This window comes from Vigna angularis, chromosome 5 (assembly GCF_016808095.1).
Source record: "Vigna angularis cultivar LongXiaoDou No.4 chromosome 5, ASM1680809v1, whole genome shotgun sequence".
NCBI lineage: Eukaryota > Viridiplantae > Streptophyta > Magnoliopsida > Fabales > Fabaceae > Vigna > Vigna angularis.
Genome location: NC_068974.1, coordinates 33171313 through 33282158, shown reverse-complemented (window position 1 = coordinate 33282158; position 110846 = coordinate 33171313). Strand labels below are relative to the sequence as shown.

At 31.8% G+C, this 110846-nt stretch overlaps 7 protein-coding genes across 8 annotated transcripts; 5 read left to right on the top strand and 2 right to left on the bottom strand.

Annotated features, from left to right (window-relative positions):
• Positions 1 to 10221: 10221 nt before the first annotated feature.
• Positions 10222 to 11777, top strand: LOC108339773 (xyloglucan endotransglucosylase/hydrolase protein 31-like; the record flags this gene model as incomplete). Its single annotated transcript, NM_001329830.1, is given in 4 exon segments — positions 10222 to 10473; positions 10620 to 10720; positions 10821 to 11038; positions 11332 to 11777. Coding segments are annotated over 4 exon segments (906 nt in total). The 5' UTR covers positions 10222 to 10244.
• Positions 11778 to 14856: 3079 nt separating this feature from the next.
• On the bottom strand, positions 14857 to 17466 carry LOC108339516 (probable glucuronoxylan glucuronosyltransferase IRX7). Its single transcript, XM_017576647.2, has 4 exons — positions 16788 to 17466; positions 16280 to 16647; positions 15945 to 16195; positions 14857 to 15741 (listed from the first exon to the last, which is right to left on the bottom strand). Exons 1-4 carry the CDS (start codon positions 17065 to 17067, stop codon positions 15261 to 15263), a joined length of 1380 nt encoding a protein of 459 aa, XP_017432136.2. The 5' UTR covers positions 17068 to 17466; the 3' UTR covers positions 14857 to 15260.
• A 12154-nt stretch (positions 17467 to 29620) lies between these two features.
• Positions 29621 to 33063, top strand: LOC108339785 (uncharacterized). The gene is made up of 12 exons (XM_017576990.2): positions 29621 to 29895; positions 30099 to 30282; positions 30374 to 30436; positions 30549 to 30654; positions 30867 to 30971; positions 31051 to 31127; positions 31247 to 31364; positions 31551 to 31626; positions 31814 to 32005; positions 32295 to 32412; positions 32502 to 32726; positions 32808 to 33063. The coding sequence occupies exons 1-12, from the start codon at positions 29822 to 29824 to the stop codon at positions 32853 to 32855; spliced, it is 1386 nt and encodes a 461-aa protein (XP_017432479.1). The 5' UTR covers positions 29621 to 29821; the 3' UTR covers positions 32856 to 33063.
• A 1923-nt stretch (positions 33064 to 34986) lies between these two features.
• On the top strand, positions 34987 to 38254 carry LOC108339982 (shugoshin-1). 2 transcript variants are annotated; one of them, XM_052877833.1, is made up of 10 exons: positions 34987 to 35110; positions 35217 to 35391; positions 35469 to 35506; positions 35620 to 35728; positions 35813 to 35836; positions 35957 to 36025; positions 37071 to 37121; positions 37231 to 37321; positions 37408 to 37465; positions 37702 to 38254. In XM_052877833.1, exons 2-10 carry the CDS (start codon positions 35239 to 35241, stop codon positions 37970 to 37972), a joined length of 864 nt encoding a protein of 287 aa, XP_052733793.1. In that variant the 5' UTR covers positions 34987 to 35110; positions 35217 to 35238; the 3' UTR covers positions 37973 to 38254. The 2 variants fall into 2 exon arrangements, with proteins under 2 accessions (XP_052733793.1, XP_017432705.1); XM_017577216.2 differs by lacking the exon at positions 34987 to 35110 and having other exon boundaries at positions 35117 to 35391.
• Positions 38255 to 58638: 20384 nt separating this feature from the next.
• Positions 58639 to 59870, top strand: LOC108339683 (uncharacterized). The gene is made up of 2 exons (XM_017576870.2): positions 58639 to 58835; positions 58945 to 59870. The coding sequence occupies exons 1-2, from the start codon at positions 58782 to 58784 to the stop codon at positions 59662 to 59664; spliced, it is 774 nt and encodes a 257-aa protein (XP_017432359.1). The 5' UTR covers positions 58639 to 58781; the 3' UTR covers positions 59665 to 59870.
• A 1751-nt stretch (positions 59871 to 61621) lies between these two features.
• LOC108340660 (DNA ligase 1) lies at positions 61622 to 70081 on the bottom strand. The gene is made up of 17 exons (XM_017578176.2): positions 69173 to 70081; positions 68871 to 68987; positions 67886 to 67987; positions 67687 to 67803; positions 67085 to 67315; positions 66904 to 66998; positions 66679 to 66766; positions 66150 to 66281; positions 64287 to 64399; positions 63837 to 63938; positions 63695 to 63756; positions 63466 to 63537; positions 63309 to 63382; positions 63168 to 63224; positions 62365 to 62442; positions 62199 to 62276; positions 61622 to 62093 (listed from the first exon to the last, which is right to left on the bottom strand). Exons 1-17 carry the CDS (start codon positions 69938 to 69940, stop codon positions 62019 to 62021), a joined length of 2361 nt encoding a protein of 786 aa, XP_017433665.1. The 5' UTR covers positions 69941 to 70081; the 3' UTR covers positions 61622 to 62018.
• A 12734-nt stretch (positions 70082 to 82815) lies between these two features.
• Positions 82816 to 110026, top strand: LOC128196731 (stress response protein NST1-like). Its single transcript, XM_052878244.1, has 2 exons — positions 82816 to 83283; positions 105776 to 110026. Exon 2 carries the CDS (start codon positions 108815 to 108817, stop codon positions 110024 to 110026), a length of 1212 nt encoding a protein of 403 aa, XP_052734204.1. The 5' UTR covers positions 82816 to 83283; positions 105776 to 108814.
• The last annotated feature ends 820 nt before the right edge of the window (positions 110027 to 110846 follow it).

Here is a 110846-nt window from a genome sequence, read left to right as displayed (position 1 = left end):
AAACTATTTATACATTATAGTTTTATGATATCATCCTACAATTATTATGATTGTCCTTATTGTTGTTATTATTATTATTATTACTTATTATAAACATAATAATTATTATTTTACAATCATAACCCGACAAACTCGTTGTTAAATTAACTTTAATATGATAAGAAATTTGAAAGTGAGTTATTCCAAATCTAATATATATATATATATATATATATATATATATATATATTAAAAGCTCAAAGCAAATAGTATAGTAGTTATTTTAAGAATTTTAAACCTTTTCTGCTTTTACATTCTGAAATTCACCATCATATGAAACCAGTTTCATCCATGGTTTTTGTTTTTTTCCTTTTAAATAAATAGTATACCATATTTTACATGGATCACATAAACATGTTTTGTTTTTGAAGTTGCCAAAACTTAAAACTTAAAATCATCTTTACATAGTAACTTTTATGATCTAATTCATTGGGTCATTTAAAAATTGATTATGCGATCCGTAGTACTATATTCAATGAGATGTGTACCAAAACACTAGGGTTAGTAATAATTGAAAAATGCCCATGAGCATTTGATTAAGCATTGATTCCACTAATAATCCATTTTGTACATTCTTGTCCTTTGATAGATTATTCGTGCATGCCACTACTTTCTTTCATTTTTGTGGACAAAGTTGGAGTAGCACTATAATAATATTAAAATAACTCCACTAATTTATTATATGAATACCTAATGAAAACTCTTGAAACTTAAAGCTAAGATTTGGATAAGAGAGAGATAAAAATAAGCAAAACTCATATAAGCCAAAGGGTAGTCTTGAATCGGGTGCAATGGCACAATCAAGGTGTCGGCAATGTGTATGAGACAAAGGGGTGTTTTCAATTGTCTATACCAAACGACATGAATTTCTACATGACACACAACGTTTGGAATTTGATCACTCTGAGTTGAAATTTTGGCTAAGGTTGTAATGAATGCTATCTATATATATGTATAGATTCCCATATAGCATATTTGCAATGCAACGTTTATTAGTATATATGAAGTAATCAATGCATTATTCTCCTTCATATTAGACTTAATGGATCGATTCATATAATTGCAGTCACAAACAAAAGATTAGGTGTGTTAATTTAAGAATCTAAATATTCTGAAAAGTCCAAAACTCCACAATGATCATAAACTCAAGTTGTGGGATGTTACTTTAGTTAGGAAGCAAGGTGTATTTTATTTGCAATAAGTTTGTAGCCTATATCCATGGTTTAAAATATGAATAATAGCATGGGACCATGATATATTATGATAATCAATGGCCCTACAACTATTTAATCCATTTATGCAATAATTGTTATTCGTTTTTGGCTCAACACCATCGCCAAAAGCATCTTAACTTCAGCAGATTTATAATTATACTGTATTTGAAAGCGTAACACTGATGTTATTATCATGAATAAGTTCATAATATATGATAATTATACGATTAATGGTTCACAATGCTTTAATGTAAATTATAATGTTGCTAGTACTTGATGGGTTAGTTGTCTAATAACATCATCGTTTTGGTTTTTATTTTATTTTTAAATCTTAAGTTATTGTTAATAATTTTAATGGTGATGACATTATCATGATATCATTAAAAAGATATCATTAACAATGTTACATCGACTTATCATAAAAGGTTATATCATAAAACGCTTGATATTAGTTAATCTTCTTACAATGAAGAATTTATTTCTTTTTCACAAAGCATTATAAGAAGAAAAAAAAAGGTAATATATTTGAGGTTAATATCTGTCTTTAATGAATGGTAATAAATTCTAGAGGTTTGATAATAAAGAAATGTCATTTGCACATTTGATCTTATACATTTTTTATAAAGAAAAATCCTTCTATTTTTAATATTTACTATTTTGATAAAAAAGAAATTGCAATACTTTTATTTTCAGCAACTAAAAGTTAGTATTAACAAAGACTAATAATCACAGACAATTTTTTTAGTAGAGAAAAAGTATATTTAGTTGACAATTGCGATTTTTTTATAATAATAAGCATTCCCACGATTAAATTAGGTAAAAGTAGTGGCAAATTATGTTGATTTTAAAACCGATTGATTTAAGAAATTTTCAGATGAATTATTAGAGCTGGCAAAGATATCTCTAACAATCATCAGTCCCTTTTATTTTATTTATTATCTTTATAAATATGTTTTTTTTATTCCTTGAATAATTTATTTGTAAGATTACTCCCAAAATTTTATTACTTTTCTATTTTAGTCCCTACAGATAATTTTTTTTTTATATTTTAATATTTATAAATATATATAACCTTTTATTTTAGTTCCTAATAATATCATGCAGTAACAATTTTGACTATGTCAATATTGAATTGACAGTTTTAAGTTTTTAGTTGGTAATCACAGAGGAAAAAAAATCAACTGAGATATGACTCTACTGCAGTGTGAAATTCCAACTTATACTATATGCAGGCAAGACAATACAAGTAATGAAGGTAAAATGTATTTTTTTTCTTATAAAATAATAAATATTCGGTTTTTATTTCATGTTATTTAATTATTATATTTTATAACTTCTAAGTACATCATATTTAATCCAAGTCTTGTCTCGATTATAAACCTAATAGTTATTGAATTGTATGTAAAACAGTTTCAAGGACTTAATATTGTATGTTCTATATAATATAAAACAATAATACAAATCCGCACAATTGGTTTATATTGAAATGATATTTTATATAGTATGAGATATTGGACTTATTAAAAATCATCTTACGAATGTAATTTGTTACTAATAAACATTGAATGGACTTATTCAACATTTTACATCGTATATATAATATATTCAACAGTACGCTCACCACAAACTACAAACTTTCCTACCCTATATAATATATTCATCTATTACAAAAATAAATAAATACCTTTACTCCAATAAGAATTCAAGTGATTCTTTACAGTACGAAATTACAGGTAAATAAAAAAAAATACTCAAAAGAACATGCTAAGCTCAACTGAAAAGACATGTCATTATTTCATCTATCTATACAAAGATTTTCACTTAGAGAAAAATCAATAATCCATATTCTATTGTTGGTCTACGATAATTATTCAAAGCATATTTAAAAAATATATATGCAAAATTAACATAAACTAACCAAATATGAAACATATATAACAAAACTAAACCAAAAAAAAAACACTTCTTTATTAATTAACATATTAAACCAAAAGTAAATATATGAAAATTCAGTTATTCAACAAAGATGGTACATTACTATAATATGGTCTGCTCGTTAAACGGAACTATAATACTATTTACATAATTAAATATTATTAAAAAAATAATATTAAATAAACTCAAATAATTATTAAATTTCTTCTTTAACAAAAACTAAGAGAAAAACAAATCAAAAGAACCCGTGCGTATGCACAACGGGTCTCAGACTATAATATCATAAAAAGTACTTGAAAGTGTTTTAACTAATGTACTTACATATATAAAGAATGATTATATTGTGTTTATGTTTATGTTTAAAAAGATGGAAATAAGGCTCATTATTAATGCTGAAACGACATGTGAACTTAAAGCCATATAGTTTTTATGTAGTTTTTTCTTTTCCCATTACATAGATTTGTTTAAAAATATACATTAATCTTAATGGTTAAGAGTATGATACTTATTTTATTTCCTGCTGATCAACGAGTATTTTCGGAGATGACAATGATATAATAGTTTTCATCAAATTTTGTTGGAATAAACTTTTTTTTATATGACTTAATATAATGTTAACAAGTGATTTTATATTTAGTTTTATTTTTTAAAATTAATTTGTAAAGTGAGATTTATATTATGTTTATACTATATAGTTTTTTCGTATAAATAATTGATAAGAAATCTCTTATCATTTTTACAGTGGCATCTATTTTCATGGTATAATTATACACTATGAGTCAAAAAATTATAAGTTAAACCTTAAATAGTTTAAGCTTTTTATCCAATATGGTTGTGACTAGCAACATCCAATCATTTTACATGTTAGAAAGTCATGGCTCCTTAATAAACTTAATTGCACATGTTTTACTATATATTAGTTAATTTTTAGATTTAACTAATGATTTGATTTTCGTATTTAGATTTTTATTTGTTTTGATCCTTATTTATTTTTGTTTTTTTTATTACATTGAGTCTTAATTTTTATAAAAATTTAATGTGTCTCATTTGGTTAAATGACATGAACACGTTAAAATTTGGATATTTTTTTACTTTGGAATCCCTTTGATTTTAACATGTGACATTTTTTAAATAAAAGATAACCTAGATTTTACCATGCCACAAATTCAAATATTTACATGTGACACTTTCAAATGACATTAATGTTAATTTAATGGAAGAATCACATTGTATATATTTTTTTTATAAAAAATACTCCATTTATTTTTATTTTTTAAATAAAAACTCAAATAAGTAAAAAATATATAAAAATAAAAATAAATAAATGTCTATATAAAAACCAAATTATTAATTAAACCTTAATTTTATTTATATTATATCACATATCATAAAATTTAATCTCATATATTCATGTTTTACTTTGAACTGCTTTTGATTGAAAAGTTTTTAAGTAATATAAGATGGTAAGTCGGTTTAATCTATTTTCATCGGGTCTAATTATTAGCTAATAAATATCTAATTAAAAAGAATAACTATTTTGATTGTTCCAAATGATATTTTTTTACATGATATGTGATTTTGATTTAAATATATTATTTAGAATAATATAAACATTTTTAATTACACGAAGACTGCTTTTTAAAAGATATGATATATATCGTTATCCAAAATTATTTAGAATAATAAAAACATCTTTATTAACTCAAAATTTCAAAGAAAATTTTCAAAAAAAAAAAACTACAATGCAATTTTATCCAACATCCTAGTTGAACATGTTTAGAATTATTGGAAGCTCTAAAAGATAATCTTATTCTATATATTACAAAGAACTTGCACCATAAAAAAGAAAAAAATAAAGTATATAAGTTGACAAAAGAAAGTCTAATTTACTAGAGTTGGGGTATATTTAGGTCAACTAATAATAGTCCAAAGTAAACCTCAAAATAATTTCCACATTAGGTGTGAGTTATTAAGCTTAATTTCCACATTAGGTGATTGAAATGCAAGGAAAATTCAATAAATCTTAAAATAAACCCTAGTTTCCATTGTACTTGAAAGGAAAATATATAAAAGCTTAGCCAAAATCGTCACCCAACACCTCAAACCGATTAAAAGAAATGTGTGATAACATAATTTAATGCAGAAAAACAATAAAGAGTGATGATAACATTGAATACCTAATTCGTAACTCAATTGTTAACAAATATTTTAACTTTCTATAATTTATATATATATATATATATATATATATATATATATATATATATATATTCCACGTCACAACAAACTCACGTTTTAGGTCAAATTTAGGAAAACAAATTAGATATTGAATGATCACGATAATTTGTTTGAAAGTTATTATCTTTGCTATTTATTTTTATATTTTTCGATTATCTTGAAACAAATTATTCTCCAGATGTTGTTGACTATTATTGTCTTGAAAAAAAGTTAATAAAAATATGGCTAATAAAAATGTCAATTTTAGCACATTAATGAAGACTCTTTTTAATACATTAAATTGGTGACTATTATTTTTAATTTTAAATATTTAAAACAATTTTTAATATCTTTTTTAAAAGAACAGTTTCTATTATTGTTTAAGAAATTGTATAAATTTTAATACTTATATAGCCCCAACCGATATATCAGGGTTGCGTGTGTGATACAACTAATATTATAATTAAGAGTATGATTTCAAAATCCTTGTATTTTTAAAATTATATTTAAAAACCTACTCATACCTGCCGAATAAATTACTTGCAATGACCGTTAATTGCGACCTTCAAATTTCTTTTTTGATGTATGCATGGATATTTAATATTTAGTTTCATATCTATCAACTCTCCTAAACTATATGGAACTTTAGTATATACAAATATTTATTTTAGACTTTAATAAGAAAATATTAAGTCAAAAAGAATACCTTTAATCTTTTTTACCAAATTAAAGACAACATAATGTAATTAAGAAGGTCAAAATAAGAATGGCTCAACAAAAGTTAACTCCAAGTCAAAAAAGAAACTCTTTTCTTCTTCAATCTTAAGCAAATTGTGAAGTAACTCAAAATCACAATCGCATCAGCGTAATTTTAGCATGTTTCCCATTCTTTACTTCTGTCTTCTACACAATATGACAACAGACAAAAGAAAGATCTTTGCAGATACAACACTCCTTATCCTGTCGCCTCTTCATATCATTTTTTGATCAAAGAAGAAAAAACCAAACCCTAGGAAAAACAAACACCAAATTCTTAATACAGTATTACAATTTCAACACACTATAAATTTTTCTTCAATTAGTACTTGTACTTTATCATCGTATGATTATTCGTAGGTCGGACAGTGCAAAAGATCATACACTTTACTTTACGAATATGACAAACAAAAGCTATTTTTAGACTGAATGACGATAACATACATATGGAACGCTCTTTGTTTAAAATGATTAAACATAATATTAATTAATTTTCGACAAAAGACGATTAATATCAATTGAATCATAATTAAGTAATAAATAATCTAAAATTCATTCTAAAATTTTTAATAACTTTGACATTTAAGTATTTTTTATAAATAATTTTTCAATTTGATCAAACACTGTGAACGCGAGACAGCCGTTACGCGTATTCATTGTTCATCATCTTCGTCGCGTTTTCTCTCTACGGGTTACGCTTGTCACCCATATAGACGTTGGATAGAGATCAGACGTTAAAAGCTCAAAATAAAAAACGTTTAAAGTCCTTTTTGCACTAGTGCGGAAATCTAAAACAAATGACGACAAAAGCAAACACAGACTTTCAAAACTTACGTGACAATCGACCATTAACTTTGAATTCATAGTCGAAATAGTTAACACTTAATTCCATTCTTCAATATATAATATTATAAGTTCCCATTGCAGCACATCTTGATTATTGTTACTGAATATCAATCACTGAATTGAAAATAAATTATTTATAAGACAAGACTTCACCAAAGAGTTGTGGTTCAGAAAGCTTTGAGAATGAGCACTTATTCAGAATGGGAGGAAGGTGATGGATGGAGACCTGTTTAATTATTTGGGTCCATGTGTCCTTGAATTTTAGCTGATAGTAGTAGACAAACATTTGTTGCTATTTTATTTCTGTTACGGAAGATTAAGACATAAATAACAGAAAGTACTTCTCTTTTATGATATTAGCTAAGCTATATCTAGAAAGTGCAAGAACATGCTAAATTCTACTTAAAATTAATGTAGTTAATTTGTACCTAAATTTTAGGTTTTAGCATCATTTTAACATGACATCTACACAAAACTCAAAGTGTTAATCAATAAATTTTGTGACGAATTTAGTATTTGACTGGATTTGTTATAATTTTAAGATATATTAACTCTATATTGGTAAAAGACTTCATTTCACTGGAAATAAATAGATTTATATTATATAAGTACATAGGTCCATCGTATCACACTTTATCGAACTACTGGATAATGTTTAGTTTCATATTAATATATATATATATATATATATATATATATATATATATATATATATATATATATATATATATATATATATATATATATATGATTTTACGTGTATTAAAGATCATATAAACTTGAGACATAAATAATTAGATTTAAAATTTACTTTTTAAAATCTTGCATGCATTTGATTCCTACTTTATTTATCCTTGATGCATTGACAAGAACATCTGAGTACTTCTTTTACATGTGCTACCATCGCCTACTAAGGAAGAATTCTCAGCCAACTATGCTATATGTCCTACTTTTGATAAGAAAAATTACTTTGTCAAACTCTTCTAATTGAGATTTGAAAAACATGTCACATATTCTATAAATATAAATGCTTCCACATGCCTTGTAGCAGTAGTGTATTTGGTTTTCTCATGACAGACATAAGAACGTGGTAGGAAACAATTTGCAGAGTTTTGCATGTTTATGACCATAAGGATTGGTCTCTAAATTCAAAACTAGCACGCCAAAGGCTCCCAAAAATGATCCAACACATTGGTTTATCTAATAGTAGAGTGTGCAAACAAATTTCATTGATTTTTCAGACTGGACTTTTCTTACCCCTTTTAAACTTGAGCTCATATTAGAGAGACAAGTCTTTTCATAACTGGAATACGTTTCCATGCAGGGGAAGGATTGAAAATAATTTTGCATCTTAACCATAAATCATGGAAACATTGCAGCGAAAAACATGGCAGACAACATTTACTAGTAGATGATAATGAAGACAGCAACTTTCGTAGCTGAATTGTTTTCCTTTATGCTCTTCAAAATAAAAAGAAATGTCATATATGTGAGTCAATAAACTCATTGCTATAGGCTAATTTGACTTAAATAGGTTAATACCAAATCTAACAACTTGGATGTTATACATCAAAGTGTCCTAAAAGCTAAAAGACTTGAGACCCAATTGTGCAGTCATCTCATTCTGTGCTATTCTTGAAAATTGTGAACAATCTATTTGTTCTTTCAAATTATGTACTTGAAACTGTACCTTAAATTAAGGTTGTGCTTCCAATGAAAGAACAATTTTCCTCAATTTATGAGCTAACTAAGAATTGGTGGATAATTTTCAGCCTTGAGACTTTGCCGACAGACTAAGATTAAAAAATGGCATTATGTGCTATTTTGTCAACGCACTTTAGTTATACACTACACTACACTGGTCATTATCAATAATGTATTCACACAACCCTTATATTTTGATAACCACTTTGAGGTAGGTTTCCTCTGAAGTAACGACCGCAACCACAACTTTTTCTAAATCTAGTTGTTGAGATTTCCTTGTTTCTTTTTAAGATAAAAAAATTGTGTAAAATTTAATAAAATCATGATTGGTCACATACAAATTTCTGGGGTCTCTGATATTGCAGACACTGCAATGAATCAGCAGATTTAAAATGTGACCACCAAAGTGAGTATGCTTCAGCTTGATATTCTCAAGCTCAAAATAGTCAAAACATGCAAAGTGGAAAATTGGTTTTGGTGGTTGCAAGTTCCATTCAAGTTGCTAAATGTTGACCAGTTAATTATAATCCCTCTGTATTGCATGTGAAGAATTCAGGTCATGCAAGAGGAATCAGTTTCTAAAGCCCAAATGCTTCACTTTGCAGATTGAGCATCTTTAATGGGTTATAATATTAAATCACTCCCACTGATTGATAATTAATTGTGGCACTCTTTGGAATTTGACAAATTCAATGTTGACCCATTTAGATTATATATCCTCTATAGCAGAACATGACAAATTCAAGTAGGAGAATCACTTTCTGAAGTCTAGATGTTTTACTTTGTTATGAGGCAATCTTGTGATTAAATAACTATCTCTGACCGCTAATTGTGCCACTAAGTTGCACTACACATTGAGCATGTCAAACTATTTCTACAACCGACAGTCAAAATTGAATCTCAATTTCTGCATCAGCCTAAATTGCTTATAACATCAGTGTAATAACTAGTTAACAACTTTGATTGAATACTTTCAAGAAGAAATTGTATGTAACAGTGAGAAAGTACACCATAAGAAAGTTATCATTCATTGAGAAGTTGTCCTTTCCCATCACAATTCCCAAAAAGAACATGTAATGAGACATTAGTTGCCCATGTTTTTGAATACAATATATACCTTGTCCGAATGTTCAACGGTGATGTTTTGTGATTCGGTGTGGTGAACCATACATTTGTAAAGTATAACAGTGTCATTCTTCCTCCATGTTATTCCATTCAAGTGGTACATTATAATTTGCAAGTTTATACCAAACAGGTATTCACTTGAAAAGGAAGTTCCCCCCCCTTGAAGAAATTACACAGAAAAAGCCCACACCTTAACTTCAAAATATTCCCCTATGGTTACCACAAATGTGATAAGTTTTTGTCATCATGTGTAACTCCCCAATCAACTAACATATCACCTTTTTGGAATAGTAGGGCCTTGAACCCCTATATATATCATACTCTGTAGCCATAACTCTTTCATAACTATCACTTACCTAAAACCTTCAGCCCCACCCTGCATTTTAGCAGAGTCATTTTGTTCCTACAATGTCATCATCACTATCCTCTTTCCTCCCAATGCTTCCTGTTCTCTTCCTTCTTGTACTCTCATGTATGATTTATTCTGGTTCTGCTCAGGGACCACCTTCACCTGGCTACTACCCCAGTTCCAAAATTAGTCCTATTAGCTTCAATCAAGGCTTTAAAAACCTTTGGGGACCTCAGCATCAGAGAATAGACCAAGGCTCATTGACAATATGGCTAGACACTAGCACAGGTATGTAAATCTGTCTCACTCTCACATCTGACTCATAATTTCCCTTAATTCACAACCACAAGGTTTTTGGTAACGCACAATTACTCCATTCTTCACTGCTACTAGCTTAGACCATACTCTTACTAAGACATTGTTCTGTGACACAGGGAGTGGATTCAAGTCACTTCACTCTTACAAGTCTGGATACTTTGGTGCTGCAATTAAGCTTCAACCTGGTTACACGGCAGGAGTCATTACATCTCTCTACGTGAGAATTTCTCTACAGATTCAGCTAATGTTGAAAAAGTAAATCTCTTCTTTACAGTGCAAATTTTAATCTCTTTCTCTGAACTCTTTCGGAATTGCAGCTTTCAAACAACCAAGACCACCCCGGAAACCACGATGAAATTGACATAGAGTTCCTTGGTACCACGCCAGACAAGCCATATGTCTTGCAGACAAATGTATACATCAGAGGAAGTGGAGATGGGAATATTATAGGAAGAGAAATGAGGTTTCATCTCTGGTTTGACCCAACACAGGATTTTCACAACTATGCAGTTCTATGGAAACCTTCTGAGTTAATGTAATATTCCATGCATTCTCCTGCCACCAATTTTCATAACTACGCTTATTCTAAATTGTTAAGTTGAAAAGGCAATTTTGTTTCAGAATCATACTATGATCCCCTCACTATAGTAATATCCTTTTATCTGTTCATGAAATTATAAAACAGAAACAAATCGTAGCTACAGCACTTCCATTCACAGCTCATTGTTAGATTGTGACACACAATCTTGCTTGTGGAATGAATGTAGTTGTTGCAATATTTAGCATTGTTGATAACTAAGTTGTGTTGTGATGGAATAATATATGCAGATTTTTTGTGGATGATGTTCCAATAAGAAGGTATCCAAGGAAAAGTGAGGCCACATACCCTACAAGGCCAATGTATGTGTATGGGTCAATATGGGATGCATCTTCTTGGGCAACAGAGGGTGGAAAATACAAAGCTGATTACAGATACCAACCCTTCGTTGGTAGGTACAAAAACTTCAGACTTCAAGGTTGCACCAGTGAAAGCTCTGCCTCATGCCACCCACCTTCTACATCTTCTGGCTTCGGAAGTCTGAGCCCTCAGCAGTTCAGGGCCATGCAATGGGTCCAAACCAACTACATGGTGTACAACTATTGCCATGATCCTAGGAGAGACCACAATCTGATCCCAGAATGCTGAGCCAAAGTTGTTTTTCATGTTGGTGTGTCTCAATTCTATGTTACCCTTTATATACTTAAAAATTGAAACTTTGAAACGGTGTTGGGGTGGTTTTTGTGATGGTCCCATTGCTAAGTGTAATTGCAAGGGTAGTTGAACGTCCATGCCACTCCAATGATTGGAATGTTTTGTTTTGTTGCGTTGTGTCATTGTGTTATTGTAGTAATGTTTTGGGTCCAATAGTGTCGAAATAAATTGATAAGAATGCTTTTCTGATACGTGTATGGGTGTGAAAAGTGACATTGAGAGAAAGGACATGCTCCCTTGTAAGCAAATTCTTATATTTTTTCATTTTGGATATTATTAAATAAATTTTTACAAACGTTTTATTCTACAATTTTACCTTTTATTTCTCTCTTCTTTTTTTACAAATATAAAAGTTAATTGTTTTAATGATCAAAATACTTAAAAAAATGATTGTGGACTACATCTAGAAAAATTCACTTTTTTTCGACTCAATTTTAAAAAGTATGTTTCACGATTTTCAAGAATCCTATCATAGTGTGAAATAAGTTTTCTTTTTCAATAACATTGAATTGATGTTTTGTTCTTGATGGCCGACTCAGACAAATACGATATCAAAATTTATTGTAGAGAAGAATTTCAGTGTGTTCCGTTAAGATCAACGACAATATAAAAAAATAATCATTTTTATAAGATCTATAAAAAAAATCTTATTCCATTATTTGTCATATTTATTAAAAGTGTTATCGAAAAAAACAAACCCAAATCGTAGTGTGGTACTGTTGCTGGCCCATGTAAAGGCCCTGATCAGGAATCTGTATGTGGATAACGAAATGGGCCACACCATAATTCAGTGTCCCAAACAGTACTAAAGTTTGATAAATACGACAACCAAATCAAGTCGTGCCTTTTGTCAATTAATAATTAAAAGGAAAAAAATTGCCATTTCAACAACTAAAATGAAAACTTCGCACTTATAAAATAAAGTTTTTCTTTTTTTCAAAATATTACCTCTTCTTCTATAAATAGGTACCCTAATTTTTCAAATATAGATTTTAAGAAAACGTTTAAATTATATAAATCCGTTTTGTTTTGTATATTTATATTTATATTTATACACCTTTTATAAAAATTTAGTACGCATCATTTTAATTCACTTTTATGTGAGATTTTCGGTTGTAATTTGTCTCTTCCTAATTTTTGGATTTCAGTACTCCTTGGAAGTCCCAAATACTATTAATAAAATAAATATAGTCATGACGAAAATTGCCAATTAAAAAAATGCCGTTGTAAATATCATGTGAATAATTAATTTATTTTTAAAATGTTTGTTTCGTATTTATCACGTATTTTTATGAGTTGAATAATATTGAAAGGTGAAATTTTATCTTTATATTTTTAACATTATTGTATTTCTAGGATTCAGACTCAAAATTCACTAATCCGATGTGAGATTAAAGTAAGACGTTTGTTTGAACTAAAACGAATTATAAGTGTTAGGAATATAATCATTTAAAAGAGAAAATTTTTAAAACTATTAATAACGAGAACGCTTTCTTCATCATGAAGATAAATAAAAACATCATTATCGATAATATATATCAAATTTTTTTTTTAATAATTAAATATATTTCGTCTTGATTGTAAATTTCCTGTGCATGAGATTCAATTATTGGGAGAAAAAAATAGAAGATGACAAAATAGTTCGGATAAGGCAAAGGATACTTAATATCATAAATATCTCGATAATTATAGGATTAGACATTATGAAATTACTGACTAACCAATGAAAACAAAACAAAAATTATTTTTAATCATCATAAGGATAATAATCTTTGTAGTGTATGTTAATTACTTTATTTTCAGATTTAGAAGCCATTAAATGGCTATGGAAAAGGGATAAATATAAAAAATGTGAAGTTTTATTTTAAAAAAATAACACTTTAAGCAAGGATACAATTTTTAATAGGCACATGAATTCCTATGTTGACTATGGATGTTTAATCAAGATACAAATATATTACATAGAAATTACACAAACATAATGATCATATATAAAAACTGTTTGAAGAATCAGAACTAATCATATATTATAACTTAGTTTAAAGTATTAATCACTGGTTAAAATATTTTTAAATTTATTTTAGGGAAAAATAGAAAGCATGAGTTTGCAGGCGTGCTTGCTGGTTTTATTCAAATTTAAACATGGGAGTTACAAAACAATAAAAAGCGAATAAAAAAAGACTAGTTTTTTCATTATTTCAAATATTCCCTTAGTTATTAAAAGAATATTCTTTTGGTTATTCAAATTCAAACATGAGAGTTACAAAACAATTTGATTTTTTTTTCATTCAATTTCGTGTGTAAAAATTCGTCTCTGAAATCTCGACGGATTCTAGAAGTATTTGATTTCATTTTCATTAAATTTGGTATAAATTCTTGTTTGAATTCTTGCAATGGAGAATGAAGTTACAATTTAATTATTAGAGAGACAAATCTCGATATTTAAAATTTATATTAGACTATTTAATTTATGGAGTTTATTAGCTTTGAGTTGGGTTAATTACATTCAGGTTGTTTAAATCGTGGATTAATTTGGTTGTATTTCCAGGTTATAGTTTTATATTAAATTAAAATTCTTTAATAAAAAAATTTATTTTTTTAATAAATGACAAAATATAGTAAATATTTAACTAAAAAATAATGTATATAATTTTAAAAATAATGATTATAATAAACTATCATCTTATATTTTTATTTCGTAACTTTTAATATAATAGTATTGTATTAAAAGTAAAATTTTAAATAAATCTATAAATTTAAAAATATTAATATTAAAATTAAAATTGAATTTCCAATTCCCCTTTTTTGATTTTGACAACCCTTGAACACATCCGTGACCACTCTGACAGCCCCCATTAACTTGCAAATAATAAAAATTAAAACTTTAAATAACCACTATAAAAGTTCTGACATTTCTGACACACCCTCATCTCCCTCCATTCATCTCCATTCTCATTAATCATTTCACTCACAAACACAAAAATAAATTTTCAAAATTTTTCCATCTCTTTCGTTACAAAACAACTGACACAACAATCCTCACTTTCCGGTTTCCAATTCAATCAAATCAAATACAACAATAAATAAAACCAGCTAAGACATTTCAAAAATTCGTATTATATATCCTTTTAAATCTATTTACAGCAAAAATGATTATACAAAATCTACCCCAGAGATATTTTACAGTTCTTCTCCAAACCGCAAATCCCTCCAATCAATTCTTGCCATGTCATCGCCATAAGCCACGTCACCATTAATAACCTCGAAGAAAGTCGTAAAGCTGATCTTCCCCTATGGGCCCCAGCATGAGTCATTAAATTCCATCTCTGAATAAATTCCAGCTGTCATCCACTAAATCTTGTTTTTATTATTTACTATATTTATTTATTTATTTATTCCCTTCTTATTTTTATCTCCCATGCAGCACCGTGTTTTGTCTGCGTAATGTCATGAGCACGGGTGAAGAAACAAACAAGGAACCAACTTGGCGCCGATTTTAAACCTCTTACGTGTCAAAATCCAATTGGCGTGAAACCCTCGAACCCCTGTAGGACCTGTCAAGCTTTTCGCTCAAAGCACGTAGGACCTGCCACGTGGCGTCCCCTTCCCGAACCTGGCTGTTAAAAAGTAGCGCCCTTCTGGTCGCCGGGTCCCACAGGTTCCTTTGAATCGTGCTCAGGTTCGTCGCTGCCACGCGCTCCAGTATCTCCGCCAGCCTCCCGACGTCCCTCTCCGCCACCGTGATCGATATCTCCGACCATTTCACGGCTGAGAGAAACGGCAGACGGATACCGTCCGCTATAACTACCGGCACGCAACCCAGAGCAACGGACTCTACCAGCCTCGGGCTCCACGGGGCCCACCCCAAAGGGCACAGACAAAACACCGAGCGTGCAATCTCTGACTGGTAACCGGCGAACCTGTGTCTCTGTAGGTAAAACCTCCGGTCACCGTTGAACTTTCGCCATATCATTGTCCTCACTTTCCTTCAAGGTGAAAACAGTGAAATCATCAACAAAAATGACAAATAGTTTTTAAATGTTAAAAAGATCATTTTTGTCAACCAAAAATGTAAAAAAGAAAATTGTATTTTAAATCTCTAAAGAGCAAGATTAAAGTTTCCATTAAAAATGTTTTGACTATTTTGTACAAATTTAAATTGAGTTGAAGAAATGGAGATAGTTTTTACTTGCTGTAAAATCTTCCACTAACGTTCTTGGGATGAAGTTCCATTTTGCCTCGGAAGAAAACCCAAATATCTCGCCGTCCGTTCACCGGAGAGTTCTCCATCGTGTCCTGGACACTTTCCGGCGAAACATACGGCGGAATCACCACGTGCTCAACCTTCTGACATGGGTGCTCGTACACAACGCCAAACGTCTGCAACACGATCGAGTTTCTCATAATCTCTGGGACGCCATCAGCCACCGCCACGTCCTCCTTCGCAAAACCAAACAAAACAGATCAGTCTACGAAATCAACCAGCGAAACCGTTTGGAGAGAAAAACAAAAAGATGAACGTACCAGCGTGTGGAAACACGAGCCGAAGTCATGCGAGGCGACGAAGACGTGGTCGGAGCCCCTGCTCCGGTTCCAGAAAGGGTACTCCGAGGACAGGAGGTTGACCGCGGACGCGATGAGGGAGCGCGCGTGACCAATCGCGGGAAAGCCATTGACGGTGCTGAAGTTGCAAGAGACATAAACGGGTACGAAGAAAAAGTCAGCTTCGTAAGGGTCAAACGTGCGGACCTCGCTGGTCAACAAAGCCCTGTGAATGGCAACCTCCGACGCAAACAACTGCTTACTACACCTCTCGTTCGATAACCAATCCGTGTTGTACTTGGGCGGAAGATCGTACACAAACACCTTCAAGTTCTTCAGCGACGAAGACCCTTATAACCAGAAAACCAAAATATCAATACAAAATATCAAACAACACTAAATTTCTAATCTTTAACTTAAAAACAGTATTTTTCTTCCGTGAAAGATATTTTCTTTGACTGTAGGACAAAATGAGATAGATTCCAGATACCTCGAGAGTGCAGAGACTGCGAAGGAGCTGTGTTGTTTGATTCAATGAGAGTTCTGGAGACATGAGGTGTTTGGTGGTGAGAGGGTTGTTTGGCGTGGTTGTTGTTGCTGATGAGGTAGGAAGTGAAGAAATAAAGGGAAAGAGAGAGCCATAGAAGCCATTTGTAGTATTTGTAAAAGCAGTTTTTTTCTTGGTGGTGATGAGGTCTTCCATGTTTGTGAAGGAGCTTCATCTTAACATAGTACCCCCTGCTATTTGGAGGTGTTTTGTGCAGAGCCATTTCATTTAAATTCAGAGGGAAAGGGAAAACAAGCAAGGTCTGGAGAGGATCAAGGTGGTTGAGGAACTGCTATCTTGTTCGGGTGCGAAAAGAAGTAGAAATGAAGAAACAGTGACGGGAGGAGAAACCAAACAGGGTGTTTTGTTTTGTGTTGTGTTGTTAGCACTTCGTTTTTGCCTAGAAAATAAACAAAGGGGGTTTGTCAATTTTTTATCAGGGAAAAGTGAGGGTGGGATTAAAGTATTGTGTTGAAAGAAAAAAATGGTTATGGGCTATGTTATTTTGTTACAGGGATTTGGTGTCTTCCTAATTTCGATTATTCCCTAATTATTGAGGGAACAAAGAGCGTGTGCAAAAGAGAGAGATTGTTTGTTAGGTCACATGGTGAAAGGCTGAAAGGTAGCAAAGGATCAGAAATGAAGTTGGCCACGGACTTGCTTATTATGCAGCTTTTTAGACCTCTTTCTCAGTACTTTTTAACTTTATGTATTGTCTCGTATCAACCATGAAACATATTCAAATTAAAACTCATTTCTATACAATAAGTTAAGATTTACTACGTTGTATTGAATTTTTTAAATTAATTACTTGTAGTTAAGACTGGTTTAATGCTTTTGATAACATTAACTCGTGCCTTATTGGATTGAGTTGGTGCGAGTGGTTCTAGGTACAACTAATTTTTGTGGCTTTGCAAAGAAGATAAGGTTGTCTTAAACATGTTTTATGATGAATATGAGATTAAGTAACAACACCTAGAACAACGTGACAATCTCTGTCTGATCATCATTCATGAAAGTGCAAGCAGCCAATAGGGTAGTGTCCAAGCATTCAACCGTGGATCGTCTTTGATGCATTTGATAAAATCAGCAAGGCTTTATAAAATTTTAATACATAACCAAACGACATAAATAAGGTAACAAGAGAATGATAAAACATATACAAGAATTACAAAAAAGAAATCGCTATATATAATAGGAATAGAAAAATAAACCTTATGGAGAAAATATCGTTTGCAGTTAATCAATTAATTAATTAATACTTTTGAATTATGAGTCACTGTTCTTCAGTAACCCCAATTCTGATAAAAAACAACTGCTTTATTTTCTTGAAGCCACTTGCCACTGTTATCACTGTTGCATCAAATCAAATCATGTAATTAATTTTACGCGCTGATATTTATTATTTTTTTTACTGATTAAAAGGGACTAAAACCATTTGTTGACTTATTCAGCAAACGATTATTTCGTTGATTATGATCTGAGTTTCTATAACTTGATAACTCCTTCAACGAGAATAAAAAAACAATTAGGTGGGGCCTTCGTGTATATTGTTATGCACAGAAATAAAATTTTAGGTTTTTAAAAACCTTTTTCAAGAGTAAAAATAATATACAGATTTATTTATTGTTGAGTGAATTTATTTATTTAAATTAAAATCTTTTTTGAATAATTGTTATCACGTGACTTAAAATGAGTTATTTCTACTTCTTTTTTTGTTACTATGAAAAATATATTGCTTCCCCTAACCAGAGGCACAGGGTAGCCACGTAGGTGATGATATGATAGCTCGGACAATATACATGGTTGGGACATCATATTTCTATAATTGTTAAGTTTCGTACACGGCAAGCTAATATTTTTCTCTCGTAGCAAAACAAGTACAAAAATTGTTATGATATTAAAAGTTATAATTTATGATTAAAATATAATTTTCTTTTATTTTAGGATTCGATTATACCTTGCAATCTGTCTTTGGCGAAAATCAGTGAATGTGATTTAAAGTTATTAAAGAATAAGAAGTTTGCATGTTTGATGGTATCTTAGGGTCAAAGGTAATAGGATTAAAACGAGTTAATTACCTAATTCTATGTGGTGGAATATGCAAAGGAATTTTGTGGTTGGAGTTTTTGTCAGATAAGCATTCTATTACATTTGGATTACTTGTTTCTGCAGCCACTCACAAACATACCCTAAGTTCCCATCATTGTTTCCTTAATCAATTCAAATCAAAGATTAATTCCGCCTGCAACTTTCACTTCACAAATCTATGGATGCAATGTATGCAAAATACAAATGTTCTGTGGAAGTTTTATACTCAAAAATGGAAAGTTCTTGTCAAAATGTTTTTGAGTTGTTTAATCGTGATAGATCATCCGATGTTGATATATAGTTTTTATTATATTTCATACAAAATTTCAGTAAACGATATTTATCTAGACATGAACTATTTAGTGAAACCGTAAAAAAATGTTTCACGGATGTTATTTATAATAGTATTGTTTTATAAATATGACTTGACATCATTAGTTGAGATTAACACTTAGGCCCTCTTTGTTTCGTAAATAAAATTATTAAAGTTTGTTAATATTTCAAATAAACCATGTTAATTTTATTATGTAATTCTTTCTTATTCTTCTTTTTAAATTTGGATGATTCAGGTGATGAATTTTGTTGGATACGAAGGTGAAGGAAAAAAATAGTGTAGTTTGAGAGAAAAGTTTGTGAAAAATTTATTTATGATATTATGAATAAAATAAATAAAAATATGTTTCAATTATAAATTAAAATGAAAATTTACTTAAAGAAAAAAAAATTATAATGTTTTATTAAAAATAATATTTATAATCACAAATTAAAATATATATATATATATATATATATATATATATATATATATATATATATATATATATTAAAATATAAAATTAATATATGATTTTATATATAAAATGATAAGTTACTTAACTTTTTTCGAATCTTCGTATGTGTGAAGAGAAAGTTTAAAGTAAGAAAGTTTCTCGTTTTTCATGTTTTAATGATATTTATTTTATTATTTTTCTAGCTTTCCTCGCACTGTTTCTGTCTGTGTGAATTCGTCTGCTGAAACAAACGCAACTTTAATGGCTGTCTTTTTAGCATATAATTTTTAGGTTTTTTTGTTTTTGTGTGGCAAAATTTGAATTTGACTGAACTAATATTTTAGAAGGTATGAGATAATATAATAAAACTTTAAAAAAATGAGGTTAGTGTTATTTTCTTTTTAACTTTTGTGTTGTTTAGGTCATATAAGGTTTTTTTTGTCTCTTTGGTTTCTTTATATCTTGTCCACTTTTGAAGGCATGTCATTTTCCCTCCCTGATTAAGGAAACTGGCAACCAACGATATTGCGCATAAAAGCTAAGCCAACTAAAGTATTTTTATAAGGCAAAGATATGTGTAGAAGCACTCAAGGTTTTATTGACTCATTCAACTAATCTTAATTTTGTATGCGATTATTATAACATATAAATAAACTAGTCTTACGAATTATTAGGTCGTATTTTTTCTCTTATTATTTATCATACAGGAAGAAAATAAGAAATTAAAAAACTCATTGGAAGATGAAGTGAAGATTTGGGTAGAACAGAAGAAAAACTCATTCGAAGCAATGATTGAAAGGATGTATATAGAAGCACTTGTGCTTGGCTACTTTCATAATACACTACTCATTGTTGTATTGTCCTTGCTAGTGGGGTGGATGCCAATCACAAATTAACGCCTTTAAATAGGCTTTTATGTGTTAGTGTTACTTCAAAAATACAAGTTTTTTGTTTATTAGATTAACTTCTTCCAAACTAGATAATTCTACTTCTCTATCATATTAAAATTTGGAATCTCATGTTTTTAGGTGAAGAAAAGGTGTGATGTTAGAAGAGTCATGCTTGTGACACAAATTAAAAATCTATTAAACTTATATTTAAATATCTTTTTCCTGAATTCACTCCTCCGTTTATTCATCAATAACAATTAGTTTTTATTTTGGATACGAGATGATGGTGTGTTATGTCATTTAAAGTCTACTTATTATTTAGGAATCTAAGTGTTAGGTCAAACCGTTCAAACTGTTTGAAGAGTAATGTCAAAATCAACTTAATATTAACCGTTAGTAATTAATAAATGCAAGTAACTTATCTCTTTATTTAAAATTTTTATAAGTTTTGGAGTAACATTTTAATTAATGCTAACCTAATTACAATTTAAATATAAATAATTATATTTTACTTTTAACTTGATCAGCTTTAAAATTAATCTCTTGGAACTATCTTAATTGATCAGTTTGATCCATGACCACCTGATCTCTTAATGATTATTCAATCAAGACAAATTTACTAGTTGATAAATTAGAATATAGTGAACCGTCCCATTAAGACGATCATATGATGGAGTTTTATTAATGACTAACATCTAGTGGAAAAAATGAAGAAATAATTTAGTAGGTTTTGTTTTTCAATTATTTGCTTGGAAAAGTTTAAAATAGGATGTAACAGGCAAAAACAAATTCACTTATATAACATGATGTGCTTGTTAATCAGACGTGGGTTTACTTTAATAACCCGAAGCATTTAGTTGTGCAGTTGGGTTAGGTAATATATAAATGAAGAAGACACAGCCATTACTCTGTCTTTCAAATTTAACAGTATGGAAGACGTGGTCCGAGTTGACCACATTTGCTATTTAGCTGTACAGAAAGGACGAATAGTTATTATTATATGCCAGAATTTTTACATGGCTTGTCTCTCAAAGTAAAAGGATGCAAATAATTGAAATGTGAGTCTGAATTATTATTTTATACGTAAAAAAATTAATATAATTGAACTAGAAGAATTATATTTATTTATTTTTAAAATTTAAAAATTAAACTGTATTAAAATTTAAAAAGTAAAAACATATTTAACCTTAAAAAATATTGGTAACCAAGGTTGTAAGACAGGACTAGTATCCCCACCATTGGAAGAAGACCAGACAAATTACACAGTTGGCAATGCAATATTCCCGAACATGAAGAGATGTCTGTTTATGCCATCTGCTTAGAAACGAAGGAGTTGTGATTTGAATGATAGAAAAGGGCATGACCCTACAACATTGTGGTGTGAGCTGTTTGAGCACATGTAACAGAGAGGAAATGGCAGGGCTTTGGTGATAAAATGAAGAATCTTGGAAATTATTGGAGAGAAAAGTTTGATGAAAAATTGGCTTTGCCTTGGGGAACATGTTCCCATGTGTGCATGTGACAGACTACAAGGTTAACCACTCTCAATTCCAATAATCAATTCACACATTGCTAACTTGCTATTATTTTGAATGGCGGATGAATCAGTATATTCCCTTGCTTTCCTATTCTCTCTCAGATTTACCCTGCTTTCGGTATTAAGCTTTCGAGATTATGTTTTTACCTTATAGTTAAAAAATATTCACGTCCACCGGTCAAATTTTTTATCTTTTACAATACATAATGTACTAGGTGACTCCCGGTACCTTGACAAACGAATAGGACGGATGGTATTTCTCATACACCTAAAACGGACGGTTGTGGTAGGTAGATCTCCGGACATAATTAAGGTAAAATACTGGTTAAAGAATTGGGTTCTGGATTAGTCCGTGATTAAGATTTTACTAATCTAAATTTATGATCAAAATTATAAATACAGATCAAAGGTAAGACTTATACAAATTTATTAATTACGCATTTATTGTCTCGCTTAAACTATCGATCATATAATTACTAACTTAAACATTAAAATACATTTGAAGGTACTCTTCCGAATAAACAGGACGGACGGACTTTGGATAAGGAAAAAAAAAATCTCACGGAAACCGAACGAAGACAACAGAAAGCATGCATACTTAGGTGATTCGACCCATAGAGAAATACACAGCATCACAAACGACGAGATGGCAGGGTAGCTCATCCGTTCTTTCGCGCACGCTGACTGGCACCAGCAGGTGCTGTTGTGGAAATGAAGGGAATGGAAGCAGCGTCCGTTGATTGCAAAGAGATTAGTTATAGCTTTGGAGATAGCAAGGGCAGTGCACACCCCTTTTCCGCCACCAGCATTTTGGGTGGTTGAAGTTTCGCAAACATGAGAAGCAGCTTAAAGAACTGTTTCTTATACTTCGGACTTGAATCTACCAGTTATTTCAGAAGACGGTACACTATCAAGGTATTGGATCGCTCGTTGGGTGGCTAAAGTTATTTAATACTAAGGTGACGTTTAGCTTTATTTTTTTATATTTATATAAAATTAAACTTTTAAATAAATTCAAGTGACCCAGTGATCACATCCTTGTACGTTGTAGTAGATAAGATTAATACTTTCTAGCTAGAATATATATTTATATCTGGTGATGATAGAACACTCAATTTGTTCTCTGTTTTATGGTTTGGTCCTCAACACATCGATTGGGATAAAAAAAAAATTATAAGATTAAAAAGTTCTTTATTTAAAAAGCATATATAGCCAAAATAATATGCATATTCGCAAAAGTTTTGTAGATCAAGATCACTTCATGACTTTCTTTTTTAAAACAAAATATTCATTTTAAATACAATAAAAAATATAATTAACTTTTAATTTTTCATAAATATATGTATTTTTAATTTGTCAAATAATTATATACAAACATTTTTAATTTATGAACTTTTATATTATATATTGTTTATATATATATATATATATATATAATATAGTAAATATTATAAAAGTTAATGTGAATTTTATTAAAATTAATGTAATATTCTCAGAAGCTAGACTTTATGTTTCTTATGTCATGTTCAGATTTTGTGTACTACATTCTGCTTTATATTAAATGTTATGAGTTTTATTCTTTAAGAAATTAATAAAATTAATACATAGATTATAGTCAATAATTCTATTAAATTATATATTATATATTTTATTTAATAACATAATAATAAGTATGATATAAAATATTCATTTAAATATAATAAAATTATAGCATATTTGACTATCTAATAAAATATATAATTTTATATATGTATATAAAGGATATTGTCTTTAAGAGTTAATTAAAGTCTTTTAGTAGGTCAAACTCACCTTAATTCTGATTCTAACTCACTTCTGAGGAGACTTTTTTTCGTTCCCACTTGAGAGGGCCTCCTAAAATGAGGCTTTTTCATTGATGGGTTAGAGTTGGATCACTGGCCATGAGTCAAGTTGACACCTCTACTAAAGTGATAGGTGTAAGATCTGAAAAAAATTCAATGTAATAAGAGGATGATGTGAACATGTTAGATGTTTATTAATAAGAAAGAATATGTTTTACACAAGGGTTGAGTAGCTCAGTTGGTGAGAGCTCCTTGTAAAGTTAGTGGTCTTGTGTTCTATTCTCACATGTGCGATTTTGAATGAGATTGTATTTAGAGATCGATTAAAGTGAGTCATTGTGATGTTTGTAAGTTCTAAATTTTATGTGGAGTGAAATGATTGTGTTAATTGGTATAATTAAGGAATTAAAGTGCTTATTTTTTTATAGTATAAAAGATATATTTTCATGTTTTTTTTATGCATAGATTTAATGGTTGAGTAGTGTCACATTTGTGGTTTAATGTATCAACATTGGGGTTATATGGTCTATGCCATTGGAAATTGGTTCTAAAAGTTAACTCAAAATATTTTTGAGTTGTTAGATATGTCTAAGGTGAGTTGTTAGACGCATCTTGGGTGAAATTGAGTTGTTAGACGTGTCTGGGGTGAAACTGAGTTGTTAGACGCGTCTGAGGATGAAATTGAGTTGTTAGACGTGTTTGAAGGTAAAACTAAGTTGTTATACGTTTTTAGGAGTGAAAGTGAGTTGTTAGATGAGTCGGAGGATGAAATTGAGTTGTTAGACGTGTTTGGGAGTGAAACTGAGATGTTAGACGTTGAGTCATCTAGGGACGCTAAGTTGTCTGGAGGGGTAATTGAGTTGTTTGGGACCTCAGATTCGGGATTGTGGATACGATTTTAGACGTGTTTTAGATCATTATAGGGGGTTTTAGACCTTGGTGGAGTTGATGGAGAGGGTTCCTAAGTTGGTTTCCTTGCATCGGTGTGTGCACCGAGTTGCTGTGATGATTATGTAGTAAAGACAGAACATTAAAGGCTGAAAGAAAAAAAGTAAAGAGAGCTTGTAGAAGAAAAACTCCGAAGTTGAAGATAAAATACGTTTTGGAAGCAAAGAGAGAGAGATCAAATATTTATATATATTAGTTGATCGAATTATGTATATATATTTATTATCACGTATAATTTTATTATTTTGAAAATAAATGTAAAGTGTGTGAGATATGTGTCATATCCATTCATCATAGGGAATTAAGAGAACTGTTTTTTGTTGGCCCGTTTACATGTTACGAACCTATGGAGGCTCGTACAATTAATTATTGGAGAGTTACTTCCTCCACCACCCCAACTGTTCCCTACACCTCCCCATATTTTTTCTTATTCCAAAAATATCCTAGGTTAAATTTTTTTAACTTTTACCATTTAACTTTATTTACCTTTTTTAAAACCCTAATTCTGCAGCTCCTACCCCTCACTTTTCTTTCTCTAATTACACACAAACCTCACCCCCTCACTTTCTCTCTTCCTCTCTTCTTCACATAGAGATCCCCCGCCTCCTCACTTTCTCTCTTCCTCTCTTCTTCGCACACACAGAGCCCCCATCCACTCTCTCTTTGTCTTCGTTTATTCTTCCATTGCACATTTTTGTGGTTAAAACTTCCTTCTTTTTGTATATGTGTTCTGTAAATGAATGTATGTGATGTGTTGTGTAAGAGGAAGAAGAGAAACGCGAAGGCTTGAACGAACATGGAAAATCTGTTCAGCCTTCAACGGATCTTGAGATCCGTCCACGGATGTCGAGATCCGTTGAAGGCTGAACAGATTTCCTACATCCGTTCAAGCCTTCGTGTTTCAACTCATTTATTTATTTTTTTTGTTTTTAGTTTATTTTTTTTTGTAGATTTTAATTTCTGAACATTGTAAATATTTATTTGTGTAGATTCTACATAATTTAATAATTTTTGAAATATTTTTTATGTATAAAAAAATGTTAAAAAATAAAACAAATCTTTGAAAGAGAAAAATGAGAGAGTAGGGACTGCACAATTAGGATTTTAAAAAAGTGAGGGGTGGGAGATGCGTTGTTGAACGGATCTTGGTTTACATCAACTCTCATGAGAAAAACTTTTAATTGTAGGACAAAATGAGAATAAAGAGGTGCAGGAAGTAACCGGTGGTGATAGAGGGAGTAATTCTAATTATTGTAATGTTTTGGTTTTGGACTTTTAACCGTTTCAATCTAAATTGTAAAATATTAAAGATGGATCACGATATGACAGGAACTTTGAGAAAACAAGGCCCGACAACTCTAAAGATACTTCAACTATATTTTTATCAACTGTTATCTGGCCGCCGTGGATGGTTTTCAATAACTTTAAATATTTTTAATTTTATTATATAGAATTATTTTTATTTATTGAATATTTAATTATTTATAATTTTTGATTAAATTTTTATCATTTATTTTATTTTTTAATTGGGTATTATCTTATTTTATTACTTTTTTTAGTTGATGTTCACATTTTATTTTGTGTTAATATTAATAAAGTGTTATAGTTAATATAATATGTTACTTCTAAGGATAAAAAAAAGTAAAATAAAAATTTAAATGCACTATTGAGAGACTGCAGAACAAGCAGTAATAATATGTTAAAACTGTTATTGATATTCACTTTTATAACTGTTATTGACATTCAATTTAAATGCATTAATTAATTTTTATATAATAAAGAAAAAATCTTGAAAAAGAAATATAATATTATTAAATATTAAATATCGAAATAATGTATTTTCACTTTTTTTCAATATTAGATATTTGAAAAGAAATTATAATTATATAGCTCAAATTATAATACAAAATAAAATTTTATAAAAACTTAAACATTCATCAGATTTGTAAACGTGAATAAAATAAAGTTAATAAAATTTAAAAATATTATAAAAATAAAACAAATATTCAAATTTAAAAATATTTTAAAAATATCTTTACTCTCCATCTTTAAATTATAATGAAATATATTTTTTATACACTAACAAAGATTATAATACACAATTTTGAATAAAATCACGCAAAGAACAAAAGTTTAACTAATAATAATTAAAATTTAACATATATATTTAATTTTTTGAATTTCAATATATAGTGATAAACAAAATTTATGTCAATAACATTAAATTATTGTATTATAGTAAACAATTTTTTTTATACATTGCAGTGATAATTACGATAGAATTATAAAATAAAAATATTAATATAAAAATACCAAAACAATATGGATAAAAATAAGTGTTTAAGGTGTATGGGATGAGTGTACACTTCCGTTTTCACTCCTCAACTTCCTTTCTTTATGTTCGAAAATGGAGTGTACATCATAAAGATACTTCCATGAAGTCAGCTTGGTAATTGATCAATTAAACAATTAATGATGCAATTAAAGCATGGTAAAAAAAAGTCTCAACAACAATAATTTTGACATGTATTTATAAGTTTTCTATGAATTTCTCATCTAGATCGACTTAATCACGACTAATTATGTTAAACTTAGTTAACTGGATGATTAGTTGATTCTAATTGGTGTTTTTTAGTTTCTTCCTAGCTTGGACGATTAGTTTGGGATAGTTGGGTGGGTATGTACTGATTGGTGTATATATAGAACAATAAGCAACAAATAAAAATATTAAGAAAAATAAAAATAATCAAATATATGTCCTAGAAATATTTTGATACACGATTAAATGAAATCACACAGTATAATTAAAGGTATGGTTAAATGAAATGACACGGCATAATTAAGGGTACGATAAAATGAAAATTACTTCAGAGATCTAAGAAATTTTTTCAAATGAAAATAATTGAACTATTGAGAGATAATAAAAGTTGTTTTAGAATAAAAAAAGAGTTTTTTAAACGAAACAATATATGAAGAGAATAAAAAAGATAAATTTTTTATATTATCAAGTAAATTAAAAGTTTATGCTATTCAACAGTTAAATTGCGAGTTAAATATTTTCGTGTGAAAAAATAAATAATAAATAAAAATATAAATTTTTTTAATGTGAGACATAAAAAATATTTATTATATATATATATATATAAATAAATTGTGAGTATTTTATTAATTTAAACGAAAACAAAATGAATACGAGATGAATGTTAGGACGAGTATGATGATGGAGACGGGATAAATATGTATATTTCATCCTTATACCAAATTAAAAATTATATCTATATATAGTAAATATGAAAATTTATCATCAATTCAGAGACAAATTTAGAGAATACTGAAGGACATGAAATTAATTTATTTGTTATCTCTACGACCTACAATTAGTGTTGTTGTATTTGTCCTATAATGAGTTAACTCAATATGACTCACTTTTTAATAATAGTTGATTTAATGACTCACTTAATTACAAGTGTTTTTTTCTTTAACTAAAAAATAATATTTTTTTAATTGAAATCTAAATAAAATTCAATTTAAGTGAGGTTAATAATATAACTTAAATATAATAAATTAAAATAATAAATTGGGTGTGTTAACGAATGACTCATTTTTTGAATTGGTAATATATAAAGATAATAAATTTTGTAATATAATAATATAACTTAAAAAATTATTATCTTTATCTATATTAAGTGACATTTTCTTAAAATTCAATTTTAAAAAAATAATAATCATTTTTAAACTAAAATAACTATATATAATACTTATAAATAATATTACCTATAAATTAAATAAAAATTATATGCAATAAAATTATAAAAATTATTTATATTTACTTTTATTGTTACAACTTTAGTGTGTTTTGTTATCATTAGAAAAAGAAAGTAAACACAGATACATGTATTTTTCACTAGTCATTAATAAAGAGATTTCTTTTTTTACACATTTTTCTTCCAATTTTACCATTTCAATAACTATTTTTTAAAATTTAAATAATTACTCAAAAAAAAATCACTTTCACCTTTTAGTATTTACTTTTTTAAATTTAAATGATTATTCATAACAATAAAATTACTTACGATGAAATAATAAAAATTATTTATTTTTATAATTATAAGATTTTTTGTGTGTACACACTTCTTGCAATTTTACCGTTTTAATAACTACTTTTTTAAATTTAAGTTATTACTCAAATTAAAAAATATTTTTCACTTTTACCCTTTTAGTAATTACCTATTTAAATTTAAATAATTGCTCATAATAATAAAAGTACTTATGATAAAACTATAAAAAGTATTTTTTTATAATTATCTTTTCATAAAAACTATTGTATAGTTTATTAATAATTTTTCAATAGTTAAATATTTTTTTAAAATTTTGTTAAATTAAAAGAAAAGTAGACACACATAAACAAACTTGTGTGCTTTCACTGATCAATAATTAAGATAAAACACAATAAGTATGTTATATTATATATTTTCGCTCATATTCAATTAAACCATATCATAAACTATTTTTGTGAGTTAAATTATATTTATTTTTTCTTACTTTGCAAAACTCAAATATCTTTTTATTATTTATAATAACTCATTTAGTAAAGATTGAAAATTTCAGCCCACTTAAAAAAATATATATTTTACACTTTCTACATAAGCAAATAATAAAATATAGATTACTACTGGGAAATAACATTTATATGCCTTTTTTTAACTGAACCAGTTTTTAAGCCCACTATATCACGAAATTATGGAGGAAGAAGATAAGAAGATTTTCCCTCCAAATTGTGATTGACTCAAGCAAAGGAAGCCCATCAAAATAAGTTGTGCAGAACATAAGAATACATTTGCTTGGTGATGTTGCCACTTCTCTCACATAACTGTGCAACTTTTCAAACTACCAATATCAAATTCCAACTCGGAACTCTGTGATGGATATGAATGACCCTTTGGATTTCGAGGTAGAAGACGACCTTCTGAAATCCCATGCAATTAAAAAAAAAAGGTAATCCTTTTCCACAAAATTTGTTACTTTTTGCCTCAACTCTTCAAAGGTTCAATTTTTATCTTTTTTATTTTCTCTGTTTAGGGTTTTTAGCTCCTCTTTTGCAGTTTTTATGATAATTCATGTTTTGCTTTATCTGGATTTCCCTTGGTTTGTTCAAAGTGTGGATGATAACAAGTACTTTAAATTTGTATTCCAACCAGGAAGAAAGTTATTGGGTTGGATGATCTTCTTCAAGATCATTACAGAGAACAGAACAAGCTTCTAGAGAGTAGGAATAAGCAGAAAAAGGCCAATACTAAGGCAAAGAAGAGTAAAACTTCCTACGATGAGGAAGATAGCAAGGAAGCCAAGTTGACTAGGCTAGTTGAGAAATGTCACAAGCAGGCACAATCTTTTTACCTGTTCTTATCTCTAAGTTTCTGTGTGCTTAGCAATTGGCATTGTTTGTAACTGAATACTTGTGGTTTCTTTCCAGTTGAAAGCTTTTGGTGAAGAAGAAGACATTCCACCCTGGGGAGTAAAGGTTTTTGGAGATAAGGTTATTGTACTAAGTCAAATTTAGCAGTCATTCTCTGTACATGGCTTGCTACTTTTATCTCTTCATTGTTTGAATGCTTTAGGTTTTAATCTTTTCATGTTGTGTATTGCAGAAACTTCCCCCCGCTGTGGAGTTTCCTGATCTTAGATGCTGTAACCTTTTACACTCCTTTCTGAACAACAAGCTAAATTCTGTGGTGGAATTGAATGTGGACAAAGGTTGATGCATTGTCTTGTTTTATAAAGCAATGGTGTTTCTGTTTTTTTTTTTGTTATTTTATAATGTTAAGAAACCATCTGTTTTTTGTATGGCAAAATACTGAGTGAAGCCATATTTAGCTCAAAGTACTGCTTATATGCTATCAGAGGAAACTGTATACCTGTTTTTCAGTGGTTATACGCATACCAGTTACTTTTATATGTTTTTGCAGGAAATATATTTCTTGAAGGGTTACTAGTTAATGGCTGGCTTTCAAAATTAGTTTTTCTGTGTGGTCATGTAGAAAAATCAGTAGCCATCTGGGCGTTCAACACAAGTGAGTGAAAACATATAGTTAATATACATGAATATTCCAGCAATCTTCGTCATCCCACTGTTTAACTTTGTTCTTTCAGTGTTATATTCATCAAAAGAAGAGCTCTTTAACTCTTCCACTGACTTTTGGTGTGCTATTCTTTCTTCTGAAGAGGAGGTAAACTTGTTTGTTATGTTTACTTTGGCATTGCACCATTGATAAAGTTATACGTTTATTTTAATTCCTATATTATCTTTTGATACTATATCTTATAGTTCACAGCAATCTTTTACCAGGTCAATCAAATGCCGGTCAAAATTGATTGGTTTCCTGAATATGCAGATTTAAGAAGAGCTCTGGACATTTACGGGTTTCTCTTTAAATTTTCTTCCACTTCAGAACCAAATAACTCAGGTTATTCTCTTATATCTATACCAGTTTATCTCTCCACCGTGCTTTACATATTGTTGTAAACTAATATTAGTTAAGTGTCAACACTGTGAGTCTGAACTCCGAAGTGTTTCAATAGAATTGCTGATATCTTGTTGCCACATTGATTGCAATCTTCTAAGAACAATCTATATGTTTGTCTTTTTTTAGATTCTGACATTGAAGGACGACCACCTCAAAACACTAGAGCTTGGATCAGATTTGTAACGGTTTGTAGTCTGATAAGGTAAGGAACAAGTAATATCAGTGAGTCTACTTAAATGATCAACTGTATGGTTTTTATGTTATTTGAGTCTTTTGCTAGTCATCATTTGAGTTTATGGCAGCCTTGATTAGATAGCCTTTTTATGATTCAAGTGACAATATTTGAAAGTACGATGGTGTCAACTCACATCTCTTGATTCTCATTGCAGGAGTAAAAAGGAAATCTTCTCTACTACAGAAGCTGAAGAGATAGTTGAAATTATTATTTGTCTATTCCTGGATCGCCAGTTTCTTGGTTTGTTGGTGCTTTTAAAGGACTGCATGGAAGCGATTGTCAATTACTTTACAGACCAGGAATGGTGCTCAAGTTGTGAGAACATAGCTAAATTCATTGCTTGCAGGTAACAGCATATAAATATATTTTTTGTCAGTAATATTACTTTTGATGTCTTAAGAGCAAAAAAAAAAAAAACAGATTTTTAAAAATTGAAATTTTTTTATATAAAAGAAAATCCGAATGTAATCAAGCCAAGGACTGCTTATCATTCTCGAGTTCTTTGTACGGTTCATCATAATTGAATTAATGACCAAGCTATGCAATGTAAATAAACAAGTTGATGTGCATGCTGATATTTATTCTCTAGATCTTGCTCATTGGCTTTCTCTTATCTTGCTGTCTTGGATGTGTAGAGTCTCAAAGGATTTGAATTGCATCCAGACTATTGAATGTATATCAGAAGCTACATCTCGTTGCAAGCAACTTAGGAGTGCCGTTGCTCATCAAACACTGCTTTCTTGTTTTCATGGAGTATGCTACTTGCCTTTCTCCTGTCTAATTTATTTGAATAAAAAGTTTATTTAAAAACTTTCGGAAATTGAAACTGGTTTTTTCCTCAGGTTAACAGTGGAGAAGAGATTCTGAGATCACTTACAGAAATTAATTTCAAAGACAAAAGTTCTGACTTCTACAAAATGTACATTCACTTAGTTCTGACAGAGAATTGGGTTCTATCCAACTCATCAATCAAAGACAATCCAGTAATCTATGAGATGTTCTGTCTTTACCTTGAAAATTGTTCCACCTTAATTTCAGCCACCAACCTACGTTCATATGCATCAAAGGTAAAGGAAAGAGCTTTCTTATTTTCAACACTGATTTGGTTGCAGAGTGATTTCATGTACATAAATAATGTTGTTTTACAGGTTCGTCACAGAGCTTCATATCTTCTGCACTTCTCCATCTACAAATAATTGGTTTCAAGTATATCTTTAGCCTCCTACCTATCCCCGAATCAATTCATGTATAATTTCTCCAACCACAGAAAAGAGAAATGTTGGGTGAGATCAAAATATTTTAACAAAGCTGTCAAATTACATGTAAAGGGCATGGATGTACCTTGTGGTAATGTCCAACAGTATCTTATATTAAAATCCACTACTACCTTATTTTCTGAACTTCCTTTTCTGTCTGTCTCTTATTTTATGGCGATTCAATGTTCCTAGATGGCAAAGTTATGGAACCTGCAAACTGCATACAAGTAATTAAAAAATTACTGCAATATTTTAACTTAGAGTTTATTAATCCAAAAATGCTATGGAATAATTTACTTTGAAATAAAAACAGAACACAAGGAAATTTGTTTTCTAGTAGGTCTATTCCTTTTCTACAATTTTGCTCAATCAATTAAAATAAATTTAATTAAATGTATAAAATTCAATGTATCATTAAGAATAAAAAAATCAACATGTCAATGAATATAAATTTTAGAAAATAACGTGAATGAGTGATATATGTAATTAAGGAATATCCTACCGAGAAGAAAACTCCATCTATTTATCATAAAAAAGAATGGTTGACTATCTTTCATTATTTAAATTTATTTTTTGCGTTATATTAATTAAATGGAGTTAAGTTAGATTTTAAAGTAATTTTTTTTACATGGTATTCTTAGAGAGATTTGTTGTAAGTTCTATCTTGATTAGACGTAAGGTTAACTTATAATATACAGGGTGTAAGTTTATAAATCAGATAAAATTAGTTTTGAAGTCTACTTAATAAGTTTTTGGACAATTTATTTCAGGGATAAGGTTACGTTAAAGTTGACATTGTTTATTTCTAAATAATGGGAGTTATTATAATTAGATATGGTAAAGTGGACTTTTTAGCTCAAACAAAAAAATATAATCGACCAACTAGATCCATATTTAAAATACATTTCAAACTTTAATTACAATTTGGTGTTGTTTCAGATCTACAAGCTAATATTAAAAGATGCAGAAATAAATTATTGTATATAAAGAAACATTCAAATTTCAAATTAGTTATCAATGTCTCAATTCTCAAATAGTACGGTATAAATTAAATATCATAACATCAACACAAAAAGCTCATTAAAATTCATAAAACAACAAAAAGACTCTAAACACTTCCTCAGCCACTGTAAATCACTATGCAAATGGAGAAAATTATCTTCACACGCTTTCGCTGATTTTATCGTTACAAAGAAACAAACTAAATATCTATTTTCTCATCAATTTTATATGTTTAATAAAAAATTATGAGAACAAAGAAAACAGCTAATAAAATCATTTCACATACATTATTTCATATATTTAAATTAAAAAATGTGATTTGCAATTTTTTTAATGTCACATAATTACTAAATAACTTACTCTTTTTGTTTACAAAGAACTCCAAACAATTCATAATTTTATATACTTTTAATTAACACTTAAGTATCGACTAAGGAAAAAATATAGATTTCTATTCTTAAATAATAATGTTTTGTAGAATCAATTTAACTTTTTTAAGTAAATCCTGAATATGTAATATAACAAAATAAAATTGACAATAAAATAATATTTTATTTTTTAGAAATAAAAAATTAATTTAAAATTTTAATGGATTAAAGAAAAAATTATATAATTTTAAGCTTTAGAAACACTTAAATATTAAAAAAAAATATTTAATGTATGAGATATATCCACCTAATTATGAACAATCAATCTTTCGATTGAGAAAGATTCAATTATACTAAATTAATAAACAAATTTAATAAAATTGAGCTGTGATTAAATCGACCCTAATTATAAACTTAAAAATAATTTATAAATATATATAAAAAATAGAGTTAAAATTTTTACGAAATATTTATTATAGCATTAATTATTAAATTAATTAAATATGAATTAACTTAAATATCAAACTATTTCTATCAAATACAATCTATCGATTAGAAAGTTCTAAAAGAAAAATTAAAAAGTGAAGAAAGAGAACACTCAACTCAACCCATAAACTCTGATTTCAAATCAATAACCAATATTTTAATGGTAAATTTTAAATCAAATTCAAAAGAGAAATTTTTTGAACAGTGTAAGACGATAGGATAACCCGCCGGTGACCTTTTGAAAGGGAGGTTCGGAAGGCTTTGAATTAGGCTCGGATGACGTAACGGTAGTTTCAGTTAAAGAAGCCGTTAGGCTAGGAACGGAGTGAAGTGTCCTTGGTTCGTTCCTTTTCGCTTTTCGCTTTGTTTTTCTTCCACCACACTCCTTCCCTTTCTTCACTTTCCACACTCCGTTCAAATGAACAAGTTGCAATTAATCAAATAGGTGGTGTGGTCGTAGTAGAAGCATGAGCATGCCAGCGGAGAAAATGGCGAAGAAATCCATCGGAAGCTTAATGCGGAAGAAGCTTTCTGACATCACCAACAACGCCAACAACGCTCACTCCCAACAACTTCACTCCTTTCCCTCTGACAACAATTCCATTCAACAACTCCTCAAGGTGCATTTATTTACTACTTTTTATTTTTCATTTATTATTATCTCTTTTTTTAATTGTTTGGTTGAATTCTGATGCAGGAAAGAACGGCGTTGATCCAACTCCTTGCGGAAAGAAAGTAAATAAACTATCGAGTTTTACCATCCGAGAATTAGAAGCAATGAACTATAGTGTTATTACTTATTAATTTAATTTACTTGTTTTTAATTTGTCTTTACTAAAATTGAACAGCAAAATGATTGAAGTGACTGGCGCGGAGCTGCAGAGGCTGAGAGGCGATGTGAAGAAGCTGCAACTCCAAAATTGGAACCTCGCGCAGTCAAATAGTCAGATGTTAGCGGTTAGTTTCGGAATGAAACAAGTGTTTTGTTAATTGGCGTGGTTAATTGCTGGTGATGATAACTCTTTTTGCTTAATTTTGCAGGAGCTTAACATGGGGAGGGAAAGGGTGAGTCATTAGTGAGTGAGTTGGTTCAGTTCTCTAAATGTATTTGTTTGTGGAGTGCTACTCAAATTGCTTTTTGAGATTCATTTCTTTTTCTTTTGAATTGGATGATGGTTGTTTCAGATTAAAACGCTGCAGCATGAAATTTTGTGGAGGGCTGCTTTGATCAAAGGAAAGAACATGAATGTGCAGGTTTGTTATGCTTTGAGCTAGATTTTTTGTTACTTCATGTGCTCAGTTACTTGCTTACCTAACTTCGTGCATAGAATGTTCTGTGGAAGAAAATATGGTTGGAGAAGTTATTGCATGATATACCAGACCATCATGTTATTAAATCTTTTTTATGAATTGAAACTTTTTGTTATTTATCAGAGATTCATCCAGACCCCCGGACATCTAATGGTCTACAATCATAATAATTTATTGTGGTTTGGGAGGAAGAAGTGTTGAAATGCTTGATGTACGATTTATACATTGTTGGTTTAAAGAAGAATTGAACTCAAATTCTTTAAGTAATCTCTTATGTTTAAGCTTTTAGATAAAAACCATGGTTATTTCGTATCTTGACATGTTATGGGATTTTTTTTAAAAAGAATAATGAAAATATAGGTAACTATTTTTTTCGTTATGTCTTAAATTTTTTAAAATGAATTGGTGTTACTTTTAAATTGTGATCATCATCCGTTAATTTAATTTATGTGTAGTTTTTGTGCATTAATGCCACTCCAAAAAAATTGCATAAATGATCAGTAAGTAACGTCTCTATAGAAAAGATTTAGCATTTATGTGAAGTGTTTGTGCGTATAATTTTTGTAAAGTTGTAAAATTCAAAGAAAAAAATGTTTTCCCACTGCAATTATCCTTCCAGTATTCTGATGAGTGTTTTGTCCTGAACTGGCCTGCTCATGTGCATATTCAAGTGTTTATTGTCAAAATTATCCATCAGACATAATTTTTAATGCCATCTGTCTTCAATACTCGATACGTTATTTGCAAGAATTCTCATTTTTGTGAAAAAGATTAAAAAAAAAGAAAAAAAAAAAGAAAAACCTTACAAGCATTTTAACATTTAACAGAATTGAGTTAAATTTTGGTATTCTGTGTGTGGTCTAAGCTCTAAAAATTCCAATGCAATATGTAGGATAAAGCCTAAAACAATGCTTTCCCTTTGTTTTCTTTTTCTTTTTCAATCTCATATCATCATTGTAAATGAACTGGGACCTTTCCATTTTTGCAGGACAAAGGGGAGATTGACTGCAAAGAGAATCCTACCTTATCAAAGTTACAGGTACCTGAGAAAAATATTTTTCACTTGTTTGTTTGCTAAATTGATGGCACTGGCCAATATTGAATGTTATTCCTCATTCTTTTATCGTTTTATGTTTGATGGGCTCAAGGAAGGAGATGAAAAGACAGTGCAGCTATCTCCTGAAGACAGCAATGATGAACAACGCAAATGTATGAATAGAAGACGGATAAGGAGTAAATGTAAATGCTAAAACTCATCTTCAAGGAATTTTTTTCTTACATTTTTCTTTCTCAACAAGGTTTAAGCTTGTTTTGGAACTCTGCAGCTACCGTTTCTTCAACTGCTTCGAAGAATAAAGGCAAAGACAAGGCTAAAGAAAATAGGTCAGTTCACTCTTTAGCAACATCTACCAATGTCTCTTAGGTTAATTCAGTTTAAGATGGTCAATGCACGCCCAAGCTCATTGAACAAATGCAACTTAATTTATATATGTTGAATGTATGGAATGCATGAAGAGTTGCATGTTGTAAAAGCACCTGAGAAAATTATTAGCATAACTAAGTAATAATTTTATAGGAAATTGTTAATAATGATATGCACCTTAATTTTTGATACATAGGAGACGTTTGAGGAGACATTCTGCAACGTTCAAAACCCATGAACATGAACCTCTGGAAAATTTGTTCGAGTTAGAGGATGCATATCTTGTCACTCAATCTGTACCTAACAAGATGAGATCTCCAACTTCAAAAACTGAAAGAGGAGAAAGCTCTGATTTAAAGAATAAAGCTTCAAGATGTTCTTTCGGAAGACCCTTGCGAAGAGCAGTTCAGAAGGTTCATTCGTACAAGGAGGTTCCGGTAAATATCAAATTGCGAAGATTAGATTAGACTAAGCTAAATAACCGATAGAATTATATATAACTTTATTTAATTAATCATTTAACATATGTATCCTATGATGATGTTGACCAGTGTATGTCATATGTTGTATTGTATCCTATGTTCCTAGTTCGTTGGCTATCACTATTTTTTGTTAGTTCACAATAACAGTCACTTAGGACGACGAACCTTAGGTGAATGTTTCCTTTGCGTGTCTCTTCTAGATTGTTATTTACGTCCTCGTTCCTCAAATATAATGATAAAGTACCATTTTTATGTCACACGCTTAAACCGGAGTGTGATTTTTCTTGCTTGATATGTCTAAAGAAAAACCACACAAAAAATCTATTGTATTTAAAACACAAAGCTGGATGGATTAGATCTGACGTGACAACAAAGTATATTGATTGTAATTTGATTGGCTAGGTAAAAGAAGAGACCGTAATCCATGAGAACTTACTTTCTTAGATTGTTGAACAACTTTACTGATCATCATGGACAATTCTTTTGCCCTTTTCTCCTTTATCTACAATCATACACTATTTTAAAGCTTGTTTGGATAAACGACGTAATTAAATATACTTAATGTATAAGCTTTGTGTTGTAAGTTTATTCAAAATAATTTATAAAAAGTGTTTTAGTGTATGTATGATTGGTTTGAATATTCTTACAGATGACTCACCTGTTTAAAGAGATTCCCTTATTGTTTCAGTATCTGTTTCTTAGAATGACATGATCTTTTTCAGTCGAAGGGCTGCAGGATCATGTGCTGTAGGGATTATATGTGGGCCTCTAGTTGTAAGTGGTCCAAAACATTGGTGAACTCTGTAGATATTTCAGGGGTTTTTCATTCTGCACCTTATAATTTCTAACTGCATCTATATTTTTTGAAATGACCGTTTTGTATTTTGTAAAAGTGTCTTTTGAATTGTCTGTTTTGGAAATCCTCACAGTCAAACTTTTTGAAATTTCTAAAACATGAATTTTAGAATAAAATTTCTGAAACAAGCTTTCGAAACATATAGAATGCATTTCATAATGAGCTTTCTGGAACAAGATTTCCAAAACACGTATGATACCTTCAGGAATAAGCTTTCCACAATAATTGTTCTGAAACACATGAAATTTGTTTTGGAACAAGAATGAGCTTTTCAGAACGTAAATGATAATTTCAAAATTGAGTTTTGGCAAATGAGTTTTTCTTCATAACGAACTTTCTCTCTTCTTCCTCTCACAGAGTGCTGTGAAAAACAGAGCGATCATGACGAGAGAATAGGCGACCATAGCAGTTGATAGCAGTTGCTTGGTGCAGTTGCTTGGTGCAGTGAGGATGGATACTTTAAACTTATTTTTTCCAAATGGGGTGCAGAAAGAAAAGGCCTATTCCAATTGCAACAAACCCATATCGAAGCCAGTCAACTTTTTTTTTAATAACAGGTCGAAGTTAAACACCAAGTTAAAACGAATCCAAATTGGGAGTTGCTCCCTCCACCCCCACACATCTCTTCCTCCACCTCCCCTTTACTTTTTTGCCCCTTCCTCCACCTTTCTTTTACTATTTTGCCCCTCAGTAAAATTTTATTTTTAAAATTATTGTTTTTTAATTTTATTCATTTATAACATATTTCACTGATAACCTACGTAGTTCCTTGAATGAGTAAAATATTTTTCTGCAAAGCTTGGTGATCGTGAAAAGAATTATCAAGCAATCTTCCTCTTGTTCTCGGTGCAATACGTGGTGCAGTGCGTTTATGGTGTAGTGTCCTTGTCGTGGTTCCTCTCCAGGTACGTAGTCATAATCCTTCCTATAATTCTAAACCCTAAACCCTTCCCATACTTCCAATAATCCTTTGAATATCCAAGCCTATAATCCTTGCATGAGCCGCAAAACGTAGTAAAATAAAAACGAAACCTAAAAGGAACACTGCCTCTAGACGGATGACATCCTTCAACGGATGTCAACATCCGTTTAAGGCGAAACGGATGTCGACATCCGTTTTGCCTTAAACGGATGTTGACATCCGTTGAAGGATGTCATCCGTCCAGAGGCAGTGTTCCTTTTACGTTTCGTTTTTATTTTATTTGTTTATTTTATTTACAGTAATTTATATTTAAATTTATAATTTTAAATGTTATATATGGTAAGAAGAAAGAAATGGAGAAATAGAAGTGAAAGGTTGATGAGGCTTGAAGAGAAAATGATAAACGAAAATGGAGAAATGGAGAAGAAGCTTGACGAAAGAGAGAAAGGTAAACGGAAATGGAAGAGAGGAAGAGGTGCAGAGGGAAGTAAATCAGAAGTTTTAAATAAATTAAAATATTAAAATAATAAAAATAAAAAATTTTAACTTTTGAAGATATAATTGTCATTTTAGAAGGATATAATTAGCATTTTAGAAAATTAGGGAGGTGGAGGAAGAGACGTGTGGGGGTGGAGGGAGCAACTCCCATCCAAATTAAAATAAGAAAAAGAAGAGAGAAAATGATAGAATTTCCAAAGAAAATAAAACTAGAAATGATTTTGCACTTTAAAGGTCTTAAAGGCATGTGAACTTTTTCTTGACAAGCGACATGTGAGCGAATCGAAATTGTGCAAGCATGTGCTGCGAGACTCAATAGTCAATATCAGAGTTGTTTGGTGGTTTGCTTTGTGTGAGTTGCATTGCATCATCCATGTTCTTGAATAAACGAAGCCCTTTACCAAGAAACCGTGTGGGACATCCTCTTACTTGCTTTTCTTCCTATTTTTATCTCTAATAACATTTCTAATCCTTTTCTTTTGGTGTTTCTTTACACAATCACCTTCCTTCTCTTATATTATTATAATCAACTCACACCCATATTTCTTCCCTCTTATTCCCTGTCTCTCCTTATGATCCATTGCTTTATCTATTATACTCAGATAGATTTCACCTGGATCTTCATCTTCCTTTTTCCCTCACTTTGCAGAAAAATCTTAGGATCATAACCATTCTTTAATCACAGTTTCACAAATCAAGAGATGAATATTGTCTCGTGAACTTTCATGGATTGCACAATGTCCCCACAGATTCCCACGAATAAAACAGATTTGACTCTTGCTCCAATTACAAAATATAACATCATTATCAATCATAAATCTATATAAAACTCCCACATTTATACACTCAACTTAAAAGTTTTAATTACTAGTTTTGTTTCTTTACATTCAGACCTATGATTCAATTTAATCCTTAAAATACTAATATAACCAATTCCATCATATTTCATGATACCATTTGTAAAATAACTCAATTTTATTTTTAAATTGAATTAGTATAATAAAATTATGTCATTTTGCTTTTTTAATTAGTATGAAATTATTTACTTTTTTAATATTTAGCTTGAGGAGTGAGAATTACAAAATAAAGTGTATATATATATATATATATATCTATATTTATTATTAAACACATGAATTTGCTAGATTCATCAATAATTATGTTGCGTTCAAATAAATGAGATTGGATTACGCGGCAGAATCAAACAACGTTAACTAACAATCTAAGTTGTCTGCATCCCACCCACAATGCGACAAAACCAACGGCCGTCGTATTTCCTACACTTCGAGACCCAAAACCTCTCAATTCACATTCTTTTAAAATCATATTTACGTTAAGAAGAATTTTTAATAATATACCGACCACTTTATTTTATTATTTTTGGCTTCTTAAAAGCAAAACAAAATAAACTTATATTTGATATTATAAAAGTGATATATATTCATGATGGATCGTGTGGGTCAAAGATGGTCTTGTTGAAGTCATGATCCTAGAAGAGTTTGCTTAGAAGGAGAGGTTACCATTACCAATGAGATAATTCAGCAATACATTCCATTGAAGGATCAATTTTGAATTCATAATTTTAATTATCCAACATTTGAATTAATTTAACAGTAACTTTGGTTAAGTGGGGCCCTCACTTTTGTGTTAATGACTGCTTGGGATTCCAAAGATCAGCAAAAACATGATATGATTGGTGATGGAATTGACAACCCACCTAAAGACTCTAAATAAAATAATAATAATAATAAAGGATTGATTCTAATGACCCATTTTTCTTATTAATTTGATTATTTTGTTCATCTTGCAATCTTAATTGTTTTGAGTAAATGGAGCCCACGCGTTTTAAACAAAGTTGTCATCCACGATTCTCTAGGGTTCCTTCCGACAGGTATTAGCCGTTAGGATCCCACAAACATTGGACTAAGTGTAATATATGTTTCTCTCTGTTAATCCAATAATGTATTTACATTTAATCAAAGGTATATTCTGTCTTTCATGTAATCTAAAACTTCTGTAAACTACCTCTTGTTTGTTTCCACCAACCCTAGTTAACCACTTTCATTTTATTTCATCTTCCACTTCAATAATTCAATATGCAAACATAATTTTCTCATTCAAATGCTGCATTTATTAAATCTCAGATTTGCGTAATTGAAACTAACATATGTTATTGATCTTGTTTAAGATTTTCAAGTGCACACTAATTTATTATTATTTGCTTCTTAATTTTTCAATATTGCATATAATATTTGTTATTGGGCTTTTTCCATTTTCATAATTGATATTATTGGTGTAAAATGTATGATGTTTTAATATATAAGTAAAAATAAATATTTTTTCATTAATTTAATTTAAAAAGTAAGATTAAAATTGTAAATTTGTTTTATCTTTTAATTAATATAAAATATTTAATATTAAAGATAATTTAAATATGTGTTTTTCTTTTCAATCTACTAAAATATATTTTAAGAACAAAATCGAAATGAATATCTAAGTTTAAAAAGGAACAATAATTTAAACATAGTAATGGTTCATATCAATGTTATCTTGATATTAAAACTGTTATTTTTTTATTATCATTTTTAGTATATAAATGTAAAATGTTGTCTTTCAAAACTTATTTTCTTAATAATGGAAATATATGTTCTTAAGATTAAGTGATTTTGTTTAAAGCATATAAATACAAGCTAGTGTTATATTTACTATCTTCGTGCAAACTTTAAAAGGAAAAAAAGTGTTCTTAGTAGTGAAAAATGAAAAATGTGAAAATAATAATGGTATGAGGCATGAAGTTTTGTTTGGAGGCTAAAAGTAAGATTAAGGTCACTTCAATGTCATTATAGAATCCATTAGAACGTTATCACTTAAATTTGAGACGTGATCAATACCCGACAAAGGAGATAAATAGTATTATGCATATCCATAATGTATATAAAATTGATTTTTAAAGGAAGATAATTGGTGTAATATGTTTAGGTGTGTGTAAAAGAGTGAAAGTGGAGGAGTCAAAAAAGTGTACAATAGAACTTTAAATATAGACTAAGTTCATCACTCTCTTAAAGAAATTCCTTAATTTTTTTCAAATATAGACTATTAACTTTGAGATCACTTTGATTCTTAGCATAATAACTCCCATTAATTAAGTATTCTCTTTCCTTGCTTTTGTTATCATCAAGAGTTTATAAAGTAGTTCTATTATACCATATGTATCCTTAAATTATGAAAGGACACACAATATTCCATTTCACAAAGTTTCTGGCTAAATAGTACAAAATATTAACTTTAATTCTTGTAACTTTTTCATTTTTGAAAAATATAAAATCACTGTTTTTTTAATCATTCTTATCTTCTGATGTATGTTAATTAGTGTGTTTAATAAGATGTCAAATGATTATCCGTTTATTTATTTATTTTTATGTAGATTTAAAGCGTATTGATCTCTTTTTAATTTTCTTAAAAGTATTAATAGAAAATGCTACTAATAAGACTATACAACTGGGAAGTACTAGTTATATCTCAATATTGTTTCAATTCTTTAGAAAAATAATAAGATGAAATACCTACTGATTTCAAAATCAACAATTGATATTTTAATAACATAAGATATATTTCACCAAACTCTCAAATATGGACATTTGTGGAACAAAACTTTAAGAATATAAAATTTAACTTAATTATTAACATCTTAAAGATAATAATATATTTGAGATAGGAAGTTTTTAAAAATATATATATCAACCATTTCATTCTGTTTCAACCCATCCAATTCTCTAATATGTTTTAATCTATTCCATATATTTTCTACTACTAATTCAAAAATAACCTAATATTATACAATATTATAGAGCGTCTAAACATCATATACATCAGAAGACTAAAACTAACAAATTATTTAGTGAAACTCAAGTCTAAAAACGAGATTAATGTTTCTTCCTTTGCATGAAAAAAGGCTCAAAAGTGATAAGTTGAGTCTTTTTTAGTATAACAAGTTATGCATGTGTTATATAATGAATTTTGAAAATTTAGAGAAAATTTTCTTTATTTCTAACAAATGAAGAGTAATAATATTTTCTTCATCACCAAGAGGTTAAAAGTAGAAAGTAAAGTTTAGATGATATAATGATTTTTTTTATTACTATTAGTTTAGAAGAAATAGAGTTGGTCAACTTTTCTATTAACAATGTATATATTAATACAAAAAATTGTTAAATTACTAATGAAATTTTATTGAAAAATATAAAATTGTCAATAAAACAAAATTTATCAACAAATTCTAAAATTTGAATTATCAATAAAAATATTTATTGATAATGCATTAATAAAATTTGTCAACAAATTAGAAATAATATCTATCTATTGATAATGGGTATCAAACTTTTTACTTTGGACTTTGATCATTTTATAATAAAAACTTGTTAACAAATTTTGTCAATAATTGAATTTTTAAAATGTCCGTTGATAATTAATTTATTTAAATTAGTTAGTAAACCTATCTATAATTTATTTTTTAAAATAATTGGTAATTATTTTTTTAAAATCATCAATAAAATATGCGTTAAATTTGATGAAATATTTATTACAAAATAAATAGACATAAATGAAAATAAAAATAAAATAAAAAAGAAGAAGATGAAGATTCGAAGACAATAACCAGAGTTAAAGAAAAAAGAAGTTAGATACAATAAGAAAAGGAAAAGAGGAATAATAAAAAAGAAAAAGAAAAATATGAAATAAAAAAAAAAGAACAAAAAATAATTATGAATGAATAATCATCCATCAAAATTTATTAATAATTATTAATAGATATTTAGCAACTATTAAGTTATCAATATTTTCTTATTTTGTTAATGAAATTTACCCGAAAATACTCTATCAATAAAATTTTAACTATTATTAATTTATATTTTTATCAACAAATTTTATCCGTTAATAAAGTTATTATCTTCTTTATAGTAGATATAAATAAAAGAAATATAAGTACACTTAATGCCATTTATAAAAAGAAAAAAATTCAGTCTCCATAGTCTTTTCTACACGTCATTTACACATAAAAGAATATAAATATGAGGAACTACGTAGATTAAAAAATATATATACCAACAAGGCAATTATAAGGTAGTGCGAAAAAAAATTGTATAACAATTGAAGTATTTCATATATTCTTTTATAAAATAATTATTAACATTGGTTACTCCATAAAATAAATGTTTGGACTATCGCTAAACGCACAAATTATTTGACATTATTATAATTCATATTCTTAAGTTGAATTCCTAGTTATAAAACTGCATTAATAGTACATCAGTGGTCTTTAAAATTTTTGACTATTTACACACAAATAACAAAAAAATATTAATTGATTTAATATTGTCAATGCGCTATTTAGCTAAATCATCAAAAAGTAATTCTTCTTGTACTTTCAGTTTGTTTTTTAATCCCAAATACTTATAAAGTTTGCAACAATATCAAGTTGTTCCATTTTATTTATAGAAAACTATACTATCCCTCTCCCTTTATTAATATTATTTTATATGCTTTTCATAACAAATATCCCGACAAACAAACAAAACTGAAACATTCTATTTTATTTCATTTATTCTATCTTTGGTAATAAAACTAAATGTACGATTTTATGCAACGTATTGTATTTTAATTAGATAAACATATAATATAGATGTGTGCTAATTTAATATTGTTTATACATTGACTCTAGAGCATCCTTCAACAATGTTTAAACTTTATTTTATTCTAAAACCATCTAAGTTTATGTGCATTGAAACAATATCTATATATGATAAATCATCACAACAGTTAATTATTATTTATATGAAATATCATTATCTTATTATTAATTACTATCATGTTATATATATACTTAAGGTAAATATTATTTTTAAGATAATATATAACGTTATTCAATAAATTCTCATTTAATAGTCACTCATACTATTATATTAATAAAATATTTAAATTTTTTTACTTATGCTAGAAGAATTTTTGCACTAAAATCTCAATAAGATCAAATATATTTATTAAATGGTATCTTTCTTTAAAGTTAAAACATATGCTTTCTATATTTTATTTATTTTTATTATTAATAAAAAAATGAAATGAAATAAATGATGAGATGGAACAAAATATTTTTATAATAAAATGGAAAAAATGATCAAATTGAATCTTAATTAAGATAAATAAAGTCAAGCCACTTAAGTTAAAAAGAAAACATTGTGTGATTAATATAGTTTAAACTCAATGTTATTAAAATAAAACCATTATAATAAAATTTGGTGTGATTCTATCTCACTTAATTCCATATTTTCTCGTTAATCGAAAGCAATGGGTAGAAATTATATGATGAGTAGGGGACAACACAAAGGCCAAAAGTTCCTCAAATTCTTGAACCCCACAAGTGGACAACACATTAATGCCATTTAAAGAGGAATGTTATATTAATTGGATGCTTTTAATATGTGGCCATACCCTAGAAAATCCTTCTACCCTCACTCTTCACTAATAAATATCAAAATCATATCTTTCAAAATATATCTATGCTTTTAATCATTCTTCTCAAACTAGGAACACTCCCCACACTTAAGAAAAACCAATTGATTTGGGTCAATCAATTTGATTGAATTTTTTTAATGTATATATAAATTTGTTGTTCAGTCATAGTTTATTATTTTTATTATAAAAAGAATATTTGAATATTTTTTTTAATTTAATAATATTTTAATGTTGAAGTTATACATGAAATCATGTTGTTCAAACATTTATTTATTGTTTTCAGAATAAATGTATATTATAATTATTACTATGTATCTTGACACTTAATTAAACTGATATTCAAAACACATTTATCATTTAAAATATTTATTATTATTTTATATACTAGTATTTTGTGATATAAAAATTTTAAATTTAGTCTTTTTGGTAAAATATATAGTTCGACCAAAAAATCAGTATCTCAAGTGTGTCAATGATTAGATTGATTATAGTTTTCTCCATTATCATCTTATCCAACTCCCACAATATTTTTTTAAACTATACTATTAATATAAAATATTGTCCGTTTCACCTTTAAGAATTTACTAATTTTTGCTAAGAAATTCAGTCGAGAATTTTTAATGGGATCTTTAGTTTTTCTAATCACACTTTTATTTACAAAATCTTAAACTTAAGAAGATTAAGCCTGAAAACACTTATAGTAACAATTCATCTCTTAACTTATAAATTGATATCTTAGTAAATAAACAAATTATAAAAATGAATTTTTCTATTATAGTAAATTAGTTTTTGTTTATATGGTAAAAATAAACCTTGATATATATATATATATATATATATATATATATATATATATATATATATATATATATATATATATATATATATATATATATATATATATATATATATATATATATATATATAACACATTCAAAGAATATAATAATCTACTAATTACTTTAAAAACTTGTTATAATCCTATGCTTAAACCCACTTCAGCATGCAAAGGTGAATCCAAATTGCAAACATTATAAGACACAAAGGTCATGACACCCTAATCAATCAACAACTTTTGAGTTTGAGTTTTGTATTATCAATTTGGATTTACCACACTCTGTCTTGAAAGTATAAAACAATCACCCATTTTGTCTTTAATTAATTAAATAATAATCACTAGGTATCCCATATGATAACACATAATAGTGGAGTTAATTAACCTACTAACCCTATTATAAGTTTAACGGCCATTAGAAGTAGTCACGATCTTATATATTATATAAGTGGCTAGAAAAAGGACTTGTCTTGAAGGTTAAACAAAACATGTGTCCTACACCCTATAGGGGATATGTTTATATAGTTGTAGGGTAGTACCCTAGCTCACTTCATCTAAATATCATTTATCATTTGGGTCTTGATTTCGTCAAATAGAAGCCTCCTTTTTCATAGGACTTTTATTATTTCGAATAGGGCCCTCACCTTTCTTAGGCCTAATGTTGGTGGCAAAGTTTGGTTACCAGCTCCTTTTTGTGACCACTACAACTTATTTCTCAACACCCTACATATCATAATTACAGGTAAAGTGTCTAATAAAAGTGGAAAATGTTTTCCCATTAAATTATTTATTGTTACACTGAGTATAAATCTCATCTTACAGGTTAGTTTTATAAAATTCTGTTAGATTTAAAATATACTTCTTAACATAATATTATAATCATGGTTTAAAGTCTATTTTAACAAAATTTGAAAAATTCTGTTAGATTTAAAATATACTTCTTAACATAATATTATAATCATGGTTTAAAGTCTATTTTAACAAAATTTGTGGTTTGTTGGATTTTTGTTTCACCCCTTATCAATTTTTATCAAATCATTCATTAATATTTAGTTTGATATTTGACATGTATATATCTATGTACAAGGAGTGCGTTGAAAGTTTTATTTTGACTAATAATAACTCCAATTTATTATATATAAATGGGTGTAAGCTTCATTTTAAATTTAAATTACACTTCAATTATACTCGTTAACTTTATAAACATTATTTTTATTTATATGAGTATGAATGACTAAGTGATCAAAATATTATAATCTTGTAATACTATTTTTAATGTGAAATAAACTACATTATTGTAAAAGAATTACTTTGCTTGCTATTAGTAATTGTTTTAATAATAATTAATTCGTATAAATGTTTTGATTTTTTTTTGAAGATTTTTGTCTTTATTTTCATTTTAGAAACCAATATGATAATTATATACGTACTTTTAATAGTGCTGTCAAAATTGGTTGTAACTCGCGAGCCAACCCAGCTCATCACGGGTTTGAGCCGGTTGGGTTTGAAAAAAATGTAATTTTTTAATGCGGGCTAGTTTTTAACCCGACTCACTTAGAACTCGGTCACCGAGTTGAACCCGAGGTGAGCCGGGTTGGCTCACCAACCCACCTAATTTAATTTAATTATTTATTATACTGTGTTTCAATATTATTAGTTAACATTTTTTTATTATATTATAGATATAAAGAAGATGTTTCAAGAGAGAAAAATAATATAAATTTATCTATTTAAGACTTTGATATTATAAATGGACAAGTGAGACAAAAATTAACAATATTAAAAACTTATTTGTTTGCCTTTTGTACATGTTTTTGAATTATGCTGGGATTGTATCATATTTTTTTTGAATTATCTTTGGAGTTTAACATCGTTTTAGAATGATATTTATTTATATTTGTATTAAAAAAAATTAATTTTTTTACTTTAAAAAAAACTTATAATGAAATGAGCCACCCGTGGTGGGTCGAGCCGAGTTTGAATTTTTTTAGCTCACTAATAAGTGAATCAGGTTGGATTGATTCACTAAGTGACCAATCCGTGGTAGGTCGGGTCGGATCAAGCCGGATTACCGTTTTGACAGCTCTGATTAATGAAAACACTATTTTAGCATGTGATATTAACTTGTTTGGCGAGTTAAAAGGTAGTTCATGTATTCTGGCAGTTCTTATAGCTGAATCACATATACAAAAAAACTTGAAGAAATTGATCAAAGGATAAAAATTATATAAATATAAAACTAAATGTGTTGATCGTTTATTAAAAAACATAAAACTGTGTCTAAGATTTGTTTTAATGGAAAATAGGTATTCCATAGGGATCTATTCTTAGGTTGTATGCTAAGCACACGTAGTTCTAAAGTCAAATCGAGTGCCGTGGGATGTTTTTTAATTACATTTTTCTTTCTTTTAGTTTGTCAAAAATGACATGCTGAGGATAAAAAACAACCTTTCTTCTTTTTAAAAATAATAAGAAAATGACATGATGAATCAATTACAGTAATTAAAAGTACCCAGAAAATGTGTTCTCATGAACACGCTTTCTAGATTGTAATATTAATATATATGTAATTTTCATACAGTTATGAGATTTTGGATTCGTTTATCAGTGATTAAGGTCTTTCAGGAAATGGTACTTAGCATCTGATAGAGAAAAAAGTACAAGAGTGGAAGCTTCTTTTATATATATATATCACCGATGCAGTGTTAAATAAGTTATGACTAATTATATTATAAATGTTATTTACCAAAATAATATTGTGATAAAATTATTAACTTGTATTTGTTAACCTCATCAAAGCATTTATAAGTCAAATTGTATTAAATTTTTTTAACTATATAGTAAGATCAAGTGTTATTTGTATTTTGAAATTTACTATTTCATTCTTTTTAACTTAATTAAATAGTTAAATTAGTAATAGTTCGTAAAACATATTTAAATGTAAAAGTGTAACATCTCAAAATCTCACATTTGAATTTTTATAATTTATATAATGTAACATTACATTTACGATAACATCCCGTAATCTCACCATTAAAATTTTTCTAGTTGATATATGTCTATACATGTTGTAAACTCATATTTGAAAAATCCTAATTATAACTTGAGTTCTTCTACTTTATTTTTCTATCTTTCCCTTCCTTGGCACTGAGTCAGACGATATTCCTCCATCTGCTCCTGTATAACGAATTATACGATCATCGCACATACCCAAACACAAACAAGTAGGGGTGAGCTAGACATAAAAGCATGTTATACAACCTCACACGGCATGCAAAAATAATCACTCAAACATGGTAAAATGACGTCACAGGACTTGTTACTTTATAAACCGACTCGACTTGTTACTTTATAAACCGACTCGTCTTGTTACTTTATAAACCGACTCGTCCGGACTAGAATGATTATCGAGCTATGGCGGATCTTGCACTCGTGGTGGCTTATGAAACTTGGCCTCCCCCACCCTACCACACTCACGAGGTTAATCCGTTATCACTCACCCTGGGTCATACTGGAAGCACCCAAGACTAGGACCTCCTGCTACTCCTCACCACATGGTTCAATCCTCTCTACGTGAGAAGAAAGACCATTGGAGTTTCAGGATGACCCCCAAGACTGAGCTACCATGCAATCATTCTACACACCACCAGGGCACCACCATGTATCCTCTCCTTGAGGATCATGGAATTACGTCCATGAACCATACTGTCACTTTGAAACTTAACCCAAGACATGAATAACCGGATACCATCATATTATCACAGCGAATCCAACATATCTCATACATTCACATACTTCCCACATAAATCACAAAATAAATTAACAATTCTAAAATATCATCATAAATGGTCACCGGAGAAGAATCAAATGTTTGACGAATCAAACTCACCATAAACGCCAGTACATATGACTAGTCACAACTTACTGGATTAGACCAGGGTTGTTCTATGATCAGGGATGTACCAACTCCGGCTTTTAAGATTCCTCTATCCTACCATCACAATTATATTTCATAATTCCATATCTACCACAATAACATGAATTCATTCCAACAAGATATATTGCACAATAATTTAACATTACATAATATGTTCAATAGGATTTAAGTTAAAAACTTGTCGAGTAGACTTCCAGGAAAGAGAGGTGCGTCACAATGGACAACTTAAGTACCAAGTCTTTCCTTAGCCAAAGTGTTCCTCAACTAGTTTTTAACAAATTTCTTATTTACAGATTCAAAACAACAGCATATAATACTAACACCGAAATTCAATATAGATAGGCATACAATAAGCATTCACTAGTACAAAATGTGCTTTTAAACTCGCACATTAGACCTCTATTTACACCAAACCGCTGCCTATCCAGACGCGGTGGCAGTTTCGTAATTAAGGAGACCTTATAGGCCTCGGTTCAAAGAAGACCGGTGCAGAACAACTCTACCACTTCGGTTTCAAAGGCAACCGGTGCCTAAACATATATTTACTTTCCAGGCTTTTTGTTTGAAATGGTCAGAAAACGTGATACTGCTTCGGTTGCACGCAGAACCGAAGCATAAAGACCTGACACACGCCTGCAACACGTCAAATCAGTCAAGTCAATATTAATAGGCACCGGTTAGGTTGAAAAACCGAAACAGAAACATAGTAATATTACCTCTGTTATATTTTGAACCGAGGCCGTATAGGCCCAGATCCTTTCTCTGCGATGTTACCAAGTGGGCCTAGTGACCTAATTAAAGGGTGAAGCTTCTTTCCCTTACGCGCACCGCACCAGATCCTCCTCTTTCCCAAAAAGGCGCACCAGATCCCTTTCCCTTACGCGGTGATGGTTGCACTTAAAGTTTTTTATTATTCTCACTTTACCCTTCCAAAAAGCTGATTACACCACTATGCATTCATAATTTTTAATACAAAATTAGTTTATAATACCACGTCTCATTAATGTGAACTCTGACCATGCCACGTAACCAACATTTAAACGGCCGTTTGCCCAATTTGACGGTAGACCTTTAATTGCTCAAATTTTACATAAAAAAGGACCCAATTGAGACGAAAAAAAGAAAAGGGACCTATTTAAAATTTCTGACCAAAATAAGGACCTACCGAGACATTAAACCTAAATAAAATAGTATGTAGATGGAGTAAAATCATTTTTTCCACATACAAATTTAAAGCATGCGCTTGGACTATAAAACATTAAATATTGTCAAAAAGTTATTATGTGAGCTGACCAAATAGAATAAGAACAATTGTTTTAAAAAAAGTTTGTTCTTTGACATGTTTTGGGTCATTTTATGACTTTTATTTTACCAAAAATAAAGTGTTCGTGTTTTCATTTTATATCAAAATCTAAAATGAAAGAAGCCATTATACTAAATTGCAAGTGCATGCAAAGTATAATGATGATGATGAGTTGAGATATGTAGTTTATAAGAATGAGTATTTAACTTATTAAAATTGATATACATTAATGTGTAAGCATAAAGAAGTTTTTAATGTAAGTATTACAATTTTTTACAATGAGATAGTGAAATATTTTAAAATTTATAAATCACCTTGTCTCATGCATATTAATATCTATATAATAAAATTAATATTTATTATATATTGATTTTTTTTCATATAAGAAACTATTAACCTATTCAACCGTTGAAAAAAAATTGTTATAAGTGGGCAAACTATTTATTACATATTAAAAATTATTAGTTTCTATATTTTGAATTTATAATTTATTAATGTGTGGTTAAAATTTTAATATTTATTATTGTGGTGGAATTTTTTAATTGACTTAGGTGACACGAATATATATTTAGAATCATTGTCGAATTTGTATAAATTTTGTTATTTACAAAAGAATACACCTAAAATTCAACTTGCTTAAGAAAACATCATACTTTAAATAGGCAGCTAAAATTAATATAAAAAAGGTATCATATTCAGCATCGAATATTTTATACTTTATACTAAGTTTTGAATATTTTTTTAATTCAATTTTTATTAAAAAACAATTTATTGAGTATTTTAATTTTTAATATTTTTAAATTAAACTTTTACTTGTTTAATTTTTTTAATTGATTGATGGTTGTTATTTTTTCTAATGATTTGGATTTCTTTTTCTATGATTTTTATATCATCACTTACAATGATTAAAAGATTATTTTTGTCACTATTATTATTGATTCCTACCGTTTTTATTATTCAATAAACCTTTTTTATAAAAGCAATACAAGTTATTAGTCATTTAATGATAACAACAACATCATTTTTATATTAATAATAAAATCTTATATTTATAAAAATAAGTAAACAAGATTGTAGAAAGATATCACAGGAAAAAAATTTGAAATGGGAGTTCAATTAAAAATACCGAAATGTATGAACTTAGAAGTTAATCATGTTTTATATTAATTAGTTTTTTTTTACTTTGTCTAAATAAAAAATCGATTTTGATTAACTAAATGTTACTGATACCCACCATTAACGTATAGAAAAATCACATTCCAAAGATAATGATCAAAGACGAAGAGACGACGAGCAAGTGGGTTTTCTAACTCTAAATCATTTATTTAAACTTTATATGGCACATGTTTCGGATGTGAGAGGTTGTGTCGTCCAAAATCCCCACGTCTTACGCTATTCGCTCTTCGTACGTTTGGTTCTCCATTCTCGATCCTCAATTTCCTACTCCGTGCACGGGGGGAGACCTGCAAAAGGTTCTCCGATGCCAAAGTCAGTGAGAGCAGTGACTTTTCTGTTGAACAGTAATAAATGTGCAGTAAATGTAACCTGTCTATCACTCACCTTTGATCTGTATTTATAGTTTTCGCTATGGGCTTGGGATTAGTGAAAAGTTAATCACGGCCCAAATTCAGCCCAATATAGCTTTTAACCACTACTTACCTTAAACTAAGTTAATTAGCGACGTGGCTGGCCGGTCTCGCGAGGCTTGGCCTTATGACAGGCCGACCCATACAGGCAACCCGGCTGGACAATCAGCAGGAACGGCCGGCTTTATATGAGCTGCTTTTCCCATGGGTGGCAAGCGGTAAGGTTGCGTTATTGTGGGCGTACGAGCATCTGGCCTACCGTGCCCGACCCTTCTTGACGGTAAGACTCTTTGGCCGGCCGGTCTCGCGAGGCTTGGCCTTATGACAGGCCGGCCATACAGGCAACCCGGCTGGACAATCGACAGGAACGACCGACTTTATATGAGCTGCTTTTCCCATGGGTGGCAAGCGATAAGGTTGTGTTATTGTGGGCGTACAGGCATCTGGCCTACCGTGCCCGACCCTTCCTGACGGTAAGACCCTTCCTGACGGTAAACAAAAGGGTAATTCCTTGGATCCAATGTGGACGTCCGGTCTGTTTGTCGGTCCAGTATGGTGACGTGCGCGTCCGACCTGTTTGGCGTTCGGTCCCTGCTCGTACAACACATAAATTATTCAAAAGGAAATTTATAACGAAAATGATTTCTGTATATATTCAAGTTGACTAGCAAATTGTACTTTATCATAATATTTTTCTCGAAAAAAAGTAAAGATTGGTCATCTTCTACACGCACTTGTGCTTGTACTTTCACATAGAACCACTTTAATTTCATAATATCAATTCGACATCTTTAACACTGTCAACTGTTGAAATGGTCAATCAAAACAAATAATTACAATTGCTTCATTAAGGAAAGAAAAAGTCTTATCATCCTATTGACACATGATGTCTGTCTACATTACCATATATAACACACAAAAAAAAAACTAATTTCCATATTCTCTTTCATAGAAATTGTTTGAGTTGGATTATTTTTAGCTTAAATTGATGGATAGAGAAGGAGAAAACTTTTGTAAATGCTTGCAAGTAATAGATCGTGAACTGCACTCCAAACTCTAATGGTATTGGAATATGTTATATGCCAAAAAATGTCAACACCTCTTGCAGTATATCGTAAGAATCTCTTTCAATTGCATTGATTTTAAAACTCTTTGTAGTAGACAGTTATAAAATGTGCCAAATGATAACTAAATTTAGTACATTCCATAAATATATAGTATATATATATTGTCAATGTATTATACAAATATAAAATATATTTGTACACAAATTAAAATCGACTATTTCTATTTAATATTTTTTTCATATATTAAAATTTAAGTGTGATTTTAAGTCTTATGTGAAATAGAAAAACGAAAATTAAACAATTGTAAGGAATAAATTCTATAAATTTTAAAAAAAATTAAGTTGGAGATGATATTGATTTGATTTGGGTTCCTAGCTTATTGATGTGTTGAAATTTTTTGAGTCCCTTTTATAACATGACTATTAATTGTTATGAAAAAAAAAACAAGTTATCAAAAAGATAAGACAGATAAAGAGATGTAAAAGTTAAAAAGTTCTTCTTCCATATACTTTTCCATGAGAAAACTTATATTTAATTATATCATTTTAATTGGTATATCTATTTTCATGAATATTATTTTATTTAAATTAGCTTTAATTTTCCTATATATGGTGAATGGTATTCATCTAAACAACAATTGAAATATTATTAAAATAAGATAAGTATTGTTTGAAGCCAAGAAAACAAGTTTCCATGCCTTAACATTATCTTGTAATTTAGTTAAGCAAAGAAGCAAAATCAAAGTGAGACACTAATGTCGATGGAAGGAGTTATTTGAAATTATTGTTGAGTGAAAAAAACAAAATACGTGTTTGGATTTACTGTATGAAGCAGTCCACGTGTAATGAAAATGAAAAGGCTAAGTTTCCATAGCCAAAAATGGAGATGCATGCATTGAAAGAGAGAGTTTAAGTTACTTCTAATGGTGGTAACCAATAATAGTAAGGATCGTACCATTCCCCATGCATTCATTCAAATTACTGTCGTAAAATAACTTCGTGTCAGTCAAAAGCCAGCAATGCTCGAAACCATTAAGATTTTCTGAACTTTGGAAATAACCATGTTTTTGTTTTAAATAATCCACGTGAATCTAATTAATCTCGTGTTGATTACGACGTTTTATCTTTTACTTTTACCGTTGAACAATTTATGTTTTGGCTTCATAGTAATAATATTTATATATTAAATTACAGTTACAGTATAGAACAATGCCATTAACATCAATAAAGATATTCATAACTCCTCCCATTAGTTATAATTTTCAAATTGTACCAGTAGGGACCGGGCAGCGAACAGATCAGACGTCCGCATAACCATAATTATCCAAACATATGATTTTGTCACTCGGCATCAGGAGGGACCATGCAGCGATAGACCGGACATATGTAGGTTTATGATTATCCAATTACACGACCTTGCCGCTCGCCATCCGGATGAACAACAACTCATATGAAGCCGGCCGACCATATCGTCAATTAATCAGATTGCCTATATGGGCCGGCCGATCTTAGGACCAAATTTCGGGAGACTGGCCGACCACGTCACTAATTAACCAGGTTAGGGTTAAGATTAAGGTAAGTAGTTGCTAAAAGCCGGGCTGAATTTGGGCCGTGATTAACTTTTCACTAATCTCAAGCCCATAGCAAAAACTATAAATACAGATCCAGGATGAGTGGTAGATAGATTGCATTTACTGCACATTTATTACTGTTCTATTGAAAACGCCTTTGCTCTCAAACTGACTTAGGCATCGGAGAATCTTTCGCAGGTCTCCCGCCCGCACACAGAGGAGTGAGACGAGGAGTAAGGAGCAAGACCGCACGACCGAGAGACAGGAAGAGGAGGACGTGAAGGTATTAGACGACCCAGCCCCTACAACCGAAACACAAATCATATGAGAAATTTATGTTTAGAAAACAAAGGAAGGTGTTTTATTATAATTGGCTCTTTTAAGGAACATGTCACTCCCACATCTTCATTTTTATTATTATTTTGTTACTTTATGGTTGAAGGTTATCAGTTTGTTTTATTGGACACTTTCTTAAATTTTTCTTGATCAACGGCATGTAAAATGTTGGAAACGCGAAGAACTAAGAATTGAAGAGGATTTATATATATATATATATATATAACAAATTTGAATAAACGATTTTATTTCGGAATATAAGATTGAGGTGAACTTTCTCAAACAATATCTTAATCTAAGATGTTCAAACCCATTTTTTAGCTTCTTATTCAAAGTCTTTTGTTTGTCTAACATTATTTGGAAGGTGTCTTCAAAATATTTTTTGATGTCAAAGTTAATTCGAGTTTAGCCATTTGGATATTTAATGTGATTATTTATCTATTTACCTTAAATCTGTATTTATAAACTTTAGAGTGAGTCTGTGATTAATGTCAACCTAATTATGATCAATTTAGTAATAATTACATTTTGTTCTAATTTGATTAGTATTAAAAGTAATGTCCTTATAGGCTATTCAGACCACACATGTTCATGTTTATTGTGTGATCGACAAATTGTTTCGTTTGAAATTATTCAGACAGTCATACAATACAGTTTTTATTAAAAAAAAGTGAAATATGTACGGTAAAATAATAAAGTATATATGAAAAAAAGTTATGCATATATAATGTAGTGTTAAGTTGAATTTAATATTTTACAAAATGAATTTTGTATCATAAATATTGAGTGTTACTCTCCATGCCTCTAACATTTCTTTATTAAGAAGTTCCGTTAAACGGACGAAAGATGGTTACAAGATAAAAGTAATAATTTTTCACTGTTCCTACGTAATTAATTAGGATGAAGAATTCATAGTTGATAATAGAATATATATCTTTTTGTCTAATAATAATGATTGCAATTATAGTTACTTTGAAGAAGACCTTACTTATTTACCGTTTTTCTATTTAAGGGTTACTTAGAATCAATAACAGTGAAAAATAAATGCTGTATCAGAAACATATTGATATTTTTACTAACAATATTTTGCGTTAATATTGTAGTGACATGAAATTAGGTTTTAAGAATGTTGGAAATGAAAATGCAAAAGGGAAGCAAAGAGATTATTATAAGATGGAGAAAGAGAAAGGATTTTGGAACAGTTAAGGTTTTGGCTTTTTGTGTTGTTTTTTTCAACCCCACACAGGAACTTGGACTCCTTATAAAACACCTTCAACCATCTCCAAACCCCCCAAACACTCTCAATCCACTTTTCTTCATTCCCCTTTCACTTTCTCTCTTCCAACAACTCCAATTCTAGTTTCGGGATTCCAACACATGGACAACCAACGCAGTCCTCTTCTCAGTTGGGCTTACTACTGCCACGGAAAGGTAAAGCCTTGATTTTTATTTTTTATTTTATTTTTTTTTTTTGTTTCTTTCGGGTGGAAAAAAAGGGTAGACTAATTCGTGACCTTATTGCATAACTGTGATGAGACAGTCAGTGGAGGAGCTGAAGCAGTCGCTGATGTGCACGACTCTTGAGCTGGAACAGACGAGAGCGAGTGTGCAAGAGGAGCTGAGGAAGAGGGACGATCAGCTTCAAACCCTGAAGGAGCTTCTGAACAAGGTGATGAGAGAAAGAGACGAGGCACAAGAGAAATGGCAAAGACTGGTGGTGGAGAAAATGGTTTTCCAGCAGCAAAAGCAGCAGCAGCAGCATCAGCAAACGGCCCCTGCTTCTGGGATTTCGAGCATTGAGGATGAGCCCAGGAGAGGGATTGACTCCAACAATGGGCTGTCGTCATCGGATTGTGAAGAAAGCATTGTTTCCTCTCCGATCATGGAGCATTTGGGTGGTGGGCAGGCACAGTTGCCAGAGTCAATGATTGAGCTTATATCACCAGATAAACCGTTACCAGAAAAAGGTAAGCTTTTGCAGGCAGTGATGAAAGCAGGTCCCCTGCTTCAGACTCTGCTTCTCGCGGGACCACTCCCTCAATGGAGACACCCTCCACCCGCTCTTGAGTCCTTCGAGATTCCTCCTGTCACCATTCCTTCCCCGCAGGCACAGCAACAGGCGCAAACACAAGCGCAAGCACAATTCCTCCACCAAGACTCCTTCACCTCCAACTGCGGGAGAGTGAGTAGGAAAAGGGTTTTCTGTGAGGGCTCTGATTCTCCCACGCAGACCAAGTTCCAAAGGATTGTACTTCACTGACCAGTACTACAACTGTTACTGTTATCCAGTCAGTTGTATTTATCCTTTTTAGTTTTAATTTATTCGATTCGACTGATCTAGCGTATGTACAGTGGTTTGTTTTAACTCGGTGGGAGGAAAAGAGCTGAAGGAAAAAAAAAAGGTTTGATTTTGGGTTTCTGGTGATATTGGATGAATGATTTGTCCTTGGCTGGCATTTTTGCCCTTTTCACATTCTCCTTTTGTTTTGTGTGAGGTGAAAGGGTGTCTGAAATTGTAATGTAACTAGGATAATGTAGTGCAGGAAGTGATGAGTGTGTGAGTGTGGGAGAGAGAGAGAAGGGTTGATGTGTAAGATCACATCAACAATTAAAGGGACGGGTGATTGGTTGTGTAGTCGTTGGGGTTGGGAGATAGTGTGGCCAACCACCAAGGGGGACGGCCATGAGCTCTGCGTGTAAGGTTTGGTGGACCCACAAATCAGAATCAGGATCTATTACTGGTGTGGTGTATGATTATATTAAGCTTTTTTAGACAAGTTATCATTATTCACTTCTAATCCTATTTCCTCTCTTTTTCTAACACTAATTCCCTTAACTAAAGCTAACCCTCCTTTGCTTCTGTCATATGTAAATCTACACCAGTATCAATCAATCTCAATCTCTATATCATTCCATAAGAGCGCGCCAAATATTTCTTCCTTTCAAAGAGGCACAATAGTAGTTCACTTTGACCAATTCTATGTATGAGGCTCCATGAAAGCATGGTAACCAAAGGGAAAATCATCCACTCTACAAATAAATGTTAAATCATTATGTACCTCAATTTTCAACAAAAGGTTGTTTCCAATCTATAATATCACCTTATAATTCAGGGTGTGCCATCTCTGTTCCAGTGGGATTATTTTAGAAATCCTTTTAGTTATCAAACTATGAATATTTGGGACGAATTTTGAAGATATAATGATCCAATAGAAGGATGTCAGCGTCAAATTCCATACTAAGTCTAGCCATGTTCTATAACAGTGTGAAGGTCAGGTCAAGGGAAATCACATGGACAGTCTTCTTCAAAGCAGACAGGTAGAATGCAGAGGCTGCAAGAATTTGGCTAAAAGTGTTGCGTACTTCACGTATTTTTCAAACGTAAACTTTATCCAGCACTTGTCACTGTTACTGTTCAAGAAGCTAATGTTTTGTGGCATTTTAACCAGGGATTATTTACTGTATATCTCTCTTCTTTTGCGCGGTTAGCGCCAGCTATAGAAAGTTAGTTTCTTAATCGAGAAATTAAAATAGAAACGACGTTGTTTTCATCCAGCTAGCTGTGTAATTAATTAAACTTTACATCAATATATCCTTGCCGGTGAGGGCAACAAGGAAGTCCTAGAAAACACGCTAAGCCTCTTCCGAACGGTGAACACAGGCAGCGCAAATGACGCGACTCGTGCCTTAAAAGACAAGAGAGGTTGAAGCTTCGGTCAACATTAGGCCGAATAAAGCCAAATTAGAACAATCTCAAAGACGGTTTTAACCAAATAAAGCCCAGGCCCATAGTTATACGTCGGGCCGACAAGTAACCCCGTCTATGTTCAAAGAACAAATGAAAATTCAAAGATTGAAGACATTTCCAGTCTGCATAGAAGAAAAGAAAATTCAAGGTTTAAACCAAATGCCGCAAGCTCTCCAAAGGAGGGTAAAAAAAAGACAAAGAAATGTAAGAAACGAAAGAGTTTGGACCAATGGCAGAACCTTAAACTGGGATCGAAGTGAAAAGGGTTTAGGGTCTTATTCCACAGAACACGGATGACTTGGAAGATGAACTCTTGTTCTAAACATTAGGCATATCTCACATCCTTCGAGCAATCACTGAACCCAGTCCTTTTCTCTAATAAACTCCACGACGGAAATAATATTTAATCTTATCTTCTGAGTCAGGTTCATGCAATTAGAATTAGATTTTTCAAAACAGTCATGTACAGTTAAAAAGAAAGTTCAATACAACAGTTTTACAGTTGAAAACGGAAAGATAAAGCTCCACAAGACGTGCCATGCTAAATCTTATGACACATGGACTAATATTGTGAACTGTTTCCGTCAATGCTAACCGCCTAAACTACAGCATCATGTTACAAGAACAAAACAGAATTGTAGACAGGAATTAACATGGTTTAAGCGCAAATGTCTACTTTTGGGGCCCTCCATGAGCTTCTTCTACGTTGTACATCGAATTTTCAAATAATGTTAAACGTGCAGTCATGCTCTCTGACCTAAGCTTAGGCAAAATTTCGCATATACACATCTTTCTCTCATGCGATCATCAGCCATATGCAACTTACATTTTATATTTCAGCAGGAAAAAGAGGAAAAATTTTCCGCTCAATAATCTTCTTCATCTTCGTCATCTTGTTTATTCGCTTGATTGTGTTTTTGAGCTTTATACAACTCAGCAATCTGCAAAGCAATCGAAACAAGACCAAAAATAATCAATTTGAGTTCCCATTACTATTTTTTCAATCTTCTATCATTGTTGGTCAGATAAAATAGATTGCACTTTACCTGCTCAGATGATGTGGCCTGTTCAGGAGCTTTGTCATGCCGGACTCGAACCAGCCTTGGAAATCGAAGAGAGATGCCCTTCAAAAAAAATAAATGCCAACCAAAAAAATTAAATACAGCTATTATCAATAATTAAACAATGTTACACATCAATTCATTCTATTACCTTGTTCGGATCTACTATGCCCGCTGCAGCACGGTGGACAGGGCTAATGGTCAGGTCTGCCGCTCTCACCTCCCACACCTGGATGAAATAAGGTAACATACAACTAATGCATAAAAAGATTGCTAGAAAGAGCATAATACGATTTTATTGGATAAAAATATACAATTAAAAATAAGGCACTGGAAAAATCGTTTCAACTCCAGTGGCATGATTTTTTTAGGGAACCAAAAAAGATGAAATTAGTGTAGATTGTTGGTGAGTGAAACCAGTTTGAAAAAAATGGAACATACTAACATTTTTCACTTACTTTCACTCGTCTTTCTATTTCTCTTCAACCAATCATCTTCAACTTTCTATTTTATTTCTTATATATTTCTACTTTCCTATTTTATTTTCATCAAACGTGTTTCGTTCTTCTCTACCAAATACAACATACGAGCTTTCACCGTTTATTTAAAACTAGAATTGCCATATGCCCATTATCCTTCCCACTATTATTAGTAATGCTTTGCCAACTGCGCTCATTATTCTAGAAAGTAATGTCAAGAACAAGGTTGCATATAATCCCTACTCGATCACATTGGGAGATCATTCAGCCACATTCGAGTGGCATCAAACTATGATAGTATTCCCAACAGTATGAATGTTCTTCCATGTATTCCATTGAAGTACTGGGAAATTTAAAACAAGGACACAGTAATACCAGTAAGAGATAAGATGACTCTATAATGATGGTAGGCTACAGCACAATTGGAAAAGACAATAATAGTGAAATCGCCAAGAAAAGTCAGGATAACTCTCACCTCACTGGCTTCAAACCAGACATCAGGATTGATTGTTTCCCCAAATCTATAGTATGACTGAAATCAAAGAGCGGTTTAAAGTAATTTCAAAAACATCAAGCATGACTAGAAAAGGGTAAGAGTGAAAGAAGAGGCTGGGACCTTCGGCTTGGAAATCACTTGAGAGCGAAGACTGGAAGAACGTTCTACAAGTACAGATTCAGAGAAACCCGTTCCTGCCCACCATAACAAGAAGATTAAGAGAAAGAATCTTAACGAATGAACTCGGCAGTGACTACAAAATTAAAATAATACTAACCAATCTTGCAAATAGTTTGAAATTCTTCATTATTGTTGTCATAGCAAGCAAGGAGGAAGGCACCATAAACTCCTACAAGACATGGCACTATTTCATTCAAACCTCTCTAAGCTAAGGGTTTACAATAGCAGTGTATCTAAATCCCAAAGACATAGCCTTCTTCATACACGCTGTTAAAAAAGACGAGTAACATAAGCCACATCACACTATAGAGTATACTCATGATCACCTGTACGTTTTCCACGCCCATGGAAAGCAGCAATAGGTACCAAGTCTACAGAGTCCCCTAAACTGTAAACTAGAACTGATGAGTAAACAGAAATTCATAATAAAGAATTAAGAAATATGAACGTCAGAACACACATCCTTACTTGTCCATATAATCTTTCTTCAGTTTTAGCCAGTTGAGTGATCGCTTGGCAGGTTCATATGTAGCGTCCTCATTTAGTGTCTTAATAATCAATCCCTCACAACTACGAATCAAGAGACACCGAATATTAATGACAAATTCTCATTCAAATTATAGTAAGAAAAACAAATTTTAAACATCTGATTGTTGAACAATAAATAATCAAGAGTCAGTTTGTTTTGCCAGTTTGTCCTGATAACTAAATAAAGCACATTCAGAAAAATCCTTGTCTAACGTATCATTAAAGTTCAAGCTGATTGAATGGAAAAACAAACAGACTAATTAGTCCAATCTTCGTATTCCTATCAAATACTAATAGTAAATCTCATTAGCATAAGTTGCAGAGTATCATACATTATGCTGAAATAATGCATTATTTTAAATTCAAAACTATCTAGAAGAAAACGTGCACCTAGCACCAACAGCTTGGTCAAGAAAATTCTGTATCTCCTCAACATCATTTGAAGTTAATGCTGTTGCAAACTGGAGAAAACCAGATTCTTCCTCAAAAGAGGCATAAAGATGCTGCAGAGAGAAAACAGATACCCATCAATAAGTTGCTCTTATTTGTATAGAAGGCCATGATTTATTGAATAAATTCAATGAGTAAATAACATTAAATTAACATTGTGAAAGAAATCAATTAGTTTCCCTACCTGTTAGGACTTAATCAAGAGAACCCAACCTAAAAGACTAGTCCATTAGGTGGAAGAGTCTCAATGCTCAAGTATTGTTAAAATTATGATTGTTACTGTATTGTACAGTTTTCATAAAGCTGTAATTTGGGTGTCCTAGCCTAAGGGTTTACTGTTATAGAATATATATATATAAGCAACTGGCTGATTTTTATTACAACCAATTTGACGTCAAAATTAGTGCCCTGTTGTCGGACCACCAGTATCAGTTGTCTACTACCACAGTCCAAAACCGTATTTCCTAGCTAAGTTAGGGTTAGGTGTGTCTTGAAGAGCATGACCCACCGCAACCTTGGTGATGACATGAACAAAAGCTTTGTGACAGGCTGCCTTGCTCCAATCTCTAATTGTCCTTTATCAGGCATCTGAGTTAATGTGCCACCTTCTTGATGTGGAATTACATGTCGTTCGTCTTGTCGACATCTTCTAGGTGCACATTTCTTGTTACCAAGTTTTCCAATGAGTACCAAGAGCATTTGAGACTTAAATTTGAAAAATTGAACCATCAAGGTCAATCTTCTAAGGGGCCAAGGGTTGTATTTCTCAATCTGTGGAGGGTTAACCTTCGTAAGTAATAGTTGACTTATGAGTTTAATCCATATCCTATTTATAACTTTTCAATTTATCATTGTCTCCATCATGTTCTTTTGTTGCTTCTTTGTCTGTACCATGATTCCTAAAACTACTAATGAAACACTTCATCTTGAATGGCAATAAGCCATGATTGATGAAGCACATCTATGATTGATGAAGTGCACATTCTCCCAAGCAATGGCACATGGAAGTTTGTTCCTATTCCATCTAGAAAGAAGATTGTGGTTGGGTTTATGTTGTTAAAGTTGGACTTAGTGATGAAGTTGAGCACCTCAAAGCTTGGTGGTCAAAGGATATACACAAGTTTATATGCACTAGAATACTTGCTAGGCCTTTCTTTTGCAATGGTTGTTATTTGCCATCGGCCACTTCATTAGCTTGACATTAAAAATGTTTTCCTTTCATTGTTTATTGATGAAATTTACATGGAACAACCTATTGGGTTTGTTAAATCAAAATTTGATTGTGGACTAAGGTGAAACTTTTTCATATCTATAAAGATAATGGAGGTACATTTATCTCATTATTACAAGACCTAATATTTGTCAAAGTTATTTGACAATTCATGCAAAATCCTCACATTACTCACTTAAAGCTTGAGGTTCTCCCAACTAATGGACTTGGTTTTTTAGGTTGAGCTCTCCTCCTGTGCTAAGTCGTAACAATTGGTGCAAACAAAAATACTAATTGATGATTGATGTCAGTCCTTAAAAGGGGTGAAAATGTTAGGAGTCCCACAATGAGTAGGGTGAACTACTTAATATGATACTTACCATTGAGGTTCTTCTACCTAATAGACTAGTTTTTAATGTTGGACTCTCCTCTTGCCCTTGAGTCCTAACACTACCAAACTAAAAAATGTATCTCAAAAGCTGGATCAGCTTTTAGGTTTACAACTGTCAGCCTTCTCTATCCAAGGACTAAGCTACATAATAAAGAAATAAAAAACATGAAACTATTGACAGAGCAAAGATAAAAGTAGGTACCTCTCTGCGGACTCTAAGGTTTTCCTGAAGAAGTTCTTGGCCATTTAGATACAACAAATCAAAAGCAAATACACAAACATTAACCTTTATATCTTCAATTTCTACTTTCTTGCGAGCTCGAGTACTGAGGGTCTGTCAAAAACAAACATGTTCTTGAAAGAGTCAAAGAGAATTTAAATGTGAAGCCCTTGATAACATGTCATATATAAGTGCAGGTCATAAATGTAAATGCAATTTTCCATTATAAGGGATATAGATGAGCAGATAGCTAACTGTGATACATGTCCTATCTATTCTATACTAGAGAACTTTCTATGTATCAGTTAAAAAAACATTATTTTCTTCTTTCAAGTCATGTCTAATTCAAATCCCAGAACAAAAATATCAGAAACCGAAAACTTGTGTCACCAAGATAGGAAAGACAACACAGGCATAACATACCAAAGGACCTAATATTGATTAACTGCCGGTATAAAAAGGTTTCTGATAATGTACTAACATCCAAAAAGAAAAACAGCATTACAATTACCTGGAAAGAAAGAAGTTTTTGTGTTGCACGGTCATATGCAACAATTTCACAATCAAGAATAAATGAAGATACACTTGTTTTCTTCAACCTGTTCACTGACAGAAAATGGTCATTACAAGTGATTGTTTACTAAATGCAACTTCCTCTTGTTAGGAAGTGTGCTACCCAAAAAGGCTGAACCAGACCTCAAATATATCATTCCCAATAAAGCTTTTTTTTTTTTACCTTGAAACTGCAGCAGCAACATCAGGAAACTTCTCGGTGTTCCGTTCTGCTTGTCTACTGTAAATCTCAACTGAACCATTCTCCAAGTAATGTATCTGTTTCAATGCAGATAATGTTATTGCACATAATTAATATTACAAGAGTTATGTTTCGGATGGAAGACTTGACCATGAAGTATCACCTGGGCACGCTCTCCATCGTATTTGTATTCACAGGTAAATTCCACATCCTGGAATTTGTTCAGAACTTCAGTTACACTTTTTGCTGCCTTTGATAGCATAGGTCTAATTGGAACACCTGGAGTAAATTTACAAGTCTTTGGAAGCTTCCATAGACCCTCCGTAAGCAGTGCAGATATTATTTTGTCATAGTCAGGAAGAACAGAATAGACTTGTTTAACAATATCCGAAGCCTGATGCAAAATGAAACCAGAAATAAATATATATTTATACATATATGATATATATATATATATATATATATATATATATATATATATATATATATATATATATATATAATAGGAAATGAAATATAATGAATCTCTGCCCAATGTTTCCTAAAATGCAGAATAGGGAAAAGGTGGGTGGTATCTTCATCAGAAATCACTGATACCAACTACAGCAGCAGTAGCACCCTACCCCAAAAAATTTAGTTCAGAACCACTTAAAATGTTTAAAACCCAAAGGCGAATATTGCTATTCAACATGAACTCACAAGACTAGGCCATGTAAACCAATTCACTCTTATACCATATTTCCCAGTTCAATAACATTAGCTTACCTTTTCAAAAGGAGACTGAATTTCAGGAGGCGGTTTAGAGTGTTCTTCAGTGTATACCGCAGCTTGGCCTAGTGCAGCCAATAGAGTTTGCTCTGCATAACCAATTCGCAACTTCGTCTAGAAAACAAGAACAAGATGCAATTAACATGAATAAGTAAGCCCACACCAGCAAGCTTCAATGAAGAATTAAAATTTCAACCTGAAGCAAACGAATTAGATATTGAGGTTCACAGTCAGTTGCAGCAACAAGAAGTGCCTTGATATGATTCTTTTTTTTCTCTTGACTGTCTTTTCCAGATTCCTGTACACATTTAGAAATAAAGAAAAAGTATCAGCATTATTTAGAAAAATTCAGTTATACACAAATATGTATTCAATTCAAATCCCAACAACAAATTCCTCCTTTCTTCCCTTGCAGGACATACACCCAGCCATAGTAACTTCTAACATGCTCACCAAACAGATTTCGAGAAATTTAAAGATGAAAAGAAACGTATAACATAGCTTTCAATAAGCCATGGCTTCAACAAAAGACACAAACGAACCTCCATCCCAGGCACATTAAACTCCAACAAACTTCTAACCATAATAGAGTATCAAAAAAATGAGCTGAAAATGACTGATGTGCTCTATGCACAACTTATGATAGAGAGACCAATTACGCTCTCCAAGTCTTCAATACCAGTTTACTCAGAATTTACTTTTGCAAATTCTCTACTCTCTTTTTACCATTCATGCTGTTATACCGCATGTGAATGCACTAAAACGAGGTTATCCTAAAGCAAAGGGCCATGGCCACGTTGTGCTTAGTTTCCTCAATCACTCCACGTTGTAATAATAATTTCAAATTGATCCATGCATGGGTAGAACTTATAGATGCAGCTCGTCGACAAAAGACTAGGCACTGCTATTTAGAAAGTAAATAACCCTCCTTTTTTAAACCCTGCAATAAACTCATTTACTTGTTTGAAATAAACCCAACAGAAACATATTAGACTGTGTAATTGCCTGCAAGGGAGATTGTTGTTGACTGGGGGATCATGTGCGATTTCAATAAACCTCAATTTTAACGTAATTTGTTTATATTTAAAAACAATAAACCACAGGCTTGAGGAAAAGGTTGAGATGTAATGTGAATAAGCGGACAACAAAATGCACAATATTCAAAATCAATGCTAACATACCTTAGCAATAAGGCGAAAAGTGTTGAAAACCTTCCTGATGGTTAATGCTTCAGGCTTCCACATCATAGGTTGAGATGAACGGCTCTCTTTGGCAACCAAGCCCAAATCACCTTTTTTCTGTCAATAATAAAATACCCTTCGGTCAAAATCGTCTTAGCAGCAAGAATGGAAGAAAAACTCAGTCACCCGATACCAATTCTTAGCAAACCAAAAGAACTGAAACCGCCTCTTAACAATGATCTTCCACGGTCAAATCCAACTAAACAAAGAAAGAACAAAAGGACACATCTAAATTCAGTCACCTGATACTGAGTCTTAATCCAATTCTCGTTCCTTCCATAAGCCTCCGCGAGCGCCTTGGAAATGATCGACTCGCCGATTCCCAATTCCAACCCTTCATGAGCAGGCGCAATCCGGTTTGCGGAGAGGTAAACGACGGGAACAAGATCCTCCGGCGTGGCCAGCATCACAGTCCGCAGCACATTGCAAACAATGTCAGTGATAACTATTCTTCCACTTTCCTGAGAAATCATATCGAATGCCAAGGCGAGAAAGAGAAACGGCACGGGCTCTCCCTTCTCCCATGCAATCATCGAAGCGGGATCGAAACTGGAAGGCTTCTGCTTCAGCTGCGCAACTTGCTTCTTCAGCTCCTCCGTCTTCCCCTTCGAAGAAGACGTTGACAGTTGGCGTACCTTCCGCGGTTCCGGCTTAACAGCTTCTGGTTTAGCAACTTCTTCCTGTTTAACTGCTTGCTCCGGTTCAACGGTTATGGGCGGAGAAGGCAGTTTGGGAGATTTGGGGTTGCTAGGGTTTTGTGAGGAAGTGGAGAGTGGAGATTTTCTTTTCTTGGGAGGTGATGAAAGCTTGGATGTTTTGGATTTGGAATTCTTCTTAGCGGCGGCCATGAGAGCGTCGAAGGCGGATGGTGGCTTAGACATGACGCGGAGAGGGACAGAGAAGAGAGAAAGAGGGAAAGAGACGAGAGAAGGAACCCTAACAGTTCGAGAGAAACAGAAAGAAAGACGAAAAGAAGAACCAAAAGATGATCGAAAATGCAATGCGAGCATGAATGAATGAACCGAGTGAGTGATTTGAAAGGGCAAACAGAGCGTGAGTGACTGAGTTTGTTAGAGAAGCGGGAGGTCCGCCAGAGACTATAGAAGTGGCGGGAACAACAGCGCTTGCTTGCACTTACACACAATAAAAATTAATTTCTGCAACTAGATTAAATTGTGTACATATTTTATATTTTTATTGAAAGGGATCAAACAATTAAGTGAATTTAAGTTTTGATTATGTTCCAACTAGTTACTTTGGATAAGGTTAAAATATCATAATTGATTATTGAAATAATATAATTTAGTGTAATTGTATGTCATTAACATGTTACATTAATATATAATTATTAATAACATCGATAAGGATTCTATAAATCTGGATTTGGTTTTAATTCTGGAAGAGTACCTTCCTTTTTTTAGCCTGATTGCTTGTAATATTATTGGCAAAAGTTTACTCTTTAATTGTTAGAGTTTAAGAGTACTTATATGAATTTGTATAAATTCAAAATCATCATAATGAAAATCTTTTTAAATTAAGATTGTTTAGAATAAGACTTAGGATTTTTTAAATCGAATCAGAGATAAATTCTTATGTGATTATTGTTTCCTTTCATTACTCATTCTTTATATCTATAAATGATTGAAAAAATCCATTAAAATAATTCTCTATATTATTTTTTAAACAAATGTATTAAAATCTTTTTAATCCAATTCATCCTCTTTTAGTTTAGATTTATTGGTGTGAACAAATTTAACATTTTTAGTTTTATTTTATAATTAAAAATATTAGATTAAATTAAAATATTCAAATATTAAAAATAACTTATCCTTTTTCTTTTATTAATAGGTGTCTCCAATTTTGTTCAAACCTTCTCGATTTCCAATCACTGTTGCATAATCAATGGATTGGTTTGGTTTATTATCTTTCACCTTAGATCTTCAAATTACCAGTAACCCTTGCAGTAGTTCTCATGGGATTTACCACATTAAGATTTAAGAGTTAGTTTAATAAATTAAAAAACTTCTCATCCACTCTTTATTAAATTCTTTTTTCTATTAAGCTTTAAAATTTTTCTAATTAAGTTTTTATGACCATGTTCTTTCGTTAATTACGTAATATAATAATATATAGTTATAAAATTATGAAATATCAAATTGTAAACAAAATACCAAATTAAAAAATTATAAGACTATAAAACTACAAAATCATGAAAATTTGAAATTAAGGAAACTAATAAACACTCTGAATGTTTTAAATTTTATGAGAGACTCTAAACTTAATTAGGCTTAAAATTTATTTGTAACTTATTGTTGGTTGTTCTTATAGCTTGTATTAATAATAGTTTAAGTGAAATTAAATTGTCGCTTTTTTAAGGGAAATTTCAGGGTTTATGTACATTCTAATAATTTTATTTTTCTTTATTGTATATCTGTGTGTGAATGAGCAGGGTTTCTATTTGCAGTAACTTCCTTTTTTTTATTTGCTGGTATTTTGTTTTCTATTTACACCTTCCACTTTGCTCTATTTTTTTGTACAAAAAGTAACCTTGTATAGGAGTCCACTTTTGAAGAATTACAATATTTCAGAAATTATTATTTTTTTAAATAAAAAATCACTTTTGCTGTATTTTTCTTTTTACATATATAAAATTTTCATCTTTATAAGACAACAAAGATTAACTAGTTTTTATTATTAATTGTCAAAACTATTTTATTTATACTGATAACATGATAATATAACCTTGCATATTAAGAAGATGAAGTCAATCACTTCATCAAAAGAGAATAATATTATTAGTATAAATGTGAAAAAAAAAATGAGTGAAGACTTGGAGAAAAATTTTAAATTTCAAAATTCAAATAAAATAATCAACAATAAGTTATCTCATTAATCCTAAATTGAGAGCATGGTTGTCATGTTTGGTGATTTTTGTTTTCTCATTTCATGTGTCATGCAAATTTTTTTATCTTACAACAGTGGATTTGAAAAAGGCTTATGCTATAGTTTGGATGAAGTCATTTAAAAGGATAATTTATTTATTTGAAAATTTTAACTTTTTTACTTTAAAATTATTTGTTTAGGTAAAATAATGATAATGAAATTAAAATTTATGAAATTTTTTAAGATATTCAAATAAATTTTAAATACTTTAAAAAAATATATAATATTTTTGAAATTTTAATATTTTTAATTCATTTTCGCTTCACTTATGAAGTTTGAGTCTTTGTCAACATTCAATTTTGTCTGGGTATTTTTAATAAAATAAAAAAAGAACGGCTTAGTTTCTCACACCAAGATGGGGTGAATTGGTGATGTGTAAAAATATAAGCTTTCAAAATCTTTTTCGCAAAATAGGATGTCTTTACGCTTTTCTTGAACTACAAGTAAAATGGTATGTAATGCAGTAGTTCACTTAATCGAATGCAATGACAGACTAATCGATTATATGTAGAGATAGGGAAGAAAGAATTCAAACACTGATTTAGCCAAGCCTACATCCATTGTTCTTCCAATCAACCTGAGTTGGAAGCCAATGTACTATAATGATCTAGGTTTTTACATCAAGGTTTTTACAGCGACCTCACATCAAAATGTAAAACATCTCCCTAACCCACTAATCTAAATATAGGTAGTAAATAATACAGACACGCAGCAAGAACACCCTCTTCTGCTGTCAAATCCTTTGAGTCACCCTCAAAGTCAAGAATACAGTTCTTCTTCCTGTAATCACAACAGGGAACACCAGCCAATCTTCACGATTGCAGATTTCCTGATCAAGCATTGTACACCTCTTTGTGCATATAGATCAGACGTCCAAATCCAGTAAACCTTGCTTCGCAAGAAACCTTCAAGTCTTTGATCACTACGATCAATCTTTGGTTCTTGGAGCTTTTCTTTCCTCTATAAGATCACACAGCGTTTTTTTGAAAGATATGAAAGTGTTAATTTCCAAAAGTTCTTACAGAATTCAAATCAGCATCAATTTATAGTATTACACACATCAGACACATTTTAATCGATTTAGCTCTTAACGTAGTCGAATACATTTGATAGCTATAACATAATAATAGCAGCCAAATGCATTAATTGAACATACATTTAATACAATCGATTTGTCATAAATGTTTGGTCAACATATTTAAAAATATGACTGTTGTTACAGTTATGTCAAACATTTAACCAATTTTCAAATTAACAACAAACTTAGTTGAATACACGTTGCAAGCAATTGATTAAGTGAAAACACTTAGCACATTTTTGAAAACTTTTCTTCTCAAAATATCTCACAGCACACTTGAAAAGTATTTGTGCAAACTCACGAGTTTTAATCGATTTGAACCATAATGTAATCGACTTAAAACTGTTGTTTTGCCACACTTTAAAATTCAACCCAAGTGCTTGTGGATTTTCATTTCCGAAAACTTATGTTATGCATCCACAAATAAAAACACATATTAATCACACTGGTATGCAGTAATCAACACAATAATATTCACATAATATGCTTTAACAGATATAACATAGTAATCAAAAGCATATGACATGTATAACACAGTACATACATGTGTTATTATTAATTATGTGTTGTCATCATCAAAAACACAGTTATCACTGAGATTGTGAGTTCAGCTAAACCTGTGATCCCCCTATCAACAATCTCAACAATCTCCCCCTTTTTTTATCATGCACAACCATGATTAATAAAATCATGTTGTACAAGCACAATCACAGATTATCCACAATATTCCAATCAAATTCTCCCTCTTTGGGCATTATCAAAAAAGGTATACAGAGTAATTGAAACACAAATAACCAAACATATAGATATGCATCAGTTAAGATATAAAAAATAACTTGATGTTCCCCCTATCAATGATATTCACATGACAGTAATATTTTCTCCCCCTTAAAGGAAACATGTGAACTTATCAGCAATATGCAATGTTCCCTCTGTCATTATGCATGTTTCAATCTCAAATCACAGATGAACAATGAAGTACAATTAGAGTATATATTAGAGCATATAAAAGCATATTCAAGCATTGTAGCAGAGCAAATATACAATAGTAATATCATAGCATAATTGATACAATTTCAATCACCAAAACAATTTAAAACACTTAATATCTCATAAACTTATTCACAACGGATAAACACAGAGATATTAGATGCATAAACAAACAACAAATAGTAAATCAAGGTTAGAAGATATCAGATAATAACGGTTTGGAATCTTCAAACCCAATTACGAAATACAGTCAATTAGATTTCTATCATAATCAATTTCTTTGCTGCAGAGTCTTGTATATTTTCCATTCTAGCTCAGCCAGCAAACATTGTTCCTGCATAACCTTGTAGGCTTAACTAGATCAAGTAATTTAGTAACAGTGCAGTACAGTAATCGATAGAGATAATGTATGAGTATGCAATGATGTAAATGTAACAGTGAAATATATCAAGTTGCATACACACACAATGTAATCTGTTTCCAATCTGATTAATTTATTATTAGCAACAAGTCATTCACATACAAATTGAAAAACAAAAATTCTGATTTCATTCATGATTAAACAATGATTACAATCAGATATAAACCAAAAAGAAACTATGGCATTTAATGCCAATCACTACAAACAAAACATGAGAACCACAAACAACTATTAAGATAAAACATAGACTTCATACAAAGACATCAACACCCTAGTCTGAGTTAGACATATCCATAGAGTCTTCAATACTCAAAACCACCAGAAAAATTATTTACTCTCTGTTGGTGAACATTGTCTATCTTCCCCTCAAGCGTTGTAACACTTTCATTTATATGTCTGAATTGCTCAACAACGAATCACTCAAAGTTTGTTTCTGGAAAGAAATTTGTGCGTTCTTCATTCAGTGCAAGTGTGCTTCCAGAGCTATGAACTGAATCTTCTTCACCTTTGAAGCACCATCCCTTCACAGTCTTCACCAGTCCAATAGATGCCAGAGTGTTTCTATTAATCATATTTGTGCAATTGCAAGAGCATTTATTTTCCCCATTAACGTCCACGCCTTGAAGAGTTAAGATTTTGCTTATGAACACAACATATGGCAAATATTGTGATTGATTAAGTCCAGCTTCTATCATGTGGTCTTTCAACACTTCCACCCAGTTGGTGGGGACATCATTTTTAATGGCATATAGCAGAAATACATCTTCAGTCATCATTATGTCTTGCAATAACCTTCCCGGCAGTATTACCCATGCAAGAAGGTGTGTTGTTATCTTTTCTTCTTTATTTAGTCCTTCATGCACATATATTCTTTCAATTGTATATCTACTCGGGAACCTTAGCCAATTCCTGTAGACATCTCTCTTTTTCAACCATCGGTTTGTTTCAGAATTCGGTAAATGTGAGAATAAACCTTCAGCTTTCAATCCGGCTACTTGCAGCCAGACATTGTTGTCAATGTAGATATTGACCCCCTTTACTCTAGACTGAATATCTCCATTTACATTTTTCAAATTATTATAAAACACTCTCACAAAGTCAGGATACCAGTCACCCTTCATCTGTACCAGTGTGGAGAGTCCCTGAGTTTCGAACCATTCTGGGAAATGGAAGCCCTCTTTTTCAAATAACTCGAGGTTCATAAATTTATGAGGAACAATAATCTTGATCCTTTTCTCTCTCATAAAATTTTCTATGTGCACAAGATAGTTATCACAATTCCTTTCAACAATATTTATTTCAGTTTTAACATTTTTTGTAGATTGTAAAACATTTTCTAAGTCATTTTCTAGCTTTTAATTATCATTTACAAGGTTATTATAATCTTTCCTTTCAGAAGATAATCGATTTACCTTGTATTGTAATCGCATGGCCTCTGCATGTATCTCTTGAAATGCATCCAGTAGCAAGTCGTACTTGACTTTGATTGGTTCATTCTCGAAATCACAATCACTGTCATCATCAGAGTGTGCAGAGCCTGCCATGAAACATTAATTTGATTCCTCTTCAACGCTGCAATCATCATCGCTTGAAGAATCACCATCACTATTTTCCCAGGCTATATATGCTTTTCTTTGCTTGCTTTTCTTATCTTGAGAGTACTTGGTGGTTGCTTTTTGTTTATTCTTCAAGTCTGGACAGTCAGGCTTTATGTGGCCATCCTTCCCGCATTCATAGCATTGCACAGTGTTGTTTCTTGAACTCTTCTTTCCTCCTCTTGAAAAACCTACATTGTCAGTTGCAAAATTTCTATTCTTCATGAATCAATTAAATTTTCTCACCATCATATTCATGATTTCCTTTTCTGATACTTTTGCATCTGATTCAGCTTCAAGTTTAGCTTTCTTGGAGGATTTGTTGCTTGTGGCTTTGATAGCAATTGATTTCTTTTCTTCAATTTCTTCTTCTCTCTCAGCCTTCCGAGTTCTAATTCATGCACCCTAAGCTTGCCAAAAAGGGTTGCCATATTCATGTTAGTTAAATCTCTAGATTCTGATATAGTAGTTACCTTTGGCTGCCAACTTTTGTTAAGACTCTTTAGGATTTTGATGTTGATCTCTTCCTTGTCAAACACTTTGCCGAGAGCCATCAAGTGATTTACAATATGAGTGAATCTTTTCTGTACCTCATAGATGGTCTCACTAGCCTTCATCGTGAACAACTCATATTCTTGCACAAGAGAGTTCTTTCTAGCATGTTTTACCTCGTCAGTACCTTCACATGTTACTTCAAGAACTTCCCACATTTCTTTGGCAGTCTTGCATTGGGAAATCCTGAAAAACTCATCCATAGTTAGTGCAGAAGCAATTACATTTCTAGCTTTAACATCGTACTGTGCTCTTTGGTTCTCATCACTCAGAAAATTTTTTCAAAACAGTTTTTCCATTGATAATTTGAGTGGGTTCATATGGATCGTTGAGTGTAGCATCCCATACTCCTTTATCCATGAATTCAAGAAAAATTTGCATCCTGATTTTCCAAAAAGCATAATTCTCACCAGCAAATAAATGTGGTATATTTGTTGATGCACCTTCACCAAAAGTTTGAGAAGTAAAAACCATTTTTCAGGATCAAATCGATTAAACAAAAATAGTAATCGATTTGTATTTCAAATATTTTATGAAAACCAGCTCTGGTGTCAATTGTTAAAAAAATAACGACTTAGTTTCTCACATTAAGAGGGGGGGTGAATTGGTGATGCGTAAAAATATAAGATTTCAAAATCTTTTTCGCAAAATAGGATGTCTTTACGCTTTTCTTGAACCGCAAGTAAAATGGTATGTAATGCAGCAGTTCACTTAATCAAATGCAATGACAGACAAATTGATTATATACAAAGATAGGGAAGAGAGAATTCAAACACTGGTTCGGCCAAGCCTACATCCATTGTCCTTCCAATCAACCTGAGTTGGAAGTCAATGCACTATAAAGATATAGGTTTTTACACCAAGGTTTTTACAACAACCTCATGTCAAAATGTAAAACACCTATCTAACCCATTAATCTAAATATAGGCAATAAACAGTACAAACACACATCAAGAACACCCTCTTCTGCTGTTAAACCCTTTGAGTCAGCCTCAAAGTCAAGAACACAGTTTTTCTTCCTGTAATCACAATAGGGAACACCAACCAATCTTCATGATTGCAGATTTCCTGATCAAGCAGTGTAAACCTCTTTTTGCAGATAGATAAATAAAAGGAAAATTTTCAAAAAAATAAAAAATAAGAGAAGTGATATAAAATTTGAATTGTTCAAGATTGTTTTTCTTTTGGTTGACAAAGAACATCTTTCAGGTTTATTAGGCCTCGTTTCCATATTGGGCTCCTTTAAACCCAATTTTTCTAAAGTTAAAAATGCTTAAAAAATTCTTGTGGCATGTTCATAATTTTCAAATGACATCATTTTGTTTGATTTTATTTCTTCTTTTTCTTCATTTCAATAAATATAAAAAAAATTGAAAAGAGAAAAAACAGTCCTCCAAAGGCCCAGTTACCTTTATGATTTTCCTGGAGTCCACTTCTTTTGAAAAATGATAAATATATGTTGTTTTTTATAATTTTCTTTTGTATAATGTTTTCATTGTGATAATTTTTCAAAAACAGAAAAAATCAAATTCATTTTCAAGAGTTGTTACTATGAGAGTAGAAATAACACTTGTTGAGTCCATTGGGCTCGTTTTCAGTGTAAGGTTTTCGTTAGTTTCATTTTTCCAAAAAATAAAAAATACAAAAATATTTCCTTCATCGTATTTCATAATTCTCACATCACGTCACGTTTTAATTTAAAACAAAAAATGTAAAAATTTATTTTTTCAATTCCTTGAGTAGCATTGGCAGTTAGATCTATTTGGCCCATTAAGCTCAAACCGCCTCGCATTCAGTTCAATTTGCTTCAAGCCCAAGTTTGACCTAGTTTCTTTGTAGTCTTGTAAAATAAAAGTCAATCAAAACCTTGAAAAAAAATCAAAAAAATTCAAAATACCAAATTTTAAATATTTTCTTTTTAATACATTTGACCAAGTTGTCATGCATGATTTTCTGTGAATTCTTTGTTAAAAAAAATTTGAGAATGAAAGATGAACATTTTTCGAGCCCTTTAGGCCCAATTGCCATGTGTGGTTTCTCTTGATCCCAATACATTTAAATTTCTGAAAAATAGAAGAAAATACATGTTTCTTTTTGTTTTGTGTTTGCAAATTCACAATTTTCCTTTCGTTTGTGTAGAAATTTGTTGGTGGTAAAAAAAAAGATGAAAAATGAAGGAATTCAAACCCTGTTTTAAGATTTTTGTCATAAGAATAGTTTTTCGGCCCATTGGGTCGAGTTGTATTGTAAAATTTTTCTTTAATCCAATCTTCTGAAATCCTTTGATAATAAAAAAAATGAATTTCTTTTAGCTTGTTCCATAAAATATGAAAAATGAAAAAAATGCTTTCTTTATCATTTTCCTGTGTCAGGCTTGCATAGCTCAATTCAGAGGGTTACTCCCTACACCACCACACATTGCTCTCTGCACCACCACACTTTTTTTAAATTCCAAAACTATCCTTTATATTTTAAAATATCCTACACCTCCTCCTTTTCTCTTGAACGGATGTCGACATCCGTTGAAGAAAAAATTCTTCAACGGATGTGACACATCCGTTTAGTTTTTTTTTTTTAAGTTTTTAGTTTTCTTAAGTTTTTAAATTAATATATAAATATTATTTAATTTTTTTTAAATTATTACTGTGTGTGACTGTTTTTCTTCTTCCAAAAAATATATGTCCATTGATACCCCCATTTGAGCAAAAACAAAAGAAGAATAAATTCTTTGTCAAAATTGACCCAACAAAAGTTACCAATACAATAGAAGTCAACTCAAGATGCAAACAAAGAACACTTAGTGATCAAAGAAAGTTCATCAAGAAAAGTAAATAAAAAGAGAAATCACTAAGCGGTGATAAGTGAAAAGAATGAGAAATAGAATTTGAAAAAGAGTAAAACACTGAAGTGGTTGACAACTAGCAGAATTCAAGACCAGAATGGTAACCCTTGTTTCAAAAAAAGAATAATAACATGGAAACATTTGTTTGGGCCTTATCCTTTCTTTGAAAACCCTTGAGCCCATAACCTTGTTACAAGCCCAATAAAAGTCCACATTGATTGAATGATGATTTCTTCAATTTTCATAAAGCTTAATTGTGTGATAAGTTGAAATGACTTGCAATGTAGTTATAAAAAAAAAGAAAGTGAAAAAAAAGAAATGAAATGTCTTAGGAAGAGGGATTTTCTTGCTAGCTAGTAAAAAAGAAAGGTCAGATCATTTGGGAGCATCCTTTTCGTTCAATCCTTGCCAAACCCATTCACAGACTGGGGGCAACCCTATTCGGCCTCATTTATCCTTTCACACATTTGTCTAATCTTTGATATCAAGCATGCATACACTAGTGTTTCAAGAGAAATGTCAAGCACAAGAACACCATGTTCAAACATTTGACTTCAAAAATGTGTGACATCCATTATTTCAAAAAAGTGTGAATGATGAATGATAAAAAGAACCATGAGTGAGGAAAAGAAGAGAGAGAAGATTCAAAGGATACATAAATTTGATGAATTCAAAGATAGCACATTGACTCTAAAAAAAATCATGTTCTCATAGTCTTGCATCATGTACAGAATAATAGTATTTTGCTTAACATTAGGAGATGAAGGTTTTTTTTAAAAAAAATTTAAAACCCAATTTGAATAACCCATAAGCCCAGTTGGTTGACCTCTCTGCCTAGTGTTTCCTTACCCATTCAAGCAATTTGTCTACTTGTTAAGTCAAATGTGTTTACATCTTCAAGCCCAGTCTGTCTAACCCATGAGCCCAGTTGGTTAACCTCTTTGTCTAGTGTTTCCGTACCAATTCAATCAATTTGTCTACCTGTTAAGTCAAATGTGTTTAAATCTTCAAGCCCAGTCTGTCCAACCCATAAGCCCAGTTGGCTAACCTTTCTGTCTAGTGCTTCCTCACCAATTCAATCAATTTGTCTACTCGTTAAGTCAAATGTGTTTAACCATTTTAACTTAGTTTGGTCAAACCCGTTGAGTCTAAAATGTTAACTCGTCAAACCCAATTTGGTTAGCCCATTAAACCCATATTTGTTTGTTTCCCTTAAGTCCAGTCTGTTTGGCTCATGTAAGCCCGATGTGTATGGCCTCATAAGCCTAATATGTCTAGCCAATTAAGGTCAGTTTGTGTGTCCATTAAGTCTCTGTTTTAAAACATGAGTCTATAGCTGTCAAGCTCGCTAAACTCAGTTTCATTTCACCCATTTCAATAAGAGCGAGTCAATCAAGATTTTAAAAAAGAAAAAATGTATTTTGTGTGTTTCGCATTCAATATTTCAAAATAAAAAAAATCAAAAAGAGAGGAAAATAAAAGAAGAAAGATTTTGAAAGAAAGATAATTGTCAAGAAGAATAAAAGTTTGTTGAAAAGAAACTAAACATCCAGAAAAGTTGCTAAAGAAAAAGAGATCAATATCAAGAAAGTTTTTTTGAGAAAAAAATAAACATAACAAAGTTTTGGAAAGTGAACCTCAAGGAAGTTTTGGAATGGGACCCTTTATTGTGTAAGGTCACCGGATCCTTTGAAAATTGACCCTCCGCTGTGCAATGGTCATTTTTCCAGTAAAAGTTAAAGAACTTCAACAAAGTTTTGGTATCTCAGCCCTCTGTGAGGCAATGGTTGAGCCCAATCCAGATTTATTGGTATCTCGGCCTTCTGCGAGGCAATGGTCGAGCCCAATCCTTTATTGGTATCTCGACCCTTTGCAAAGTCATTGGTCAAGCTCAATCCCTTCATTGGTATCTCGACCCTCTGCAAAGTCATTGGTCGAGCCCAATCTAGATTCATTGGTATCTCGGCCCTCTGCAAAGTCATTGGTCGGGCCCAATCCTTTCATTGGTATCTCGACCCTCTGCAAAGTCATTGGTCGGGCCCAATCTTTTCATTGGTATCTCGGTCCTCTACAAAGTCATTGGTCGGCCCCAATTCTTTCATTGGAATCTTGACCCTCTGCAAAGTCATTGGTCGGACCCAATCCTTTCATTGGTATGTCGGCTCTCTCCAAAGTCATTAGTCAAGCCCAATTCTTTCATTGGTATTTCGGTCCTATGCAAAGTCATTGGTCGGACCCAATCTTTTAGCACACCTCATTTTGTCATTCATATGATTAATATACCCTCACCCACCATTAATTAAAAATTTAAAAAATATATAAAAATATATATATAATGATAGAAATCATAAAAATCCTTTTCTTTTGTTATGTGGAGTCCCGTTACATGTTAATGTGATCGTCAAAATTTTCAAGTTTTTTGTGGGCATTGTTCATGCCCTTTGTGTTGTTGAATGGTAACCATTTTCTCGTGTTTCAAGTATTTGATTGTGATTTGTTATCTTTTATTGTTTAATTGTGATTCTTTATTTTTTAAGTGTTGAATGTGATTTCTTATTTTTCGTATTTTTAATTGTTCATTTTGAAATGCGAACAAAATTAGTGTTTCTATCCTTACTTATCTTTAATTACGATAAAATCTAAATAAAGAGAGACAGCTGTCAACCTCCAATTTTGTCCATGTATTTTTAATATAAAAAAACATAAAAGTTTAAAATAAAAAATATATTTCTTTTATCATGTTTATTTTATTTCATTTCGGTACGTGTCAATATCCAATTTTGTCCAAATAATTTATAATAAAAAAGTAAAAGAAATAAATATGTCAAATTAAAAAATAAATCTAAATATTTCTTTCTTTTATTGTTGTATTTCATTTTATTGAATTTGATGTTAGTCGATGTTTTTTTATTTGGTTGTGATTTTATATGGATTTTATTATTAAATTTTATTTTATAAGATTTTATTTTATTTGGTTTGATTTGATGTGAAATTATTTTGTTAGTTGTTTTTATTTGTTTTAAATTGATTTGATGTGATTTATGTGATTTGATTTCATTTTGTTTAATTTGGTGATATTTGGTTATATTTGATTATATTTGATTGGATTTTTATTTATTGTTTTGTTTTTAAAGTCTTCAGTTTTTCTTTCTTGTTTATTTTATTTAATGAATGTTCCTATTTTCTTAAGTTGATTTTACTTGGTGTTATTTTTTTATTATTATATTTTTATTTTATTTTTATTTTCTTGATTTAATTGTGTTTCATTTTATTTATTGTTTTTTATTTCTATTTATTTTGTTTTGATATAGATGATTTGATTTGATTTCATTTGGTTTAATTAGATTATATTTGATTTTATTTGATTTGTTTTCTATTTATTATTTTTTTTCTGCAAGCTTTTTCTTTTATTCTACACTTCACCAACTCATAATAACTTATAGCTTTCATTTATATCCGACCATTCTCCACTCAATTGAAATTTTTCTTCCATTAATTTATATCCCACTTTTCGGTACCTTTTCCTCCATTTATTCCATTTCAGATTTTTTAATCGCCACCTTCACTCATCTTTTATTCATCATATTTTATTATCAATCACATGCTGTTCAACATTTTTTTCTTCACTGCCGACACTTTGGTGTCTTCCTACTCCACCATTTCCACAATGCATCAATCATGACAATAGAAAAACATGACCCACAAGCTACAGAAGATCTATTTTTATCTATATTTTTATATGTACCAATTGAGGTCTCCCACCTTTAACAATTTGTCAGTAAAAGTTTGCCAACAGTTTTGATCTTCTGCCGATTTAAGGAGAGGAGAGTCTGGAATCGAAGGGGATTCTCCTTCCAGAGGGAGAAAAAGGAAAAGAACGAGAGGGTGAGATCTGGACCGAAAAAGAAACAATACAGAGAAGATAGCAACAGGTATGTCAGCTAGTTTACTATGTTATTTGGTGGCAGTTCGGATTCTTGTGAATGTTTGAAATGTGTTTAACTGGTTGGTTGGGATTATATAATATGTGATTGATATGTTTGATAATTAATATTACACCTCTTTATCCTCGATTACTCTTCTCATTGGTCAATTCACGCTATCTTTGTATCCTCCTTCATCACCTTTATATCCTTTTGTTTCATCCATCAAGCAACCATTCGAAACCAATATTTCTTCCATAAGAAATTTACAAGAATAGAGAAAAATGAAAGCTAATGAACATAACACCCTTTTCAGAATCAGATTCAAGGTTTCTTTCATTTTCAGTTTCTTGTAATTCAATTAGGAATGGAAATACAAGACAGTATCTACTCTCATCCTCTTCAATTTCGTCAGCCCCTTTCAGATTTCCACCTTTTCCATTTTAGAATTCGTCAAATTCATCCCCATTTTTCTCACCGGATCAACGCACCCGCGGACAAACCCACCACCGAAAGCATCATCATCCTGTCTCCACCGTGACCCAATCCCGCAAAGCGTTTGTCAAAACGGAACCTGCAAACAGCAAATCCAGAAGTCTAGATCAACCCAGTCAAATCGCCTCAGGCAGCCGCAGCTTTCATCAACCACCATATCACCGGTGGTAAAACCCAACTTCCTCGCCCCCGCCCACCACTTCCTCAGCCTCACCGCGCCGCCGTGAAGTTGCATCAACCACGAACTCCAGCGTCGACCACCCAACTCACCAACCTCCAAGCCGTCGTCAACCTCCACCGCGAGTCATTCCCTCCACCATCAGCCACCCCGAATCATCGCCGCCACGACCACGAAGTCCCGGTCACCTTCCACTAGCCTCCCCAGACGACGAGTTCGCCATCGTCGTCTTGCCAAGGAACTCCGCCTTCAGGGGCCGCCGCCGTTCTAAAACCTCAAAGCCCTCGCCGGCGCCATGGTGTTTGCCGCCGTCTCCCTCCGCCACTCCACAGCAGCGACCCCTATCGGAGTCCTCTACCATTGCCGCTTGCACCGCATCGGTTTGGGGAGGAAAGGGGAAACTGCCCCTGTTGCTGGCTGCTGGCTGCCGAGAAGGGAAGGAGAGGAGATCTCCCTTTTTCTGACTCTTGACAAAGTTTACCCTACAAAATGAGGTTTGGGCTCCTGCCCGGTCCGTGTTTTTGGAGGAAAGTGCATGGGCTTTAACTCATCTTGCGAAAAAGAGGAAGAAATTTGGGCTCGGTCCAATTCTCAAATTTGGAAGAAAAGAAATAAAACACTCGGGCCTTGTGGCCCGTTTTTGAAACTCTGAAAAGGAGTTTGGACTTTGGTCCATTTGTTTTATGGAGACTCCAAAATGGGTTTGGACCTTGGATTAGCTTAGCTTTTTTTTCATCCCACGTTGTGTAAACATTGTTTTAACAAAATAAAAAAATAGAAATTGTAAAATCACAAAAATAATTTTTAGATTTTCGTTATTGTCTCTCTTTGTTTTTCATCAATAAGATATAAAAATCACAAAAATAGTTCCTTACCTTTCCTTTTATAATGTTATTTTTCTTATAATAAAGATTATAAAATCACAAAAACAATTTTTAAAGCATTTCTTGTTGTCTTTTAAAATAATGTTGTTTCTTAAATAAAAATTCTCAAATCACAAAAAAAAAATTGTTTTGTTGCTATCTTTCCTTTTAAAAGGTTATTTTGCTTAAATAAAAAAACATAAAATCACAAAAATAAATTTTAGGCTTTTATCGTTCCCAGGAATAAAAATTACAAATGTTTCTTGAGTTTTATGGTTTTGTTTTGCTTTAAAAAAAAGGAAAAAAGAAGAGAAAATAATAAAATTACAAAAAATATTATTTAGCTTTTAATTTTGTCTTTCCTTATCAAATCATATCAAAAATACAAAAATAAAAATACAATATATTTTGGGGGTGTCGAATTTTCGAGGTCGAAAATTTTTGTTGTTGGGGAGAATGTAAGACCCATGTAAAATATTTAAATTTAATAAATAGTTATTTTTTTTTATTTTTATAAAGTTAATAAAAGTATGGTAAGAAAAAAATTAAAATTTATGATAGGTAACAATAATAATAATTTCAAAGGAAGGAGTTTAAAAATTTGAGAATTTATTTTAAGAGTTAAAAAAAAATGAATAGTAAATAGTAAATAGTAAATAGTGAGTAGTGAATAGTGAATAGTTAAAAAAAAATATATTAAAATAAATTGTGGAAGAGAACACTCCACGTAGAATTAATCATTCAGAGATAAGAATGGTGAATAAAAAATAATTTTTGAATAGTAAAAATGAATAGTAAAAATGAATAGTAAAAATGAATAGTAAAATTTTTTGGCTATAAATAGCCAAGGGGGGAGGCTGAAGATTTGCACCAAAATTCTAGAGAAATTGTGAGAGAAGAAGAGTTTGAGGAAATTCTAGTTGAAGAGGGGAAATTCTGGAAGTTTCCGGAGATCGATTTGAGAAGAGGAAACTAAGTCTGGAATAGAGGTAAGGGGAGTTACGTTTAAGTTTTTTTGTTTTGTACTATCTTGACTCTTGCATATGTTGTTTTTGTTTGATCTTGAATATGAAGTATTTTGTTTCTGTATGATTTGGAATTTTGAATGAGAACATGCTTCTGTGTTTAGATCCAAGTGTGATAGTTGTAAAATGTGATGTTGATTATGTTATGCCATTTGTATGTTATTAGTTATTTATTTTTGTATTTTTGGATGGACTAGAAGTTGTCTAACCGGCTCTGCCAGATTCAACTTCTTATTTTCCCAAATTTTTTTATATCTTTCCTTATTTATTTTTATTACATTTTGGAAGGACTAGAAGTTGTCTAACTGGCTCTGCCAGATTCAATTTCTTGTTTCCCCAAACATTTTACTGTTTTCCTTATTTATTTTTATTGTATTTTGGAAGGATTAGAAATTGTCTAATCGGCTCTGCCAGATTCAATTTCTTGTTTCCCCAAACTATTTATTGTTTTACTTATTTATTTTATTGCATTTTTGGAAGGATTAGAAGTTGTCTAACCGGCTCTGCCAGATTCAACTTCTTATTTCCCCAGACATGTTATTGTTCTTGTTATTTAATTATATTGTATTTTTGGATGGATTAGAAGTTGTCTAACCGGCTCTGCCAGATTCAACTTCTTGTTTCTCCATGAATTTTTATATTAAGATTATTTTTATGATTGTCAAATATTGTATTCTTATATGACCATTTATAGTAATATTTTATTATTGTTAATTTTTTATAATTATCTTGTATGAATTCTATTATGAATGTTTATTGTGATGTTTGATAGGAAATTATTCATTTGAAATATAGTATGAGTCTCGGGGAGAGACTCTAAATTGGCATGGTATTAGTGTATATGTTGATGTTGAGGGTCCTGTTGTTGGTGGTGATCCTAAAACTCTAATAATTTTCCAGTCTCAATTAGAGAAGGATGTGTTATGTGGTGAGAGTAGTAGGAGGTCCTAGTCTATGTTTATAGACATTAATGGATTAACCTTGTGGGTGATATGATATATTCTATTTGGCCAAAAATTTTGTTGTTGAAATCACCACAAGTGCATGACCACCCGAGACTTCCATCAACATTATATCCGGATAATAGAGTCTAGTATGATAATTGCATCTTACTAGAATTTATGGTGAATGTATTACGTATAATAATAGTGTCATGCTTTTCTTTGAACTTTGCATGGTAGCTCACCCTTACTTGTTTGTTTGTGCCGGGAAAATCTTTTTGCGATGATCGTATAATGTTTTTGTTATACGGGAGCAGATGAGGGATCGACGTCTGAACCAATTCAAGTGAAGAAGGAAGCAGCGGAAAATTAAAGAATATTTTAAGAGAAAAAAAATAAAATAAAATTAAGAGTGTTTTATTTATGTGTGAAAATATAATGTATTTCCAGTGTGAACTATGTTACTCCTAAATGGAGGATTGTAATATTGTATGATGTTTTCTTTATTAATGAAATAATTTTGGGTGTGAGATGTTTTATATTTTGGGGGTAACATAGTTCACACTGGAAATACATTATATTTTCACACAAATAAAACACTCTTAATTTTATTTTTTTTTCTCTTAAAATATTCTTCAATTTTCTGCTGCTTCCTTCACTTGAATTGGTTCAGACGTCGTTCCCTCATCTGCTCCCGTATAACAAAAACATTATACGATCATCGCAAAAAAAAAAGATTTTCCCGGCACAAACAAACAAGTAAGGGTGAGCTACCATGCAAAGTTCAAAGAAAAGCATGACACTATTATTATACGTAATACATTCACCATAAATTCTAGTAAGATGCAATTATCATACTAGACTCTATTATCCGGATATAATGTTGATGGAAGTCTCGGGTGGTCATGCACTTGTGGTGATTTCAACAACAAAATTTTTGGCCAAATAGAATATATCATATCACCCACAAGGTTAATCCATTAATGTCTATAAACATAGACTAGGACCTCCTACTACTCTCACCACATAACACATCCTTCTCTAATTGAGACTGGAAAATTATTAGAGTTTTAGGATCACCACCAACAACAGGATCCTCAACATCAACATATACACTAATACCATGCCAATTTAGAGTCTCTCCCCGAGACTCATACTATATTTCAAATGAATAATTTCATATCAAACATCACAATAAACATTCATAATAGAATTCATACAAGATAATTATAAACAATTAACAATAATAAAATATTACTATAAATGGTGATATAAGAATACAATATTTGACAATCATAAAAATAATCTTAATATAAAAATTCATGGGGAAACAAGAAGTTGAATCTGGCAGAGCCGGTTAGACAACTTCTAATCCATCCAAAAATACAATATAATTAAATAACAAGAACAATAACATGTCTGGGGAAATAAGAAGTTGAATCTGGCAGAGCCGGTTAGACAACTTCTAATCCTTCCAAAAATGCAATAAAATAAATAAGTAAAGCAATAAATAGTTTGGGGAAACAAGAAGTTGAATCTGGCAGAGCCGGTTAGACAACTTCTAATCCTTCCAAAAATGCAATAAAATAAATAAGGAAAATAGTAAAATGTTTGGGGAAACAAGAAATTGAATCTGGCAGAGCCGGTTAGACAATTTCTAATCCTTCCAAAATACAATAAAAATAAATAAGGAAAACAGTAAAATGTTTGGGGAAATAAGAAATTGAATCTGGCAGAGCCAGTTAGACAATTTCTAATCCTTCCAAAATACAATAAAAATAAATAAGGAAAACAGTAAAATGTTTGGGGAAACAAGAAATTGAATCTGGCAGAGCCGGTTAGACAATTTCTAATCCTTCCAAAATACAAAAATAAACAACTAATAACATACAAATGGCATAACATAATCAACATCACATTTTACAACTATCACACTTGGATATCAACACAAAAGCATACTCTCATTTAAATTCAAGATCATACAGAAACAAAATACTCCATATTCAAGATTTAAGATCAGACAAAAGCAAAATATAGCATATTCAAGACTCAAGATAATATAAAAGGAATACTCAAAGTTAGCTCCCCTTACCTCTATTCCAGACTTAGTTTCCTCTTCTCAAATCGGTCTCCGGAAACTTCCAGAATTTCCCCTCTTCAACTAGAATTTCCTCAAACTCTTCTTCTCTCACAATTTCTCTAGAATTTTGGTGCAAATCTTCAGCCTCCCCCCCTTGGCTATTTATAGCCAAAAATTTTTACTATTCATTTTTACTATTCATTTTTACTATTCACTTTTACTATTCATTTTTACTATTCAAAAATTATTTTTTATTCATCATTCTTATCTCTGAATGATTAATTCTACGTGGAGTGTTCTCTTCCACAAATTATTTTAATATATTTTTTTTTAACTATTCAGTATTCAGTATTCACTATTCACTATTTACTATTTACTATTCATTTTTTTTAACTCTTAAAATAAATTCTCAAATTTTTAAACTCCTTCATTTGAAATTATTATTATTGTTACCTATCATAAATTTTAATTTTTTTTTACCATACTTTTATTAACTTTATAAAAATAAAAAAAAACAACTATTTATTAAATTTAAATATTTTATATGGGTCTTACATTCTCCCCAACAACAAAAATTTTCGACCTCGAAAATTCGACACTTCACAAAAAAAGATAGGGATAAGAATGTTTTACATCATCTTCTAATTCCCAGGTAGAGTCACCTGTTTTTCTATCCCAAACTACTCTCACTAAGTTGATAGTTTTCCCTCTAAGCTCTTTGGTTTTAGTGTCTTCTATACAAACAGGTTGCACTTCTACGGATAGATCCTCTCTGATTTGAATATCTTCCACTTCTAAAATGTGAGAAGGATCATGAACATATTTTCTTAGTTGAGAAACGTGAAATACTGAATGGAGTTTGGCTAACTGAGGAGGTAACGCCATCTCGTAAGCGACTGGCCCAATTCTTCTCAAAATTTGATATGGACCAATGAACTTAGGAGAAAGTTTCTTCGAGCGAAGAGCCCTTCCTACTCCTGTAGTTGAAGTCACCCGCAAAAAGACATGATCTCCGACTGCAAACTCCAATGGTCTCCTTCTTTGATCAGCATAGGACTTTTGTCTGCTCTGCAAAGCCTTCATTCTTTCTCGTATCAACTTTACTTTGTCTGTGGTCTGTTGTAGTAATTCAGGTCCTATCAGAGCCTTCTCACCGTCCTGGTACCAGCATAAAGGAGTTCGACATCGTCTTCCATACAGAGCCTCGTAAGGTGCCATTCCAATACTGGCATGAAAGCTATTGTTGTAAGTGAACTCCACCAAAGACAATACCTCATCCCAGACTCTCAAGTGATCCAAAACACATGTCCTCAGCAAGTCCTCAAGTGATTGGATCGTTCTTTCAGATTGCCCATCGGTCTGGGGATGATACGCTGAACTCATCTGCAATCTACTGCCCATCTCACTCTGAAGTGTCTGCCAAAAGCGTGATGTGAACCGCGGATCTCTATCTGATATGATGCTAGAAGGAACGCCGTGTAGTCTCACGATCTCCTTGATATACAGTTGTGCCAACTTTGCCATTGACATTCTCAAATTAATCGCCAAGAAATGAGCACTCTTGGTCAATCTATCTACAATCACCCAAATAGCATCATGTCCTTTGACTGTGCATGGTAAATGGGTAACAAAGTCCATAGCTATGCTATCCCATTTCCACTCAGGTATCTCAAGTTGCTGCAATAGACCTCCAGGTCTCTGATGCTCTACCTTAGCCTTCTGACAGGTTAAACAAGAAGCAACAAATTGCGCTACATCCCTCTTCATACCAGACCACCAAAAAGACTCCTTGAGGTCTTGATACATTTTAGTCATGCCAGGATGCATGCTAAAACGACTCTTATGACCTTCCTCAAGGATTAATCTTATCAACTCTGAATTGCTAGGAACACAGACTTTGCCTCTGAACCTCAGAATGCCATCAGCTCCCAAGGTAAAATCTTTACCTTGCTCAGTCCCAATCAAACTTGCTGACTTTTGAAGCTCAACATCTTTCAACTGCTCTACTTTGACACGCTTCAACAAGTCATTGGACACCACCAAATTACTGCATCTGATACTATCAGCTTCAAATTCCATCTGCAATCTCAAGTCTCTGAAGCTTTCTACCAACTCTAACTCTTTGACCATTAAGGCTGAAATATGCACTGACTTCCTGCTCAATGCATCAGCCACCACATTAGCTTTCCCTGGGTGATACAGGAGATCAAAATCAAAATCTTTAAGAAACTCCATCCATCTCCTTTGTCTCATATTAAGCTCCTTCTGATCAAAGAGATACTTTAGGCTCTTATGATCGCTGAATACTTGGAATTGAGCTCCAAAGAGATAGTGCCGCCAAATCTTCAAGGAAAATACCACTGCTGCCAATTCCAAATCATGAGTAGGATAGTTCTTCTCATGAATCTTTAATTGTCTTGAAGCGTATGCCACCACTTTTCTTTCTTGCATGAGTACACAACCTAATCTCTGATGAGAAGCATCACAATAAACTTCAAACTTTTTACTTGGTTCAGGGATTACCAAAACCGGTGCACTGGTCAGTTTCTGCTTCAGCTTCAAAAAAACTCTTCTCACACTTATCCGTCCAGACATAAGGTTGATCTTTGCGAGTTAGTTGTGTTAAAGGCGCTACTATTCTAGAGAAATTCTCTATAAACCTTCTATAGTAGCCGGCTAATCCCACAGAACTCCTTATTTCTGTTATGGTTTTTGGTTTTTCCCACTGCAGCACTGCTTCAACTTTTGTTGGATCCACCGCTATACCTTGAGCTGATATAACATGTCCTAAGAATTTGACTTCTTGCATCCAAAACTCGCATTTTGACATTTTTGCATACAATTTCTTCTCCCTCAAGATCCCAAGGACAGTCCTTAAGTGTTCAACATGTTCTTCTTGAGTCTTAGAATAGATAAGTATGTCATCTATAAAGACTATGACAAACTTATCAAGGAATGGTCGGAAGATTCTGTTCATGAAATCCATGAACAGGGCTGGAGCATTAGTTACACCGAACGACATAACTACATACTCGTAGTGTCCGTATCTGGATCTAAAAGCGGTCTTCTGTACATCTTCTGGCTTCACCAAAATTTGATGATATCCAGACCTGAGATCTATCTTTGAAAACACCTGAGCTCCATGCAACTGGTCCAGCAGATCATCAATCCTAGGTAGAGGATATTTGTTCTTGATGGTTAGCTTGTTCAACTATTAAGTAAGAACTACGTGACTTTTGATTCTTCATCAAAAGTGGAAATACATAACAAATGATCTTGTTAAGTTCACCTCCAAAAAAAATCCAAAATTTTTCATAAAATTTTTAAACAATTTATAAATCATTTTCAAATATATTTTAAAAAGAACTACGGTACTCTAGATTTTGATATTTTCGAAGAAAATAACATTTTGAAAACTACATAATTTTGAACAATGCTACGTACCCTAAAAATTATTTTAACTTAAACAAATCATGGATATAAACTTGTTGGACTTAGATCTATTAAGATCTTTTGCGAGGACCAGAGGATACATCTAGACTAGACTTCAAACTAGATTGTGGATAAAATTGAGTTAAAAGAAAACTAATTGTATCAACCCTCTTTGACACAAACATAATATTCTTTCAATTTTGTCTCTTAGAAAAATGAACAAAAATTTAAAATATTTGGAAGTTCAAGACAAGTTGGGATATAAACGATGGAGTCCTACTAAAGAATAAGTTACTCTACTAGATGCCCTTTTTGCATTTGGGATACGAAATCCAAATAGGGAGCATGTGCACGAGATTGCAACGAAACTTAAAATTTATGGGGAAATTAGAGAGTATAGCGTTTATTGTTGGTTTCAAAATTATGGGTATCGTGAAAAGCAACGATGGTTGAAGCAAAGCACCATCACCACATCTTACTCTCCATTACCCCCTTGCCACCTTTTATGAATGATAAATTATGTCGTATTTTTTTTTACTTTTATTTATTTATTATTATTATTTTAACATTTATATTTTTATTTATTTGGAGATCTTTCATGGATAGCGTTGTCGGTTCCAGCTAAGGTGACGTTGGATCTTTTTCCAAACCCTCCCATTCCTGGTAAAAAAAAATAAAAAATAAAAACATTTAATAATAATATTGGTATATGTGAGGAGTATAGGAAATCATTGGATAAATTTCTTGTGTATGGTATTTTGATTTGTGAAAGGGAAATTTTTGTAATATTTAAAAAAAATTTATATATATACACACACCCATGAAAACTATTTACCTTAATAATAACAATTTTATTACTAGTAGTAATAAATTTCTTTGTAAATGGAAAATATAATAAGTTTATAAAATGTGGAAAGATTAATAAGAAATTTTGGTAGCTTATTTGGTAGAAAATTTTGGTATTAGGTTCAAACTCTTTTATACCTTTTTGTAAAAAAAAAAAGTAAAATTAAATTTAAAATATTGATAATGGAGAAAGCATTCATATTTGAAGTCATTATTAAGGAATCCATTATGAATCCATTATGTAAGTGGTGAATCCATTATATAAGTGATGAAATTAAAATAATAAATAATATTTAGAAAAAAAAATGATGAATAGTAAGATTTTTGGACTGTAAATAGTCATGAGGGGAGGCTATTTTGCACAAAAAGAGAGTAAGAATCAAGTGAGAAACCTTGAGAAATAGAGAAGAAAGAGTTAGGAAGAAATATTTTTAGTTGCAAGAAGAGTAGAGGCTTTGAAGGATTTTCGGGGAAAACAAATTTGGAGCAAGAGAAGTTTGGAATAGAGGTAAGAGAGCTAATCCTTCTTATACATGATTTTGATACATGTTATGATCATGAATATGAGTTATGAACATGTTAAAATTTTGGTAATGGTAGTTATCTATTTAATTGTATAAATTTAGTTTTCATGATTATAATTTTCTTATTTTCGAATTACTGGGGTGAAACCTACCTTTTAATTGTTTTTACCATTGGATTTAGCTAAAAGTTTAATATATGAATCCTAAGACCTATTTCTTCACTTTGACCGTTCGGATCATTAATTAGAAGTTTGTACTTGGAGAAATAAATCCTGCATGTTTGAGTAAATTAATTACCCTTGTAGTTTTATTATTGAGTTCTCTCGGTAAAATATAGATTCTGACCTATTTGACCGTTAGATCAACTTGCAAATTTGATATATGATTTCTAAGATATATTAATACACTTTGACCGTTCGGATTTGTAATTAGAAGCCTGTACTTGGAGAAATAAATCCTGCATGTTTGAGTAAATTAATTACCCCTATAGTTCTGTTACTGAGTTCTCTCGGTAAAATATAGATTATGACCGGTTCTGTTACCTCCGATTTCAAATCTGAACGGTCAAAGTAATTAACTATGTGTTAGAAACTACATATTAAAATTTCCGGTTGATCCAACGATTAACTAGATAAATATTGAGGTTTTACCGAGGTAACTCAAGGACAAAATTTTAAGTGGTTTTCGGTTATATTCAAAATGCGGAACGAAATCCTCTAAGCACAGACATCTAATTACAAATCTGAACGGTCAAGAAGACTTAATATGTCTTATGAATTACATACTAAAGTTTGAGCTCAATCTTAACTGTAAATGAAATATATATGAAGTTTTTACCATGATAACTTAAGGACAGAAATATAGTGTTCATAAGATTTTTCAAACTTTCAAAATTACTTTCTCACAACATAGACTTCCAATTACAAATCCGATCGGTCAAAGTGTAGTAATATATCCTAAGAATCATATATCCAATTTTCAGGTTGATCTAACGGTCAAATAGGTCAGAATCTATATTTTACCGAGAGAACTCAGTAACAGAACTATAGGGGTAATTAATTTACTCAAACATGCAGGATTTATTTCTCCAAGTACAGACTTCTAATTAATGATCCGAACGGTCTAAGTGAAGAAATAAGTCTTAGGATTCATATACTAAACTTTTAGCTAAATCCAATGGTAAAAACAATTAAAAGGAAGGTTTTACCATAGTAATTTGAAAATAAGAAAATTATAATCATGAAATTTAAATTTATACAATTGAATAGATAACTACCATTACCAAAATTTTAATATGTTCATAACTCATATTCATGATCATAAAATGTATAAAAATCATATATAATAAGGATTAGCTCCCCTACCTCTATTCCAGACTTCTCTTGCTCCGAATTCGTTTTTCCCAAAAATCCTCCAGAGCCTTTACTCTTCTTGCAACTAAAAAATTTCTTCCTAACTCTTTCTTCTCTATTTCTCAAGGTTTCTCACTTGATTCTTACTCTCTTTGTGCAAAATAGTTTCCCCCTCATGACTATTTATAGTCCAAAAATTTTACTATTCATCATTTTTTTCTAAATATTATTTATTATTTTAATTTCACCACTTATATAATGGATTCACCACTTACATAATGGATTCACCACTTACATAATGGATTCATAATGGATTCCTTAATAATGACTTCAAATATGAATGTTTTCTCCATTATCAATATTTTAAATTTAATTTTACTTATATTTTTTTTTACAAAAATGGTATAAAGGAGTTTGAACCTAACACCAAAAATTTTTACCAATTAAGCTACCAAAATTTCTTATTAATCTTTCCACATTTTATAAACTTATTATATTTTCCATTCACAAAGAAATTTATTATTACTAGTACTAAAATTGTTACTATTAAGGTAAATAATTTTCATGGGTCTTACATTCTCCCCAACAACAAAAATTTTCGACTTCGAAAATTCTATACTTCAAGAAAATATGATAGTACAATATATATACATATGTGTATATATATATATATATAATTTTTTTTAAATATTACAAAAATAGCCCTTTCACAAATCAAAATACCATACACAAGAAATTTATCCAATGATTTCCTATACTCCTCACGTATACCAATATTATTATTAATTTTTTTTAATCGATACTATTCACAACCGGTAGCAACAACCGGAACTGTTGCTACAGTAAAAATGTTTGGCTATAAATAAAGCTTTCCTTCGCGTTGAGCGACACTTTGAGTTTCAACGTGAGTTTGCTCTGCCTGAGCGTTCTTCGAGAGTGTCCTTCGAGAGTGTCCTAGTTCTGTGAGGAGCGTCTGTGCCTTTCGTTTTTCGTATCCGTGTAAGTATTTCATCCTCTCCGATCTTTCGTTTTATTACTTCTTTCTCTTAAGCTTTCTTTTAATCCATGTTCTTTTATATTCGTTCTTTGTTCTGGTTCTACTCGTTTGTCTGTTTTGTTATTTCACTACTCTCACCTCTTTTTTTTATATATATACTGCTAACTAATAATGGTTTATATAAGCTGAAAAATCGTTGTTAATCTCCCTTCGTTTGAAGGTATGGTGGGTAGAACAATACTACTATCCCAAAAATTAACTTAACTTAAATAAATCATGAATATAAATTTTTTGGACTTAGATATAGTAAGATCCTTTGCGAGGACCGGACAATTACATCTAGACTGGACTTATGGACAATATTAGTTAAAAGAAGACTAATTGTATAAGCCCTCTTTGCCACCTACATAATATTCCTTCACTTTTGCCCTTAGAAAAATGAACAAAAATGTAAGGAATTTGGAAAGCTTAATATGTAGCTGCGGGTCTTTGAGCTGAGCAAAGGAGTTTCAAGGTAAGGGGAACTAACTCAACTTAATTTCTAGAATTTTTGTGGTTGTGAGTATGGTTCAAGTTGCTTGATTTTGATGTAGGAGAGCTAATCCTTCTTATATATGATTTTTATACATGTTTGAGTAAATTAATTACCCCTATAATTTGGTTAATGAGTCCTCTCGGTAAAATATAGATCCTGACCTATTTGACCGTTAGATCAACCTGAAAATTTGATATATGATTCTTAGGATATATTACTACACTTTGATCGTTCGGATTTGTAATTAGAAGTCTGTACTTGGAGAAATAAATCCTGCATGTTTGAGTAAATTAATTATCCCTGTAGTTCTATTACTGAGTTCTCTCGGTAAAATATAGATCCTGACATATTTGACCGTTTGATCAATCTGAAAATTTGATATATGATTCTTAGGATATATTACTACACTTTGACCGTTCGGATTTGTAATTGGAAGTCTATGTTTTGAGAAAGTAATTTTGAAGGTTTGAAAAATCTGATGAACACTATATTTCTGTTATTAAGTTATCATGGTAAAAACTTACAGGTCTTCATCTTCATCGGGAAATATTAGCTTTTTCCCACCGCAATCTAAGAGGATACGATTGGCGGCTAACCAATCCATTCCCAAAACTACCTCTAGCCCCTGCAGAGGTAAGCAAATAAGGTTCACTTTGAACCTGCGTCCTCGACCTCAATAGGACATCTAGGACACACATTAGATGTCTTAACTAACCCAGCTGCTGGTGTAGACACCACCAGATCACATGGAAGCTCTCTGATAACTAAACTAAGCCTCTCCACACAAGCCTTCGACACAAAGGAATGTGTCGCCCCCGAGTCAAACAACGTCACACACGAAGCTCCAAATAATAAGCAACTGCTAACAATCAAATTACCTGTACTGGCTGCCTCAACTCCAGTCAATGCGTAGACTCTCCCTACTGCCTGTGGTCGGTTACCACCTCTCTGGATAGATCTTTCAGCCTGGCGTGGTTGCGGTCCTGCCCTTCTAGTAGTAGGACAATCTTTGGCATAATGTCCCTCCTGCCTACAGATGTTACACTTCCTATACCCTTCTAGCTGAGGGCACACAACCTGGAGGTGTGGTCCACCACACTTGAAGCATCTCACGGGATTGGCAAAGCTGGATTGCCCCGATGAATGAGAGGAAAAACCCCTGGACCCAGATGAAGTAGGTCTAGAGAAAGGGGTACTCCTAAAACTAGAGCCTCCCCTGGATATCACAGGTCCACCAACCCTCAATGGTTGGCTCTGCTGTCTCTGAGGCCCCTCAGATTCCTTCTTAGTCTTCTCCATGTCACGAGCCATCTCCACTAGAGCAGGAAACTCTCTGATGCGTAACCCCTTCACAAGTAGCTTGATATCACCTCTCAAGCCGTTCTCAAATTTCCTGCATTGCTACTCTTCATCTACCGCCATAGTGTTGAAGCGGAGCAGATGTTTAAAACAATCAGCATATTCTGATACTGTTTTGTTGCCCTGTACAACTCTAGAAAGTTCAATTCTTTGGCAAATCTGACACTGTCAGGGAAGTACTCCGTGTAAAACTTGACCCTAAACAGCTCCCAGGTAATAGGAGTCTCACTCCTTTCCAATATTATCCTCATGCTTCTCCACCAGTGGCCAGCTTCCCCGGTCAATAGATACTGGGTGTAGGCCAGTTTCCTCTCATCAGAACACCCCTTAGCCTCACAGATTTTTTTCATGTCCCTAAACTAATGATCAGCTTCGTCAGGGCTGCATTTTACAGTGAATCGTGCTGGATGATGTTGGAGAAAGCTCTCCAGACTCCACTCTTGGACAATAATAATAGAGGAAGAAGCACCTGGAATGGTTCTGTCACTAGTCAGCACTTCTATGAGTTGCCTTTGAGTGTTCTCAGATGACACTCTTGCATTCTCAGCAGCTACCGTAGCGACTTCCAGATTTTGTAAGGCTATGGTGTTTTGTTGAACCAGTGCAGCATTCTGTTGTTGTAACGCCTGAAGCACCGCATTTAACATTTGGTTAGAGTCGGACGGATCGACCTGTGGGGGAGGAGGAGGAATCCTAGGTGCCATCTTCTGTTCACACATAAAGGAAAGACCCTCAGTCTAACTCAAACACACAAGAACACCCAGCTTGAATATGATTAAGAGTACACAAGCATAAGCAAGACACACACATACCCTACAAGATTTGCTAAGGACAGAAACTGCTCTGATACCATTAATGTGACGTCCCAAAATATATATAGAAAGCATATATAAATATGTCATCATCATTTATTAATATAGGAAAGCAGTCAAGAGTAATTTAAGGATTACAATCATCCTTAGAATAGCATGAAATTGAAAACTAGAGTATTAGGGTTTCTCCCTAGAAATTACATAGAATTTAAAACTTTAAATGCACAAAAGTTCTTCAAAGCTAGCTAATAAAAGCTAGCGAATCTAAGCTCCAGTGTTGTCGTCCCCATTAAGTACTATTTCTAAAGTATCCTCTTTGCCATCTGCTCCCACCCAAGTGGGTGATCATCGCACATACCCAAACACAAACACAAACAAGTAGGGGTGAGCTAAACATAAAAAGCATGTTATTCAACCTCACACGATATGTAAAAATCACTCAAACATGGTAAAATGACATCACAAGACTGGTTGCTTTATAGACCGACTCGTCTGGACTTAGAATGATAGTCGAGCTATGGCGGGTCTTGCACTCGTGGTGGCTTATGAACTTGGGCTGTCTCACCCTACCACACTCACGAGGTTAGTCCGTTATCACTCACCTTAGATTATACTGGAAGCACCCAAAACTAGAACCTCCTGCTACTCCTCACCACATGGGTCAATCCTCTCTACATGAGAAGAAAGACCATTAGAGTTTCAGGATGACCCCCAAGATCGAGCTCCTACTTTCATTCTAAAGTTAATAAGGTAGAACTCATAATTTTTCTATTTTGTAACGTCCCGGCAACTTACAGGGACCATCGACTGCCCCCACAGATCACCACGAGGCTTTCTAGTGTGCTTTGTCCTCACTCGCACACTTTCTGGGAAAACTTCCCGGAAGGTCACCCATCCCAAATTACTCCAGGCTAAGCACGTTTAACCATGGAGTTCTTATGAGTTAGGCTACCGAAAACAAAATGCATTTGGTGATATGAGTAGTCAAATCAATTCCTTTAAGCTATCCTTCAACTGTATAGTCCCATACCTACACAGTCTCCAGATCCCGCTCATTCCGGTGTATGTTCGATTCATCCATGTGACCCTTCCACTGAAAGCCTGCCAGGAGCCGCTCCTTGTTAGTGCCCCCTGCACCGTGCCTCTTGCACCGGCGATCACTCCCCGCCCTCGTCAGTGTCCGGCTGTCACATGCCCACCAGCTTCCGCAAGGTTCGTCCTCGAACCACACCGTACTAGGAGAGGCTAGGCTCTGATACCACTAAATGTAACACCTCAAAAATTAATTTATAAAAGACATGCAATGTAACACCCCAAAAATTAAACATCTCACACACAAAATTATTTCATTAGTAATATAAACATCGTACAGTATTACAATCATCCATTTAGGAGTAACATAGTTCACAATGGAAATACATATTTTTTTTTAAAAACATCATTAAAACACTCCTAAATTTATTTATTTATTTATTTTTAAACTACTCTTCATTTTTCTGCTGCTTCATCCTTCACTTTTATTGGTTCGAACGTCGTTCCAGCATCTGCTCCCGTATAACATAAACGTTATACGATCATCGCAAAATAAGATTTTCCGGCACAAACAAACAAGTAAGGGTGAGCTACCAGGCAAAATTCAAAGAAAAGCATTACACTATTATTATACGTAATACATTCACCATAGATTCTTGTAAGATGCAATTATCATACTAGACTCTATTATCCGGATATAATGTTGATGGAAGTCTCTGGTGGTCATGCACTTGTGGTGACATCTACAACACAGTTATGGCCAAATATAATATATCATATCACCCACAAGGTTAGTCCATTAACGTCTATGAACATAGACTAGGACCTCCTACTACTCTCACCATATAACACATCCTTCTCTAATTGAGACTGGACAATTATTAGAGTTTTAGAATAACCACCAACACATAAGACCCTCAACATCAACATATACACTAATACCATACCATTATAGAGTCTTTCCCCGAGACTCATACTATATTTCAAATGCATAATTTCATATCAAACATCATAAAATACATTGATAATAGAATTCATACAAGATAATTATAAACAAATTAACAATCATAAAATATTACTATAATTGGTCAGAGAAGAATCAAGTATTTGACAATCATAAAAAAAAAACTTAATATAAAAATTTTTGGGGAAACAAGAAGTTGAATCTGGCAGAGCCGATTAGACAACTTCCCATCCTTCCAAAAATACAATATAAATAATTAAGGAAAGCAATAAAAAGTTTGGGGAAACAAGAAGTTGAATCTGGCAAGGCAGGTCAGACAACTTCTCATCCTTCCAAAATACAATATAAATAAATAAGGAAAGCCGGAAAAAGTTTGGAAAAACAAGAAGTTGAATCTGGCAAGGCCGGTTAGACAACTTCTCATCCTTCCAAAAATACAATATAAATAAATAAGGAAAGCCGTAAAAAGTTTGGAGAAACAAGAAGTTGAATCTGGCAAAGCCGGTTAGACAACTCCTCATCCTTCCAAAAATACAATATAAATAAATAAGGAAAGCCGTAAAAAGTTTGGGGAAACAAGAAGTTGAATCTGGCAAAGCCGGTTAGACAACTTCTCATCCTTCCAAAAATACAATATAAATAAATAAGGAAAGCCGTAAAAAGTTTGGGGAAACAAGAAGTTGAATCTGGCAAAGCCGGTTAGACAACTTCTCATCCTTCCAACAATACAAAAGAAGCAACTAATAACATACAAATAGCATAACATAATCAATATCGGATTTTACAACTATCAAACTTGGATCTCCTCACAGAAGCATGTTCTTATTCAAAATTCATATCATACTGAAACAAAATGCTTCATATTCAAGATTTAAGATCAAACAAAAGCAAAATATTACATATTCAAGACTCAAGATAATACAAAACAAAAACTTAAGAGTAACTCCCCTTACCTCTATTCCAGACTTAATCTTCTCCTTAGAAACTGTTCTCCGAAAACTTCCAGAATTTTCCCCTTGCAACTAGAATTTCCTCCAACTCTTTTCTCTCAAAATTTCTCTCAATTTTTGGTGCAAATTTTCAGCCTCCCCATGGCTATTTATAGCAAAAAAATTTACTATTCACTTTTACTATTCATTTTAACTATTCATTTTTCTATTCATTTTACAATTACAAAAATATTTTTTTATTCACAATTTGATGAATTCTGATCTCTTATGACTCAAGGCAACGTGGAATACTTATCTCTTCCACAAATTATATTTTTTTTACTATTCACAATTTACTATTCACTTTTTACTTTTTTTTTAATCTAGTATCTGAATTACAAATATTTTCAAGGGTCTTACATTTGTCATTTTGTAAAGTCCAATAAAAATAATAATAATAATAATAATGATAATAATAATAAAATATATATATATATATATATATATATATATATATATATATATATATATATATATATATATATATATATATATATATATATATATATATAATTATGATTGCAAAATGACAAATGTAAGACCCTTAAAAATATTTGTAATTCAGATACTAGATTAAAAATGTAAAAAGTGAATAGTAAATTGTGAATAGTAAAAAGTGAATAGTAAAAAAATATATAATTTGTGGAAGAGATAAATATTCCACGTTGCCTTGGGTCATAAGAGATCAGAATTCATCAAATTGTGAATAAAAAATTATTTTTGTAATAGTAAAATGAATAGAAAAATGAATAGTTAAAATGAATAGTAAAAATGAATAGTAAATTTTTTTGCTATAAATAGCCAAGGGGGAGGCTGAAAATTTGCACCAAAAATTGAGAGAAATTTTGAGAGAAGAGAGTTGGAGGAAATTCTAGTTGCAAGGGTAAAATTTTGGAAGTTTCCGGAGAACGGTTTCTATGGAGAAGATTAAGTCTGGAATAGAGGTAAGGGGAGTTACTCTTAAGTTTTTGTTTTGTATTATCCTGAGTCTTGAATATGTAATATTTTGCTTTTGTTTGATCTTAAATCTTGAATACGAAGCATTTTGTTTCAGTATGATCTGAATTTTGAATAAGAACATGCTTCTGTGAGGAGATCCAAGTTTGATAGTTGTAAAATGCGATATTGATTATGTTATGCTATTTGTATGTTATTAGTTGCTTCTTTTGTATTGTTGGAAGGATGAGAAGTTGTCTAACCGGCTTTGCCAGATTCAACTTCTTGTTTCCCCAAACTTTTTACGGCTTTCCTTATTTATTTATATTGTATTTTTGGATGGATTAGAAGTTGTCTAACCGGCCTTGCCAGATTCAACTTCTTGTTTCCCCAAGCTTTTTACGGCTTTATTTATTTATATTGTATTTTAGAAGGATGAGAAGTTGTCTAACCAGCCTTGCCAGATTCAACTTCTTGTTTCCCCAAACTTTTTACGGCTTTCCTTATTTATTTATATTGTATTTTGGAAGGATGAGAAGTTGTCTAACCGGCCTTGCCAGATTCAACTTCTTGTTTCCCCAAACTTTTTATTGCTTTCCTTATTTATTTATTTTGTATTTTTGGAAGGATGAGAAGTTGTCTAACCGACTCTTTCAGATTCAACTTCTTGTTTCCCCAGATTTTTTTGTTTTCCTTATTTATATTGTATTTTTGGAAGGATGGGAAGTTGTCTAACCGGCTCTACCAGATTCAACTTCTTGTTTCCCCAAGAATTTTTATATTAAGAGTATTTTTTTATGATTGTCAAATACTTTATTCTTCTCTGACGAATTATAGTAATATTTTATGATTGTTAATTTGTTTATAATTATCTTGTATGAATTCTATTATCGGTGTATTTTATGATGTTTGATATAAAATTATGCATTTGAAATATAGTATGAGTATCGGGGAGAGACTCTATAATGCTATGATATTATTGTATATGTTGATGTTGAGGGTCTTGTTGTTGGTGATTATTCTAAAACTTTAATAATTGTCCAGTCTCAATTAGAGAAGGATGTGTTATATGGTGAAAGTAGTAGGAGGTCCTAGTCTATGTTCATAGACGTTAATGGGCTAACCTTGTGGGTGATGTGATATATTATATTTGGCCATAACTGTGTTGTATATGTCACCACAAGTGCATGACCACCCGAGACTTCCATTAACATTTTATCCGGATAATAGAGTCTAGTATGATAATTGCATCTTACAAGAATCTATGGTGAATGTATTACGTATAATAATAGTGTAATGCTTTTCTTTGAATTTTGCCTGGTAGCTCACCCTTACTTGTTTGTTTGTGCCGGAAAATCTTATTTTGCAATGATCGTATAACGTTTATGTTATACGGGAGCAGATGCTGGAACGACGTCCGAACCAATACAAGTGAAGGAGGAAGCAGCAGAAAAATGAAGAGTAGTTTAAAAAAATAAAAAATAAATAAATTTAGGAGTGTTTTAATGATGTTTTAAAAAAAAATGTAATTCCAATGTGAACTATGTTACTCCTAAATGGATGATTGTAATACTGTACGATGTTTATATTATTAATGAAATAATTTTGTGTGTGAGATGTTTAATTTTTGGGGTGTTACATTTAGTGGTATGAGAGCCTAGCCTCTCCTAGTACAGTGTGGTTCGAGGACGAACCAGACGGAAGCTGGTGGGCATGTGACAGCCGGCACTGACGAGGGCGGGGAGTGATTGCCGGTGCAAGAGGCATGGTGCAGGGGCACTGACAAGGAGCGGCTCCTGGCAGGGTTCCAGTGGAAGGGGCACATGGATGAATCGAACATACACTAGAATGAGAGGAATCTAGAGACTGTGTAGGTATGGGACTATGCAGTTGAAGAATAGCTTAAAGAAATTGATTTGACTACTCATATCACCAAATGCATTTGCTTTTCGATAGCCTGACTCATAAGAACTCCATGGTTAAGCGTGCTTAGCCTGGAGTAATTTGGGATGGGTGACCTTCCGGGAAGTTTTCCCGGAAAGTGTGCGAGTAAGGACAAAGCACACTAGAAAGCCTCGAGTGATCTGTGGGGGCAGTCGATGGTCCCTGTAAGTTGCCGAGACATTACAAATGTCCAAAAACAGTACTCAAACATGCAGGATTTATTTCTCCAAGTAGTTCATGATTATAATTTTCTTATTTTCGAATTACTGTGATAAAACCTTCCTTTTAATTGTTTTTACCATTGGATTTATGCAAATGAATAGATAATTATCATTACCAAAATTTTAACATGTTCATAACTCATATTCATGATCATAACATGTATAAAAATCATATATAAGAAGGATTAGCTCCCCTATCTCTATTCCGGCCTTAATCTCCTGCTTAGAAATTGTTTCCCGAAAACTTCCAGAATTTTCCATTTGCAACTAGAATTTCCTCCAACTCTCTTCTCTCAAAATTTTTCTAAATTTTTGGTGCAAGTTTCAGCCTTTCCCATGCTTGCTATTTATAGGCTAAGATTTGACACTATTTAGGTTTATATATATATATATATTATAATATTTTAAATAAAATTAAATCCTATTACCGCAAGTTGTTCCCCCTTAACTCCATTTCTAAAAGTAGTTTTGTCTTTTTTTTTTTAAAAAAAATACTATTTTATATATAAAATAATATTTTGACTTCACCACCAAAAGTGTCTTGCTTACCATTTCACTTTTGAAAGGTTCTTTGTCATTTTGCAATCATATATATATTTGGACTTTACAATTTTTCCCAACAACAAAAATTTTCGACCTCGAAAATTCAATACATCAAGGATATAGTTGAGGGTATAATTGTTTCATTCTTTCTTCTAGTTCCCATGTAGAGTCACCCGTTTTACCATCCCAGATGACTTTGACCAAACTGACGGTTTTGCCTCTAAGCCACTTGTTCTGGCTCCCCTCAATTCTTACTGGTTGTACCTCCATGGATAGATCTTCTGATGGCAACCCCTTTAGGGACTTACCATCCAAAGAAGTATCAACTTTACTCTAAGACCAAGAAAGGGAAGTTGAATAAAGGACTTAATCTTTTCTTTCTAAAGTCTTAGCATGTTCTTCTTTAACTAAATATCTTTATCTTGTTTTGTAGGTAGGAATCCATGAACATGCATACTAGGAAGCTTAAACCAGCAAAAGAGAGAAAATGAGGCAAGTAGAAGTACATGTTGCAGCCAAACCGTGAAGCCTTCACTTTGGTGCACATTTTCAACACTTTCCATGTGCAAAATAATCAACCCTGCACATGTGGAGCACATTCCAGCCGTGGCCCATATTTTCCACGTGAAACACATTCAAACCATGCATCTCCTTCATCTAAAGCACATTTCCCATGTGAAACATCTTCAGCTGGTAGTCTATGCACGTTTGAATAACTTCTTTAGCACATTTCAGAGGCTTCTCTTACTCTATAAAAGAGAGCTTCTCATTCTTGTAAAGGCAACTTGAATTGATATAGTGAAATGTTGTTGGATTGTTTCCAGCCACTACTTCTTCAAGTTCTTTGCATTGTGCCACTTTAGCACACTTATCCTCTAGCTTCCTTCCCTCTTGGAAGGCCGTCTGAGCTAGAACCTCTGCCTACACACTCCAAAACCGCACCAGACAATTCATCAAACACCTTCCGTGCGCCTCCAACTACATCTCCGTTTTCCAATTCTGCTGCCACCTCTGGTCTGAGAAGTTGCTCATTCTTGAAGAGTGAAGCTGCTTCCATCATTTGGTATCAAGAGCCAGCACGTCCACGCTGTGCTTCAATGAGCTAAGTTGCTCTTTTGTTCAATTTTCGTTTCTGTCATGTGCTGTCAAACTCTGTCACTGTTTTAGAAATTTTTTTTTATTCTGTTTTGGTTTAATTCGTGTCTGTGAGTGTTGTAATCATGCATTTGCTTTTCCTTAGTGTTTGTTGATCATTTTAAACGGTGAAAATTGTTTGTATGAGTTCATTCCAGCTTTCAAATTCATTCTCCAGTTTTGTCCAAGTCTTGTGCAATGTGCTGCAGTGTTCTTGCTGTCATGAAGTATTGATTCTGTTCCAGCACTATTTTTTTTGTTTTAATTTGTGTTTAGATGCATGATTAGCACTATATCAATCCTACAAGGCAATGAGACAATGTCTAGCCTGGATGACATGAGCTAAAGCATCCAAAAATCAAAACAAAACCTGATACTGTTTCACAAAAATCTGCATCAAAAGTCAATTCTGGTTTGATCTTGAGCAATCTGTTTCAGTCCAGAATTTTTGTTTCTAAAGCATGAGACAAGTTTCTTTGTTGTTATTAAGCATGTCTAAAGTTGTAGCAACTCATATTAAGTACTGAATTACAAAATGCATTGCCTAGTTGCTTACAATCCAATAACATGTGTTGTCCAGAATTTCCAATCCAAAGCTATCACCGTGCTTGTCTTCCTCGATTGGTATTAGGTGTTTTCATATCTCTAGCTGATATTCTACAGTTAGATCTAGATAGTAGGACTGTCCTAGAGTCTTTGCACCTGCTGTTTTCATTTTATTCCATTCAGTTCTAAATTCTGGTGCTAAGTTTTTACTTCAAAATGCTGCATAATTTGCAACTCAACCTGTGATTTGGAGCATTTGGCTGTTTCAGTGCAGTTTCAACATTGGTGCAGGTGTATTTTAACTTTTGAAACTTGTAGTTACTGTTCAATTGGTCAATTTTACACCAGCACTGCAAAATCAGTTTCCAACCATTGAATTTGCTTAATTTTTGTTAGTGGACCAGTGACTTTCGGGTGTGGTCTTTTTCCTTGCTGTTTGATAGTTTGAACACCTTCAATTTAAGCATATAAAGTTGTTTGAACCATTAGTTCTGCCATAAAACCATTGCAACTCAATTTTGCATCTCAAAGCACCATTTTCACATCACTTTTCTGGTGCAGTATGCAAATTATGTGCTGTTGATTTTGTCCAACCTTTAAATCTTCATTTCTGGATTGGAAAAAGCTGGTTTCAAGTTTCCAAATGCAATGATATGCTTAAAAGAGTGTACTACATCCATAAAAAGCAAGAGAAAACCAAGTAATCCAGTTTTGACGCCAAAACCCGAAAATCACAAAATCTGAAATTCATTGGGGACTTTCATCAAACAGTTTGCAAAATTATCAAACAGTTTCACTACACTTGATTTTGATCTTTGTTTTTGCTTTTTCTTGCTTGTTTAATCTGTTCTAGTGCCTCTCCTAGGTTCCTTTAGTGTCCCTCCTGTGATTCTAAGCTTAAATTCACTTGAATTCAACTTGTTTGCCTTCTAATTTGTGCCCAAAATCTGTTCTGCGAAAATTCATTTCTGGTGCAGCAGCTGGTTTTTGTTGACTGGTTTGGTGTTTGTTTTGGGTGCTGTGACGAATTGGTGCAGCTGGTTTTACCTCAGATTCCTTGCTCCAAGGGGGTAGCATCTTAGGAAGTGGATGAGGTGTTAAAAAGGCCACAAGCTTGGACTTCAAGTGCACTTCTTTCTTGCTGTTCCAGCACCAATTTCAGCAGCAGTTTCAGCAACCATACCACCTTTTTGCTCATGATTTTGGACCAGCACTTTGTGAAACAACAGCCACACTTGGCTTTGCTACTTTTGTAAACATTTTATTTGTAATTTTGGCTTGGTATCACAGAACCTTTGTAGTGTCATTCAATTTTATTTCTCATTTGCAACTTAAAGTGACTTGGAAAAATGCTTTTCAAGCAATTCCAAGAGCACCATTGAACATTGTAATAGTTTAGTTTCCACTTCTTAGTGTGAAAGTGTGTCAAGTGGCTCCAAGTGTCATTTGCACTTTCACTTAGGGTCGTGTCTCATTCATTTTCATTTGCTTTACTTTACTTTACTTTGCTTATTGATTTTTATGTTTTAAGTCTCCGTGGTACTTAGGAGCGCGTTTCATATAGATAAACCTTCATTTGGTTTCTAGGTGCATTTCATATTGCATTTAAAACGCTTTTGAAAGATTTCTACCTAGAAACTAAGGTAAGAAACAACCAAAGACACTCTGGCTAGGAAGGACAAGGTTCTTAAGCTTGTCCATTGAGACTCACCTCTCCTTCCTGGGAGCTATTTGGTTAATTTTACCTCTAGAACCTTTCTAGAAATCCTTCACAAAAATTTAAAGAGTTTTGATGTCTTGTTATGATTCCTATAGGTCTTCTTCTTCATATAGGTCCTCTCGGTCTTCTAGTTTTGATCAATCCATTACTTTCAAAGAAATTAAAAGAAAACTTGATGAAGCTAGAAGAAGGACTTGTTCCTATCATGAATTTGATCGGATGGAGGATGAATTGTATAAACAAGCTAGGGCAAAAATTCCATACTTTGGTGTGGATATTGGTACTTTAACATACCTAGCTTGGGAAAAGGACATTAATGACATGCATCCATTTATTGCTAGAAAAAGTAAACCTGAGTCCTATTTTCATTCTAGCAATAGTGAATCTTATGTCCTTAGTCTCTACACATCTAGATTTGAAATGCAAGTAAGAGAGTGGTGGGATGAGAGACAATATCATGTTAGGATAGGTAGAAAATCTCTCATTCATGATTGGTCTGAATTAAAAGCTTGCATGAGAAAAGAGTTTGTGCCTTCACATATTAAGAGAAACCTCCAATTATTAAGAGCTTACATTAAAGATGGAAAAACATTTCTTGAAAGCTTAAATGACAATGGTTTCCTTATTAGAGAACTAGAATTTAAGATTAACCTTAAGGAGCTGCAAACTAAGCAAATAGAATTAAAACTAAAAAGAGATGTTGAGAGTCAAAAAGAGGAACAAAGGCAAGAAGAAAAGAAAAGAGAGAAAGAAGATAAGAGAGAGAGAGAAGAAAGAGAGAGAAAAGAAGAAAAGATAAGAGAAGAAAAAGATAAAAGAGAGAGAAGAGAAGAAGAAAAGAAAAGAGAGAAAGAAGAGAAGAAAGAGGAGGAAAGTAAAAAGAATGAGCTCTTGCTAATGCTGGCAACTCCTACTCTTACCATCAACATGGAACCTAAAAGGGAAGGGTTCTCATTATTTACTTCTTTTCCATTTATTGTGCACTCTTCCATTATTCATTTTTCTTTTAAATCAATTGCCATCCAATATTCTGAGCAATCCTTTTCAAAATATGGCAATTCAAACCTTGAGTTAATGTTACCTTTGTGTAAACAAATAACTCAAGATAAAAATCCAATAACTTGGGACTATGGAATTTTCCATTTTTCCAAGCCTAAATTTCTGAAAATATTTTTCAAAAATACAAGACTTTTCTTTTGTCTTCTTATCTTTGTTTACATCATCTTCATCATACTCATTTTTGCAATCTTTTGTAGATATATTTTTGATCCCGGAGGAACATAAAAACCGAAGTTGTGCTTCTTTATTTCTTCCCAATTTGAGGACAAATCGTTTTTAAAGAGGGAGGGAATGATGGCAACCCCTTTAGGGACTTACCATCCAAAGAAGTATCAACTTTACTCTAAGACCAAGAAAGGGAAGTTGAATAAAGGACTTAATCTTTTCTTTCTAAAGTCTTAGCATGTTCTTCTTTAACTAAATATCTTTATCTTGTTTTGTAGGTAGGAATCCATGAACATGCATACTAGGAAGCTTAAACCAGCAAAAGAGAGAAAATGAGGCAAGTAGAAGTACATGTTGCAGCCAAACCGTGAAGCCTTCACTTTGGTGCACATTTTCAACACTTTCCATGTGCAAAATAATCAACCCTGCACATGTGGAGCACATTCCAGCCGTGGCCCATATTTTCCACGTGAAACACATTCAAACCATGCATCTCCTTCATCTAAAGCACATTTCCCATGTGAAACATCTTCAACTGGTAGTCTATGCACGTTTGAATAACTTCTTTAGCACATTTCAGAGGCTTCTCTTACTCTATAAAAGAGAGCTTCTCATTCTTGTAAAGGCAACTTGAATTGATATAGTGAAATACTGTTGGATTGTTTCCAGCCACTACTTCTTCAAGTTCTTTGCATTGTGCCACTTTAGCACACTTATCCTCTAGCTTCCTTCCCTCTTGGAAGGCCGTCTGAGCTAGAACCTCTGCCTACACACTCCAAAACCGCACCAGACAATTCATCAAACACCTTCCGTGCGCCTCCAACTACATCTTCGTTTTCCAATTCCGCTGCCACCTCTGGTCTGAGAAGTTGCTCATTCT

Excerpts from the sequence above, each read along its gene's own strand:
- LOC108339516 (XM_017576647.2), bottom strand. The coding sequence starts at position 17,067 with ATGGCTCTGCACAAAACACCTCCAAATAGCAGGGGGTACTATGTTAAG. Across the intron at positions 16,648-16,787 it reads GCAGTCTCTGCACTCTCGAG|GGTCTTCGTCGCTGAAGAAC; the intron begins GTATCTGGAATC and ends TCTGGTTATAAG. Across the intron at positions 15,742-15,944 it reads AGTGGAAGATTTTACAGCAA|GAAAGTGAGGACAATGATAT; the intron begins GTAAAAACTATC and ends TTCACCTTGAAG.
- LOC108339785 (XM_017576990.2), top strand. The coding sequence starts at position 29,822 with ATGGATATGAATGACCCTTTGGATTTCGAGGTAGAAGACGACCTTCTG. Across the intron at positions 30,655-30,866 it reads GGAATTGAATGTGGACAAAG|GAAATATATTTCTTGAAGGG; the intron begins GTTGATGCATTG and ends ATGTTTTTGCAG. Across the intron at positions 32,727-32,807 it reads TACGTTCATATGCATCAAAG|GTTCGTCACAGAGCTTCATA; the intron begins GTAAAGGAAAGA and ends GTTGTTTTACAG.
- LOC108339982 (XM_052877833.1), top strand. The coding sequence starts at position 35,239 with ATGAGCATGCCAGCGGAGAAAATGGCGAAGAAATCCATCGGAAGCTTA. Across the intron at positions 35,729-35,812 it reads CAAATAGTCAGATGTTAGCG|GAGCTTAACATGGGGAGGGA; the intron begins GTTAGTTTCGGA and ends TTAATTTTGCAG. Across the intron at positions 37,122-37,230 it reads CTACCTTATCAAAGTTACAG|GAAGGAGATGAAAAGACAGT; the intron begins GTACCTGAGAAA and ends GATGGGCTCAAG.
- LOC108339683 (XM_017576870.2), top strand. The coding sequence starts at position 58,782 with ATGGACAACCAACGCAGTCCTCTTCTCAGTTGGGCTTACTACTGCCAC. Across the intron at positions 58,836-58,944 it reads CTTACTACTGCCACGGAAAG|TCAGTGGAGGAGCTGAAGCA; the intron begins GTAAAGCCTTGA and ends GTGATGAGACAG.
- LOC108340660 (XM_017578176.2), bottom strand. The coding sequence starts at position 69,940 with ATGCTCGCATTGCATTTTCGATCATCTTTTGGTTCTTCTTTTCGTCTT. Across the intron at positions 66,767-66,903 it reads GTTGCTGCTGCAGTTTCAAG|GTTGAAGAAAACAAGTGTAT; the intron begins GTAAAAAAAAAA and ends GTCAGTGAACAG. Across the intron at positions 62,094-62,198 it reads AGGCCACATCATCTGAGCAG|ATTGCTGAGTTGTATAAAGC; the intron begins GTAAAGTGCAAT and ends ATTGCTTTGCAG.
- LOC128196731 (XM_052878244.1), top strand. The coding sequence starts at position 108,815 with ATGTCTTGTTATGATTCCTATAGGTCTTCTTCTTCATATAGGTCCTCT.